The sequence below is a fragment of the Homo sapiens genome, chromosome 8, assembly GCF_000001405.40.
Source record: "Homo sapiens chromosome 8, GRCh38.p14 Primary Assembly".
NCBI classification, from domain to species: domain Eukaryota; kingdom Metazoa; phylum Chordata; class Mammalia; order Primates; family Hominidae; genus Homo; species Homo sapiens.
This window is the reverse complement of record NC_000008.11, coordinates 40,075,843-40,220,021: the sequence shown is the minus strand read 5'-3', so window position 1 is coordinate 40,220,021 and position 144,179 is coordinate 40,075,843. Positions and strand designations below refer to the sequence as shown.

The following is a 144,179-nucleotide window of genomic DNA, read 5'->3' as shown; positions in this document are numbered from 1 at the left end:
GAATGTGACTAGAGCCCAGATCACTTTCTAGATAAGGATTTCATTAAACTGGAGAGGTATTCTTTTTTATGGCTTCTAAATAAATAAGTCACTAGATTTACAAAAATTAAAAAAATACTAATGGGTCATCATAAAGAGCCACATGGCTGTGAGCTGGAATTGATTTTCCATGAATCGAGCATGCTCCTAAATGGTCAGGGATGGATGCAGCTCTTCGATTTTACATTGGATTATGTCAGAAACAGTAAGCCCAGAATCTGATTTAATTTGAAATATAATAAAATTATATTTCTCTGCTGATTCACCAGGTGGTAGAAGTAGATGAAGAAGGGTTTGGTTTTGTTTTTTTTTTTTGGCTTTTTTTTTTAATTTCATTTTCCACCAGTCCTCCCTAAATTAATTTGACAGAAATGGCTTTTACAACAAGACAGCATGTGATAGGAATTGCATCAAGGATAATGAAAGTGTCAGACAAATGGCAAAATGTAATTGGGGTAGCTTGTTTTCTTTTCTCTGAAATTGTAATACATTTGACAAACCAAGATGTTGTGTCTGCTATGAAAACCTAAGTAGGGCAATTGTCTGGTAGTACTAGCTAGTTGATACTAATTAATAACAACAGGAAGAATATTCCAAACAAAATGTCTTAGAGACGTAGAGAATAAAATTGTATGACCAAAGCTAAAATTGAAGTTTTTGTTTCTCTCAGGTTAAAAAAGTGAGATTTGGGTTGAGGATATCTCAAAAATAATTGAGATGGGCATGGTGGTTCAGGCCTATAGTCCCAGCACTTTGGGAGGCCGAGGTGGCAGAGTCATTTGAGCCAAGAGTTCAAGATCACCCTGGGCAACTTAGTGAGACCCTATCTCTACAGAAAATTAAAAAATAAAATATTAAAAGCACAAAGGCTTCTGTTTAGTTCTGAAGCAATTGACTGTGACCTTAAGTAAGTTTCATTTTAATAATTGTTGCATACATTCTTTTTAGGCATGTATATACATACATATATATATATATAATGTGTGTGTGTGTATATATATATACACACACATACACATATATATGTTTGGGTTTTGGGGCTTTTTTTTAAGTGTGTGTCAAGTCTTTTTTTAAATCCTGTTTACAAAAAACCATTAGATATGTTTTAAGAATCTCAGTTCCTGGTTGAAGGAGCCGAAATATTTGAGGGATTTTAGAGGATCCCCTTTATATCAAACGCTGATATAAAACATTTTCTAAAAATAGATCTAATTGAGGGGTTTAAAAGAAAAATTATACCATTTTATTTCTCTCTCATGTACAAGTGTCAGTGAGATTTGCCCAGATCAATGGAGAACTGTTGATTACAGTCTTTCAGGGATCCATGTCTCAAGTCACCACTTTGCCATGTTCTTTATGGTAGTGTATTAGTTCATTTTCATGCTGCTGATAAAGACATACCCGAGACTGGGTAATTTATAAAGAAAAAGACGTTTAATGGTTCCACATGGCTGGGAGCCTCACAATCATGGTGGAAGGCAAAAGTCACATCTTACATGGCAGCAGACAAGACAGAATGAGAGCCAAGCAGAAGGGGAAACCCCTTATAAAACCATCAGGTCTCGTGAAACTTATCTGCTACCATGAGAACAGTATGGGGAAAACCACCCCCACGATTCAATTATCTCCCACCGGCTCCTTCCCTCAACATGTGGAAATTATGGAATCTACAATTCAAGATGAGATTTGGGTCGGGACACAGCCAAACCATATCAGATAGTGTTGTTGTCTACATATAGTGGAAGCTGGGTCACTTTCACAGGACGAGAATGTGTTCAACCAATGACTGAAAACCTGGGCTTAGAAATGTGCATATCACTCCTATTCATAGTCACATAGCCAAATCCCAAACTAAGGGAGTCTGGGAAATTTGCTCTGGCTTGGCAGCCATGATGCTGAAGAAATGAAGAGATGAGATTTTAGTGGCAACTAGCTTCCTTTGAGAAAGAAAGGAAGTTCGGAAAGCACAATAGTCACTGTATTTCTCATCTGTAAAATATAATATTAAATTTAAGTTAATTTAAGTCTTTGAAAGGAAGGCCGGGCGCAGTGGCTCATGCCTGTAATCCTAGCACTTTGGGAGGCCAAGGCGGGAGGATCACCTGAGGTCAGGAGTGCAAGACCAGCCTGGCCAACATGGTGAAACCCCATCTCTACTACAAATACAAAAATTAGCTGGGCATGGTGGCATGTGCCTGTAATCCTAGCCACCCAGGAGGTTGAGGCAGGAGAATCGCTGGAACCTGGGAGGTGGAGGATGCAGTGAGCTGAGATCAGGCCACCATACATCAATCTGGGCCACAGAACAAGACTCCATCTCAAAAAAAAAAAAAAAAAAAAGGAAGGCTCTTTCATACAAGACAATCTCTAATGTGCATAAAAACACAAAAATGTAAAAAAAAGTTACAAGTTTGAAAGTACAATACACATTTAAAAATGTGATTATTTACACATATATTTATTTTAGATCCAAGAGGTACATGTGCCTGTTTGCTGCATGGGGATATTGCATAATGGTGGGAATTTTGCTTCTAATATACTTACCTTTCAACCATAAACTGTGGATCCAAGAGATACCTTCTGTGGCTAATTTATTTTTCTTTTTAATTATGATCACCAGCAGTCATCCTTAAATAAGTAGAGTCTAAATTCTGTGGCATTCTATGCATATTAGGCATCATAAATATTCTTTCCTGGCACATTTAAATGTTTAACCTAAAACATTTTTAAATGTTTGGCTAAGGTAAGTGTGGCTCTACCTTCAATAGCCCCAGACTTATATCGTTGTTAAGATTGGAGGTCATCTTAAGGATCTTTTAAATCATCTCTATGTCCCTTTCCGTTCAAAGAGATTCTAGGTATAGAAGTAGAGATTAATGTTAGTTTGGCCCTTATTAGCATTAATAATAAATGACAAGTGATTACTGACCATGAGGACACATCAGAATCACAAATGCAAAATCCAAAATATATACGCTTGTTCAAAGCCCAGAGACACTGGTTCAATAGCTTTCTGCAGTTCCCAATGGCTTCATTTCTTGTAAATTCATAAGCCTGATTGAGAATCATTATTATTGGAATTCCAAGAACAGAAAAGAGTAAAGAATTACTTTTCCCCAAATCTGAGCTGTTCTAAATGTCTTCAAAGGCCTAAAGTGAATTGGACTGAGGCCATTAGAAGTGACAGTTGGAGAGAGGAAGAAAACAGAGACAGAAAGAGAGCACCTTTGCAGGCTAACCTTGGGTCCCCTTTTGAGGCTGTGCCCCTACCTAACTCAGAGAGTCTGGAACCAACCCCACTCTGCTTTGAAGTTTCTGTTTTGAATCAACTTTGGGAAATGTTTTCCCAAGAACCCTTTTTTACATGTTAGTCTATTACAGTTAGAATGAAACTATTTTTCTGAAGGAAATCCCTAAGCTTCCTGGGGAAGATTTGCTAGCTTTGAGCAGATGTGACACTTCACTTTTAGGTCAGCTCTGTAGAAAATCAGCAAGGTGAAACAGAGGATAGAATCCCACTTTCCTGGCATCTCATCTTTGAGTTCTTTAAGAAGGTAGCACAGGAAGAGAGATCTTTTCATTGTTCAGAACTTATCAGTGTCACCCAAGGAACAAGTAATAGCATCAGGGGGATATTTAGGTCATCAACTTTTATCCACAAAGACTTGGCTACATTCAATTTTCCATGGGCTTCAAACTCAATTTAATAAATACATTATTATTTTAAACATTTTGTTAATCACTCATGATAGGAGAATATTTAAATTCTTAAAACCAACTAATTAGATCAATTTATTTTGTACACCCATCATGGATAGAGCGGATGTAGTGGTTAAAGGAATCGAGAAAAATGAAATAAGAAAGCCAGAATCTTTCTCTCCCCCTACCTCCCTTTTACTCTCCTTTACTCTCCACCCCTCTCTTCCCTCTCCTTCCTTTTCTCTTCCTCTAAATTCCTTTGGAATCTGCCTCCTAGGCACTTTTTCCACTGCATTGTGTTTCTACTTAATACCAGTGGGATGATTTTCATCCAAACAGACCATTTAGAAAGCCTTGCCTATGGTGCTTGACTGCTTGAATAGGAGCAGTTTAATTTGCTTTCAGGACGACCTACCCTACTGTGGGAGATAATTATCATATTTACTCATATAATTTCACCTTTTAGTTTAATATTAAAAGTGAATTTTTTATTGTGTCAATAGTGATGAACATGCTCTTGTCCACATAGAAAAAGCCTACTTATCTTTCAAGATCCAGTTAAATGCCTCTTACATTCTGATTCCATCCCTTGAAGATTGTCATTCCCTGCCCTCAGTGGAAGTTGGTTTTTGCCCTTGCTGTTCTTATATTTTGTGCATTCTTCTGTTATATGACTACTTTTTCGTATGCCCATCTTCTACTGTAGACTGAATGATATCCAATTTTATAATTTCAGCTACAAGGCTGGCTTAATTTTTTTTTTACTAACTGAGTGATTAAACAAATGAATAGTCATTTAAAGGCTTTCTTTGTTGGCGAGAAAGCAGTCAAAGTAGTACAACTATAGCTGAACTGTTCTCTTTTTTCCCTTCAAATTTATTTAATTAAGTACAATGATTACCTAGTCTTCTAAATTTCAGGGCTAAGGACGGTTACTGTTAAATGTATTCCCTATTCCTTCTGGGACTTGGAAAAGCAAATTTTAAAAGTTGTAAATAAAGAAAGTACAAATATTCAAAACATAATTTAAGACAACACTAAATGGTAGCATTTTATGTGTTCAATGCATTATACTTTTTGATCTATTTATTAATTTGACCTTGACAACTACTGTTTGAGGGAAGTAAATTAAGTATTATCTCACCATCTATAGACAGAAAGGGCAGGGACATTAGGGGACTTACCCAGGTTGCATAGCAAGTGGTGGTACCAGAACTATTCTCAGATTATAGGTGCAGTATTCGTTTCACTACATCTTCTTACAGATGACAAGTATGAGGAGATACTTAGTACACTTAATGAAAAATGGCAGATTCTCTCCTTTTAATCCAGACTTTTTGTTTTAATGTATGTGTGTGTGTGTGTGTTTGTGTCTTTGTGCTTTAAATGGTCTGGATTTCAACTGCCCATTTAGGATTTCTACCGTCGTGCCTGAAAGTCCAATAGACATGAAGAGAACAGAATAGGTTTGTTTTTTTTTTAAGCAGTCATGCAGTCCCCGAGCTGACCTCACCCAGCACTGCAAGGCGGTGCTCTTCCGTGCAAGGGACTGATATTTGCAGAGCGACCTAAATCTAAACATGCACTTGATGACATGAGGTTTTGAAAAGTGGCTCGTTTCCCAGTTTTAGAAGCTGCCTTTTACATTTCACAAGTTTCATTTAATTGTCTCCATTGAACTGCCAGAGATAAATTATGCCACTGGGACCTTTTCCTTCTGGCATCTCTATCATTGTGGTATTTTATTAAAATAAATATCAAGAATAACCACGAAAGGTAAAATCAGCAGAGAAGCTGACTTCCCAGGGCAGCAGGCCCTGATGGAGAATTGTGGAAGGGGTGAGACATGCCTGCAAAGAAGCTTGGCCAAGCCCCATTCCTGTTGCTTTGGTGACGTCACAGGTGTCTATGTGAGTGGAGGTGATCATACTGCTTGTGGCCAGGCTACAAGGAAGAAGATAGGGAAGTACATAAATACCAATGGTCAGCATCCATGTTTGTCCTCTGCTTCTCTAATGATGCAGAAATGCCAGCAACTTGGGGCTCACAACAATACAGGCAGCCACTCCAATTTGCCAGGACATTGAGATGAATTCATGCAGAGGAGAACCTGAGTCCTTGATTGGCTTCTCAAACAAAGGTATAGTTTCCTGATTGTGATTAACAAAGCTCAGAGCAACTGTGCTGTGAGCTAGCTTTTTTTGTCCCTAATTTTCTGGTTATTATAGGAAATAGCTTACAAAACAGGAAAATTTTTTCTTGTTCCAGGTGATTTCTCAGACTTATTTGCCATGAAATGTCACCTTTTCAGGTGAAAGAACAGGATTTATCACAGTTAAAGAAAGATTTGACATGTGGCTTTAAGTGGTTCAAAAGTGTCTCTCAACTTTGAGTCTCTACAACATTTGTTAGAAGTGCACATGTGCATGGAAAATTTATTACGACTGTAAATGTTACATGTTCTTCAAGAATGATTATATCATTTTTATTGCTTTCAGCAGTGTCTGCTGCAAGAAAACTTTCTCGTCTTTGAGAAACTAACGAACCGTGTTTATGATCTACAAATGTGTACTGAGTAGTAAAGCAATATTCACTGACCTGCTGGAGCACTGGCTCTTCACCTTATGCTATATTACTACCCAAAGTGAGCAAAACAAATTAGAATAATTATTTGAGAGAGAGGCATGTGATGCTTCCAAGTATAATTGTCTCCAACCAATTGATAAGGTGTGAATACATTAACATCTAATTATAGTAGATTAGAAAGGGACTGCAGTTTAAGTCCCTGAACAGCCTTCTACATCTGGAATTGTTACATCCACTTTCTAGCAAACTTTAACAGAAAATATTGTTGCCCTTCATAGTTATTAGCTGTAGAATTTGGTTCTTGATTGTGTTGGCTTCTGTTAGAAATTTGGAGGAGCTAATGACATCTTTCTTCTTTATCTGAACACATTGGGAAACAACCAAGGAGGCAAATGGGAATCAAATATGTTGCTAGTTTTATCAATGGATTCCTGATAGCTCTCAAAGCATAGGGCTCTCTGGTAACATTAAATTAAAGAAAGTATCAGGGCTGACTACCTCTTTCCTCCAACTAAACTTTTCTAATGAAGCTGGAGAAAGTAGAATACTCCTGAAGAGAGAGACCTTTCCCTGGTGAGTTTATTACATGAAGACAAGAAACACAGTAAAGTGTTAGCAAACCATGAAGATCAAGCAACTGGCCCCTTTGTTATTTCAGTGCAATGACCCCATTTCCTGGTTAACATTGTCCAGTGGAAAGCGATATTTTACCTCCCTGCTCTATGAGAAAAATTGAGTAGTGTGACAAAGAGAAGAACCAGATCTGCACCTCCCCACCAGACTCCTTCTTGTGGAAGACAGGACAACACTCTAGTTATTAGCTCTTCTTCAAAGGATCCTCTTTGAAGCTTCAAGTACTCCTGTTTAAGAAATTCTTAGAGTTTGGGTTAGTCTAAATACAAAAGAAACAAACAACAAAACTTTGAAAAACTTTATAATTATAACTAAATTCCATTAAGATAATTAAATAGGTCATCTTTTTTTTTTTTTTTTTTTTTTGAGACGGAGTCTTGCTCTTTCGCCCAGGCTGGAGTGCAGTGGCGCGATCTCTGCTCAGCCTCCTGAGTAACTAGGACTACAGGCGCCTGCCACCACGATTGGCTAATTTTTTGTATTTTTAGTAGAGACGGGGTTTCACCGTGTTAGCCAGGGTGGTCTCGAACTCCTGACCTCGTGATCCACCTGGCTTGGCCTCTCAAAGCACTGGGAATACAGGCGCGTGCCACCGCGCCAAGCCCATTAAGATAATTAAATAGGTCATCTTTTCTCTTTGCCCTTGGACAATCAAGAATCGTCGGTCCCACTCCTTTAGCAGGAATGAAATCCATGTTCTTGTAAAACAGCGCCAACCCAAGATAGAGTAGACTCGGGGAGGTGTGGGTGGCAGTGGGTCGGAGTGGACGTCCTTCTCCCCTGATCTTCACACTCAAATAACAAAGCCTAGTGTTCATTATTTATGTAAAACATTTGAAATTAGTTTTAAAATGTTTCAATATCATATAGCAATGAGACTAAGTAGATTTCTTTAGTCCAAGAATAAAATAAAATCATGATGAAGTAAACCAAGTTCTGATTTTCACATTCTCAGTAATAAGCAATCTAGCCTAGTGGGAACACCTTGGAATATGATTCAGGGACTGAAGTCCTTGTGTACTGCTGTTTAAATGTATGAGCTTGAGCGAGTTACTAACGGCCTTTGCTCCCATCTGAATGCACTCTAAAAGAAAACTACAGCATTTCAGTTCTAGAAGAAGCTGTATATATAACCTATTCAAATTCCTTTTACTACAGATTAAAGATAAAAAGAAACTGAGGACAAAGCTTAGGGGTCTTTCCCAAGGTCAGATTAATTTAAAAAAGAGAAAAACAAAACAAAACACAAGAATAGGACCAAAGTCTCTTGCTTTAGAATGCCTTTTCCTCCAGTGCAGAGCTGCGGTGTGGATAATATCAGAATGCGTTATGGCAAAGAATGGCATTGTATAAATCTAAATAAGTATTACTAACGCTTGTTTGTGTATCATTGAGGAAAAAGAACCACAAAAATTGGATTTTATACATGGAACAAAAAGAAATCTGAGAAATTGAGTTTACAATAAAAAAAAACACTCTGTCAAGATTTACTTTAGCATTTCGAGGGGAAAAGTTCATTGGAAATTTTTTTTAAAATTTTATTATTATTATACTTTAAGTTTTAGGGTACCTGTGCACAACGTGCAGATTTGTTACATAGGTATACATGTGCCATGTTGGTGTGCTGCACCCATTAACTCGTCATTTAGCATTAGGTATATCTCCTAATGCTATCCCTCCTGGAAATGTTTTAAAACTACGTTGATGGTTTCTTCCCATTCAACATCATCATTATGAACACTTTGTCACTTGTATTAATTGTGTTTCATTGCGTTAATTCTGGCTCCATGGGTCTCTGCCAGTTCCGTTGCAAATAAAATGAACAAAGGAAATCTGGGATACAAAAAGTTTTCTAAGATATGTGTTAATGATAGTATCTAGAAGAAATAAGACCAGATCTAAAATCTGCACTCTAAAGGCTCTGGAGAAATAGCAGTGATTAAACATCCATTAATGAGGGCTGTTACTACCTGGTGCTCATGACCCTTGGTCCGCTGATAATTCGCCATAAAGAGATTAAAATGTAATAGTGCTTTTCTGAGGAGGCTGCAGTAACCATCTTTAACAGCACCCGTGGCAGTGTTATTGTGATTTGCAGTTTCCCTGGTGACCGCCCTTCCGGATGTCCTTCCGAAGAACAGTCAACTTCTGCCCTTCCTCCAAACCAAACTGACTCAGACGATCTGTCCTCATTGAATTAAGTGGCATCCAGGCTTTAGGCATCCTGTTCTTATCTCATTTGTGTCCTCTAAACCAGCCTATGTGCAACCCCCACTGATACTTAGAGAATGATCACAGCACACATAGCCTTGGTTGCAGGCAGGTCCTGGCTTACTTGATCAATGTCTCCAGAAATTGTATACACACTACAGTCTGGTGAGTTAAATCACATCTTAAATAAGCTAGAAGAACTCATTTTTTAAAAAACGTCCACAGAAAATCTTCCCCCACCAAGTCCTTAATTTACCTGAATTATAGCTCTGAGTTGTTACAAACAATATCAAATCTATTTAAAAATCAGCTTAACTGCAAATATCCAATACAATTAATAGTTTAGGGGAAACAGAAAGGTATGGCACGTTGAAGAAATTGACAGTTTTGAGTTTTGAATCCAGCTTTTGGTTTTGCCCTTATTAAGGTTTATAGCCCAGTGCCTGACACTGGTTCTTGATTATATAGTTTATTGCACAACTGGTAATGGATAAATAAAATAAATTCAAAAAGAAATAAATGAAATTGATCATGTGGAGATAGATTCCTAAACAGCTTTCAAAACCGAAATGCCATCTTTATGTAATTTTATTCAAAGTAATAATAACTGTGTTATTTATTACTAAAGAATTTAATTTGCTTTTGAAAATATTTTATTTCACTTAACTGTGATGGTTGTAAAAAGTTGCAGAATTTGCAGAAATATTTCATTATATTTGGCATTTATCATTTGTTTATCACTTTTGCCAACAACGTAAGGAGGTGATGAATTCAAATTTGAAAATAAACATTGAATGTGTTCAGTCTGAATTGTTTGCTTAGCATGAATTACACTTAAAGGACTATTCAGTTTTATGTGAGGTAATGGAAATACCATTCTGTGTCAATGGAAATATTAAGAAGAGGTTGGTTAGAGAAATTTCTGCATTTTGAAGAGATGGTTCCAGACCAATGGCTTGAATCCTTTGTTAGACTTTGGAATGACAAATGAAGTTGAGTAAATAACAAAAACAGAAAAAGAAAACAAAATAAAAACAAAAAAACTGGTGTCTAACCTCCACACCTGATTCTCTTGTTTGTATTTGGGTCTGGGTATAAATATTATTTGAAAGCTCCCTAATACGCAACCACAGTTGAAAACCGTTCCTCTGGAAGATTTCATTATTTCCTTCCAGCACTAAGATTTTGCCCTTCCTAGAAAGTGTTGTACTTTATTGTAGCTTAAGGAACAGGAAAAAAAGAGTGTATATTTTAATTTTGCAAGTAAAAATATTAATTGGGATTGAATGAATCTTCTGATGCAGATAACGTAAAATCACTTTTAATGAAAAAAATTAAATATTTATACAAATATCTGCTATGTTCCATGGGTGGTATACGTAGTTTACATATATGAACTAATTGAACTCTTGGAGTATAGCCTATTAACTAATATTAGAATAATTATATGAAGATGGTAGCACCAGCATCATCATCATTATCCCTATTACAGGTAAACTGATAGGGTTGTTAAGGAGTATGTTTATCTATCAATAAGTGGAAAAACTGAAACCAGGCAGTTGGCTTTAGGGGATACATAGTTACCCCAAACACTCTACTGCCTGTCACAGTTCTACAAACAGGACCCGCCACAATGTGTACACCCAAATCCTTCATCCAGCCTAGTGCCCTTTTTTAGGACATTATAGGACACTTGGGAAAAACTTGATTTATTTTCAATGAATAAGTGCAGAATTCAGCCCTGTCTAAAAGAATGAGCTATAGTCTCCAGTATCATCTTGACATTCCATTAGAAACACCTTGAAGACAGATGGAAATTCATCCCTGTTGTGAAACCCTCCAGAAAATGATATGACACAATATCCCTGAGGTCATACATTTTAATACCTAACCTCTTCTTCCCCCAAGTTTCTTCTTATATCCAATCCAAATGTCTCATATTCTAGTTTTAACTCTTTTATTTTATTATCTTCTCCTTTGTCTAGAGAGGAGCTTGAAAAAAAAAAATCTGACTTGGAACAGTTTCATTTTCCTTAGCCAGCAGCTGGGATATAGGTGGAGCTTTGTGCTCTGTTCCTACCAGATGGCCGAAACTGCTGCCCCAGTGGCGGACAACCATGAATGGGTGCCAGCATTGCTCAGGAGCTTTGAAAAGTGACCCATGGCCAAGCCCCACCCTAGGCCAATTCCATGCTGTGGTCATCTGTCCATGTCAAAAATCTACTACTTCCTAACTGTTAATATCTCTTCACGCAATGTCTTTTATGCATTGCTGGTGATTTTAATAAACTTTGGTTGACCTTTTAGATTGTATTTGCCAGTGTTGAACAGCATTCCGTAGGTAGCTACTCACACTGCCTCCCTGCGGGGCCAGTTCACCCAGTGCGTATGATCTCCTGCATAAGGATCACAGACTTCCATAGACCACAGAGGGCACTGTGCTAAGTGCCACAATTGCTGATTCTCCAAATACTGGACATGTGTTTAAATTCCTCAGCTTTCGTCAAGGGTGGAGGTTCTGTCTGGCATTATCAGTTATCTTGTTTGTGGCTGTAGTGAAAGAGTGCTGAAACATCGGGAGAAGGGACTCTGATTTTTTGCATGTCTGGGTCAAATTGCCACTCTGGGTAAAATTCTAACCAGAAAGCAGAGGCCTGTGATGCAGTAGCTGGGCCATAGGAATGCAGCCCGCACGTGGTGGCAAAACCTCAAATAGAGGTAGGGCTACTAAAAATCAGTGCTTATGAAACAAGGAGTATGAATCATGAAAATAAAGCTTCTCATTTCAATTTTTTAAAGAGTTGTACTTCACTTATATAAAGGTTTTATTTCTATCCCCAAAATGTCAGCTGAATCCATTCCTCCCTATACTCTGTTAAAGTGAGGCTAAGGAGAATGTCTCCTCCACTTCATTGCACACATGTGTCTTCTCCCTAAACAAAAAGCAGATGTTCTCCTTTATCTTCAGAATTGCACCAAGTGACTTATTGCAAGCCTATTTCCAAATTGTATAGGTGAAAATAACTAGACATGGACTGTAAGGTTAATAGATTGACAAGCAGCTAGATATTTTCCTAAGCCTTTTTATTTATTTAATAGCAGTATTTTTGAAAATTGAAGAGCATAGAATATATGATTGTGCCAACCAACAATCAATGCACATGTATTGTAATGGAGGTTGTTTTGAAAAGGAAAAGAAAGAGAAAAAAGAACAGAAAAAGAGCCTTGATAGAACAATAAAGTCGAAGCAACTACCTGGTTGTTTCAAACAACAGACCTGTTTATTTTCATTTTGGAAACATTGCTGTCATTATTGATTTACGTCAAAATGATTCTGAGCTATAAAATAGCAAACTAAAACACCCATACCTGTTCCAGGGAGAGCAAAACATCAAGAACACAAAATCAAGCAACACAAACATCACAACACTGACAGCAATAACATTAGCAACAGAACACGCGCAGTCTCAGAGTCGGGGGGAGCAGCGGCCTCTGAAGGGCAGCCACATCCTATGCGCTGTGCGCAGGGTGGGAGCAAGAACAGGAGGAAGGGGTCCACTTCTCATTTCTACCTCAGTTTTTGTTTTTCACAAGAGCTACCAATTCTCTCCTTAGTGATTTATTACTCTCACTTCAAGGGGGACATTTAATATTTGGTTTAGAAAAATGGCATGAAATTCAAGGATACCGAGAAATGCTCGAAGCTTCTCTGGGGATGGGAGGAGCAGTCAGGAGGTTTCTGTGAGCTGCAGTTTTGTTTATTGGATAGTGGCAAATTTGTATAAAAACCTACTTTTTGAGCTTCAAGTTTCCCTTTTTCTGTTCTTAAAGGAAGAATAAAGTGGCTTGGCTCTGTGAGGAATTGAACCTTCCACACAGACAGGAGCTCATTTGGAGGCAAGAGCTGCTCTGCATGTGTGGCCAGCATCTCTGGGAGGGCTGGGTCCCTCCATTTTTGTTAGAGGGTCCCACAGCAGCCTTGGTGTTCTCCTGCATGTCCAAGCTGTGGCAACAGAATGTCCCGCAGACGCTGCCTCTCAGCACCCATATCATATCCCTAGCATTCTCCAGTGTTCATTGTGAGGACAAACCTGCATATCACTTTTCTGTACTAGGGGCTAAGAATCTAAATTCAGGGAACTTTCATTATCTGTGGGCAAATCACAGTCTGTCTGGGCCACCAGCATCTAACTGAGGTAGAAGACCAGCAGGACTTATTTCCCCATCCTGACAGGATGAAGTAAAAAACCAGCAGGAACCAGCAAGTAGTGAAGAAGGCAACCTCTAGTCACTGTCACTGCTCATTAGCATAAGACGCTCCCACCAGCACCAGGACAGTTTGCAAATGCCATGGCAACAATCTGGAAGTTACCATCTCTTTTCATGAAAATGACCTGGAACTCACCACGCCTTTCCTAGAAACTTATGAATAACTCACCCTGCAATTTGCATTAACCTGCCCCCGAATTTGGATGTAATTACAGGTGAGTATATATACAGTTGCCAAGAACCCATGCACTGCTGACTCTGAGCACATGGCCCATGAGTTAGCCCTGCTCCCCAAGGAGCAGTACCCTTTAATAAAAGATTATTTCTGGGCCGGGAGCGGTGGCTCACGCCTGTAATCCCAGCACTTTGGGAGGCCGACGTGGGTGGATCACAAGGTCAGGAGATCGAGACCATCCTGGCCAACATGGTGAAACCCCATCTCTACTAAAAATACAAAAATTAGCTGGGTGTGGTGGCGCATGCCTGTAGTCCCAGCTACTCGGGAGGCTGGGGCAGAAGAATCGCTTGAACACGGTAGGGGGAGGTTGCAGTGAGCCGAGATCATGCCAATGCATTCCAGTCTGGTGACAGAGTGAGAATCCGTCTCAAAAAAATAAAAATAAAAATAAGTAAATAAATAAAAATAAAAGAATAAAAGATTACTTCTAACACCGCTGGCTCACCCTTGAATTCTTCCCTGGCAAAGCCAGGAACCATCCGTGGCTAAGCCCCAACTTGGGGGCTTATCTCTTCTGAATCTTAACCTTTAAATCAATGTCTAGGGATGGGGATAATTAAAATAATCTCTATAGGTCCTTCTGTAACCCAGGGTCCCTGGGTTCTCGGGTACACACTGTGAAAAAGTACCCACTTGTGTCTATTGCACATTGACTTCTTGCCATTTCAAAAAGTTCCAGAAAAGACAGAAAACCAAATACCACATATTCTTACTTACAAGTGGGTGCTAAACATTGGGTACTCATGAGCATAAAGATGGCACCAGTAGACACTGGAGACTACCAGAGATGGGAAGGATAGAGTCAGGGAGGGTTGAAAAACTAACTTTTGGGAACTGTGCTCAGTACATGGGTGACAGAATCATTCATACCCCAAACCTCCCCATTGGCAATCAACCTTGGTAACAAACTTGCACATGTACCCCAGACTCTAACATAGAAGTTGAAAAAGAAAAAAAAAGTTCCAGGAAGAAACTTAGCCCTGGAAAAAACAGAAAACAGTTGGATACAGATTCCTGAGTTGGAAGTGCACTTTGGCCAACTCCCTTCATTATCATACTAAAATCCCTGCCCAAGGCAGAGCTTACTCACCATTTTCTACACGTGACATATGTAGGAGCATGATCAGCCACTGTGACTGTGAGTAAAGCTGCCTTTACTCCATCTCTACGCACAGTGACTCAGCTAACTAGCTCAATAAAAGCCCTATTTCACCATTGTTTGAGAAGGTACTGCTTCGGGGAATTATTCCCAGTGCCCTCTTTACTTGCTGTAAGTAATAAGGTCCTCTTGTTACATGCTCCTTGGTTGTGGTGATTGACAGTTACCCACCAAGCAATGGAGCCCACCCATTGTGTGGGTAACACTTCCAACCTTGACATTGTATAATTAGTGATTTAATTTTTACAACAGCTGTCCACGGATGGCAGGATGGCGATCTTTTTACATGCTCCCATGCGCACACACGTAGCTCCACAGTTGGATAAACCATGGTGTAAAGTGTTAAGAGCTGTATTTTTTTAAATCCATATGGACACTGAGCTGAGTCAAGCAGAGAGAATTTTCTAAGTTTTCATATTTGCTGATTCTATTTTAATGATAAGCCTCCGGGATAGCTTACCCTGTACTTATAGCGTGAGTAAAAACAACAGGGTACTAGTATTTTTTTCAGCCACTAATTACAGTTACTTTGGCATATTTGATATATATTTAGATATGGCAAAGATTATTAACTTTTAAGTGTTCCCATCCTTCTACCCATGCCCAATTTCATCCAAGGAGAGTTTGATTTTTTTGCCTTTTCTACTTCTTGGCTATCCTCAGAAGGCCTCTCCCCTCTTTCTAGGTCTTTACCACCCTTGAGTTTTTATCATGCAAAAACTGGGAACTTAGCTGCAAGAGAATTCCAGACACCAGAGGAAAAGAGGGAGGATTAAAACATGTAAATTGTTTGTTTGGTTTTGTTTGTTTTTTTCTTTGAGGCAGAGTCTCAGTCTGTCGCCCAGGCTGGAGTGCAGCGGCATGATCTTGGCTCACTTCAACTTCTCCCTCCTGGGTTCAAGCAATTCTCCTGTCTTAGCCTCTCAAGTAGCTGGGATTCCAGGTGCGTGCCACCACACCCAGCAAATTTTTCTATTTTTAGTAGAGACGGGGTTTCACCATGTTGGCCAGGCTGGTCACGAACTCCCGATGTGAAGTGATCCACCCGCCTCTGACTCCCAAAGTGCTGGGATTACAGGGGTGAGCCACCGCGTCTGGCCAAAACATGTAAATTGAATTAAAAAACACAGAGATAACAGAGAGGAGAGCAAACTTATCGAGACTGGAATAGGAAGTCATTTTGTTTGGGGGCTTTTAAGAGAGGTGCATCTCAGCAGCTAAAGAGTATAATGGAAGAAAATAGGAAAGAAAGGGAGATTTTTACGAAGCTGTCTTGGACCATGTATTTTTAGATCTTCTTCAGGCTTTTCAAGAAAAGTAAACAAAATATTTGAGCTGTTTTTGCATTCTGTTGACTGTTCCACAGCTCTGAGACTGAACCACATAAGACCTGGTAATTATAAGAGTTTTGGTTCTTTTTAACAAGAGGAAAAAAAAAAGGAGGCTTCAAAGATAAAATCTTTGTTTAAGGCCTGGCATGGTGGCATGTGCTGGTAATCCCAGCACTTTGGGAGGCCAAGTTGCTAGGATTGCTTAAGGCTAGGAGTTCAAGAGTAGCTCCATCTCTACAAAAACTAAAAAAAAAAAAAAAAATTAGCCAGGTGTGGTGGTGCATGCCTCTGGTCCCAACTACTTGAGAGGCTGAGGTGGGAGAATCTCTTGAGCCTGGGAGGTCAAGGCTGTAGTGAGCCATGATCCCACCACTGCACTCAAGTCTGGGTGACAAAATGTGAGACCCTGTCTCAAAAAACAAAAACAAACACCCAGATTTTGTTTAGCTCGCAATTTGTGCCAAACTTATTTATGATAAAAACATAAACCTCTCCACCCCAAAGGCAAACTGAAGCAACTAATATTTCTTAAATTCATTAAGTCTTGATTTCAGATCGTATTCTCAGTGCTTAAGGCATGGGCTATATAAACAGAGATGCCCCCTTTGCTTCTTTCAAATGCTTTTTTTTTTCCAGCTAAAATGATAATTATGATGGCCACAGGAAGCTACTGTGTTATTCATGCTTTTGGCACAAATGCATGACTCTCAGTATACCAATAAACAAGCCAAGGCAGATGCTAATAAGACCAGTGCTGAACTCTGTCCAGTCTCACACAGTGCTTCCTGAGCGATGAGTCTCCAACTTGCCATTTGTAATATCAGTATAATGACCAGGAAGTGACCCTCAGATTCTCAGCAGTGTCTGATTGGGCTGAGAGTTCACTGAGAAGGAGAAAAGCAGGGCTATAATGGAAAGGGTTAAGAGTCCACCTCCCCATTTGGAGTCATTGTCAAGTCAGCCATGTAGACGAGGGAGAGAGTTCACTATTCTGTGAATTAATTATCTGCGAGTGAATTCTGTGAATTCATATCTTTGGAAAGGAAAAAGCTATTATATATTAAGATATTCATTAATAAATTAATCATTTATAAAATTAGAACTCACTCAATCATCCCTCTCTGATAACACTGCAGAGCAAGCCTAAAAACGTTCAAAGAGGCAGAATTACATGTAGTTGACAAGGGTGGTGTTGGAAAACTGTCAGAATCACCAGCCAATGTAGATCTGGGAAAATTACTCCCCTTGAAGTTTGAAGAAAATGCATAAGGATGTTGACGTGATGGATTGTTCAAAAGGGAATGATTTGGGCTTAGAAAGATGAGAGAGGCCCTTGGGAAAATTGATGTATCCACTGAAGGCTTTTGCAAACATCTTCTATGATTGTTGTGTTAAACTTGAAGTGATTGGCATTGTATCTTGCTATTATATAATTCTGTTTGAAAATCATGCTTTTAAAAAATCTACATTCAATTTATTTTTTGTTTATTCTAGGAATTAGTACAGAATGCAATTATATCCCAAATCTTTCCAAATATACAATAAAAACTTATTTTTTCTATCTGTAATGTTTCATTTCTTCCATCAGAATATCTGAAGCAAATCCACCCATGTATGTATGTGTGTGTATGTATGTGTATATATGGCTATTTTCTCTGACCAATTATTCCACATTATCCCAGAATATACCACTTCTTTGATCTGATAACTGGTTTTTATGCTAGCGGTAACAGGAATGATAACTATGGGGTGGATAGCAGGAAACTGGTACCTCTCCCCGTCCTCCCTGTCCTCACCATTCAAACTGATCTTAAATTGTTTCTCAAAGACTGGCTGTGTTAGAATCCTATCTGCAGCTTTCCCATCAGGACACGAATTCTCTAGAGTAAAGCATCAGGTAGTGTCAGCCAGTAGAGGGCACCAGCATTGCAGAATGTGTCGTCTGTTGTTCAGACAGCTGGAGTCCTTGGCATGTAGCAATTTTTGTCAGCCGTTTTCAGAAGGGAAGCAGTTGGCTTTTAATGCTGGCAGGCGGTCATTGGTAGGTGACTGCTGTATTATGGAGCAAAACTTTGTAGGTGATCATTGGTAGTTGACTATTGCGTAGCAGAACTTTGCCCATTACTTTAAGATAAACAAATAAAAAGCATAGCTCATTCCTAAATCTTAAATCCTTTGCTTGTCAGTGATACTACCCCACACCCCACAAACCTCTTTCAGCTTTTACTTATAAGGGCCACTCTGGAAAATTCCATGCCATAGGGGGAACAAGATATGACAAAATCATTAAAAAGGTAAAGGAGGATAGAAGAGTGTGTCCCATTAAAGAAAATATCTTCAGTATTGATAACCAGGAAACTAGAATTCATTCATTTCTATGAATGAGAAAACAAGTATGTTGAAGAGACATCAAAGGACATCATTTCAAGAATTTAGGGAACTCAATGTTAAATTAAAGTCTCATGCCAGTGGGATTCGAGTGGAACCAGGCCAGAGATGAGGAGGCAGATGACATTTCTTGTTCTGGTGCTCATATAAAAATGTTCCATTTTGGTAATACAAAATAATTGAATTAAATGAATGTGACAGTAAGCAAGTGATGTCCATTTAGCAATGGTGGATCATTTCCTCTGCAGATTATTCATGAAAAACTTTAGTGTTAGGTAGTCTGATGGATTTATAAGGGAGAGCCCATAAATTTTAACAGCAGTCTGAAAAAAATGAATTTGGAAAAATGAATTCTCTTCTTCAAATTACCATTAGAACCCATTCCAAAGACGAAAAGAAATGACAATTGGATTATCTGTTCCACAGTCCTGTTTCCTTAATGGAGACTGATATTTGAATGTAATTTGGAAATGTTACTTGAAGAAAGTAACAGCCAAGCAGAATTAAGAGCAGATAGATCAATAGATAAGCCATTAGGCCCTCTATTCATAATGTCACTGCGCAGTGCTGTGGCCCATGTGTTTGTGATTCGCTGTTCTTTTCACTGTCACTTCATTCTCCTGGTCCTGCAAGTTCATTCTCTTGATCCTGTTAGTTCAGCCGATTAGAAGAGCATGGCGCTAAAAATAAAACCAAGGTCACTGGTTTGACTCCCGTACACTCAGGATACTGAGATTTTAAGGCTTCGCGTTGCATTTTTACAGCCTCCTCGCAAAGACTAGTCCCCCCTCTGCCCAGCTAGCAATGGCTTCTCTGTGCAAACCCTTATTCCAGCAAGTCCAGAATTGATCCCATTTTCAGTTCTATTTTTTTCTTGTATGTGGAATCTTTTTCCAAGCCTGATATCTAGTGGTGAAAATGTGCTCATTATTTCAGGTCCAGGTGACACACCACATGCTATACAAAGCCCTCCCTGATTGCCACTGCCTCACGAAGCATTTTTCTCCTTTGGTCTCTTCCTGCACTGTGTGTTACTTCATGAAAGCTGTCATATATGTCACTTGCAATCATATATTTTATCTTGTAACTTATTATTTATGTATATTTATGTCACTTGAGATTACATATCTTATCTTCTAATATATCTTCTATTATATTACTTTTTGTATTTCCCACACTACTGATATGTTGCTTTATGAAAATTAGAGGCTCCAAAAGAAATTATTGGCTATATTAATACATTAGTTAACAAATTAATTGATGTTGAGAGAGATTGGCCTGGTTCGGCTCTTGAAAAACCAACTAAATAACACATTCGAGTGGCAGTAGGTCTGTGTATAAAGGAAAGGGCTCTTTTTATTTTCCTTTTTCCTTAAATGACAGTTACTGTGTGTACTCTGGACTGAGAGGTAATGAATTACCACGCTGAATACAACAAAGTCAGGAATAAAATATGAACACTCATTATTCATACTTATGCTTTGATTTATCCTTAGCATATGCAGAATGAAAAGAGGTGAGTGGCAAGCTGGCTATTTTACGTTTCAGATCCGTATTTTCTCTCTCTGGGGTGGAATAGAGGAAATTCTTTAGGAAGGAGGGCAATTTTTAAGGCAGAAGTCTGCATTACACTAAAGGAACACAAGAGGGAGCCCTTTTTCAACTCAGACGTAGGGAAAAAGAAGTCTGCCCTTCGTTTGAAGAGGGGTTGAGTTCTCTAACCCGTTTGAGGGATTTACTGACATGGGCAATTCGCTTTCGCCTTTTAAAATTTCAAAAACATGCAAAATAAAAAATAACAATTATATTATGATATATAGTGAGTTTTGAAGAAGTATGTTGAGATTGTATCTAATAAAAATATTTCCCTTAAATTTTGTTTTTTCTTTTTATGCTAGAAGCAACAAACTGAATCCATTTTGTTTAGCAGTACATATTTATCTGTACTTATATATATGTGTTTACACTGTGTATGCGATCTGGCATTTCATGTGGTTTGCTGTGTGCATTATGATTTAAGGGAAATTCAGGGAATTTCAATTTTAAGGGAAATTCAGGGAGATCTGAATTTAATCCCATTTACCCCATTGCCTGACTTTAGATAATTAATCACGTTCTCCCGTTTCTCAGTCTGCATAATCAGAAGGCCAAATTAGATGACTTCAAAGGTTCTTTCCAGGTTAAATAGTTTACTGCGTCTGTGAACTATGACTGTTTTATTAAATCTTTGATAAAAATTTATGATTTTTAGGATTTGGCTATCAAATGGATATAGCTTATGGTTTCCTTAGTAAAAGAGTCAGTAGAAAATTGAATATGTTGAAGATACAGTGTTTTAGCAACCAGGAGGGAATATATAGGTACCCGCTGGTCTTTGAGTTCAAAATATTTTTGTGTATTTTCTACACAAATATGTTACTCAAATGGTCTTGAGGTGACTCATTTTTGGTTGCTGGGTTAGTTCTATAAATACATGAAGACATTGCTTAATCTTTCTTTTTGATTAGTGTGTTGGGTTAAATGACCCAAGGAAATGTTCTTTTTTTCTTCTTCTTTTATTTTTTTTAATTTTTAATTTTTGGTAAGGAGGTCGTAATGGCTAGTTTTTTTGTTGGTTGTTTGTTTGTTTTATTTTAGCAGTCTTTTTTAAGTATCTGTATTTAGAGGAGTAAATACAACTTCACTAGATTAAGATACTGTTTAAAGCACTTACATAATAACTGTCTAAATTGAGGGGTGGGTACCATTATCACCATAATGCTGAGCTGAATTACTTCGTTTGTGTCTTCAGCCCATGGGTGAGGTTATCACGCTAGCTCTTGTACTCGAAATCTGCCTCTGTTTGCAGAGACACTCTTTTTCCTCCCACCACCTTCCTCGCCTTGTCCTTGTTCTCTCCTGGGGGCTGAGAATCTCCTATTCCTCTATCAGGGCAAAGGAATCTCTGATAGTAAAATGGCCTGACTAACAAGCACAGTAGAGAATATAAAAACATTTGAATGGATGAGGGCTCAGGAGATTATTTTCTGGAGCAAAGTAACAGAAACACAGTGGCTTTAGTAGTTTCGGGAAAGGAAAAGCGAAAGGATAATCTGGCGGCCGCAGGAATGTAGCGCATTGGTTACGTCATTGAAAGGGGAAAGATAATATGTAAAATAATGTAAAATATGTAACCATCATGTAAACAATTTGGAGTAGATAGATATTCTAAGGCTTGGGAATACACTTCCTCCTTTCATTCATTCATTGTCTCAGCAAGCACTTGAGCACCTTCTATGTGTCAGGTACTATATACCAGGCCCTTGATATTGACATTGAATTAGACCTGTTTCATGGTTGTAAGATTATTGGTGTCTGAATAGGAAAGTAAACAGGTAAACACATTAAAGTGGAAAAGAATAGGCATATGCCAGAGAGAGTGGAGGCACACGGAAGGCATACTGGTTGTTCATGCAGCTTTGGGCAGGAACGGGATTGCAAGCAGCAGAAAATGTTTTGCAACCACACAAGGATAACCATGGCACAGCGTGTTTAGGGAACTAAACGTTGTTTGGAATTATTGAAGATCAAAATTCAAGGGAAGGAGTGGAGGGGAGGGAGGCTGGAGAATCAGGGATGGATCAAACCATAGGAAGCTTTGTAAGCCATGTTAAAAATGCATGGCAGTTTATGTTAAAGGTGACACATCTCATGTGGGGAAAATGTGTTTTATGTGGAGGAAAGGAATGGTAAGATGAACACTTTAGAGAGATCACTGCAAAAGCTCTGAGAGATGGATGTGAGTGAGATAAGAATGAAGGCATGGAGACCAGATAGCAGGCTCTAGACCAGAAATGATGAGGATTGATTAAGTTTTCTATAAGAGCAAGCTGCACCCTTACCTACCTTTACTGACTTGATTTTGCATAAATATACCACTCATCACAGTGATTGTATATTTTGAGTTTGAGAGTATTTTCCTAATTTTAAAAGCCTTTTCTCCACACTCCCCCTCCCCCCACCCTTTTGTCCTCTTGTCTGGTAAGAAAGACAAAAAGGCATTGCTAAGCTCCTTTTCCACGTGGGGAGACTAAGCAGAGAGTCGGTAATGAAACTGGGATTAAAACTTGCACTATTGCATCTGAATTTGTATAATTTTCTTTCTTTTTCTTTAACTTTTTTAGAAGCCCTTCTCCTAAGCTGCCAAAGAAAGACGTTATGTTGAAGTGAGGCAGTGGCCAATTGCAGTTAATATGGTTGCTTAAAAAACAAACAAAAATCAAGAAAGTGAATTTCACCAGGTGAAAAACTCAGCTGCCAAACACATACACATGTATGCATATATGTGCATGTGTGTATGTGTGCATGTGTGTATGTGCATATAGGTTGTGTGCTTTCTTTTTTCTTTTCTTTCTTCCTTTTTTTTTTTTTTTCTGAGATGGAGTCCTGCTTTGTTGCCCAGGCTGGAGTGCAGTGACACAATCTCTGCTCACTGCAACATCCACCTCCTGGGTTCAAGGAATTCTCCTGCCTCAGCCTCTCAAGCAGCTGGGACTACAGGTGCACTCCACCACGCCCAGCTAATTTTTGTATTTTTAGTAGAGACGGGGTTTCACCATCTTGCCCAGGTTGATCTCAAACTCCTGGCCTCAAGTGATCAGCCTGTCTTGGCCTCCCAAACATTACAGGCGTGAGCCACCATGCCCCACCGGTTATGTGCTTTCTGACACAGATGAATATGGGTGTACATGGTAGCCGCTTTGTACCTTTGTCCTTGGACTTTGTTTTACAACTTTGTCCTTGATTTTCTCCATGCGTGGATTAGGAAAAAACACTGTGGAGCAAGGTCAGTGGCATCTGGTCTCTTAGAAATGGGTTCTGTAGGTACCTTTCAAATGAAAAGCACTGAGCAAGAACTGTTATTGCCGACCGTGTGTTTCTCTCCTGCTGGTTGACAGAGTCCAACCAGCAATCCTATTACCCAGAAAGAACACATTTCTTTAAAGGCTAAATTTGTCCATGGGGATTTTTTTTAACATTTTTTTTTTGGTACAAAACCTGCCCAACCCGAAATGCCTTTACTGGTGTTAGCACCTGGTGACAATTATACATTTCTCTCTTATTATTGGATATAAAGAGGCAGGTTGTATACTGAGGCATCATTTTCCTTGCTAAAAATAAGCTAATCTCTCTTACCAGGTCTTCGGGCACTAAACAAGGAAATTTTCTTCTTTGGTAAGTTTGCTTTTTGCTTACCTAAAGTCATGTCCCTGGAAGGGTAATTAGTCATAAGGGTTCTGGCATTGAGTGCCAGCAGTACTATAACCACATACGTCAAAAAATAAAAATTCTCTGGAAAAAAAAAATGCCATAAGAGTTTCCCAGATGTCTCAGTATCCATCTGATAACCAGTACAAATTGCTTTGGCCTCCTGATTGACTCAGCTGTTGAGCCCTTGATAATGTATATCGGTATTATCTCAGAAATGCCGCAGAGAAAAACAGGGATTGTCCTAGAGGTGTGCTGAGTATAGTCCCTCTTCTTCTCTTTATTCTAATTGCAGTTAGATCAAAAATAGTTCATTTATCTGATTAAGGTGGACCTGGCTTAGAAACAAATGCTATGCTGACTTTAAAATGTGGAAGGCATGATTTCTCTAGAGATAAAAATATGCAGGGGAAGCACAGCTGTGAAGCGTGGGGATGAAGACTTAAGGGAAGGATTATTCTTTTCCTTGTTCCCCTGTGTCTGCTTTAGCATCTCTGCACTTTTAGGACCCTTTTTACACCAAGATCAGAATTAATGGAGCTGTTCGCTCGAGCTCAATTATAGAGTACTCATCTGAGAAACTGTAAGGAACAGAACTGTAAATCTTATAACCAAATATTGAATTATGACTAATTTATTTACTTAGGGAATTGAGAACCCTGAGTTCTACAGTCAAATGTGTAAAGATTTATTATGAAATGACATTTTTAAGAGCAAGAGGAACAAAGCTTGTAATGGTTTTTCTATAGTAGAAATGTCTCCTAAATAGCAGGGTTGTTAAAAGCAAAACCTAATTTAGAAAGTAGAGGCAAAGTTGCCTCTTTATACCAGACTACGGGACACTGCAGCAAAACCACCTTCAAAAGTTATTGCCCAACACTCTCTTGCCACCTGTCAAAAATGAAATGAAAACTTGCCTTTTTTCCTCATACGTAGAAACAAAACGAAGCTGCAGAGACTACTATAGCATTGGTTTTGCTCTCTGACCCTCCCATGTTAAAGGAACATAGAAATTATCCAAGACAGTATTTTCAACCACATATCATGGGCCTTTGAGATGATGTAGCATCGATAAACTTCTTATTGTTCACGTTTTATAATCTTCCAGTAGAGTAGACAATTCTGACAATTGTGTATTTTCTTCTTCTTGTTTCTTTAAAGGTACAGAATTAGAGACTGCTGGATTGGCTTTTGCAGAGGATCAATGATTATAGAATCAAATGTATTCCACATGCACCCTACTATAAATTTTATTCCTACAACATCTTGAATTTAAAAAGCCAGACCATATTAAATATTCACCAACAAGAACTATACCTAAGATACGCCTTAGATTTTTAGAGATGATTGATTATATAAAATATCAAACTTAGCAGTCAAAAGTCTTAGTGACAAACAGTGGAGCCTCAGTTTACACAATATAAACCTGAAACAGTTGCTATGAATCTTGTACTTGTAAAATAAAACCAAAGTTATGATCGACAGATGAAGGTGAAATTGTATTTCTGAATCACCAATGGGACTTCCTCACTGCTGGTGGTCCAGCATCTTGGAAGGGAGGGGAGGGGTTGGAGGATATGCAGAGATGGAGGACATATAGTTAGAGAAGGTCCCACAGGTTATGCCGATGTGAACGCCTACCCCCAAACCCACACAGTTTGGAAGTTCGTTAATTTAAATCAGTGGTTTTTCTAATGTCATCTCCCAAGGGACATTTGGCAATGTCTGGAGACATTGTTGGTTGTCGCAACTGCAAGAGGTACAGGTGGGAGTAACTGGTATTTAGTGAACAGTGGGTAGGGATGCTGTTGAGCACATGCTCAAGACAGCTCCCACAACAAAGAATTATCTGGCCAAAACGTCAATAGTGCTGAGGCTGAGAAATCTGATTTAAAGAAACTCTGGATCAAAGGTTGGCAGGCTACCACCTGTGGGTTAAATCTGGCCCACTGCATATTTTTGTAAATAAAGTTTTATAGGAACAAAACCATATACATTCATTTTTGTATTGTCTATGGCTGTTTTCATACTACAAAGACACAGTGGAGTAGTTGTGACAAAGATTATGTGACCCGCAAAATCTAAGATATTTATTATTTTGCCCTTTACAATTGAGCACTTTGTAATGTAAATAATCATTTAATTTTTAGGTAGATTTAAATGAAAATTAGGTGATTATTAGATATTTAAATGGTTCTGGATTGTCTACTTGTGAGTCATTGTTAATTCTTAAGGTTCCACTCTTAAAATTTGTTCAACTAAAAATCATAGTAATATTCAATGAAGTCTATATCCAAGAGGTTCTGTGGTTCTAGGTAGGATGGGGCCTCAATTGTATATAATTTTACGTGATTTCCTTTTTTTTTCTTTTTTTTTTTTTTCTTTTTTTTTTGTGACAGAGTCTCACTCTGTCGCCAGGCTGGAGTGCAGTGGCGTGATCTAGGCTCACTGCCTCCCGGGTTCAGGCAGTTTTCCCTCCTCAGCCTCCTCAGTAGTTGGGACTACAGACATGCGCCACCACACCCAGCTAATTTTTGTGTTTTTAGTAGAGATGGGGTTTCACCATGTTGGCCAGGATGATCTCTATCTCTTGACCTCGTGATCCTGGTCCTCCCAAAGTGCTGGGATTACAGGCTTGCGCCACCACTCACGGCCTGTGATTTCTCTCTCTTTTTTTGTGTGTGTGATGGAGTCTTGCTCTGTCGCCCAAGCTGGAGTGCAGTGACGCTATCTCGGCTCACTGCAAGCTCTGCCTCCCGGGTTCACGCCATTCTCCTGCCTCAGCCTCCTGAGTAGCTGGGACTACAGGCACCTGCCACCATGCCTGGCTAGTTTTTTGTATTTTTTAGTAGAGACAGGGTTTCACCGTGTTAGCCAGGATGGTCTCGATCTCCTGACCTCGTGATCCACCTGCTTCGGCCTCCCAAAGTGCTGGGATTACAGGCATGAGCCACCATGCCTGGCCTATGATTTCTTTAAGAAAAAAAATTATGAGGATAAAATTGCATATTTGCTTATGATGAGACAATAAATCTCAACAAATTGTTGGAGCCTTGCATATTCAAGTCCCTTTCTTCTGACACCTGTTTGGTCGCTTTTCCAGAAGTGCTTGCATCAAACTGCTTCCTGATTGCATCCTGCCATACCTTCTTCTAGAACACCAAATCACAGCAATTCTGAGCACCCACAGGGTGCTGCTGCAACCCAGGGACTTTGAGCTCTTTGCCCACTTCCCTATATATTCAATTCTGCACAAATGTGTCTGGCAGGACTTTTTTTTCAATGATTAACCAGCACCTGAAAGTCTGGGCTTTGATTCTGGCTTTGCCGCTCATTTGCTGTGTGATCTTGGGCAAGTGAGTACGTCTCTGTGTCTTACTTTACTACACAGTGAGAATGTAGACTGTTCCTTTAAGTGTCTAATCTCTTTAAGCCATCGCTCAATTTTCTTTCATTTCAAAAATTTGAATTATCTTGGATTTGTCTTAGAAACTTTTTATTATCTGTTATATTGCCATTTCTCTGCCAGTTAAAGGAAAATTGGTATCTTAAGACCAATATTCTTTTTCAGTTTCAGCTCTATTCTATCCTAGACATTTAAATAGTTCTGAATTGTCTGCCTATGAATCATTACTATTCCTTACAGTTTCTCTCTTACAATTTATTCTACTAAGCCTGCTCCATCAAAACATACGTTTTCTTCTTTGTGGCTTATTTTTTATGCTTAGAAATATGCTCGATGCACTCTATGTAAGAAGGTCAAATAATTCAGCTGTGAGAATCTAAGAGAAATATCTTTTTTCTCTTGAGATTTTTCTGAACATGCAAAGGACTACAAATCTTATCTATTTTCCCCCAGATTATCAACAGAGTTTTAACTCCATTGTTCATGTTTCAAACATGAATAATCCCCTCACTGGATTTTTCATCCAAATGAGCTCTCTAACACATAACTTTAAACTACAGTCTAATTTTAGTCTGGGTATTCAGCTCAAGAACTAAAGAACTGCCACTTCGAGTTAGGCCAAGGATTAATCTTGCCCAAACTACTAACTCTGACAATGGCACCAAGAAACTTGGGGAAGGGGGATATACAGCATCAGTGAAGAGTGGTGAGATGGGAGAAAGAGGGGCTATAATGAGGGACAGAGAAAACAACCATCATTACCACCAACTGCCATGTCCATGATATTCCTAGACATTTCAATTTTATTATGCAAGATGAATTTATATGCCTGTATCCCTATGTCTGAGACCTGTTCCCACCTAGCCCTGATTATACGAGGTTATGGCAGAATCATAGATAGTGGGCATTGCTGTAGAGCACCTTAGAATGAGTTTTCTATATGGGGAAACTAAAGTGCAGGTAATTTTTAAAAACTTTAAAAAATATTAATTTTAGCTGTTATCAAAGTAATATAAGCATATCAATAAAAAATATGGAAAGGCCTTTAACACACAACAGCCTTGCCTACCTACCCTCCCAAGCCTGTAGTCACACTCCTTAGAGGCAAATACTTTGGCTGATCTTCTGTTTCCTTTTGTGTTTGCCTCCATAATTCTACATGAGATGCTTATGTAATCATTTCCTGATTTCCATTTATAGACATAAGCTATTACTTGCTGGCTCTGCTAGCTGACTGGAGGAGCAATACTGGGTAGAAGTTACAAATAAGAACAGTGGAGCCAGGCTGCCTGGGCTTAATGCTTGAGACCACTCCTTCCCAGCTGTGTGGCTTTGAACCAGTTACTTTATATATCTCACGTGCCTTATATGTTTGATGCATGATATACACTTATTTGGTAATTATGAGAGTTAAATGGATGAGAACATGTAAAGCATCTAGAACAGCCCTCAGTACACAGTGTCAATAAACACAAGCTGTTTTTATTTTTAATTAATAATTTTTGTTTTTTAGAGACAGGGTCTTACTCTGTCACCAAGACTGGTATACAGTGCTGCCATCGTAGCTCACTGCAGCCTCCAATTCCTAGGCTCAAGCGATCTTCCCACTGCCTCCTGAGTCGCTGGGAATACAGGTGTGAAGAAGCTTTTTTTTTTTTCTTTTGAGATGGAGTCTCACTCTGTTGCCCAGGCTGGAGTGCAGTGGTGCGATCTCGGCTCACTGCAACCTCCACCTCCCGAGTTCAAGCGATTCTCCTGCCTCAGCCTCCCTAGCAGCTGGGACTACAGTCACGCACCACCACACCCGGCTAATTTTTGTATTTTTAGTAGAGACGGAGTTTCATCATGTTGGTCAGGCTGGTCTCAAACTCTTGACCTTGTGATCCGCCCGCCTCGGCCTCCCAAAGTGCTGGGATTACAGGCAAGAGCCACGGCAAGCCATAGGTTTAGCAGTTATATGCCACTCCCCTGCCTTATGTTCCGCTCTCCCAATACCATATTGACAGGTAAATCTCTAGTGAGTGAATATATTATTATCATCTAAAACTATTTATGAATAACAAGCTCTGAGACTCCTGCAGTTACATTTCCATTCTTGACTAATGTGTTGGTTTTTTTCCCAGAAACCACTTATTCCCCCAAATTAGTAACATCTTCATTGATTTTTTAAAATTTTTAAACATTTTCATGACACTTGTTATTTGAAATATTACTAACTGATGACTATTTATATTAAAAAGTTAAAATCATGGCCTGGCAAAATGCTCTTTTATCACTATTTAGAATTTCCTATTTTGTGAATCCCATGTCCTCCTCTTTCTTTTTAATTTCCTCTTTTTTGGGAGCATTTTTCCCAGTAACTTCCACAGAAAGTGTTCATGGAATATGCATTTTTGATAGCAAGGACTGCCTTTTTTCTGTATCATACTTGACAGACAGCTTGGGCTCTATGTAGTATTCTAGATTGAACATCATTGCCCGCAGAATGTTGAAGGTGGTATTTTCCAAATTTTTTTTCTTTTTTTTGAGACAGAGTCTCGCTCTGTTGCCCAGGCTGGAGTGCAGTGACGTGATCTCGGCTCACTGCAAACTCCACCTCTCAAGTTCAAGCTATTCTCCTGCCTCAGCCTCCCGAGTAGCTGGGATTATAGGCGCGTGGTGCCACGCCCGGCTAATTTTTGTATTTTTAGTAGAGATGGGGTTTCACCACGTTGGCCAGGCTGGTCTCGATCTCCTGACCTCAGGTAATCCACCTGCCTTGGCCTCCCAAAGTGCTAGAATTACAGGTGTGAGCCACCATGCCCGGCCCCTATTTTCCAACTTTAAAAGGAATAGATTACTTTTCTGATTAATGGTATTTGTTTGTAACCTCTTTTTATTCTTCTGAAATCCTGTAAAATCTTTATCCTAAGTGACGCTTTATAATAATGTGGCTGATTTTGTTTGTTTTGTATTTCATTGTATTTGATACTTGGTGAATCATTTAAATTTAAAAACTCATGTTCTTCAATTCTAGAAAATTTTCTTGAATTATTTCTGTAATAAATCTCCTCCTGTTCAATTTCTCCATTCTCTTTATGGAACTCTTAATAGTTAAATAATAGACAACCTGAGGTGATTTTTCGAACTTCTTTGTTTTTTTTCTGACAGGTTTTTTGTTCTTTTTCTGGGGAATTTCCTCAGCTTTACGCTCTGGTTCTTCCACAAGAGTCTCCTGTTTTTGCAACCACGTATTTTATTTTCAAGAAGTCTTACATATTTTCTGACAGTTTGCTTTTACTTGGCATCCTGGTCTTATTTCATGGCTTTGGTATGGACAAGAAGGACTCACTGAGGTTTTAAAGAATCCTATATATCCACCTGGTTTCGTATGATGGTGATCACAGTCCTGCATGTGATCTTCAGCTTTATAAATCCAAGGGTAACAAGGTTGTAAGAGATAAGTTCCCAGGAATAAAATTCATAACAAAATCAATTTACAGAGGCAGATCTGCCAGGATGATAAGAGAATTAAGATATGCTGGCTAGGGCAGTCTTCCCCAGTATCAAGATTCTTAGAAACATTAAGTTTGACAAGCAAGGAATTTTTGAGCAAATGAGTTGTATGGTATGAAATAATAATAATTTTATTTACACATGAAAATGTTCAAATGTGTATTTATTTTCTATTTCTGTTCTTGTCCTAGCCATATTGACCTGCTTTTCAATTCTACCTACACTAAGGCTTGAAAACGGCCAAATGAATAAAACAGAACCTAACTGGGCTTTAACATGACCTGGGAAACGAGTTAAAATTGTGTGTGTGTGCATATATGCATGTATGTATATGTATGTGTATGCATATACAGTATATACATAAGCACACATCAGGCTACATCCCAGACTTGCTGAATCGAATTTATTAGGCATGGATCTCAGCATCTATTTCAAGCACATCCCCTAATTCTGGTCCCATATACCTGCAAATTCTGAAATAAATGTTCAGACTGGTCTCCATCTAATGCTTGTGCCAGAGACAAGAGTTAACCTCACAGCCATGGCCTCTTGGGAGCTCCTCTTTTCCTTAAAGCTCTGACTCTACTTGGCTCTGAGCTACTGGCCAGACTGACTTTATTGTCAGACAGAGATGGATTTTCATCTAAGTTCTGCCAAGATGTGTGATCTTGGCTAAGTTATTTAACCTCCATGAGCCTGAGTGCACTCATCTGCAAGCAGGGAATGATAAGTACAAATATAGTAGAAAAGATGCCTAATATGTGATAGAACATCAAAAAATGCTAGTTTCCTTCCTTTCTTGATGGCATTTTGGATGAGTGCTTCCTGATGAGGGAGGAGATCATAAGCTCACTGATAAAGTGTCGCCAGCTACCCGACATGATGACTTTCTCTTGGTAGACCTCTTGCACGTAGTGGGCCCCATCCACAGGGTGTGGGTCTTCCTTAGATTCAGTCCTAGACAGTGGCACTTCCTGATCTGAGTGCCTTGTCCTTTTCCTGACTTTGTCATTTTCCGACCTTGTACATCTGAAGAGGCAGTCGTGGTAGAGGGGAAATAGCGTTGGGACTTGGAGATTGCCATGGCTTTCTTCTCTGAATAACTGAATAACCTTGGAAGTTTCAAACATTTTCAAGTTATATGTTCTCTTTGTGCATTTTTATGCCACTTTTCATCTATATAATGTGATTGTTGTGTGCATTTTATAGTTACTGTATATAGCGTGTGATTCTTGGCTTAATGTATGCCTGTTTTTTGGAGTGCTAAGCTCCATGTCCATTCTGCTCAGCACTGCATCCCCAGCACACCTTGCATGGGGATGATCACCTAATAAAATCTCAAAACATATGTATTGAATGAATGAATGAATTATTAAATGAATAATATAGAGATAAAGTCATCTGCTCTTTCTTTCTCATGATAATTATACAGATCAAATTAGATAAAGTACATGCAAATGCTTTGGAAGCTGTAGTAATACAAGTGTAAAATACTTCACTTTTTTTTTTTTTTTTTTTTTTGAGATGGAGTTTCACTCTTGTCACCCAGGCTGGAGTGCAATGGCATGATCTTGGGTCACTGCAACCTCCGCCTCCTGGGTCCAAGCGATTATCCTGTCTCAGCCTCCTGAGTAGCTGGGACTACAGGTGCCTGCCACCATGCCCAGCTAATTTTTGTATTTTTTAGTGGAGACAGGGTTTCACCATGTTGGCCAGACTCGTCTCGAACTCCTGACCTCAGGTGAGCCACCCACCTTGGCCTCCAAAATGCTGGGATTACAGGCTTGAGCCACTGCACCTGGCCTAAAATACCTCACTTTTGTTAACCTATACCTCTGCCATTTGTTAACAAACAGCATTGAGCCTAAAAAGTGTGCTTTAAATAGCCAGCAACAACAGCAAAAGATGTGTAGACCCTACCCAACACGAACTAAATCAGAACCCCTGAAGGTGGTGCCCGGGAATGTGTGTTTTCATAAGCCCTCTAGGAAGCGATTCAGACACATGCTGAAGTATAAGAACTATTATTCTGTAGGACATTCTTGACAAGGCTATTAGAATGGCAGAAATTACCATTCATCTTTATGATTATTATTTTATTTACCTAAACAATTCCTTTAAATTTCATCTTCTTTTGACCATTTTGATCTCAGAAAGGCCAAACCATCAGAAAGGCCTTCCCTAGACATCTATTCTGGACATTAGTTCCTTGTTTATTAACTTCATAGATCATAATGTATATTTACTTTATTGTTTCTGGTCTGTTTACTTTTTTAGTCTGTCTCTTCAAAATAGGTAAGTATTCTACAAGGAAGGGTGGAGTTTTTTTTAACCAATAATTTTCCCCGGTTCTCAACACAGTGGTGCCTAGCAGAGTTCAAGGAATGTTTTTGTTAACTGGATATGCGCCCTTAACAATATATTAATTGACAATGAGTGTCTATGGATTAATAAAATATAGACTTCATACTGAGTCATGGTTAGGCTCATATTAAAATTCATGCCTGCTTTCTGAGAATCAATACAGATTTATCAGACTCTCAAATTCTCTAAATTTTAATTTTCCTTTTTCTTTCATAAAGGAAGTTGAGATTTCTTCCAGTAATAAGGACTGAATGGCGTCTGTGCTCTGTGGCCAATATCATTCAATCTTTTTTTGCAGTAACTTGGAGGCTTTCTCAACACGGTGTCTCCTGTATAGTTAACTCTTGGTTGTCTGTGGGCAAAATACTTTTTATGAATCTTGCTTTGAGGTCCTTAATGAAATTGTATCGATTTATATTTTTAAGCCCTCCATCAGCCCTAGCAGAATTCAGCCCATCGGGGTTTCTTTTTAAATAAATAATCACCTCTCCTAAGATGTAAGTGTGTGCGTAATAAATACAGCGAGTTCATTCAGACTGGTTTGAGAAGAGCAACTGTCTTCCGCACTTCCTTAGCTGGTAGATAGGGAACATCCCGAGCATTTGTACCAACTGGGATAGATGCCAGCTCTCTGGCTCTGCTGATTTACCTCTTTGCCCAGTGTGAGTTGATTGTATTAAAAGAATTAGGCTTTAGGCCAGGCGCAGTGGCTCAAGCCTATAATCCCAGCACTTTGGGAGGCCGAGGTGGGCAGATCATGAGGTCAAGAGATTGAGACCATCCTGGCCAACATGATGAAACCCCGTCTCTACTAAAAAATACAAAAATTAGCCAGGCATGGTGGCATGCGCCTGTAGTCCCAGCTACTTGGGAGGCTGAGGCAGGAGAATCGCTTGAACCCGGGAGGTGGAGGTTGCAGTGAGCTGAGATCACACCACTGCACTCCAGCCTGGTGACAGAGCAAGACTCGGTCTCAAGAAAATAAAAAATTAAAAAAAAAAAAAAAGAATTAGGCTCTAAATAGTCAGTGAGGCTACCTTCCATTTAGATTAGTTTTTTTCTAAAATATTTGCCACTGGATTATAGATACCATGATTCTGTTTTATTTTCTGATGAGTCAAGGGAAGACAGTTTATATAAAACAGCATTTGCATTATTACTCAAACAAGGAGATACACCTTGTATTTAAGAATAATTCAATCAGGAAGAAAGAAAGCAATTCCTAAGAGATCCAATAATACTGTCTCCCTAGGAAAGGAAATTCTTTCTTGAGCCTCACTGTCAGGCAATTTACTTAGGCAGCAGCGGCCCCTTTTCCCCTTGGAACCAGGATGGCTAACAATAACTTTTTTTTCCTCCCACGCTACAGAAATCACCTCCTGGTCATTAGCCTGCTTCCCTTCCCTTCTTTTTAGGCTACTGCCATCTATTCAAATCCTTACAGGTCTGTTTTTCCAAGATGGGCTGTGATGTGCTCAGTATCTCCTAAGGCAGGCACTGAGCACTTTTAGAGTGAAAGTTTTAACTGCTACACCCTAAAAGGAAAAGCAACAGAAAATATCAAAAGTAACAAATATGGATAATTGGAGCATGGCTTAGAGATCTTGAATTCTGGCCTGTAGTCCATACTTCTACGTTGGTAGATGGAATCACACTTGGAATATTGTTTCCTGTTTTTATTCCTGATGTTGTAGTTCATCAAACTTAGCCTTTTTTTTAATTGAAGAATTGAAGAAGAACCTCATCTTCCAAGAAGATTCCAAAGTCCAGCCTAAGGAGGAAACCTGAAGGATTTGCCGTAATGGATAAATAACATTTCTAACAACCTTTAGAGCAGGCCACACTTAATAGGTCTCTGCCCCCAGCAGAAATTATTCCTCTGGGATATTATTTTTGTATACTTTATGAAGTATATGTTATGATCTCAATTTTATAGGAAATGAAATGCCAAATATACAAAAAGCTTAAATTTATTGACCAAAGTCACAGTCAATTTTCTAAGGGAGGATGGACTCGAATGAGGGCTGCTATGTTACAACTCAAAGGAGAATCAGATCCTAGTCTATGTGGATGGTGCCCATAAGCCTGGGCAGAGTCTTCATCCATTTGGATTGCCATAACAAAGTACCATAAGTGAAGTAGTTTATACATAAGAGAAGTTTGTTTCTCATATTTCTGGAGGTTGGGAAGTCCAAAGACAAGGTGCCAGCAAACTCAGTGTCTGCTGAGGACTTGCTTCCTGGTTCACAGACAGCCGTCTTCTTGCTGTGTCCTCACATGGTGGAAAGGGCAAGGGTGCTCCCTCAGGCCTCTTTTCACTAATTTCATTCATGAAAACAAAGCCCCCATGACCTAATCTCCTCTCCTAATGCCATCACCTTGAAAGTTAGGATTTCAAATAGGAATTTTGGAGGGACACGTTCACCATGGCAGGCAATGTGCAGCCTGCAGAACCCAAGTGCTGACCCTGGTTTGACTTGATGCCTTGCCGTGCCACACTGCCTATTGCTATCTAAAGCAGGGCACTCCACAAATTGTTTGCACAGTGGGAACCATCACTAATGAAAATAAAAGGAATGAGCAACATTTATCTATCATCTATCTACCTACTTACCTACCTATTTATTTATTCACATTTAATAAATAGATTTTATTTTTAGAGCAGTTTTAGGGTCAAAGCAAAATTGAGTGGGAAGTATGGAGTCCCTGTATGCCTCCTGACCCCACAGGCACAACCTCCACCAATATCAATATCCCCCACCAGAGTGGTACACTTGTTATGATTGATTAACCAAATTGATACATCATTATCACCCAAAGTCTATAGTTTACCTTAGGGTTCACACTCTTAGTGTTGTAAATTTTACAGGTTTTGACAAATGTATAATGACGTATCCACCATTATATAGAATAGCTTCTCTATACTAAATATCTTCTGTGTTTTACCTATTCATCCCTCCCTCCCCTACATACCCTGGTAACCATTGTTTTTTTTAATCTGTTCACTGTCTCCATAGTTTAGCCTTTTCCAGAATGTCATAAAGTTGGAATCATATAGTATATAGCCTTTTCAATTGGGTTCGCTTACTTTGCAATATACACTTCAGTTTCTTGAACTTTTTTTTATGGCTTGATAGTTCATTTCTTTTATCACTAAATAATATTCTATTTTATGGATGACCAACGTTCACAACAACGTTTTTTTCTGAAGAAATAAAGAAATAAGTGTTACTATGAATTAGAGAAATTTTAGTAAAATAAGTTACTTAAAAATTCCAACTACTTAACAATAAGATCCTGAAAGTTTCTTTCTTTGCCCTTTTGCTAAGATTATGTCACAAAATAATATGTTTATGGTCCTCATAACTTTTAAAAAATAATTACAAAATGAAATAAATACCAGACTAGGAATTAGAAGACCAGTGATTAGTGTCCCCTATACAATGTGACATTGGTAGAGAGCAAACCAAGTAACCTATTTGGACATAAACTTGCTAATTTGTCAAAAAAAGGGAAGTTGAAGATCTTTAATATTCCTAATGAGCAAGAAATCTAGTCCACAAACCTGTATTTCATGATAAGTGAATATCAAGTACATTTTGTTTGAGTTATCTAGTAATTTTTGTCTATTATTACCCTGGACTTCTCTTAACATATCAAATTTTAATCCAGGAATTAAAGACAGTATACTATAACATTTCTTCACTATCAAATGTTTTATCTCTTTCTAAATCCATTCAACAAACAAGACTCTTTCAGCAGAGATGTTTTAGATATTAAAGCATCCCAGTAATTTCTTTTTGCATAAGGTGGTGGGTTTCTTCAGATATAATAAAACTAGCATCTTCAAACTTCTGAAACATGGTGCAGTATCCTTCATGAATTCCACAATACTTATTGAACACCTACTGTATACTGTGCCAAGTAATGTAATTGTGAACAAAAGAGACATGGTCACTACCCTCCTGATATGCACAGATTGGTGAAGTGTGAAACACTGAGCAAGGAGGCACACAAATGAATATATAATTGCATGGTGTGATAAACATCATGAGAGAGAAGGAGGATGCAACAGAGTGAGTTCATTTAGACCAGGACAGTGAGGGAAACTTCTCTGAGAAAATACAATTGAGAACTGAGTGTTAAGCAGGTATTGAAAACTTCCAGTTAGGATTAAGAGCTTGATTTTGGATAAGTCTGAAAGTTATTTTCCTGAGCTATGGAAGTATAATTAGGGAATCTTCAGCTTCATATAAAAGTCAGGAGCTTGGAAGAAAGATCAACTTTAGAGCAAGATCTGCAATAGAGCAAACATCTCTATGTACTCAAAGGTTAGCCTAAAATAGAGTTTGAACAAATATTTTAAAGGTGCAAAATACTATTAGAAAATACTATTTGAGGCCATGCATGGTGGCTCACGCCTGTAAATTCCAGCACTTTGGAAGGCCAAGACAGGCCAATCACTTGAGGTCAGGGGAGTTCAAGACCAGCCTGGCCAACATAGTAAAAACCCTGTCTCTACTAAAAATACAAAATTAGCCATGTGTGGTGGCAGGTACCTGTAATCCCAGCTACTTGGGAGGCTGAGGCAGGAGAATCGCTTGTACCCCGGAGGCAGAGGTTGCAGTGAGCTGAGATCACACCACTGCACTCCAGTCCAGGTGACAGAGCAAGACACTGTCTAAAACAAATAAAAGTTAACCAAAACCAGAAATGACTAACAGCATGAGCAACAATCTAAACTGCACTTGGACCAGTGTGGTGGCTTACATCTGTGATTCTAGCACTGTGGGATGCCGAGGTGGGAGGATCACTTGAGGCCAGAAGTTTGAGACCAGCCTGGGCAACATAATGAGTTTAGCCGGGCTTGGTGGTACACCCCTGTGGTCCCAGCTACTTGGGAGGCCGAGGTGGGAGGATCACTTGAGTCCAGGAGGTTGAGGCTGCAATGAGCTAGGATCACACCTCTGCATTCCAGCCTGGACAACAGGGAAAGCCCTTGTCTAAAAAAGAGAAAATACATAAATAAATAAACTATAGCGTCCGCAGATAATCTGAGCCCAGTTGTTCACTGGCTGTGCATGAGGCTGTGCTTTGTGTGTTCCTTTCAAAGTTGCAGAACGAGTGTGGCAACTGACCTGGGTGATGGTCAGCCAGTGTGAGCCTGCCTAGGTCCACTGTCTCCTCACTCTCTATATGCCCATATTGATTGACAGATAAATCTGTCTACTTTGGAGATTTATTTCATCTACAACAAACAAACATCTGCTGCCTCTAGAGATAAGTATTCGAAGCTCCTGAGTAACTCTTCCATAACATTATATGGTGATTTATCACTGAAAGAACAAAAAACTAACAATAATTGAAATGTGGGTGTTTTTACTTTCAAGACAATGATCCAGTCTTGTTAATGACCTAAAAGTCATACTCTTAAATATTTACTTCTTTTAAAGGATACCATAAAGTACCATCAGCTTTGCTGTAATAAAAAAGCAAATAGACAATCACCAGGACACAAAACTCTGATTTTACAGGTGAAGGAACTAAGGAACTGAGAAGGTAAGACTCCTTTAACCACTTAAGTCCAGTTACTTAAACCCCTGTAACCAGTCGTCAACTCTACACCTAGAGTATATCCTCCTTTTTCTTCCTTGTTGCAGAATTCCATTTTGTTCAGGCACTCATGGTGAGATTTAGGAAGAGTTTTACTAAAAGGGAGAAACAATTATTCTAAGCATTGTCTCATCTAGATCTGATTTCTAGAAATGTGGCAACCATCATGTGATAGCAAAAGGAACTAGCCTAGGACAGGCTTAAATACCAAGGATGCATAACCAAAAGATTGAAAGAACCCAGGTGCTTGACGCATCCTTGAGCCGTCAGATTAACTAGCACTGGCATGGCCCCTATCTCTGGGTTAACTACTATGTAAAATAGTGCTGCTTTCTGTTGTTGAAGCCATTTAAGGGTGTGCGATTGCTCTGTTTCTTCCTGTTGAAAGCACCCAAATAAACTACACCTTTAGTACACCATTCTAGATGATACCTTTTGAAGGTTTAAGTCCCTGCTTTATTGAATGAAGATCAAAATAGCTCTATCATTGAGTTGTTGAAAGAGATTAATGAGATAATGTTAATAAATTATTTGGGCCAGGTGTGGTGGCTCATGCATGTAATCCCAGCACTTTAAGAGGCCAAGGAGGGCAGATGACTTGAGGCCAGGAGTTCAAGACCAGCCTGGCCAACATGGTGAAACCCCGTCTCTACTAAAAAATACAAAAATTAGCCAGGGGTGGCAGGTGCCTGTAATCCCAGCTACTTGGGAGGCTGAGGCAGGAGAATCGCTTGAACCCAGGAGGCAGAGGTTGCAGTGAGCTGAGATCACACCACTGCACTCCAGCCCAGCGACAGAGTGAGACACTATCTTAAATAAATAAATAAATAAATAAATAAATTAGCATGGTGTCTGGTATAGAGTTCCACACATGATAGCTAGTATCACTCTAAGTCAATGTTCCTTTTATTGTAATACCCTGCCTTCTAGACAATTTCAAAGTATAACCAGACATTAAATTGTAAATTACATTTGAGAGACCAAGATATAATAGATATGATATTCTAAAGTAAGGCTACAGACCAAAATGCAAAGTGTCAAATGTTTTAGGTTTTGTTTGTTTGTTTTTAATAAAAAGCAGTTCCCTGACTGCTGAACTCCTCTTCTATATCTAAAGTACAAAAGCTTCAGAAAGAATGTTCAGGAATATTTACTTGGAGAGAGAGCTGTGATGTGAGTTCTGTCCCCTCCCCTAAACACATCAACACTCCAAGTGGGAGGACATATTTCTCACCATCTCAAGTCAAGAGAGGAACTTGAAGGAAACTGATCAGAGGACAGAATATGTGTGGTCTGAAGTATTTAGCAGGGTGGGAAGAGGGACAGACTTGACTGGTTTAACAAAGAGGAAGGGTGGAATAAGGATATTTCCCTGCTGCTGAAAGATGAGTAGAAGCAAGGCTACACTGGATTTGGCCCTTGGAGGGCAAAGGGTGCATGAGAATTTCCAGGGAACCAGATGTGGACCATTCATACAAAGGAATATCTAGAACTTTCCAGTAGGGCCACCAGGAGGGGTGATCTGGCTGAAGGGTTGCTGTATTCCTAGAAGCTAAGGAGGGATAAAGTGACAAACCAGAAAGGTGTAAATCATTCGTGTCAAGAGAATTGTAGCCACCCAGTGACGGGGGAGATAAACTCTAAAGAACCCATAAAAGCAGCCATGAAAGAAACAGGTTGTAACAACTGGCCAGGTCTAGAGAACACAGGCCCATCTTGTCACAGCATCCATTTTATTAGGCCTCACCAGCTCCTCTTGTACCTTATCTCCCCAGCCCTTGCATGTTGCTGGCTGGCTGTGAGCCTTAGGCACGAGAGAAGACTCTACTTCAGTGAAGATGAAACCTTTCATTCTTACATAGGTTTACTATTCTAAGTACTGAATTAAAGCTGTTTTGTGACATAATGTGATTCTAGGGCTTTTAATTTATTGGGGCCTATCCAAATTTTTATCTAGGATTATTTCAAAAAAACTACCACAATGAATGGCTTAAAGGGAAAATAAAAATCAAACATTAAGTTGCTTGCATGCTTATACCCCATGACTTCAGCTCTTCCAACATACTAGTTACACAATTTCCTATTATATGCTCACTACGTGCTCTGCACTAGGATAAGTCTTTCAGAGATTAATAGAATCAGACCCAATCACCAAGTCGTGTTGTATATTCCACTACACTGTATATTGCTGGGGATACAGAGACTGGCTCATATCTGCTACTTAATCCATTTTAACTGTTAGTGCAAGGCCGTCCCTCTAAAACCTTGCAAACTATTGGTAGAGATGGGAATGGCAGTTATAAAATAATTACAAGAACTGGGTTCTAGTTAATGTTTTGCTACTGAGAAGCACTGAGACATAGGCTATTCACCCCACTTTTGTGATGCTTCATTAGCATATCTGTAAATGGAGAGGAACGGGCCACATAAGCCATATGGCACCTTCTAAAATTCTGTAATTCTATAGCAGCATTATTCACAATAGCCAAAATTTGGAAACCAACTCAAATGTACATTAAATCCTGAATGGGTAAATAGAATGTGGTGCATCCATACAATGGAATATTATTTGGCAATACAAAGAATGAAGTCCTGACCCATGCTTCAGCATGGATGAACCTTGAAAACATGATGCTAAGTAAAAGAAGCCAGAGACAAAAGACCACATATTATATGATTCCTTATATGTGAAAGTCCAGAATAGAGAAACCTATAGAAACAGGAATTAGATTAGTGGTTGCCTAGAGTTGTGGAAGTGAGGCAGGGAAGCTGAGTGACTATAGGGAGATGAGGGTTTTTTGATAGGCGATAAAATGTTCTTGAATTTATTGCGATGGTGGCTGTATCACTCTGTGCATATACTAAAAATAATTTCATTTACATTTTAAATCAGCAAATTGCAGGGTATGTGAATTTTATGTCAATAACATTGTTATTTAAAAATTCTAAAAATTTTTTATATAAATTGGAGTAAGAAAGTCAGAAGACACATTGAATGTTGAATAATGAAGTAACCGTTATTTTCTAATAACATTATATTCACTAAAAGAGAAGATAGCTTTGTAAATATTTTTATTTGTTGCATTTCAGTAATCTAGATTCAGATATAATTTATGAAAGGATGAAAGAAAAAATAAAACTTTTAGGATCAACAGACTGATTTTACCATTCTCCTTTTAACTTCTAAGTACTGACAGTAAAATTATTGTTAATGTTATCATTTATTGATTGATGAATCATTAAAATATACATGTAATTATCAACCTTGTTTTTAATTTCACCTTATTCTTCTATTAAGGAAAAAGAAGAAGAGTACACGCATTAAGCCACTACTATTAGGCCTTGTACCCACTGAGCTTACGTATAGCATCTGATTCACTCCTCAGGGCAGCCCTTGACAAAAGTAAAATTATCCCAATTTCACAGAAGAATAACTGATGCTTAGAAAGTGTACATTATTTGCATAAAGGTACACAATAACACTAAGCAAATTTTGGATTGAATTCTAAGTCATTAAAAATAATATACAGAAATCAACTTGAGTTTTAACTATGTCTGTCTTCAGTGGCTCTACATAGAGCCTGTTAGATTTATGACTAACTCCCCTACCTAGCACTGAACGCATTTGCTAATCTGATTCTATTTTTAAATGATCTCTCAAGACTGTAATCACAAATTCTCCAGCCCATTTTGGGAGTTTTCATACTGTTCTTCAACTAGAATTTCCTTTTCACATATATATTTTGTATTTCCTTAGCAGAGGGCCTTAGCTTAAACTTAAGCTGATATTCTCTCCTATTTGAACATATTTGCTAAATAATGAATGAGGACTTTGGGGATTAATTTTCCTGAACGTGTGAGACTGGAAGAGAGAGGGAAACACAGCAACACTGTTTAACCTGGAGAGAAAATCCCCTGCCATGGGTATGAACATGAGTATTCACACACAGAGCACCACTGTCACCAGCAGTGATGAGTGACCTCCCCTAAGTGGCTTCACAGGTGGCCAACTTCTAGAAGTGATGAACTGATGGACCCAAGAAGGCTATGGGGAGCTGATGTGAAATCCGTGCTCACCCATAGAAATATTAGAATGTGATTTTTCAAGAGATTGAGTTCTTAATGAGAGCAAGCACAAGCTCCATGTTGGTCTCTTCTCCAACTTGCATTTTTCTTTCTTTTGTGCAGTTTCTAAAAGATAAAGCATATATTCATTGGGGTTAGTAGTGTGAAAGAAAATAGAATCTTGGGGCCCCAAACACACTATGACAAGAGAAAGTTAAGCTTGGGAACGGACACTGTTTTCCTTTTGTTCCCAAATAGCTGTAATTTCACAACCCTGTGCCATAGCCCCATTTCCTCTGCTCCCTCTTTTCATGCGGTTACTTTAGCTATGTCAAATGTAGTTGACTGAGCACAGGACAATGCGTCATTGACTTTTTCCCCTACTCCCTCTTCTTCTTATGTAAAATGTAGATTTACTGAAGCTAATCAGAGCCTCACAAGAATGTCACCATCTGCCTCACTGCCTATCCTCCCTCTCTTTTTTCCCTTCCTGCTTGCTTTTTTCCTTTATTACTGACGTTCCAAAAGCTCCCTGTCGACAAAAAGAGTCAAACTGTAAAATATTTGAAGAGATTTATTCTGAGCTAAATATGAGTTACCAATGGCCTCTGACACATTCCCAGGAGATCCTGACAACCTGTACCCCAGGTGGCCAGCTACAGCTTGGTTTTATACATTTTAGGGAGTCATAAGGCATCAATCAATACATGTAAGATGTACATTGGTTTGGTCCAGAAAGCCAAGACAACCGAAAGTGGGGGCTTCCAAGTCATAGGTGGATTCAAACATTTTCTGATTGGTTGTATTATTATCTAAAGATCTGGAATCAATAGAAAGAAATGTCTGGGCTATGATAATGGGTTGTGGAGAGCAAGGTTTTACCATGCAGATGAAGCCTCCGGGTAGGAGGCTTCAGAAAGAACAGATTGTAAATGTTTCTTATCAGACGTAAAGAGTCTGTTTTACCAGTTCTAAGGTCTCTGTGTTGATGTTAATGCTAGTCAGCTGTGCCTGAATTCCAAAAGGGAGGAAGGTATAATGAGGCATGTCTGACTCCCATGATAGGAACATCACGGCCTGAACCAGTTTTTCAGGTTAACTTTGGAATGCCCTTGGCTGAGAGGAGGGGTTCATTCTGATGGCTGTGGAGCTTAGAATTTTATTTTTGGTTTACCACCTTTTGGAAAAAAACACAAGTCACAGATACTCTTGGGACTTAAAATTTCCCCAGGCATGTCTTTAACCTTGGCAAAATACCTCTCTATGGATTGAGACCTGCCCCAGTCACTTTTTAGTTAATAGTAAAAATACACATTGCTTCCGTTACATCAGTTAAAATGCCTGGCTTCAGGATTACATGCTCCAGCCTTCTCAGTTTATGGTCACAGCACAAAAGTTACATGGCTTCCTCATGTTAAATCACACATCTAAGTTTAGAAGGAACACCTGGATGGCTTTCAGGCTCTCTTAATTGGAACTTTATAAAAATTCCACATTCTTTGTCTATTCCTGCTCATCTGCAACTGGAAGTGCTATTGGTCAACAACATGGCCACAAAGCAGGTAGTGCAATGGAAAAGGAAAGGAAATTAACATTTGCTAAGTGCCTACTATGTATAAAAACCTGTTCTAGGCAATTTGCATGTTAAATTTGCTTAGTCTTCATAACAACCCATGGGATAGTTGTTAATAGCATTGTCTTGTAGATGGATAACAGAGGCTCACAAAGGTAATTTACTTACTCAGTCAAGCAATTATTAAATGGTAGAACCAGACTATGACTCCAGGTCTGTCTGATTTAGATTCCTTTCTGAAGAAGCCATAAAACTCATCACCTTTCTTTGAATAATCGGGAGGCACCATGGACATAAAACTTTCTTGTGTCTGAGTTTCAAAGATCTATAGATATCTCAAAGAAGTTCAAGTAACAAAAATATGTCAAACATCTCTCTAAAGTGCATATTTCCCAGAGTAAACCCAGTGGCCATTAAGATCTGGCTGGAGATTTTGCCAAAAGATTGGGATGAACCCAAAAAAGACAGCATGAAGAAGTCTTAAATTCTTTTCACATGTGTATCATTTTTATGTTAGCAAGGGGGCCACTTTGATCCTACAATCAGATAACCCAGGAAGTGATTTGGAATTCTTTTAAATATCTGTACCATCCTCAGGGCAGGACACAAGGTCAAGTCTATTATTTTGATTCATGTGAAAAGACCAGAGTGGACGCTAGGCAGTATTGACCTCTTCCGCTTCCAATCTGAGCAGGATGGGAAGTAGCTAAAGATTAACAAAGTAAGCAAACTTGTTTGCTGTACAAACTATGCATAAGTTTGAGGCCAACTTCAGGAATTCTGAACCCTCAGGCTGTGCTATGTAGTTTCCATAACAACTAGTGACAGAAAATGAGGCAAACAGACGTGACTCACACAAAATGTTTCGGTCCAGTTCTCAGAGGCCAAATTTGGTCATTGGAGACCTTTAAAGAATAGAGTCATCTCTGTCTTACTAATCACATTCAAAGGGCAAAATGTTCCTCAGTAAAAACAGCTGTCTCCATGGGCCACCAAGGAAGTCTATTCAATCATCAGTGCAGAACAATGGGGAGTCCCTGTTGTTCACACATGGCTACTCCCTGCCAAGTTCCCTCTGTAAAGGGGCGTTCGAGAACCTCAGAGTGTTACTGCTTGATTGTATTGTACATGGTGACTGACTGCAGTTTGGTCCACAGAGGATTGGGCAGCAAGCTGGTGTCATGTTTTGATGGTTGGGTCAGCATTGCTTCATGGGCTAGGTTCACCTGCCCATGAATCAGGAGTGGGGCAGCGGGGGTAAGGAAGAAAATGAGGGGGCTCTTCTTGATATCCTTAAAAAATGTCTGTAGTTCACAGCAGTCTGCAAACCACTTCCCCCCAACCCTCGTCCTGCAACTACCACAAGTCTGTATAAAGCCTGCCTCTCTGATTTCATGCCTCACTGACCTGTTTTGCTATATCCCAAGGACTTTGTGCACAGCCTCACCCTCAGACAGATTCTTTGCCCATTTGCACTGCCCTCTACTCCTTCCATTAATTTCATCCTTTGCACTTCCCTCTACTCCTTCCATTAATTTCATCCTTTCCCACCATCCCCTTAATGCTTGTTGAGACCACATTTCTCTCTCTTTTTTGAGACAGGGTCTCACTCTCACCCAGGCTGGAGTACAGTGGCATGATCTTGGTTCACTGCAGCCTCGATCTCCCAGGCCCAAGTGATCCTCCCACGTCATCCTTCTGGGTAGCTGGGACTACAGGTGCACAACCACAGGATAATTTTTGTAATTTTTGTATAGACAGGGTCTTGAAATGTTGCTCAGGCTGGTCTTGTACTCTTGGACTCAAGAGATGCTGCTCTCTGGGCTTCCCAAAGTGCTGGGATTACAAGTGTGAGACACTGCACCCGGCCACATTTCTCTTATTCTCTCCATTTCTGCTTTTATTCTTTATCCTATCCTATTTGAATTGCCACATGGCAATTCAAATGAGCTTTTAAAAATATGGACCCACTTTGCCATCTTTCCCTTCAAAATGCTTCACTGACCTTGCCTTACTCTGAGAGTATAATAAAAACTACAGGAACTCCACCCCACGCACCAGGTTTGACTTCCATTCCCAAAGCCACCAGGCTACTTTGGTCTCAGCATTTTTTTTTTTTTTTGAGACAGAGTCTCACTCTGTTGCCCAGGTTAGAGTGCAGTGCAGTGGTGCAGTCTCAGCTCACTGCAACCTCTGCCTCCCAGGTTCAAGCGATTCTCTTGCCTCAGCCTCCTGAGTAGCTGGGACTACAGGTGCCTGCCACTACGCCCGGTTAATTTTAATTTTTTGTATTTTTAGTAGAGATAGGGTTTCACCGTGTTAGCCAGGATGGTCTCGATCTCCTGGCCTCGTGATCCACCTGCTTCGGCCTCCCAAAGTGCTGGGATTACAGGAGTGAACCACCGTGCCCGGCCTGGTCTCAGCCTTTTGTAACCCAGATCCTTCTGTCTCTTCCTCCCATTTTTCACCTAGCTGACCTATTCTTTCCATCTCACTTTTAATACCTTTTTCTCAGTGAGGACCCATATAAACATAGTGGAAGATGGTACAAAAGTGGAATGATGCCTACTCCTGGGTACTTCCTTCATCCTCAGGTAGAGACTTCTAAAGTACACCATGCAAGAGACATCCCTTATTTCACAATTTTGAAACCTGTTGAATCACTGAGTAGGCTATTCACGGAAGGTTGGTGATGCAAGCTCCTTATTATCCCATGCGCAGAGGAAGCTAACACACTTGTTCTGGGTAATTCTGGTCTTGAATCATTTCCTGTTAGCTCTTGAGACTCCTTGCATGTGGTACCAGCTTGCTGAGCAATGATCTCAGTTTATAGCAGGTTGCTTTGGCCTCTGGGATGTCGGTCCTGTGTGGCAGAGCCATGATCCAAGGAAGTTTCCCAGGGAAGCCCTGGGATTTGGAATTGGTGAGTCAGTTGAGACTGACAAAAATCAGTTTGTCAAAGAGAGGCTGTCTGAAAAATATACTGCATGGTGATAAACTGCCTTTTCCCCCCCTCAGGGCAATGCTAAAATTACAAAACAGAAATTCATTCAGAAGAAATTCTAATCAAAATAAAAAATGAAAATGAAAGTATTTGGAATCTGAAATCTTGATTGTTTTTGTTTTGATGCCTTCAAATTTAAATCAGAGTACAGAAGGAGTGGAAATTCTTAAGACAAGTTACTTATAGGCTCACGTATAGAAGAGCAAGCCTCTGAAATAGGCAAAACTCTCTCCATCATTCCAGTAAGGAGAATGAAGCCAAGAGAGGTTAAACGATGTGCCCATTGTCACAGAGCCAACGAATGATGCACCAGGATGGGTCCCCAGAGCCCAGGCTCATGCAGGCTTATGCAGGGGCCGAGACGATTCTGAGTGCTGTGTTCCCTGGAGAAGACAGGCTTCCTATAAACCAAAAGAAACATTTATATACATAGCCAGTATAATCAAAATGCTGGGAAATCACACAGAAATCTGTTTACTTTTCTAAAATATTGAGTTGGAATAATTGGAACAAAATGTGCCATTCTCTTTATTGGATAACATATTTTAGTATAAATCATATAAAGTTGGCATTTTTGTAACTCAAAAGCAGTGAAACATTGGCAATTTGAAATTACATTTGTCTTTGAATTGGCTGTCTCTCCTGATTCTACTGTATTTTATCTCTGGTTTTAGCACTCAGCACATTACCAAGTACGTAGGAAAAACCCAGGAAACGTTTATAGAAGAAATGAGCAAAATGAGATTCTGTTATCTAAGATACAGACAGCCTTGTGTGTTAAGCTTCTTACACAGACATGACATTTTAATAAAATAGATGGTAGCTTTATAAGGGCCTCTTGATAGAGAAGGATGTTTGTAGGCTTTGGCAACGAGAAGAGAAGTCAGAGTTTCACCTGCAGTACTTACTATGTGAGACCATGGGCAAATTACTTAATCACTCTGACAGCATTTCCTCATTGCAGAATGGGAATGATGATAGATACCTGCAAAGATTATTATGAGAATCAAGTGAGATTGTGTTTATACTGAATCAGTCTTACAGTAGCCACTCGGCAAATGTTATTCTTGATTCCAAATCCTGCTACTAGGTTACCACTTAATGCTTTACATAAAAAAAGTGGAGTTCTAAAAAGGTTGTGTTTTTAGTGCTGGCTTCAGCTAAGCAGTGCTGACTAAAATGTTTCTTAGGCAATAAACGTTTTTGAATTATTTTTTGAAACATCATTCAAATAAAAATAGAGAATGAAGCAGCATTTCCCAAGTATTAATGACACGAATGCCTTACTATATTAATACAGCACAGTAATATCAACAGATTGAAGAAAGTAAAAATTCTAGTTGCTTTTCCTTTTTGGGAGAAGCATCTGTGTAATAAGGAATTCTATTTTAATACTGAGAAATGGTAAACTTCCTGTGTTCTAGTTCATTATAATTGCCCCGCCCTTTGAAGATGATAATGGTCTGCAAAACAGAGCTATTTTGGTACCAAGTAAAGCTGCAAAATCTCCCTCATCAGCAAAACTGAAGGAGAGGCAAGGAAAAAGCGTTTATGTTTGCAATTAACTGGGTCTTTTTTGATATTCAATAGTAAGAAAAACAAAGTTTTTGTTGATCTACAACAATTTGATATTTTAGGAAAAAACAATTCACATGGAAAAATGTCTTCAATTTAGTTTTGCTGCCATGTAAGAAGATATTCTTAGTGAAAAAAAATGTAATGTGCATTCACTATAGGGGAAGATTTTCAGATTTTTTTTGGCTTGTCTTTATTATTGTTTATTTCTGTTTTTGTCTTAGATCTTAACATAGCTTTAACCACTTCCTTTTCCAGGGGTTACAATTGTGTTTATTCATAGAACTAAAGTTCAGTACCTTCTCCCTTTATTCATTTAGAATTCCACAAATATTTACTGATTATTACAACATACATGACACGGGCCTAGACTCAGGGGGACCCAGTGACCTACTAGAAAAAAAGTGTTTTGCCTTCATCAAATTTATATTGGAGGTTATTTCTGCCACCCTGATCATTATCATCTATGTTAATTTATATTTTATTATAATTCTTGGTGACACAATGCTAAAATGACCTGGTTTGTCTATGTATTCTGATCTAGTCATTATATAGTACATTGTATATATACATTATATGTATAGTATATTGTATAGTACATAGTACATTGAATAGGACACATGCACAAACACACTTATATAACCACACAAATACACATTTAATCCATATGCTATATATATATATATATATATATATATATATATATATATATATATGGTTTTTTTTTTTTTTTGAGATGGAGTTTCACTCTTGTTGCCCAGGCTAGAGTGCAATGGCACGATCTCGGCTCACTGCAACCTCCACCTCTTGGGTTCAAGTGATTCTCCTGCCTCAGCTTCCTGAGTAACTTGGATTACAGGCGTCTGCCACCATGCCCAGTTAATTTTTGTATTTTTAGTAGAGACAGGGTTTTGCCATGTTGGCCAGGCTGGTCTTGAACTCCTGACCTCAGGTGATCCACCCACCTTAGACTTCCAAAATGCTGGGATTGCAGGTGCAAGCCACTTTACCAGGACTGCCATAATATTTTAAGTTCAATTCAAATTCAATGGAGCAAGTATTTAAGGCCCAACTCTATAACAGACACCATCCAGGGGTTTGGATGAACGTGACCAAGTCCTTCCCTCAAGGAGCCTTCAGTTCATTGAGGAAAAAGACTTGGAGAGAAAGATTTGCCAGGCAGTGGAGAGAAAAACGGCACTGATGCCCCATCCTGAAACTGAGGAGATGTCATCACAGGGAAGACATTTGACTTAGCTCATAGAAATGTAGAGGATTTGAGTAAGAGTGTGGGAAGAGAACAGTATTTCATGGCGGAGAGAGTAGCCTTGCAGTTCTAAGCTTTGGTTTGCAGAGCAGCAGCTTTGGCATCACCTGGGAGCTTGTTGGAAATGCAGATCCTCAGGCCTCAGGGCACACTTCCCAGACCAAGTCAGAATTTGCATTTTAGCAAGATCCCCAGGTGGTTTGTAGATGCTTTAAAATTTGAGACGCACTGGGTAGAACACAGAGGATGAAAAGTCGGGGCCTGTTGGAAGATGGTAACCTGGGCCAATGTGGTTGGAGCACAGAATCCCAGGCAGGGTGCAAGGAGGAGGCTGGAGAATCAGAGGGAGAAAATGCTGCAGTGGAATCCAAGTAGGATTCTTCAGACTGGGTGGGAGTAAACTCTAGGCAATCAATACTTTCTCCTGGAAACATTAACCGCTTCCTCCTCTGATTGATGATCGTATTTTTCTTTGGTTGTGCTTGCTGCCCTGTTACAATGATTGATCTATGTGTCTGCCTTCCTCCCTCCTCCCACTTTCCCCTGACCCCACTGCTGATATTTTAAAACAGACCTATTTGTCGTTGCATCTCTTGAACCTGGTACTCAAGAAATAACTCAACTGAACTGAGTTGTGACTATGAATCACTGAGTCACACAGTAGCCCATCCTCACGTTGCTTATAGTTCAGTATTGTAGACCAGAAAGAGTTGTCAATCATTCATTAATTCACTAGTTCAACAACTATTCATGGCATGCCAGGCACTTTCTACCTTCCCCGTCTGGTTCCTGAGAATGTCTCCCTGCCACCACCTCTCAGCACCCTGGTCCCTCAGACCATCTGACCACTCTGAATAAAGCACATGAGTATTGATCCCATCAGCAGCAGCAAGCTCTGCATACCAAGCACCTTCTCAATAGAAAATGAGATTTCTGCTTCCACTGACACATAAAAAGATTACTAGCATTAATGACAGAAGATGCCAGTGCCCATGGGTGATGGAGACAACACTAGCTGTACTTAGTAAGAGCTAAAATCTTCAGAAAAATCTTTCTAAATTCTGGGCCAGGTCAGAGGAAGAATGGTATTAAAGCAACAAGAAGGGCAACGGCAGCTGGGAGCGGTGGCTTACGCCTGTAATCCCAGCACTTTGGGAGGCCAAGGCAGGTGGATCACAAGGTCAGGAGATCCAGAACATCTTGGCCAACATGATGAAACCCCGTCTCTATTAAAAATACAAAAATTAGCCAGGTGTGGTGGCATGCGCCTGTAGTCCCAGTTACTCTGGAGGCTGAGGCAGGAGAATGGGTTGAACCTGGGAGGCAGAGGGTGCAGTGAGCCGAGACCGCGCCACTGCACTCCAGCCTGGGCAAAAAGAGCGAAACTCTGTCTCAAAAAAAAAAAAAAAAAAAAAAAAAAAAGAAGGGCAAGGGCATTCCAGGAAGATAGAATGGGAATAAATATAAAATCCAAGATAATGTTTAGGGGAGTGTGGGAAGAGGGATCAGAGCACACAGATCTTCAAATATATTAAAAAGCGTCTAGTCTTAAGCTAGGTAGTGTTTTTTACAGTAGTCTTTAACCTGCACCTGCATTTTATATTTCTCCTTTATATGTATGGTATATTCTATATATTTCTAAAAATCAAATATAAATAAGACAGAAAAAGAAAATGAAGCAGCAGGAATGCTTTGTAACAAGTTAGTTAATCTGGCCTCTGATAGATGCTGAAGAAACTTTTTTTTTTATTAACTGAGTCCACATTTATTTATTTATTTAATTTGTGCTTTTGCGACAGGGTCTTGCTCTTTTGCAGTGAGGGCGTAATCATGCTCACTCCAGCCTCAACCTCCCGGGCTCAAGCGATCTTGATCCTCCCACCTTAGCCTCCCGAGTAGCTGGGACTACAGGTGCACACCACCACACCCAGCTAATTTTTGTATTTTTGTAGAGACAGGGTTTTGCCACGTTGCCCATGCTGGCCTTGAACTCCTGGGCTCAGGTGACCCACCTACCTCGGCCTGGGAGGTAGTTTGGGAAAGTGCTGGGATTACAGGCATGAGCCACTGTGGCTGGCCAGTCCATGTTAAAGCAATGTGCTAGGTAGATTTAGAGAGACCAGGTTACAATGGGCCTTGAATGCCCAGCTAAGGAAGCTGGACTTAATACTGTAGGCAATGGGTAGACTTTGAAAGTGCTGAGCAGGGAAGTTATGTGTGTAGAGTGGCATTTTAGAAAGCTAAATCTAGCTGTAATATAAAAGACCCACTGAAGGGTAAGAGCAGAAGGCAGTGAACTCCTTCAGCTATTGCAGCACTCTAGTGGAAGATGCCCAGTGAAGGTGACTATGACCCCGGGGGGAAATGATTAATTGGGAAATCATAATGCAGAGGATGAAGCCAATGCATCTTCAAATTCTGGTGATGCTTTCTCCCTAATTACCTCTGACACTCAACTACTTTCCATCTCTTCTTCATATGCTCTAATCTAGACAACTACAGTAGCTGCCTAAAGCATGTTATGCTCTCTACCCTCTGGTTCTTCCCCAAAATGCTGCCAGCTTGACCTTTTAAAAGCACGAATAAAAATATTGATATTCTCTAGCTTGAAAGTCTACAATGGCTCTATTAGCATTACCTATAACACAATGTAAACTCTAACCCAGCCTCAAGTGCTTTGGCCCTGCCTATCTCCATTTCCAGCTCATGCTATTCTTTCTCCTGCTCTCTGAGTTTAAGCAACATTGCTCCAGAAAATTGCTCTAATTTTATCGAACATGTTATGCTTTTTCCAAAATAGAATCTTGTTTTAAACTAGTTCCCCTCTTTAAAATGCTCCTTTCTCCATCTTTTGCCAGGATAACTTCTCATCCTTTTCACTGTGGCTTATAATGCAGATGAGTGTAATCTTAGTCCTCCTGTAAGCCTGTAAATCTGCAATATTTTAAAGGTCACTAAATAATTTGGAAATTGAATGATGTGAACATTTCTAAAAAAAAAGTGAATTCTTTTTTGAATTATTGTGTTTTGTTACTGAAATTCAAACCACATTTTTTTAACTTCCTTTTTTAAATTATAGCTTTATTTACCACTTCAACTACATTTAGGTAAATAGTTTAGGGGCATAAAGTACATTTAAATGCTGAGAAACTATCATCTAACTCCAGAGCTCTTTTCTTTTCCCAAACTGAAATGCTGCACCCACTAAACATTAACCCCTAATTTCTCCTCTCCTGAGCCCAGCCTCTATGAATTTGGCTACTCTAGGTATCTCATATAAGTGGAATCATACAGTATTTGTTCTTTTATGATTGACTTATTTCACTTTGCAATAATGTCTTCAAGGTTGACCCATGTTGTAGTTTGTGTTAGAATTCTCTTCCTTTTTAAGGATGGATCATATTCCATTGTATGTATATACCATTTTTTGTTTATCCATTCATGTGTTGATGAACATGGGTGTTGTTCTCACATTTAGACTATTGTAAATAATGCTGCTATGAACACAGGTGTATCTACTCATGTTCCTAATTTCATTTTTTTTTATATATTACCAGAAGTGGAATTACAGGATTTCTGTGACAATTCTACGCTTCATGTTTTGAGGAGCTGCTGAACTATTTTCCACAATGGGTGTGCCATTTTACAATCTTGCCAGCAGTGCACAATGGATCTAATTTCTCCACCTTCTCTTCAATACTTCTTTTCCATTTTTTTTACTTGCCATCTTAATGAATGTGGAGCCCATACCACATTTTGTAACATAGTTATAAATTTAGGAATTAGAAGGTCTGTCATCTCATTTAGTCTCTTATGTTCCAGAAGAAGATGAAACCCAGAATTTTCAGTGCCTTATCCCATGTCACCTATCAGAATGGGGCTAGAACCAGGTCTCTTCTTTGCCAATGTTTCATAGAGCCTATTAGACATGGTATATAAGACTACGGGAAAAAAAGCAGTTAAGCGTCAGACTTGAGAATACATCAGAGCTGACATAAAATCATATATGAAATCGAGATAGAAGTCTGACTTTATACTCTCCTATCTTACGAAGTTAGACTGGCACCAGAAAAGTTGGTGAACCTCCAGAGCTTCAGTTTCCTGATCTATCAGATGCATATAGTAATACTTGCCTTGTAGAAATTTTGAAAAGATTAAATTAAATTATTCAAGATCCTATATAGTCCTGAAGCTATTTAGACATTGAAAAAATATTCCTTCCACTGCCAACATCTAGCACAATTTGGGATACATGTTAGGTGCTAAACCAACACTTACTAATTTGACTTGCTTTGACAACAGGGTCTAAAACTGCTTTAGGCTTCAGATTTCTTCTGGCAATTTATTTCCAATTTAGGGTGGGTGCTAACAAAAGGTCAGAGGAACAACGAAAGCAGATGGTCTTCCTGAAGCGTGTGCCAAAAGGATTTGTGAGTGTATTGGGGTGACGTCTCCACCCATCGCACAGCTTGGAGGCTCAAGGGCAGATCCCCAACATTGTACTGGTCCCTTCCTGAGCACTCCCTGGTGCAGACTCCAAGTCTGACAAGGAAAATGTGCTGTGATCATCCTACGGGGGACAGAGCAGCTGCTCCAAGGTGGAGTCTATTGTCAAGGTCCTCCTGGTAACAAAAAGAGGAAAAGGTCTATCAAAGCATTTCCTGCCCGCGGGAGCCATGTGCTTCCATTAATTCTTTTCCCTGAGTCAGTCTGTCTCCCTCAGCTCATGTCTCTCCATGTCCACTGTCCAGAGAAAAGAACAGGCATTTTTAGCAGTTGATTTAAAAACCTTTCCACAAAGTGAGGTTAACGAGAGGAACAAGCTCAGATATTCAGTGGTATGCATCTATATATTTCATAAGGAAGCTGGCACTAAGAAAGGGTGGTTTACGGCAGTTATGATTTTTCAGAAATCTGCTCATGCCCTTCAACTGCTTTGGCACTGCCATGGGTACCTGAGGATAAGAGAGATGTCTCTGCCATCTCTGCACCATCAAGAAATTACAGAAAAACCACAGTGAATATCCTCTGAATATTACATTGGTAACATTCACACATTATAGAAAAAATTAGTTAGTGATGGGAGTGAGTAAACAGTATTTCTGAATGAGTGACTGAGTTTGGTGAATCAAATTTGTTAGCCATGGGAGTCAATAAAAATATATTTCTAAATGAGTGACTGAGTTTCATGAACTAATCTGAATCTCGGTTCAGGGAAGAAGGCCTGGAGGGTGACTCTGATGAATAAGGTAAAATGTGGTCATTTATAGTGCACCCTCTTCCAGAAAAGATAATGTCACAAAGAAAGAAGATGGTGAGCATGGTGTCTACAAACAGAGCAAAGAGAAAGATAGAATTTGACAAATACTTATCCAGCACTGTTATGATGAAAGCCCCTAAGTGCTAATATGGCAGATTGCAAAAAATGGTGGAAGAGAGTCAAGATGCCGTGGCCAACGACCTGCCAATCGGACAGGTGAGTGAAGTCATCCTATATCACCCAGCTACCAACTGACCACGGATGCCTGAGAGAGCTCAGCAGACAAGAGCTGAGTTGGCCCAGGCCAGAAGAACCCAAGCTGACCCACAGAATCATGAGTTAAATTGAATGCTTGTCATTTTAAGTTGCTAAGCACTGGGGCAGCTTGTTATGCAGCAAAAGGTAAATGTTGTAGTGGTCAGTAGCTAAGAGGTCTCTGCTGTGAAGCTAATCCTTCAAACCTTGCCAAAACCAGGGAGAAATTGCCTTCAAGACTCTTGATCTTGCTTTGCTTTCACTTATAATTTTTCCTCCTCCTTGGCACTTAAATTTTTCCCATGGATGAATAAATTAATGGTCCTACATTATCTGTTTATTAATTTATTTATGTATTAATTATGTTTTGAGACAGGGTCTCACTCTGTCACCCAGGCTGGAGTGCAGTGGCATGGTCCTGGCTCACTGCAGCCTCAAATTCCTGGGCTCAAGCAATCCTCCCACCTCAGCCAGGCCCCCAAGTAGCTGGGACCACAGGCACATGGCACCACACTCAGCTAATTATAAAATTTTTTGTAGAGATGAAGTCTTGCTATGTTACCCGGGATGGCCTTAAACTCCTAGGCTCAAGAAATCCTCCCACTTTGGCCTCCCAAAGTATTGAGGTTACAAGTGTGAGCCACCAAGCCTGGTCCTTGTTCATATTGCAGGCTGAGAGTTTAGTTGGCATAAGTAAGTCTTCCCATCTCTCAACCATGGTGCCTAGAGTATTGAATTTCTGGTGTTTCTTAGCTGAAGAGCAGAGTTTTAAGTGGTTATGCCTCTGGCATGCACTTGTCCTGCCCAAGTAACCAGCTCTGTCTTATTTGTGTTGAATTTTTACAAACCTCTCTAACAGCAAAAATGAGCCCCTAAAATTGAAAGAGAAAAATTTAATCACTTTCTTATATCAATTTAAATTTTTTTAAAGGTATAAAGGAATAGTAACTGAAATACATATGAAATCTATCCAATATATACAGAATCCTGGTCTTGACGTCCCTCAAGGATGACAGAGAGTCCACATGCCAGGCTAGATAATCATTGAAGAATCCCAGGCCTCTTTGATCCTGTAAACAAGGTGAGGATGTAGGTATCTTCATCTTCCAAATATATGTAGAATGAAATGACAACACTGGCTTATGTCTACTCAGCGCGATCATGTGATCATTAACAATGAAAAGTTAAAAACCAGATATTCAGATTGTTACTTTGGCCACAAGGTATCCCACCCTTGCTTGGCTAATTTATTTTAGTCAATTGATTTTATGAAGTTATTTTTCTGTGTCAAAGTAATAGGGTCTTCAGAGTTGATATGATATACATTTAGTAATTTTCTTCTCAAATTGAAATTAGATAGTAGCCAATGGCATTTGATCTCCAACAACATCGTGCAGGGCTCTATTCCACCAAGATTCCCACACTTCTTGAGCACAGATTATGAAGCCCTCTAAACTCATTCTATTCATGCTGAAATTCTTACTATATAAGGTAAGATAGATAGAATTACTTTTGTGATGAGCACAGCCTTTTTCCTCGTATATCACTTGGAGATTTTAAACCTTCCCAGCGTTGCTCCCTTCCCTCCTTTCACTCACCCAAATGAAATGCCCAGCGCTGTGACATATGACCCTGAAGCTGGAAGGAGAATAGGAGAAAACAATACAAGAACTTGTTCACTTCCACTGAACATTTGAAGCCATTCCTGTATAATGAAAAGCAAACAAAGTTTTTAGTGGCAGAAATGCACCATTGCACAATGCCATTTCGACATGGCTCTTTCAGCATGAACTGTGGTTCATCCCCAGGTTCAGCTATTTAATGCTAATGGAACACTGTTGACTTAGCCCTCCTTGGAGATGCTTAAGAGACAAAAAGGGTACAGATGTTGACTTCAGAGGTTAATAAACAAATACCTCATTTTTAAGGGATATTTGTGTGTTCATGTTCAGAAAACACTTATGAGGAACCCACCCCACGCCAGAGCCTGTGCAAGAAGCTTTGTAGAATTCAACCATGAGCAAAGTGTTGTCCTGGTCCCCAAGGACCTTACCTTCACAGATATCATACTTAACTTGTGGGTGTTTTCACATATGTTGCCTTATGTTATGCTTACAACAAGCAAGAGAAAGAAATACAAAGATGTTATGAGCTGAACTCTGTTTCCCCAACCAAAATTTACGTGTTGCGGTCTTAATCCCCAGTACTTCAGAATGCAACTGCATTTAGAGACAGGGCCTTGAAAGAGGTTGGTAAGTTAGACTAAAGTATTTAAAGTGGGCCCTAATTCAATATAACTAATGTCCTTATAAGAAGAGGAGATTAGGATATGGACACACACAGAGGGAAGACCATGTAAGACACAGGGAGAAGATGGCCAAGAAGAAACCAACCCAGTTGACAGCTTGATCTCAGACTTTCCCCCTCCAGAACTGTGAAGAGGTAAGTTTCTGTTGTTTAAGCCACCCAGTTGGCGGTACCTTGTTACAGAAGCCTTAGTAAACTAATACAGAAGGTATTATTGTCCCTATTTTATAAATGTTAAAGTGAGGTTATGAGACATTAAGTAATTTACTAAAAATTTACACATACCTCATAAATAGCTGAGGCAGGATTAGAATCCAGGTCTTCGTAAACCCTATAAACTCCTCTATTGATCTTTCTACTGCCAACCACGCTGTATGCACATCGAGCTATCCCACTATGTAACAGCCAAGACCAGGGCTAGGAAAAATTAAGATGTTTTTCTTAGTGAAATACTACCTTTGGTTGTTTTCTTCCTTACCAATTTCAGGTGTTCTCTGTCCTTGGTTTCAATCTTTCTGTTCTTCTGCCACTCTCCTTGTATGATTAAAACCACACGATCTCAGTGGAAGATATTTGCTGTTAGGAAGGAAGTGCTTTGTTAAATGCTAATATTCTAGTTTATAGAAGTGACTGCTAGTGATAAGTGCTACTCATTCTTTTTTTTTTTTTTGACAGGGTCTCACTCTGTTGCCCAGGCTGGAGTGCAGCGGTGCAATCACAGCTCACTGCAGCCTCGACTGCCTAGGCTCGAGGAATCCTCCCACCTCAGCCTCACCATGTTTGTATTTTTTTGTAGGCAGGGTTTTGTCATGTTGCCCTTGCTGGTCTTGAACTCGTGAGCTCAAGAGATCCTCCTGCCTCGGCCTCCCAAAGCGCTGGGATTACAGGCGTGAGTCATCACGCCCAGCCTAATTCTTACTTTTGAAAAGACAAACTTCTCTGGACTAAGAAATGAATCTCCATAATAGCAGGCAAGTGGTAAATATATTTAGGGGGAGACAGCCCTTACATTCTTTGGAAAAATGTGTTTTCATTGCTGCAACTGTATGCTTTATGGGAGCCTGATGGGAGTTAGATAATGATGTGATCATTGTGAGTTGGTAGGATTTCTTAAAACAAATAAAATTTAGAGCAAAATCAAAATGATGGTATTATTTGAATTAGAGATAGTAGGAATAAAGTATTCCACAATAAAGTCCTAGTCACATTTTGCTGCAGTTGTTCGGTCCGAAAGGTATTGAGGCCTGCAATATGCCTGGGGATACATGGATGAACTGAAATGAGCCGTGTCCTCACACCATGCACAGTTTGTGATTTTAATCTAGGTCAGTGCTTCTCAATATGACTGAGCAGCAAAATCACCTGGGGAGTGACTGAAGCACGGAGCTAGCAGGTGTCCAGCCCCAGAAACTCTGAATCATTAAGTCCAAAGGCCTGGATTTTTAAAAGTCCCCAAGGAGACTGTGATAAGAGTAGGCCTGGAAACAGTTGCTCTGTCCTAGGTATTCTGCAATGTCAGGGGAAGATGGTCCTCAGACACAGCATTTCAGATACTGTGGCTGCCAGTACCCTTCAGGATCACTGGGCTTCTCTGGAATCTTTCAGATGATAAAACCTGGGCATAAATAATAAACATAGACAAATTGCAAAAAAATTTAAAGGATAGGTAGTGGTAAGAAACAGAAGATTTCTTTTTGGTCAAATATACATGTATCAAGGTAGATAAATATCAGACCGAAATTCAAGAAAGAAAAAACCCAGAATGAATTAATTAACATAAATACATACTGTAATTATTCTCTTCAAAATATATTTATTTTTGGAGGGTATCTGTATTAGTCTGTTTTTACGCTATTATAAAGATACTACCTGAGACTAGGTAATTTATAAAAAAAGAGGTTTAATTGACTCACAGTTCCACATGGCTGGGGGGGGCCTCAGGAAACTTGCAATCATGGCGGAAGGTGAAAGGGAAGCAAGGCACGTCTTACATGGTGGCAGGAGAGAGGGAGGTCAGGGGAAACTGCCACTTTTAAACCATCAGCTCTCATGAAAACTCTCTCACTATCACAAGAACAGCATTGGGGAAACTGTCTCCATGATCCAATCACCTTCCACCAGGTCCCTCCCTCAACCTGTGGGGATTACAATTCAAGAGGAGATTTGGGAGGGGACACTGAGCCAAACCCTATCAGTATCATTTTCAATTAATGACAGAATTAATATGGTAAAACAAATTCTAACTAATGCCATGAAATCAAACCCTCTTTCTTGGTCTTTATATTATGAAGTGCTACCAACAGAAGAGCCAATGTAACATAAGAAATGGTTCCATATATCTCATGTTCTTTATAGCTGACTGTAGAGCTTTGTACAAATACCTAGTCCTAAAAACAATGCCTGGAGAGTTTGGGACCAAGAATCTCTATTTTGAAAACTTTACATATGAATGCAATTCTCACCAACAGTGGAGATTGTCTCAGTGACTCTGTCATTGCTTGGCTATGGAAGAGATAGTCAAAATATTGCCAGCCAGCCAGCCCTGGCACAGGCACCAACCAACCAGAACGGAGGCAGGCTATTAAAAAGCAGAGATATACATACAAAAACTGATTTTCCTCACATTGTGCCTTCAGCAACCATTGGCTAAAGATGAAAACTTTTAAACTAGGCCTTTATCATACTTAAGAGAAATTCTTATCATATATGGAATACCAACTGGTCCAGAAAAAAATCCTATCACGTAAGGTGGCACAGTTGCTATTTCCCATTGATGTAGAATATAAGAGCTGATAAAGGTCACAGACATCATCCGTCTGGTCTAGCTGTTTTTTTTCTTACAGATGAAACCCAGAGATAAAAAAGGAATTTGTCTAAGGCAGGGTCGGGAAAAACCCCAGAATTCCAGGCTCAGTCTGGGGTTGTTTGCTCAACACGATGCTATTGTCCACAGATGAGGAAACAAAAGCTCAGGGAAAAAAGCTGATATGCTTCTAGTAGGATTATGTGTCTGTACTGTGTGCGTGCACATGTGTGTGCATGTGTCTGTGTGCACATGTGTGTGTATGTGTGTGTGCATGCTTGTGTGTAAGGAGTACAGAGGGGAGAAAGCAGCTACACTAAAAGTCTTCTGATTACTCATCCACTTTTAATTTAAACAACAACAACGACAACAACACTGCTAAATCTTACTGGCACAGGATGCTTATTTCCAAAGCTCTGTAACATAGTTTTGCCAGTACTTTGCTGAACCATATCCACTGTCAATGTGTATAGACATTGAAATAGAACACATTTGCATTACCCATGATAATCACTTAAAATATCTGGAAACTGTTTGCAGAAGAGTTTTTCAAGACAAAAAAAAAGAGCTTATAACCATTTATTTATAATACTTGTTAAATAATAAGACTCATTATAAGGATCAGGTGTAGTCACAATTTCTTAAATATTTAATTGGGCAATATATTAGTTTGCTGTTTCCACAATCGGGCCTCACAATGCTTTTCTTCATAATCTTTTACTTCTGTTTTATCTTCAGCTGCCACATTGCTGCCCACTGTTATTGAACTGCAAAGGTCCTCTATAGCTTTTCATTCAGTGTGAAGCTACAGAGTTCTGCAGAATCTGACCAAGTTCAACTGCTAGATGGTGGATTATTTTTCAAGCTATTAACCGTATCTTTTCCTAGGACCCAATACACAGTAGCTAGACAGTAAATGTTACTTTTAATGTTTCTCTATTACCTCCAGAATATATAAAATTAATACTTACACTTGTCATTTAAAACCCAGCTGCCTTTCTTTTTTTCAAGATGGAGTCTCGCTCTGCAGCCCAAGCTGGAGTACAGTGGGGTGATCTGGGCTCACTGCAACCTCCGCCTCCCAGGTTCAAGTGATTCTCACGCCTCAGCCTCTCAAGTAGCTGGGATTACGGGCACGCACCACCACACCCTGCTAATTTTTGTATTTTTTAGTAGAGACAGCGTTTCACCATGTTGGCCAGGCTGGTCTGGAACTCTTGACCGCAAGTGATCTGCCTGCCTCGGCCTCCCAAAGTGTTGGGCTTACAGGAGTGAGCCACGGCACCCGGCCCTGGCTGCCTTCCTAATTATTAGCTGGGAATGCTTAGGCCCCTAGTCAGACTGAACTGCCTGGAGATTTTCAAATACTCTTTCCTGCCTCCTTGTCTTGGCAAATACTATAGGCATAGGCTGAAATAAAAATTTTTCTCTCTACTCCCCCAACTCCTACTTTAAAACAGGGAAAATTCTCTGTGGAATTTGCTAGGGTCTCCTCCAACTGGATTAGGCCTCCTCCAATTCTCCTGCTACTCCCCAAACACGCAGACATACAGACACAGACACACACAAGCACACACACACATGCACAAGCACACACGCACACACAAACACAAACACACGCGCGTGCGCGCACACACACACACACATAATTCCTGCCTTATGCTTCCAGAGCATTCTGTCTAAACTCCCATCACACTTCTCACCGTGTGATACCCCTTTTAAAAACCTTTCCTGTTCTTCTGATATGGAGAACCAGGATCCATTCTGGCCATGGAGGCTCCCACATATGGGTGCTTACTGTATTTTTGTTGAATGGGTAAGATACAAATGCTGCCCTGCCCCCCACATCTGTTCTGCTGGGAATCCATACAGGCTGTTCTGAGAAACCCTCATGTGGAGTATAGAAAGGTCAACTAAATACTCTGAAAAAACATGCAATCCTCAGGCCATGGCTTCATTATTAGTTTACTAGCAGATGAAACTTTCTAAGGGAATGTCAATTGCGTACCCTGGTTACCCTCCGATGATGAGAAAAATATAGTCAACCATACACCCTGGACCCCTTTCTCAGAAAATCCTATCTGCTGGACAAATCCCCCTTTGCTGTGGGCCAGGGGATGAACTGAGTGAATAAAATATTGAATCCATGGTTTCTGAGTTCCTTCAATGAACAAACTAAGACCCAAAGCTTACGTGTGGCCTTGTGTTCCAGGATGCTAATACAAGTGTTATTTTAACTGCAGGCTTGAAAGCCTGTATCTAAGCACATCCTTGATACAATTAAAACTATTAAACTAAGACGCTTTCCCCATGTAGCACGTGTAACAAATAAATAGACAAACATACCCAGGTCAGATAAAAGTGATGCTTCAGAGGCCAGGCCTTCCTGTCTTCATGACTGACTAACATAGAAGTATCGTTACTTAAAAGAAAAAGAGAAGCTTGGTTTCTCCTAAAGAACCGGTATAGTCTAGTGGCTGGGAATGAAGGCCAGAGTTCCTGGATTTGATTTCTGGAGTTATTAGCTGCGTGTCATTGACCAAGTTACTGCACCTCTCTGTGCTTCAGTTTTATTACTATATTACACACGCACATGCCCTTAGCATTTATGTCATGGCACTAATTAAGTGATGTATTAGTAATACACAAAAAAAACACTTAGAAAATTGTCTGACTGAGAGTAAACACTCAGTGAAAGTTATTACTGTGATCTCATGATACAAATATGATTAACGAGCTATTTAATCTTTGCTGCTTTCATTTCTTCAATTACAGTGAGATGTCCTGAGATATATTTGTTTATCCTTGTGCCATAAATTTCTAAACTGAACCAATCCTCCCTGTTCTACTGATGTTTATTTTCACCTCACATTAAGTAATGAATGTATTATGAAGCTAAAAATCATCCTTATGCAATTAAATTGATTCCAACTTTTGTTCTCCATGAATGGTAAAGATGACACGTTTGTGATAATCTACTGGATGTGTTATTATTCTCCATACCATTGTGGAGTGCATCCAAATTGCTTTTTAATTTGTCTCCCATGTTACAGCCTTGAAATCAGAAAATAACGTAATATACTGCAAGAAAACAACTTAATACATGCTAATGTGAAAAGAGGAGAAGATATACTTTGTACCCTATTGAAAACAACAGTGGCAGAGTAAATAGTTATGAGTATGTATAATACACTTAACTCTTGAACTACATTTAGCATCCAAGTGTGCTTCAATTTTTGAATAGAAAATAAAGATTTTCACTGATGGGCCCTATCAGGAGAAGGAAGTTATTTCTAGCACACGCAGTGAACATTAAGAAAGCTCAGTTCATAAGGATGGGAAAGTAGGGTTATGGAGCCGAGGGCCTCTTTACAGCCTTCTCTTTCATACTCCCGTAACACAGCACAGTGAAAATGAAACAGGGAAAATTTCTATGGAATTGTCTAGTATGTCCCCAGCCTGGGTTAGGCTTCCTCCAATTCTCCTGCTACTCCGCAAACCCTTTTTCTGTTTATAACTTTTTTTGGAGTTATAGCTGTCTCTACAAATCTCGTGAAAATTATCAATATTCCTCTTAGAAAAATGCACACACACACACACACACACACACACACACAATTTTGCATATTAATGTGTTATCTTCCGGAATGCTCTCTTGGAAAGAACTCATTTTTAATAAAGTGCTTTGCATTATCTTCAGTGAACGAGTAAATTACTATTTGAAAATAGAATTTGCCATTTGATTTTCTTTTTAAAAACATAGTATTTATAATCCTGACTTGTAACCCTCCCAGCAGATGTGAGGTAATTCACTTGTTTTGACTTACTGTGATCAGCATTTTGAAAAACACTTTAGGTGTTTCTAAAATGCTTAACTTGTGGAAAAATTTCATTTTTGTTAGGAAAGCATAGCAGGCATTTACGTATGCTGTCCTAGAAACATTTTATTATAGTTTTAACGGGAAATAAGCAAAGAGATAATATTATTTCTATATTTGTTCCTATTAAACAAACAGTAGTAACACACAGAATCTTGGTCATCACTCAGACTCTAAACCCAAAACATATTGCTTGGGAAAAATAGATGTACACATGTACATAGCTACTGTAATCATAGAAGAAATTTTTCAAAAGTATGAAGAGAAAGCCTTTTAAAACTCATCCTTAATGGATACATAAATAGAAATGCCAAGGAGTCAATCTATGAACTTCTATATCTATATTTTATATTTTAAGATTGGGACAGAGAAACTTCCCAGATATTTGACGTAAGAATTTGTTTTGAAAAAGTTTGGTAATTAATATAAAACTACTCTAAAATTAACTTTTATTGTTAGAGACACATCTTTAGAAAAGTTTGTAAATATCAACATTTACCATCTTATTTTTTCCTTTGAGACCAAGCATCACAGACCAAAAGCCACAAAGTTTACAATAATTTATTATTGTTGCATGACATTTGCCAGTAAAATAAATTATAGAAACTATAGAGTCTTTATAAACTATTTTGTATATCATATTCACTTCCTAATGCTTACTGCAGTAACTGTATGAAATTTAATTAGATTACGTTTTAGCATTAGTCAGAAGATTTAAAAAATATGTAAAATGTTTTCACAGTACTTTGGATTTATAAAAGACCCCATTATTTTAACTTTTGTGCAACCTGTTTGAAATGTATAAAAAACCTTTTACAAACCAAAAGGTGGCGTAAGGTTTTACTGAGTTGCTGAAGACATCTTACTTTCTTGAATTTCTACTTAACATCCATGTGGTGCACTTTTTCAGGCATTGTAATAAGTGCAAATAAATAATCAATTATTGATTTCTAAAAATCTATACCAATAGACAATACTCAGGCTTGGAAATATTTTGAACACTCAGATATAAAAATTCAGTAAACAATTTATGCATGGTATTTTCTCTCCCTGTCCTCCCTCTCCCTCCTCCCTTCCCCTATCTATTTGGTTAAAAAAAAAAAAAAAAGTTCAACTTCGATTTAAGTCCTAGGGCCTGACAAAGTGACCCTGGATAAATGTCATCTCCAGCCATCTGTTTTCTTTAGTTCTCATTACATCTGTCCAGGCTCTTCTATCAGCATCAATCCTTTCCTGCAGGGACGGAAGAGTTTTCAAATCCTTGCTGAAAGCATTTTGTTCTCCTCTGTAACAGCACAGGGCATGAAATTGTTTGGAGTCTTTGTAACCAGTCTGTTCAGTCCTGGTCCCTTTCCAGTCCCGGTCCCTTTCCAGCCTCTGGAGTCCTGACAGAAGAGAAGCTTGTAAGGTAGCAGCAAAATGCTGCATCTGTTAGAATCTCACAAACTCACTTGGTCTTTGAATGTCCATTCTTGGATAACGTCCTTATCCATCCTCTTCTCTTCAGTGAACTTTGATGGAATATTTCCGCAGTTTCAGAAACTGGAAAAGCTTGTCTTTTGTCCTCTTCTTCAAGGCCATCAGGGCACGCGTTTTCTCCTCCACATCTTGATCTATGGCAAAAATGATCTTGGCTCTCTCCTCTGCTTTCTTGTCTCCAGAGTTTCTGAAGAGCCTTTCTAGTGATTCTTGGTCTGTGTTTTCAAAGATGTTGCCCACGGCTTTCTTACGAGAGGCTGTGTCGAAGTGGTAGCCATGGATGGATGGGCTGACTCGTAGCGACGTGGACATGATGACGGCTTGGTGGCTTCGCTTTGCTTTCATCGATGTGGGGATCTTCCGGAATTCAGCTCCCAGGCTTTCCAGAGAGTCTGTAGTGAAATCATTCTGGGACTGCTATTTAAAGTGTGAACAAAAGCTCCAGGCTCAAATTACACTGGTGACATCAGAGTGATCTCAAGGAAGAATAATCACAGAAAGGCTTAACAGTTGAGTTGCCAATATCCTGTTCTTGTGTAAAACATTACTAAAAGCTGTGTTCAGTGATTAGGCGCAAGGCTGTGAGTACTCATTTTACTTCCTATGTGGCAGTAGGATAATACAGACCTGGGCCTTCCTTTAAGAAAATAGCTGAATACAGGAAAATGCAAAGATAAGACATAAACGAGGTTGCTTAGACTCTCAAATCTTCCCAAACGACAGTTAGAACAAGGGGTTCTGCTAACTACAGGAAAGCTTTCGTTCGCAGAGAAGTAATTAAAGTGCACTGCAAACATTTGGCAGTCCACATCAGTGCCCTTTGGACATCCATATCAGGGGCAACTCCAGAGCTACTGAGAGAAAGCTGAGCAATCAAGGATAATAATTTGGGGTGTGATCAATTCTAGGATGGGATTTTACATACAAAACGCTGACATGACACAGCTTGAAACGGTGACTTTTCAGAGATTGTGTACAAGTGCTAAGTGTCACTGAAGACCATTGTAATTTGGGTGTAGTAATAATATGAATAGTAGAGGCTATCTCCTTAGGCTTGTGTATACATCCACAACAATAGCTATCAAAAAAGCCAGCAGGAAAAGTTAATCAAGTGTTTTACGTGCACAGTGCCCAAAATGAACGAGGTGATCTTTTGTTTTCAAATTTATTTTGGCATTACCCAGACATAGAGCAATAACTTCTTTGGAAGCATATAAATGTGTTCTTCCTGTCTTCCACAATATTCAAGCCAGCCAGTGTCCTCACTGACCTATGGAGTTGTCATATGCTAAATGTGAGCTTCAAAGGGTCCTGGAGATTCTCTTTGTGGATCTTACGCCTGGTCCGCTTTCTAGTCCTTTAAGAAAGCAGGACAGGTCTTTTCGTTTTTCTTTTTATCTAGTCAAGTAAGATCTAGAAAATGCGCAAAGGGAGACACCGTGGGGAAGGTACCTCACTAGGAAATTAAGTTAGAGACTCTCCTTATATTTTAATTCATTCATTCACTTACTCGTTTATCCACTCATTTATTTAATCAATATTTATTAAAGGTGTGTTATTAGCCAGAACTTTTTGAGGCATTGGAAATGAAACAGAAAACCAAACAAAACCAACCTAACCAAACCATGCAAAGAATCCCTTTTTTACCTTAATGAAGTTTATGTTCTACTGGGAAATAGACAATAGAAACATACATTTATAATATATATCATGTCAGAGTAAGGAATATTATGAGTAAAAATGAAGCAGAGTTGTACAGGAGTGGAAGGAGAGGGTTGAGATTTTCCTAGGATATTCAGGCACAGCTTCTTGTAATGAGACATTGTGCAAAGACTTGAAGGTGGTGAAGGAGGCAGTCAGCTATATGGATATCTGTAGGAAGGGTGCTGCCAGAGAAGCAAGTGCAGAAGGTTGAAGAAAAGAGTGTGCAAAGAGTGTATGGAGAACAGCCAGGGACCAGTGTGGTCAGAGCAGAGTGAGCAGGGCAGAGTGGGAGGAGATGAGGTAAGGGCGAGTAGGCAGTGGAAAGAGGGCAGGAGCAGGCTGTGTGCAACCTCACAGGCTTTGATTGTGGATTTAGCTCGTACACTGTTAGGAGACAGGTGGGCTTTGGAGAATTTGGAGCAGAGAAATGGCATGGTTTTCCTTATAATTTTAAAAGCTTACTGACACTTCTTAGAAGAGAATAGATTTCAGGGAAGCAAGCAGGGAGTGGGGAGCAGGAAGACTAGTCAGGAGATGTTCAATAATCCAAGAAAGAGAGGATGAAGGCTTCCACTAGGGAGAATGTGGAGGTAGTGAGAACTGATCCAATTCTGGCATATTGTGAAGGTAAAGCTAAGACGATTGCTGAAAAATTAGATGCGAGGAATGAATAACAAACAGGAGCCCAGGCTGATCTCTTCTGAAGGATGCCTCCTTGAAAGACATTTCCAGGTGTGCCAGTGGTCAACTCTCCAACCATGCAGCTCATGTGTGTTCCAGTTTTTCCAAGGGTTCCAGAAGAGCCCTTTGTTCTGCTGTCTATGTCTATGGATTTACAGGCCTATATAGCACACCTTTGTGGCAGCATCGTTTCCCTTGCTAAATTTAAAAAAAAATTATTATTATGGCAACAAGGATTTACTGAGCTTTTATTATGTGCCAAGCAGAGGACAAGAGATTCACAAAACCTCTCTTAATTATTGTCATAACTCAAGGATTTATCAAAGTTCTTTTTTTTTTTTTTTTTTTTTTTTTTTTTGAGACGGAGTTTTGCTCTTGTTGCCCAGGCTGGAGTGCAATGGCGTGATCTCTGCTCACCACAACCTCCGCCTCCTGGTTCAAGTGACTCTCCTGCCTCAACCTCCCGTGTAGCTGGGATTACAGGCATGAACCACCATGCCAAGCTAATTTTGTATTTTTTTTTTAGTAGAGATGGGGTTTCTCCATGTTGGGCAGGCTGGTCTCGAACTCCTGACCTCAGGTGATCCACTCGCCTCGGCCTCCCAAAGTGCTGGGATTACAGGCGTGAGCCACTGTGCCTGGCCTCAACCTTCTTATACTATGTTCTTTCTTGAAGTGATTCTTATGTGGGCTCATGCTTTTTCTGATACCCTACTTATTGATTACTCCTAAATTTTGATCCCTACCTAGCCCTGGCCTCTGAAGTGTTAAACTCATTTATTCATCTAACTAATCAATACAAATATATAAAAATATGTTATACATATTCATTCTGTTATAAAATAAACCTGGCTATGATCCTTAATAACTCCTTTTCTTTCTCTCCCTACACATAATCTATGGCCAAGTTCTGTCAGTTCTATCTAGAAAATGTTCCCAAAGCCATCTACTTTCTCTCTATTTTCATTGCCATTTATGCCAGCCCTTCATATGGTGGATGCTGTGATGCATGATCCAGAATTCCCTTTAAGATTTTCCCAGGTGCTTAGCTATCAGCCCGCTTCAGGGACTGATACTACTGAAGAAGTTTATGTCACCTAAGGGTACCCTTTTTCCCTTCCAGGTGCAGCTATATCCAGTGACTGATCCACATGGTGGTGTAAAATCCTGCTCTCCTTGTCCGTATCAACTCTAAGGGGTCATCTAAACTTCAGAGCACCTTTCAGGGTAGGCTGAGATCTCCCTCTGTCCAATCCTGCATCTTTCCCATCTGCAGGCATTGATCCCAACAGCACTCTACAACCAGTCACCTGACTGCTGATCTGCATCTCAGAGTTTGCTTCCTAGGGACCCCAGCCTAAAATACTGTATCATCTCTTGCTAGACTAAGATCAAGTAACTCACTTTCCTGGCTCTCCTGATTTGCCTCTTGCCCCAAATTCCCTACACAACACCCAGAGCCATATTTCCTAGTAAGCACTCTGATTGAACCACTCTTGAAGTAAACTTTGCATGACCTCTTTGAACATGACCTGCTATGTCTTTATGCCTTCAGATTCCTTGGATACACCACATTCATTCCTGTAGTGAGGATTTGCACATCTTTTTCCTTTTTCTGGAATGTTCTTTTATACTTTTTGTCTCGGGTAGGTAATTCCTGGTTATTCATACAATCTCAACTAAAAGCTACTTTCTCAGAGAGGCTTTCCTAATTCTTGCCAACATACCCATTACTCTTCCTTAGCACTTTGTATTAGAGTTTGCAAACATATCTTTATTTGGGGGATTCTCATTTAAAGGCCCTATCAAGAGCAGGGATTGGATCTACCTTTCTCACTATGTTCAAAGTTCCAAGGTCACTTAATAAAAGGATTGTTTTTATAGTAATGTTAAATGACAGCATATGCAATTATATTTAATTCTCATAACGACCCTTTGCAATAGGAACTATTGCAGATCTTAAATCAAAGATAAGAGAACTGAGGCAATAAATGGAATGATGTAATAAATGGAATGATGGCTCCATAAGAGGTCCATGTTTTAATCCCTGAAATTTATGAATATAAGCAAAAGGGAACTTTAAATAGCAAAAGAGCTTTTGCAGGTATGAACAAGTTAAACATCTTCAGATGTGGAGATTTAGCTTGGATTATCCGGGGCAGCCCATGTAATCATGAGTTCTTATAAGAAGGAGTCAGAAGGTCAGAAAGGAGAGAAGATGCTGGGTTATTGTCTTTGAAGATGGAGGAAGGAGCCGTGCTCCAAGGAATGTGGACAACAGTTAGAAACTGGAACAGGCAAGGAAACAGATTCTTGCCTAGATCCTCCAGAAAGAACAGATTCCTGCAGACCCATTTTAGACATCTGGCATTCTAAACTATGAGATAATAAATTTGTGTTTATTATAACTCACTAAATTCATGTCAGTTTTTTACAGCAGTAATGGGAAAATAATATACTCCCCTCACCCTTCAGCTGTAAGACAACCTGAAGCCAGGGCTACTTGACTGCAAAGTCCATAATCTTAAACTCTATCCTGCATTGCTTTCAAATTAGCTGCAAGCTCTGTCTTCAGAAAGTCTGGATTATATTTTTACATGACATTGAACAGCTCTCCTTGAGTACTGCCTACAAGCATTCAGATGAATTTGAGAGATTAAGGAGTTTCAAAATTGTTTAGAGGACAGGACCATCTGCAGGGAAACAATGTCAGTTTCTGTTTCCCAGAAATGTGACACATGCCCTAAGGTTATGATTTGCTGATCCTTTTTGCCAAAGGTAACTATGTATGCTTGGAAAGGTGTTTACTGTTGCCATCCTGTTCTTTCCCTTCTTTATATAAATATTTTCAGTGAATGATGTGGATAACAGGATCTAAAAAGATATTCGCAAGATTCACAAATTGCATGTGGACACCTTACGGAATTGTGCTTTCTGCAGTAAAGACAGAAGATAATAATGAAGACTGATTAAAAGAAGCAGCTTCTGGTCTAGCGTATTTTCTTCTGTGCATCAGTTTTCCTGTATTTGTTCATTATACAAAGAGATTTAGTATTTATTTGCCAGCAATAAATGAGCTTCCTTAGTTTTGTGTCCAATAAAGAGATTTTAGAAAAAAAAGGTAAAGAAGAAAACAAAAATTTCTTAAGTGACTAGTATATCTGGTTTTCTACATCTAATAACTAAATGACTCTTTACAACCATATTGGAGGTAGGTATTATTGACCTTAATTTTCAACACAAGTAAGGAATTGGACTCATTGAGGCTAAACAATATGTCCGTGCTAAGTGTAAAACCTGATTTCATTTCCAAAATTTTTTTATATCTCCAAAATCTTTTCTGCCAAGAGTTTCCTTAATCTTTGTTGCTCCTCCTTTTGCCATGCACTGTGCCTTAGGTTTATCTTTTTAAATTAAAAATGATGGTGCATTCTTACTTATAGCTTTAGTGCATGGTATAGCAGCTGGTACACAGTGTACATCCAATGAACAGTTATTTAATTACTACATTAATAGGCAAAAGAAATTAAGTGCACAGAATTTACTTTGATGATGTCTTTGTGCACTAGTTTACCTCTGCGGCAATTTCCTGAATGCGACTGGAGTGTAGAGGCCAGCAATCTGAAATTTGTACTTTAAACATCAGCTGAATTATCCCTGTTCATTTTTGCTTTAACACAAAAAAATTCATGCCGTGTTCAAATTTAAAAAGCACGTTCACATATATTATCTCATTTGACTTTCACTACATCACTGGTATTATCTTCATTTTACAGATGAAAAAACATTAGATTACAGAAGTTAAATGAGTTTTCCAAAATCTTAGAGCTAATTAAATGAAGAGCTAACCCTGGAACTTTTATTTTCTAATTTCAAATTCTGTGTTCTTTTCTATCGTGGCATAGCTTCTTATTATACACATTATCTATTCGTCTCCTACAGTTTAAAGATTCTACTGCAGCTTTCTTCCATTTGTCTTTTCATGAACTTATTCAGTGATTTATAGATTTATTCACAAATATTTGTTGAATGCCTACTCCGTGTCAGGCGTACATTGAGAGGGAAATGGAAATGACCCTTGTGTTTGTGGAACATGAGGTCTAAAGAAGAAAACAGACTTTAAACAAATAAGTAAACTTGTAATTATATGAAGAAAATGTTTACACATGCTAGCGAATGAAATCATCCAAAGACATAAAAGAGAAACAAGGCGAGGCTTCATTTAAATTGGTCGCGTCCTGGAAAGCCTGTGAAAGAGCACAGCAAGGAGCTTTGGAGACGGAAGGAACATCCTGTGCAAAGGCCCTGTGGTAGGAATGAGTTAGAAGACAGAAAAGCAGACATAAAGACAACATATATGGGGAACAGAAACAAATGAGGAGAGGAGAGGAAGACAAGGCTAGATTGGCAGGCAGAAGCCGAATGCTGCAGGGTGCTGAAGGTCATGTTAGAGATTTAAAATGTTATCCCAAGTGCAAATGGCAGTCTTTAAAAGGTTACAGGCATGGAAGGAAAACTGCTCAAGTATTTAGATTTTGTTTTCTTCTGAAGTCACTTTGCTCACTGAGCTTTCCTAATTCCTGCCAATATACCCATTGCTCTTCTTTACTAGCACTTACTAGAGTTTGCAAACATACATTTATTTTGGGGAGTACTCATTTAAAGCCTATCTCTATCAGAAGCAGGGATTGGATCTACCTTTGTCACTATGTTCAAAGTCCCTAGATCACTTAATAAAAGGATTGTTTTTATAGTAATGTTAAATAACAACATATGCAATTTTATTTAATTCCTGTAATGACCCTTTGCACTTTGGCTGTTGGGCCATTAAAGACAACAACCAAAAAAGAACAATCGTGGTTTCAGAGAGCAAGCAGATTATTTGAAAGGCATTTTGGAAGCAAATGCAATGGGATCTGGTGATTTGGATAGAGGGTAGGGTAAGGGTCAACGGAGCTCCCAGGTTGAGTCTTGAGCAGGTTGGTCAGGAAGGCTGAGGTGGGGCAGGTGAAGGTGGAGAGGGCATGAGAGAAAGATCGAGAGTTCAGACATGCAAAGCAGTAAAGCTGAAATGCCTGCAGCACAGCCAAGGAGGCAGCTGAATATAGGAAACCAGAGCTCAGAGGAGAAATCTGAAATGTAAGTTTAATTCTTTATTCGTTTTCAGTAAAAATTGTCAAGAAGTCAACATTGCCTGTAGCTTTCTTCACTCAACTTATGTATAAATCCAGAACCCAAAATGATGCCTGGCATGAAGTAAATTTTAAATAGTTTTAGAATTCTTTCACATACAAAATAATTAGTATTTAGCCCAGGGAGGGATAAGCAACATACAAAGATGAAACTGCTGCCTAGTGGCTGTGTTGTTTCTATTTTTCTGATGTTGAGTGTTTTTCATTTTTCTATACTTAACAACTGAAGTGACAATCATTCTCCTAAGCAATTAGTTGTTTGGGGTCATTTTCACACAAGGTCTATTCTAGGTTTCTATTCTTCCATAGCTGTGGTTGATCTCTTTTTAAAACTAATCAGCTAACATTTTTCTTTTAACAAATTTTGTTAAATACATTTTTAATCTTTAATTATTGCTGATAAGAAAGAGTAATAGTTTAATTTAGAAATTTCAATTCTAACATTTATTTTGGATCATAGAGAGGAAATAGGAATAAATTCTGAAGCAATACAAATTTCAAAAAACAAATCTGGTGAAATGCATTTTCAAAGGGTTTCTGTCGAATTATGGTGAAAAATCTGCAACTTTATTGAAAAGAATTACAGCCAAAACAATTTTTTAGAAGTGCCGCTTTTCACATGATGTTTTTGCATGTGAAATGAAACAGCTGTCTTTTGTTAAATCATCAGTCTATATTTGAAATGTTTCCTAAAAAAGGAATGGAAGATAAGCTGTTCTTTTTTAAAAATTTTAATTAGCTGTTCAGATTCAGATATTGAGGCCCTGGTATTTACAGCTTCTTTAAAAAGAAAACAGTTGTGAACATAAACTAGCATGTTTTTCTCAGGAAGTGAGCATGAGATATTTATATGTATTTATACTAGCGTGTGCGTTTCTAAAATCTATGACTAAAGCCAAAATAAGTCTTTATGAACTATCTCTTCCCAGTCCTCACTCCAATTCGCTCAATGTGTGCTTCTGGCTGAGCTTTGTGACGTTGCCACACTTCAATCATTCTCCAAGAGGGATCCATAAGGGAAATAAAACTTCTTACATGAGCTTCCCAGATGTTATAAGTAGTATCGTAAATGATACCCAGCGCCATTCCTGAAGCTCGTCGCCTGTTTCTTTTCTTTTCTTTTCCTGATCAGGGTGTAGCCACATCTGGCTCTTCTCTTTGCAGGACAATCTAATTCTATCTTTCTAAGAGCTATACGCAGCTCAAACAGGTGAGGGTATATAGAGAAATTTAATCAGCAAAGGTTCATAACATCAACTGAGTTGAAGCCCAGAATGCTTTGTGAGGTGAAGCGAAACCTCAGCAGGGACAACATCTCTCGGTTCAAATGTTTGAAGGGTTATTGTGCGGAAGAAAAACTAAGCTTGTCTGAAAGGCGTCTAGGGATAGATAGCAATTGGGCTAATCAGTAAGTTCCAGGAAGACATATTTTGATTCAGCAAAATTAAAGAGAGAGTTCATGAAAGAATAAGCAGTGACGGCATTCACATAGAGTCAGGATGACAACCAAGCAGGTGTAGAGCAGGGGCATGTCATTAGTGGGAGTAGATTAGTGTTTATTTTTATTTATCTTATTTTTTGCCTATGACCTGTAGCCTATGTCACCAAGTTACACACACATATAATAGTGTAACGGGTTTGTTTCAGTTATTATAATAAAAGAACAGGCCAAGTGTGGTGGCTCACACCTGTAATCCCAGCACTTTGAGAGGCCTAAGTGGGTGGATCACTTGAGGTCAGGAGTTCGAGACCGGCCTGGTCAACATGGAGAAACCCCATCTCTACTAAAAATACAAAAAATTAGCTGGGCATGGAGGTGTGCGCCTGTAGCCCCAGCTATTCCAGAGGCTGAATCGCTTGAACCCGGGAGGTGGAGGTTGCAGTGAGCTGGAATCACACCACTGCACTCTAGCCTGGGCGACAGAATGAGACTCTGATTTAAAAAAATTAAAAAGTGGGGTGGAGCCAAGATGGCTGAATAGGAACAGCTCCAATCTACAGCTCCCAGCAGGAGCGAACCAGAAGATGAATTATTTCTGCATTTCCAACTGAGGAACCGGGTTCATCTTAGGGGGGACTGTCAGACAGTGGGTGCAGGACAGTGGGTGCAGCACACCAAGTGTAAGCTGAAGCAGGATGAGGCATCGCCTCACCTGGGAAGTGCAAGGGGTCAGGGAATTCCCTTCCCAAGCCAAGGAAAGGGGAGACAGACGGCACCTTGAAAATTGGGTCACTCCCACCCTAATACTGTGCTTTTCCAACAGTCTTAGCAAACGGCACACCAGGAGATTATATCCCGTGCATGGTTCAGAGGGTCATACGCCCACAGAGCCTCGCTCATTGCTAGCACAGCAGTCTGAGATCAAACTGCAAGGCAGCAGCAAGCCTGGAGGAGGGGCACCTGCCATAACCAAGGCTTGAGTAGGTAAACAAAGCAGCCCAGAAGCTCGAACTGGGTGGAGCCCACTGCAGCTCAAGGAGGCCTGCCTGCCTCTGTAGACTCCACTTCTGGGGGCAGGGCACAGCCAAACAAAAGGCATCAGAAACCTCTACAGTCTTAAATGTCCCTGTCTGACAGCTTTGAAAAGAGTAGTGGTTCTCCCAGCATGCAGCTTGAGATCTGAGAATGGACAGACTGCCTACTCAAGTGGGTCCCTGACCCCCGAGTAGCCCAACTGGGAGGCAGGCCCCAGTAAGGGCAGACTGACACCTCACATGGCCGGATACTCCTCTGAGACAAAACTTCCAGAGGAATGATCAGATAGCAACATTTGCTGTTAACCAATATCCACTGTTCTGCAGCCTCCACTGCTGACACCCAGACAAACAGGATCTGGAGTGGACCTCCAGCAAACTCCAACAGACATGCAGCTGAGGGTCCTGACTGTTAGAAGGAAAACTAACTAACAGAAAGGACATCCACACCAAAACCCCATCTGTATGTCACCATCATCAAAGACCAAAGGTAGATAAAACCACAAAGATGAGGAAAAAACACAGCATAAAAACTGGAAATTCTAAAAATCAGAGTGCCTCTCCTCCTCCAAAGGAGTGCAGCTCCTCAGCAGCAACGGAACAAAGCTGGACAGAGAATAACTTTGACAAGTTGAGAGAAGAAGGCTTCAGATGATCAAACTACTCAGAGCTAAAGGAGAAAGTTAAAACCCATGGCAAAGAAGTTAAAAAACTTGAAAAAAGATTAGATGAATGGCTAACTAGAATAACCAATGCAGAGAAGGCCTTAAAGGACCTGATGGAGCTGAAAACCATGGCATGAGAACTATGTGACAAATGCACAAGCCTCAGTAGTCGATTTGATCAACTGGAAGAAAGGGTATCAGTGATGGAAGATCAAATGAGTGAAATGAAGCGAGAAGAGAAGTTTAGAGAAAAAAGAATAAAAAGAAACTAACAAAGCCTCCAAGAAATATGGGACTATGTGAAAAGACCAAATCTACCTCTGATTGGTGTACCTGCAAGAGACAGGGAGAACGGAATCATGTTGGAAAACACTCTGCAGGATATTATCCAGGAGAACTTCCCCAATCTAGCAAGGCAGGCCAACATTCAAATTCAGGAAATACAGAGAATGCCACAAAGAAACTCCTTGAGAAGAGCAACTCCAAGACACATAATTGTCAGATTCACCAAAGTTGAAATGAAGGAAAAAATGTTAAGGGCAGCCACAGAGAAAGGTCGGGTTACCCACAAAGGGAAGCCCATCAGACTAACAGCTGATCTCTTGGCAGAAACTCTACAAGGCAGAAGAGAGTGGGGGCCAATATTCAACATTCTTAAAGAAAAGAATTTTCAACCCAGAATTTCCTATTCAGCCAAACTAAGCTTCATAAGTGAAGGAGAAATAAAATCCTTTACAGATAAGCAAATGCTGAGAGATTTTGTCACCACCAGGCCTGCCCTAAAAGAGCTCCTGAAGGAAGCACTAAATATGGAAAGGAACAACCGGTACCAGCCACTGCAAAAACAAGCTAAATGGTAAAGACCATTGAGGCAAGGAAGAAACTGCATCAACTAATGAGCAAAACAACCAGCTAACATCATAATGACAGCATCAAAAACTCACACATTACAATATTAACCTTAAATGTAAATGGGCTAAATGCTCCAATTAAAAGACACAGACTGGCAAATTGGATTAAAAAGTCAAGACCCATCAGTGAGCTGTATTCAGGAAAACCATCTCACGTGCAGAGACACATGTAGACTCAAAATAAAGGGATGGAGGAAGATCCACCAAGCAAATGGAAAACAAAAAGAGGCAGGGATTGTGATCCTAGTCTCTGATAAAACAGACTTTAAACCAACAAAGATCAAAAGAGACAAAGAAGGCCATTACATAATGGTAAAGGGATCAATTCAACAAGAAGAACTAACTATCCTAAATATATAAGCACCCAATACAGGAGCACCCAGATTCATAAAGCAAGTCCTTAGAGACCTACAAAGAGACTTAGACTCCCACACAATAATAATAGGAGACTTTAACACCCCACTGTCAACATTAGACAGATTAATGAGACAGAAAGTTAACAAGGATATCCAGGAATTGAACTCAGCTCTGCACCAAGTGGACCTAATAGACATCTATAGAATTCTCCACCCCAAATCAACAGAATATACATTCTTTTCAGCACCACATCACACCTATTCCAAAACTGACTCCTCAGCAAATGTAAAAGAACAGAAATTATAACAAACTGTCTCTCAGACCACAGTGCAATCAAACTAGAACTCAGGATTAAGAAATTCACTCAAAACTGCTCAACTACATGGAAACTAAACAATCGGCTCCTGAATGACTACTGGGTACATAACGAAATGCAGGCAGAAATAAAGATGTTTTTTGAAACCAATGAGAACAAAGACACAACATACCAGAATCTCTGGGACACATTGAAAGCAGTGTGTAGAGGGAAATTTATAGCACTAAATGCCCACAAGAGAAAGCAGGAAAGATCTAAAATTAACACCCTAACATCACAGTTAAAAGAACTAGAGAAGCAAGAGCAAACACATACAAAAGCTAGCAGAAAGCAAGAAATAACTAAGATCAGAGCAGAACTGAAGGAGATAGAGACACAAAAAACCCTTCAAAAAAATCATTGAATCCAGGAGCTGGTTTTTTTGAAAAGATCAACAAAATTGATAGACCACTAGCAAGACTAATGAAGAAAAGAGAGAAGAATCAAATAGATGCAATAAAAAATGATAAAGGGGATATCACCACCGATCCCACAGAAATACAAACTACCATCAGAGAATACTATAAACACCTCTACGCAAATAAACTAGAAAATCCAGAAGAAATGGATAAATTCCTCAACACATACACCCTCCCAAGACTAAACCAGGAAGAAGTTGAATCTCTGAATAGACCAAAAACAGACTCTGAAATTGAGGCAATAATTAATAGCTTACCAACAAAAAAAAGTCCAGGACCAGATGGATTCGCAGCCGAATTCTACCAGAGGTATAAGGAGGAGCTGGTACCATTCCTTCTGAAACTATTCTAATCAATAGAAAAAGAGGGAATCCTCCCTAACTCATTTTATGAGGCCAGCATCATCCTGATACCAAAGCTGGACAGAGACACAACAAAAAGAATTTTAGACCAATATCCCTGATTTACATCGATGCAAAAATACTCAATAAAATACTGGCAAACCGAATGCAGCAGCACATCAAAAAGCTTATCCACCATGACCAAGTGGGCTTCATCCCTGGGATGCAAGCCTTGTTCAACATATGCAAATCAATAAATGTAACCCAGCATATAAACAGAACCAAAGACAAAAACCACATGATTATCTCAATAGATGCAGAAAAGGCCTTTGACAAAATTCAACAACACTTCATGCTAAAAACTCTCAATAAATTAGGTATTGATGGGACGTATCTCAAAATAATAAGAGCTATCTATGACAAACCCACAGCCATATCATACTGAATGGGCAAAACTGGAAGCATTCCCTTTGAAAACTGGCACAAGACAGGGATGCCCTCTCTCACCATTCCTATTCAACATAGTGTCGGAAGTTCTGGCCAGGGCAATCAGGCAGGAGAAGGAAATAAAGGGATTCAATTAGGAAAAGAGGAAGTCAAATTGTCCCTGTTTGCAGATGACATGATTGTATATCTAGAAAACCCCATCATCTCAGCCCAAAATCTCCTTCAGCTGATAGACAACTTCAGCAAAGTCTCAGGATACAAAATCAGTGTGCAAAAATCACAAGCATTCTTATACACCAATAACAGGCAAACAGAGAGCCAAATCATGAGTGAACTCCCATTCACAATTGCTTCACAGAGAATAAAATACCCAGAAATCCAACTTACAAGGGATGTGAAGGACCTCTTCAAGGAGAACTACAAACCACTGCTCAATGAAATAAAAGAGGATACAAACAAATGGAAGAACATTCCATGCTCATAGGTAGGAAGAATCAACATTGTGAAAATGGCCATTCTGCCCAAGGTAATTTATTTATTCAATGCCATCCCCATCAAACTACCAATGACTTTCTTCACCGAATTGGAAAAAACTACTTTAAAGTTCATATGGAACCAAAAAAGAGCCCACATTGCCAAGTCAATCCTAAGCCAAAAGAACAAAGCTGGAGGCATCACGCTACCTGACTTCAAACTATACTACAAGGCTACAGTAACCAAAACAGCATGGTACTGGTACCAAAACATAGATATAGACTAATGGAACAGAACAGAGCCCTCAGAAACAATGCCACATATCTACAACTATCTGATCTTTGACAAGCCTGACAAAAACAAGAAATGAGGAAAGGATTCCCTATTTAATAAATGGTGCTAGGAAAACTGGCTAGCCATATGTAGAAAGCTGAAAGTGGATCCCTTCCTTACACCTTATACAAAAATTAATTCAAGATGGATTAAAGACTTAAATGTTAGACCTAAAACCATAAAAACCCTAGAAGAAAACCTAGGCAATACCATTCAGGACATAGGCATGGGCAAGGACTTCATGTCTAAAACACCAAAAGCAATGGCAACAAAAGCCAAAATTGACAAATGGGATCTAATTAAACTAAAGAGCTTCTGCACAGCAAAAGAAACTACCATCAGAGTGAACAGGCAACCCACAGAATGGGAGAAAATTTTTGCAACCTACTCATCTGACAAAGGGCTAATATCCAGAATCTACAATGAACTCAAACAAATTTACAAGAAAAAAACAAACAACCCCATCAACAAGTGGGCGAAGGAAATGAACAGACACTTCTCAAAAGAAGACATTTATGCAGGCAAAAAACACATGCAAAAATGCTCATCATCACTGGCCATCAGAGAAATGCAAATCAAAACCACAATGAGATACCATCTCACACCAGTTAAAATGGCGTTCATTAAAAAGTCAGGAAACAACAGGTGCTGGACAAGATGTGGAGAAATAGGAACACTTTTACACTGTTGGTGGGACTATAAACTAGTTCGACCATTGTGGAAGTCAGTGTGGCGATTCCTCAGGGATCTAGAACTAGAAATACCATTTGACTCAGCCATCCCATTACTGGGTATATACCCAAAGGATTATAAATCATGCTACTATAAAGACACATGCACACATATGTTTATTGCGGCACTATTCACAATAGCAAAGACTTGGAACCAACCCAAATGTCCAACAATGATAGACTGGATTAAGAAAATGTGGCACATATACACCATGGAATACTACGTAGCCATAAAAAAGGATGAGTTCATGCCCTTCATAAGGACATGGATGAAGCTGGAAACCATCATTCTCAGCAAACTACCGCAAGGACAAAAAACCAAACACCGCATGTTCTCACTCATAGGCGGGAATTGAACAATGAGAACACAAGGACACAGGAAGGGGAACATCACATACCGGGGCCTGCTGGGAGGTGGGGGGAGGGGGGAGATATAGCATTAGGAGATATACCTAGTGTTAAATGACGAGTTAATGGGTGCAGCACACCAACATGGCACATGTATACGTATGTAACAAACCTGCACGTTGTGCACATGTACCCTAAAACTTAAAGTATAAGAAAAAAAATTTTAAAAGTTTTAAAAAGGATATTTGTGTGTGTGTGTGTGTGTAGGGCACAAATATAATTGATACATATTATAACTGAAACACAAGTTTCAAAAAGCAGTAAATTTACTAGCCTTATGCCCTGTATTGTTTTTCATTCTATTGTATTCTATTGTATCATTTTTTACAAAAAACTGCTCCCAGCCCATGGAACCGATCTCAGAACTCACTAGCGTGCCATAACGTGCAGTTTGAACACCTCTCAACTAGATAATTTTAATGACCTTTCCACTGCTGTGCAGGGGAGATAGTTTTCATTTTCTTCAATAAACTTTTGCGTAATGAGTTGTTGCTGCTGCTGTTTTGGGCAATTTTCTGTAAGACCTTCAACAAAACTACCCTGCACTGATAGATAATCCAGCACTACACGACCATCATTTTTGGAGTTGTTTTAAAAATATCTCTTTAACTAAATTGTAGGACCATATAAAAATATCTCAATAATTTGGACCATACGGACACTCATTCATGTCTTTCTTTGTGTATTTGTCCTTCTACTTAATAAAATAAAGTTTCAATTTTATTTCTAATGCCTTCCATCCACTTTGCTGTCTCCTAGAGAAACAAATACTATATATGTTTATTAGTCGTGTTAGTCACTCCTTCAAACATCCCAAAGTGTCCCTTCTTCCATTTATAGAGGGATAATGAAAAGGAAGCTGGAGGACCAAGGTAGTGAGAAGAGGACAATGGCAAAGGACACTAGTGGCACTGTTGGGTATGGGGTTAGGTCCTGAGTAGCTCTGGGTAAAAGTTGATAAATACACTCCCAAGAGCTAACCACACTCCCTACTCAACAGTCACCTGTTTTAGAAGGCATGGCATGAAAAACTGACCTGCAGCTAATTTACTATTTGTTGATATATCGATTAGGACTACCTAAAATGCCGGGCAAGTTCATATAACTGCATAAAATCTAAGCATGTACCTCTAGAGAGAAACTTAGTTTTCTGCTAGATTATGTCAAACCTAAGTTTTTAGACAGTCTAAATGGGTTAAGGCTGTTCTGGGAAGGAACAGAACGTAGCTTTTAGTATAGTAATGTGTTTCAGGATCACTCATAGATTAGCACTCAAAAAGAGCATATTATGGATTTTAAGTCTCAGATGCAGAGGAAATGGATCATAGTCTCTGAACTTTGTAGTTGTTTTGAACATTGATTAACGTTGGAAGTAAATGCAATGGGGTCTAGTGATCTGGATAGAGGTGGGGGTAAGGGTCAACGGAGCTCCCAGTTTGAGTCAAATAAGTGTTTGATATCAAATAAGTGTTTGATATTGATCACTGAACAATATCAAATAAGTGTTTACTGAGTCCATTAGCATGTACTGACTTTCATTTATTTTCCCATAATTTTACTTTATGAAAAGTCCCTGATGTCAACTTACTGTGTTATCTTTTGTCGTTTTTCTTCTCAAGGTATAATATTCTACATACGCTCACAAATCTCATTAAGTGTTATTTCTAGTTAACTGCATTCTAAGTTTTACTTTAGAATTATTTAGAAACTACCCGCATTAAATAATCCCTCTAGTGATTAAAATGGGTTCAGCTGAAATGTTGACTGAACTATGCCATATGTCCTACCATGTAGATTTTGTAAACAGAATGGACCCACCATAACCTTTTTTAAAATTTTATTTATTTTACTTTAAGTTCCGGGATACATGTGCAGAACATGCAGATTTGTTACATAGATATACAAATGCCATGGTGGTTTGCTGCACCTATCAACCCATCATCTAGGTTTTAAGCTCCACATGCATTAGGTATTTGTCCTGATGCTCTCCTTCTCCTTGTCACCCACCCGCTGACAGGCCCTGGTGTGTGATGTTCCCCTCCCTGTGTCCATGTGTTCTCATTGTTCAACTCTCACTTATAAGTGAGGACATGCGATGCTTGGTTTTCTGTTCCTTTATTAGTTTGCTGAGAATGATGGCTTCCAGCTTCATCCATGTCCCTCCCTGCAAAGGACATGAACTCATTTTTTTATGGCTGCTCAGTGTTCCATGGAGTATATGTGCCACATTTTCTTTATCCAGTCTATCATTGACGGGCATTTATTAGAAAGTCAGGAAACAACAGATGCTGGAGAGGATGTGGAGAAATAGGAATGCTTTTACACTGTTAGTAGAAGTGTAAATAAGTTCAACCATTGTGGAAGACTGTATGGCGATTCCTCAGGGATCTAGAACCAGAAATACCATTTGACCCAGCAATCCCAATAATGGGTATATACCCAAAGGATTATAAATCATTCTACTATAAAGACACATGCACAAGTATGTTTATTGCAGCACTATTTACAATAGTAAAAACTTGGAACCATAACCTTTAAAAAAATTATAAATATAGGTCCTTGCTATGTTGACCAAGCTAGTTTTGAATTCCTGAGCTCAAGCGATCCTCTTGGCTCAGCCTCCCAAAGTGCTGAGATAGGCGTGAGCCGCCGACCGTCATAACCTTTTTTAACAGATTAGACTGCACAGTTGAGGAACTTTTCTGAGGGGCATAAGCTGATTTTTGGTGCCCCAGCCTAGATTAAACAAACCAAAGGCTGAGCTCCTACAAATCTGGATAGTGGACAAAGTACATCTTTAGTGCTCCAGCGTCCTGCCTGCTTCTTTCTGGATGACAAATGCCTTTCCTTCTGTTAAACCTACTTTGCAACAGGATAGAGAATCAGTGCGTATGAGAATAACTTTCAGTGGTGCTTTTTAGAGCAGGTATTTGCATTCAAGTCTTATTTCTCTCCTAACACACTGCAGAGCTTCAGCTTCATGCAGTCAACGAAACTACAGTCAACTCTCCTTCCTGGTGACAATTTCTACTTGGTTGCTTAACCATTGATCCTTATTGGATTTCACAACAAACCATGCTATTCATGAATAAAGAGCATTTATTCATTAATCACAAAGTGTATGTTGAGGGTCTGCTAAGTGTCTAGTCTGAAGCTCACTTATTTTGACTTTCCAAAGAAATATGCACAGCATTCTGGCAAATTCTGCTCACTTCAACTGCGGCTGGTTCTCTCTTTTCAATTCCCAGCTCATTACCAACATTCTGTTTTTCTAACCTTAAAGACACTTCAGAACACCGAGTTCCCGGACATTCCCCTTGTCCAATCAGGTTCTGTGTTCACAGAGCGTGCTGCAGATCATCCCCAGCTCTTCGTCCAGAGGGAAGTAGGAAGCCCAGCCAGAGGCTGTACCATGAGCAGCTGCGAGGTTACGCGCCCACTGGCCCTACATGCTTCTGAGGCCCAAATCCCTGGGGTTACACAAAAGGCCCAGGCTGTGTCAAAACGGAATCGGCTGTCCTGGCTCCCTCACCTTCCTTCCTTTTTGTACTCCTGGCAGGAAGTCACTAATATCAAAAGATACTTTTAAAAAAAGAAAAGAAAAGAAATAACAGAATGCTGCCTAAATCTCAGGCTTAGTTCATCATATTCTACTTGCATAGGAGCCACTAAAACCATTAAAGACCACATCAGATGGCAGCATCTATTTAGCAGGTATTTTGAGAAAGACCTCGTTGCTGGATCCTTTACCTATAACCAAATCCCATGAGCATGGCATCCGATCATTTTAGAGCTGAGAGGGGTGCAATCTTTTAGAAGAGATGTAGCAGAAGGATCAGAGTGATATGCTGCAGAGCTCCAATCCCCTTTTCAGAAGTTTGCTGTTGTTTCTCTGAGACTTGAGTGACTGTAGCACAACTCAAGACTTAGTTTTTTAGAGACCCCCCTCCACCCTCCCGAGAACTACAGGGAGCAAGAAGACATCTCACTTTTCAACTCCCACCTCTGGTTTAGACCACACATTCATCATTTTAGGAAACAGTTAAGAGGTTTTCCTAACTTTGCTCTTATACCCCTGGCATTCCTCTCAGTTATCAATTATCTTTATTTTGGCGATAGTAAGAGAGGCCGAATTCATTTCTTTTTTAGAAACGCTGGAGAAGAGCTCGTGTGAAAAATTACTCTCTGAAATTGAACACTAGGTAGATGATTACCATAAATACCCAGCATCCTGTCAAGCAGGGATCCACGCGTGGGCAGAGGAAAGAGGGAGGGAAAGTAACATTTCATGTTTCCCCTGTCCTAGGCACCTTTCATACACTTTTCAAATCATCACCGCAGTCCCACAAGGTGGGTAGGTAGTCAGACATTTGTGGAAACTGAGGCTCAGTTAATAAATGAATATGCAGGGCCTTGGTCTTTGTTCGGGTCTATCTGAATGCAAAGCCAGATGGCTTTTCACCAAACGGCTGCATCGCAAATCATTGTCCTAGTCGGGGCTTCTGCCTCTCCCATGTCTGATTCATGGTGTGCTTTAGCCACAACATTATGCTCCATATATTATCTAAAGCAATTATCACAGCAACGTGTTAAATTCTAGAAATAACTAAGCTGTAGGGCAGTTAAGTATCGCGTAGGACGTTAGATAGCTAAGATGGAATGGCTATCCCAGTTCCTGTGACTCTAGGTCCCTGCTTTTTCTACAGAGCCACCACCTGTGTGTGAGACATTTGGAAGTGGGCTTTATGCATGCAAATAATTTTCCAGCTGTGTTAAACCCAAGAGAACCAAGAAGGAAGAGCTCTATGAAAGAGAGAGAAAACATTTAAATGGGGTCAAGAAGGAAGGGAAGTCATAAATTAAATGAAGAGTCTAACAGGTTTTGGAGAGATGGATAACATACATTTTTCATATATTTTTCAAGTGCTTACTCTGTACCATAGCAGTATACTTTCTCCATTCAAGAATTTATACCAATGGAGGAGATAGACATAGGAAAAACAAAAACAACCAAAAAACCACAACTCAGTCTCTACTCCACCCCATAGTCCACAATCTTCTTTCCCTCCCAGCCCATCTTGTCTTAGTTAATGGCAACAATACCCACCTGGGCATCTTTTCATCATCTCATTTCCCCTCTTCCTCCCACCTCACATTCCATTTCATGAATTCTGAATGATGGACCAGCTTCCCCAAATTTTTCTCCTCCACTGACTCTTCTGCTACCACCACATTCTAGCTCCACTGTTTTTCCTGTGAACTATCACAAATGTGTCTTATTTTGTTTTATTTTTATTTTATTTTATTTTATTTTATTTTATTTTATTTTATTTTATTTTATTTTTGAGACAGAGTCTTGCTCTGTGGCCCAGGTTGGAGTGCAGTGGCACGATCTTGGCTCACTGCAACCTCTGCCTCCCAGGTTCAAGCAGTTCTCCTGCCTCAGCCACCCCAGTAGCTGGGATTACAGGTGCATGCTACCAAGTCTGGCTGACTTTTGTGATTTTAGTAGAAAGGGGATTTCACCATGTTGGCCAGGCTGGTCTTGAACTCCTGGCCTCAAGTGATCCAGCAGCCACAGCCTCCCAAAGTGCTGGGATTACAAGCGTGAACCACAGCGCCCAGCCAACAAGTGTGATGGTTTCCTTAAAATATAGATAATAACTTTTCTCCAAATAAAATTATTCAGCTTCACGTTGAATAAAATAAAATCAGAACTTCTTATGTCAGCTTACAAAGCTCACTGAGATTTGGTTCTTACCCACATATATGGCCTGTATGGCCTGACTTACTTTCTCTCTCTCTCCACCCCCCGCACCACCCCCCTGTCCCCCCACAACCCCCTTTAGTCACATTGGTCTTTCTGCCTCTTAACCTTAACATCTTTAGGATTTTTATACTGTCCTTTACATGGAAGTATTTTTCCCCGGGGCTGCCTTGGGCTTTCTTTTTCTCATTAGTCAGATCCTCATTCTAATGGTCCCTTCCCATAGAGGCCATTATTGTATCCCCAAAAAGATAAGTTTGCATCCTAATCTCCAAAGTCTGTGAATATGACCTTATTTGGAAATAGTCCTTGCAAATATAATCAAATCAAGTTAAAGGCATACTGGGTTAGGATGGGCCCTAATGAGTTAACGGTATCCTTAAAAGAAGAGGGAAATTTTAGACACAGACACACCGGGAAGAAGGCCATGTGAAGGTGAAGGCATGTATTGGAGTGATACATCTGTAAGCCAAGAAATTTCAGGAATTTCCAGCCACCACCAGCAACTAGCAGAAGTAAAGGAAAATTTCTCCCCAAGAGCCTTCAGAGAGAACGTGTCCTGCTGCTATCTTGATGTCTAACTTCCAGCTTCCAGAATAGGGAGAATACATTTCTATGAAAAAATAAATTTCTTGCTGGGCATGGTGGCTCATGCCTGTAATCTCAGCACTTTGGGAGACCAAGGTGGCAGATGACTTGAGGTCAGGAGTTCAAGACCAGCCTGGCCAACATGGTGAAACCTCGTCTCTACTAAAAATACAAAAATTAGCTGGGCATGGTGGCGTGTGTCTGTAGTTCCAGCTGCTTAGGAAGTTGAGGCAGGAGAATCATTTTAACCCAGGACATGGAGGTTGCAGTGAGCTGAGATCGTGCCACTGCACTCCAGCCTGGGTGACAGAGTGAGACTCCATCTCAAAAAACAAACAAACCAATTTCTGTTGTTTTATGCAACCCACTTTGTGATAACTCATATGGCAGCCCCAGGAAATTAATTTAGAATTCAATCAGAATTTTCTAGCTGTGTTAGACCTAACAGAACAGAGAGAGAACAGCTCTATAAAAGAGAGAGAAGACATACAAATTCAGTCGAGGAAGGAGAATCATAAATTAGACTAAAAGTCTAACAGGATTTAGAGAGATGAGTAACATATATTTTAAATATTTTTCAAGTGATTTGTGGTTGGTTCCCCCACAGCCAACTCTTTATTGCATAATTCAGTTTTTTTATTCATAGTATTTATCACTCTCTGAAACAGTTTAAGTCATTACATATGTAGTAAATATGTACATTTATAATGTTTATATATACATGTTTATCATATGTATATCTGCTTATCCTTATACAATATATAAATATTTGAAAGTGCAAAGTTTATTTACCTGTTTCACCCAACACCTAGAAGATAGCCTGGATATACAAATATCTGCTCAATGAACACATGAACTTGGTGAATTTAGTAGTATAACTAAACTGAGATAATGTCTAAATAAAAGCCTTTATTATAAATTTGATTTTGTATCACATTTGAGGAATACGTAATATGTTTGTGTGATTCTTATAGCAAAGGTCTATATTTGAAATGATAACAATAACTAGTTAATCCAAGAAGAATTGAGAAGGCCAACTAAACCAAATATAACAGGTAAAAAGATCCCATTCATTTACTTTTAGCTGTCCCCATTGCTTAAAGAATGAGATAGGATATTCCCAAACAACTGTGATTTTTCCTACGACTTGGAAAATAACTTCATTTTCAAATCTGAGTTTAGGTTCTCCTAAAATGAGTGTGGCAGTTTATGCTCTAATTTATCATGTCATCTGCTTAATTAAGTTTGAACTGATATTACTTTTGGTTTCCTAACTATACAGCCTCTCAGATGTGTTGAGTATCATTGAGGGTGCTTGTGCAGAAAAATCAAGTTTGTTCCAGTGGGCAAAACTCAGGCTTCCAGAATCAAAACCTTCCAATTTCCATCACAATATACTATATAATCATAGATAAATAACCCTAATTTTCTGAGCATAACATATAATTGTTTTTCATATCATTTGTTTCCTTTTTCAAAGTTATTATGTCCAAGCACAGTAACTCATGCCTGTAATCTCAGCCCTTTGGGAGGCCAAGGTGGGAGGATCACTTTGAGTCCAGGAGTTCAATACCAATCTGGGCAACATGGTGAAACCCTGTCTCTACAAAAAATACAAAAATTAGCCAGGTGTAATGGTGTGCGCCTGTAGTCCCAGCTATTTGGAAGGCTAAAGAGGGAGGGTCTCCTGAGCCCAGGAGGTTGAGGCTTCAGTGAGCTGTGATTGTGCCACTGTACTCCAGCCTGGGTGACAGAGTGAGACCCTGTCTCAAAAAAAAAAAAAAAAAATACTATAAAGGTGATAGAAGTTTATAAAAACAATTTAGAAAATACAAAAAGTATAAACCAGTCACAATATTACCAGCCTCAAATAGGAACTGTTAACCTGTTGATGTATTTTGTTTTAGTCGGTTTTGTGTGCACATATGCCTAAAAACAGAGGCACAGAAATATGGATATGCTGTTAAAAATTAGGAGCATATGTTATGCAATATATAGCTTATATCATGCTTTATTTTAGGGCTATATAAATATTGGTTTCTTTTACTCATTCTATGTGAATTTTTTCTGTGACCGTGACTTTAAGTGTCAGCCTTACATTTAATTAAATGGAGATGCTATAAAATAACAAGCACTTTATTGTCAAATTAGCTATTGTTAATTTATAAAAGCTTTTTCAGTAAACTTTGGTGTCCATAAATCTTCATTTACATCTGATTAATTTCTCAAGGGAAAATTCATATAAGTAGAATTGCAGGGTCAAAGTGCATGAATACTTTTAAGGCTTTCCCATTCCTTCTAGAAGTATATTTATATCCCCTCTACACATACAGCATACAGTCATACACCTGATTTCTACCTAAATAAAAATGAAATTTTATTATTTTAATGTCCTTTTATAAGACATTTTGCAAATACTTTTCTTTATTATCTTATAATTTTATTCTTAATTTTTAATGTAGATTTTTTAAAGTCTACAGACAAGTTTATCAATCTTTCTGATTGTATTTTCTTCAATTTGTATATTGGAAATAATATCCTCACCATAAAATGATTCTAGAAATTTCTACCAAGTGACCATTACATAGCTGACACTGATCTAGGTGCTGGGGTTGTAAAAATGATGGAGCCAAAATTCCTACCTTCGTTGAGTTTGCAATCTAGTCACAGCAGATTTACAATAATCAACATAAATGGTCTACTAATTAAATAAACAAGCTGTTTCAGATAGTGATAGGTTCACGAAGAAAAAAAAAATAGGACAATTGAAAATTGAGTGCCCATCCATGTGAGGGGTGCATGTTTAAACTTAGTTTCAGATGAAGACTTCAGGAGGAGGCATTAGAAATGAAACCAAATGATAAGAAAGAGACAGTCCTAGGCATGTGTGGGAAGCCTCATTGCAAGGAGAGATAATAATGGTGAGTGCAAAGACTTGGAAATGAGAGCAGGCTTGGTGGGTTCCACGACAGAAAGAAGGCCAGTCTGACTCAAGTATAGCAGGTGATGCAGAATGCAACCTTGGGAATATAACAGGACCAGATCCCATGGTTCTTTATAAATCATGAGGAGAAGTTTGGATTTCCAACTTTAGAACTTTTGGAAAGTTTCCAGTGAGAAGATGATATGTTCACTTTGCTTGGTGGAAAAATGGCTTGGAAGTGGGTCTAAATAGAAGCAAAAGAGCAAGATAGGAGGCTATTAGTATAACCTGGCAGAGAGAATATGGTAGATATGTCTAAGGTTATAGCCACAGACTCTATTTTGTGGTTTCACTAATTATAGTTAAATGTATAGTTATCTGAAAATAATGTATTTATTATAGTTAACTTTTATTCCATCTTGAAGTAAACTATAGAGTTCTCCTCTCTCTCTCTCTTTCTCTCTCTCTCTCCCTCTCCTGCTATAATGTCTCTCTTTCTGTGCCAGTGTCAGCATTTTGACTATGGTAGCTTGAAAATGTTTCAATTTACTAGTAAATCCCCCATCGTTACTTTTGTTTTCGAAATTTTCTTTGCTAATATATTTTCTTCTTTTTTTTTCAGATGATCCTTGAACATTTCCTCAAATCTCTTTTACCAGTACACACACACACTCACACACACGCACGCACACACACGTCTGTGAGATTTTGAATGGTAATGCATTAAAACTATTTGTAAATGTTGTGGTTCTGAGAGGAACTGGGCTGAGCTACGTGGTTTTCTATTCTAATTTTTCAAATGCTTGAAGGCAGGCGTTGTTAGGGGCTTCAGTCATCTAAAAGCTCAAATTCGTTGCATATCCCAAGATAAACTCATTCACGTGTCTGAAAGATCGTGCTGGCATTGGCTGGAAATGTAGGTGGAGCTTGTGAATATGGTCTTTCCATGGGCTTTTCACACTAAGGTAAATGGATTCCAAAAAGGAATCCCCCAAGAACAAATTCTCCAAGATATCTAGACAGAGGCTGTAATGATGCTTACATGAGTTTGAGTCATCAATATTAGACTGTCATATCTCCCACATTCTATTGGCCAAATGAGTTTGTTAAGGTCAGCAAGGATTCAAGGGAAAGATAATAGACCACAACTTTTGATGGAGAAGTGGCAAGGTCCTGTCCAGAAGATCATGCAGGATGGGATACTGTGGCTCTCCTTGGTTACAGTCTGCCAGAATCCACCTCCTCAGTCCACAACAATTCACATCCCTCCCACCTGCAAAATACACTTGCCACTCCTCTAAGATCCCTGTAATTTTATCCCAATGCAGTGATCTTGAAATCTAGGATCTCTTCAGACAAATCAAATGCAGATGTAGAAGAGGTTTATGGGTACAATTCCTCAAGAACATTTTCTTCCTGTCTGAAAACCTGTAAACAAGTTAGCTGCTCCTGTGCACACACCCAACATACAAGAGTGATCAGGAAAATAATTGTTATTGGTTAAATTGTGCCCCTCGAAATTCATATGTTGAAGTAATCCCCAGTACCTCAGAATGTGAAATTATTTGGAAGTAGAGTCATTGCATATGTAAATAGGATGAGGTCATACTAGAGTAGGGTGGGCTTTTAATCCAATACACCTGGCATTCTTATAAAAAGGGGAAATTTTGACACAGACATACATAGAAGAAAGACAATCTGAAGAGGAACAGGGAGAAGATGGTCATCCATAAGCCAAGGAGAGAGGCTTGGAACAGATTCCTTCCTCACAGTCCTCAGAAGGAACCAATTCTACCAACACCTTGATTTTGGACGTCCAGCCTCCAGAACTGTGAAGCAATAAATTTCTGTTGTCTAAGCCACCCAGTTGGTGGCACTTTGTTATAACAGCCCTGGCAAACTAATACAAAAATAATTGAAGCTGAGCATATACCTGTAGTCCCAGCTACTGGGGAAGTTGAGGCAGGAGGCTTTGTTGAGCCCTGGAGTTTGAGGCCAGTCTGAATGACATAGACAGGCTCTGTCTCTAAAATATAAATATAAAAATAAAAACAAAAATTAATTAAAATAGACACTCTCATTGAAAAAGAAAAGAAATAGGGGACATATAGCAGCCATTAGTCCACAGCAATTTCAAAATTTCATCAGAAATGTATCATTAATATCTTAATTAGATGCTCCTTGGATCTGTTTTTTTGTTGATCTTAGTTCTGCTGTCAGGACTCTAAGCTCTGCTCTCTGAAATATCTCTTCTTTCTCATAAGAAATGGCTTATTTTAGGCCGGATGCAGTGGCTCACGCCTGTAATCCTAGCACTTTGGGAGGCCGAGGTGGGAGGATGATCTGAGGTCAGGAGTTCAAGACCATGGTGAAAGCCTATCTCTACTAAAAATCCAAAAATTAGTGGGGCACGGTGGCTCACACCTATAAACTCAGCCACTTGGGAAACTGAGGAAGGAGAATCGCTTGAACCCGGGAGGCGGAGGTTACAGTGAGCCGAGATGGTGCCAATGCACTCCAGCCTGGGCGACAGAGCGAGACTCTGTCTCAAAAAAAAAAAAAGGCTTATTTTTTGCAGATGAGTAACTTTCTCTAATTGCTTCCTTCAGGAAGTTAGGAGTTCAAAGATGTTTTTGTCTCTATCCTTTTTAATCCAAGCATCGAATGCTTCTGCTAGTATAATTATAGTAAAACGCCTTGTAGGTTTTCTGTAAATCTTGTTAGGGTTCATTCCATTAAACAAAATCCATTCCTCCACATTTCTGGCTTAGGCTGAGAATCTGGATGCTGTAAGACAAAACCCTTATATTTCTCAGACACCTTTTGGTTTAGTTGAAAGGGTTTATGAGGCATGTACTTAAATCATTTTGAAGTTTTAATACAGGGTCTTATAACGAAACTCTTGATTTTTTTTCTTTACCCTGAGGTTATTTCTTACTTTGAGAGTCTTTTTCCATGTAGAGAAGTTAGAAATAAAAAAATAGTTTTAGTTTCAAATCCATCAAGGCCTGACTCCTGAATATTGCTTCAAACTTCTGCTTAAAAACAGACATAGTACTTTATTTTAGCTTATCTTTATCTATTGATACTTTATCATATGTAGCTAAAATAAATTAATTGGCATTTCTATTTCATTAGTCATATTTTCTATTTTCCATGTTACCACAGACCATAGTTTTGGTAAAATTTCTGCCATTACATAACACAAATTTCTTTGTATTCAGTGTTCAATGACAATTTTCTTACTATCCTTTAAGGCTACTATCAAAGACATTCCAGTTTTTGCCCACTGTATAGTCCCACAGAGAATGCTCCATGTTTTAGTTTTACATTATGACAGTATCCAGGCACCAACTTAGGCATTGGATGGAGCAACTTAGGTATCAAATCAGGCAAACAAAACTACTAAGAATGACATGGAATAAGAAATTTTTTATAGGAATTAGACCTTACTCATTTGCGAGAGCTGGTAAAGACATATGGGAAGACTGTCCCTTGAATTCAGTGGTGGGAAGAAGCTTCCTGTAGATCAGTAGAACCAAACTCGAAGTGACTCAGGGGAGAGTAAAGACAAGCTGAACCTGGTGTGGGGGACGAATTGGAACTTACAAAGATACCTGCAATCTGTGTCTCTCACCACCTCTGAACTTGACAGTGTCAGTGACCTGCAACAGAAATAAGGGTACTTTGCTGCAGATTTGCATACATACACCTGATTTGTGGTCCAAAGAAGCAAAAGGACCAGATCCAGTGGAAGCTGGAAAAGCTGGGTGAGCTGAAACCAAGCACTGCCCCACACTAATACAGTCAGCTGATCAGAGATCCATCAAGGGACCTGGCACCCTGCATCTCTGGACTGCAATGGGGACTTCATCACTATCACCTTCCAATAAAAATGCTCAAACAAAAGGTAGTTGTGCTCTGTTTATATAGTTGAAGGCAGGAGAAGGGCACACATTGATTAAAATCTGATGTCTCTAGTCATAATTCACACAATGGACTTTTTATTATGAGACCAAACTCTAAGAGGATATGGAATCTCTTGATGTAATGGTTTCCTCAGAATTCATGGGGTAATAAGGAATTTGTATGTTACAGATTTTCAATTTTTGCTTCAGCTGCAAGAAACTCACAATTAAATTGTGACATTCAATTTTTGCAAATATCCTTAGTCAACATTTCCTGGCTTAATAACTGCTTCCCTTTCGTTATGACTTTTTACATTTTCTGTTCATTATTTTAATTATTTAACATTTAATTTTGTAGGTCAGGCACCAACTTAGGCATTAGATAGGGCAATTTAAGTATCTCAAATAACTTCTGGAAGTAGGTTGAATAGAAATATAATGTGTTTTTTTGTGGTAGTTTTATAGCTGTTGCCAAGGTTTTCTCTCTTTTTCTACATCTGGTTGACTCATTTCTGTTTCCCTTTGTCTTTTTTTTTTTTTTTTTGGCTTGTAGTTTTGTTTTGCTTTTGTCTTTTATCTTTTGTGCAAAGCTGAGCTCTTAGAATTACGAAAGAGATGTTGGATGAAATTCAAGGCTATTATATGATTTTTCAAGAGAGCAATGTCTAAGGGCTCCTTTTCACGTAACAGAGTACTACAGACAATGTAAAGGAAGATGGCAGAAAATCCTCAAAAGAAGCATGACTCCTCCCCTGAACACTCTAAGCTAGAGTTTTGCACACCAGTCTTTAGCTTCTCCTTATCTTATACGTGGGTAAGTTAATCTCATTATGCACAATCAGAAAAAAAGAATATGATGAATTTGAGATTCTCATTGAGAATTAATCGTCTGATACTTCCCATAAATTCAGTGCCATCTCCTGAGTTCTTAGTAGCACAGTAGAAGACAAGATAAATTACCAGTGACTTTAGGTAAATTATAGAGATTTACCAATCTTAGACACAAAGCTGAAACTTGTGACATTTGCAAAGTGTTCACCAGGCAACATGAAACAACTCCCAATTAAGGTGGAAATCAGCAACCATGAACTCACACAGAAGGCCTTGCTTCATATGTTTTTAAAAACAACTTCCTTGTCTAGAATATTTTTATACAGGGCCAAGAAACTGAAAGCTGAGGATACATGCTCTCACACACAAACACATGCAAACACACACAGTTGCAAACACACACCCCTCTCTTATATCATTTTGCAGGCAGTGCTGCTCACAGGCTTGCAGCTTTATCTAGGTAAGAAGCAAATGGCAAAAGGGCTCAAAGATAAGTGTACTCTTTCTCTTTCCTTTTTCCTATCTCTCTCTCTCTCTCTTTCTCTCTTTCTTTCTTTTTTTGATGGAGTCTGGCTCTGTCGCCCAAGTTGGAAGGCAGTGGCATGATCCCGGCTCACTGCAACCTCTGCCTCCCGGTTCAAGCGATTCTCCTGCCTCAGCCTCCGGAGTAGCTGGGATTACAGGCACCCACCATCACGACTGGCTTATTTTTGTATTTTAGTAGAGACAGGATTTTGCTATGTTGGCTAGGCTGGTCTTGAACTCCTGGCCTCAAGCAATCCACCTGCCTCAGCCTCTCAAACTGCTGGGATTACAGGTGTGAGCCACCTTGCCCGGCCCCTCCCTCCCTTCATTCCTTCCTCCCTCCCTCCCTTCTTCTTTTCCTTCCTTCCTTCCTTCTTTCCTTCCTTCCTTCCTTCCTCTCTCTTTCTTTCTCTTTCTTTCGTTATTTCTTTCTTTCCTCCTTCTTTCATCTCTTCCTTCCTTTTCTTCTCTCTTTCTCTCTTCCTTTCTCTTTCTTTTTAAAAAAATATTTCTTGATTGCTCTTGGTTACTGCTCCATCAGACCCTACATTTCCTGAGAAATCAGTCACTTTTTTTATCTCCCAGAATTATTTACATAGTCCACAGTGAATACTAGGTAAATTTTCATTATATAAATTAGTGGTGTTGAATGGTCTTAAGTGAGCGGAGCCTTGAGTAGGTTTCTGTGTGTGTAAAAAAGGAAGAGAGATAGAGAGATAAAGAAGAGAAGGTAGAGAATGTAGCAGGCACAGTGGCTCATACCTGTAATCCTAGAACTTCTGGAGGCTGAGGCGGGGGAATTGCTTGAGGCCAAGAGTTTGAGACCAGCCTGGGCAACAAAGTGAGACCTCATCTCTACAAAAAGTAAAAAAATTAGCTGGGCATGGTGGCATGAACCTGTGGTCCCAGTTACATGGGAGGTTGAGGCAGGAGGATTGCTTGAGCCCAGGAGTTCGAGGCTGCAGTGAACCATAACCATGCCACTGCACTCTAGCCTAAGTGACGGAGCAAGACCCTATTTCAAATAAAAAAAAAAAAGAAAAGAAAAGAAAAGAAAGAGAGAGGAAGAATGTAGTATGGTGGTCAGCTTCTAGTGACACCACCTGCTAGAATTACTGGATACCCTTGGCTACCAGAGTTACCTATGCGTGCTATTAGAAAGAGACTGTTTTTCTATGAAAAGTAGCTCCATGTAGATAATAATTGGAAAACAGAAATGATGAAAAAGATTCGGACTCCAACACCCACTAAAAGAGCACAAAATTACATTCTGTCAATCCTATTATTCAAAAAAGGATTGTTGGAAAAATCTCCTTTTTCTGTGGGCTCTTTTTCTATAGCTGAGAATAATGACCTCTTGAGTTTCGTAACATAAGTAGTTAGACCGTGGAGGCATGAAATCAAGAAAAATAAAGGTCTGCATCTTCTGGTTTGATTGTGAAAGGTCTAATGTAGGGGCCACCTAAATCAAAAACTATTAATTATTGTTATCTGTGGTAGTTATGTTCTATAAAGTCACCAGGAACACTGAATTTGTGAATACTGAATCACTGCTCTTAGGGGAAATGTAGGGTGAGGGTCCCACGAGCCTCTGCTCACAACATTTTCATCAACAAATCAATACATACCTTATTTTACGTGTGTCTCTGCTTAAAAACACATTATTTAACATATATTGTTGAATGATTAACATTGAACTCCTGGCCAGCAGCACTACATACATTCTTGAACAAAGTTGCCTATGAACGTATTTTCTCTGTAAGAGAAATGTCAGCTTCCTTGCCCTTAGGAGGACGGAACAACACTATCCTGTAGGGGTGAGGGTAACAGAAAAATTACCAGCAAAAGGAACAAAAATGCAGAAAAGGTGGCTCTAAACAGACTGGAAAAAGTACACTTGTTAATAGGGAGTACAGAACATAAGAGCAGAACATCACTTTGTTAGACCCCAGTTTTTCCCCACTTGTGCATGTCTGCAAATGACCAAACGGCACTACAGGTATTGATTGAAGAGTTACAGATACGTTCTAGCTGGTAGGGAAATTCACAAATATGAAATCTTAATAATGAGGATTAACTTGATATACATTAGTGGGCAAGTTGAGATTCCTGAAATTAAATGCAACTGACTGCTCTACATTTCTAACCCTAAGTATTACGCATCAACATGAGTTCAAGTGGAAGCAAAAATAAATGATTCCTACAACATGCTTCCCAGTAAATGTGTTTTTCCACTTAATGGGTGATGGAAGAAAGGCTTAACTACTTTACATCACAATGAAAATTCTGAAGAAAATGCCTATATCATTTAAGACCTAAAGGCATAAATGAAGAATATAAAAAGGTGACTTGACAAGGGAAAACAGAAATGAAGTCTCTTGAGAAAAGTTGTCCAATGTTATTTTTGTGATATTTGAAATGTCCCTGGGTTGGTGCAAGCCATTAGACACTATTTCTGAAAGAGAAATAACTAACATCTAACTGGGCAGAGCTACAGGGATCCTACATAATGCAGGATAGCACAATGAACATAAGGCAACATAGAAACACCTCATGATCTAGATATTTTTATGCACATTTAACACTAGGAGAATTTTATTTTCTTAATGATTGTTAAAAGTATTGTATAAATGAATAATTATTGCCAAAATTAAACATAGGACACATAAAGTTGAAGTGATGCTCCATGCATGGCAGCTATTATTATTTTGAAACCAGCTGCTAACTAAGTAGTACTTCATGGGGAAACAGAGGAGCTTTTGATACGACACTGTCTAGACAGGCTTCTGAGCAGGAATGGGCATTGCAGTGCACTTCTCTATCATAGCAGAAACTGTAGCTTGCAAATTACCTATTTCCTCCCTTTCATTTCTAAAAAGGCCTAACATCATATTCTCCAAGACTTGCTTGCAGTGAGATGTGTCCAGGTGACTGTTTTCTGGCCATTTATGTAAAAGAGGAAACCACTGAGTAGGATTTCCAGAAAAGCTTTTTAAAAGGTACTCATCGCACCCCCCTCCCCCCGCCTGAAGGCCCAGCTATTGCGGAGACTGAGGTGGGAGGATCACTTGAACCCGGGAACTCAAGGCTGCAGGGAGGCATGATCGTGCCATCGCACTCCAGCCTGGGCAACAGAGCGGGACCCTGTCTCAAATAAATAAATAAATAGGATGAATGCAGCTGACATACTTTTTTCCAGTACGTCATGAACTAGATAATGAAGTGTTTCTATGTTCCCTTTTTTCCTTGCATGATGGCTCTTGAGGTCCTTTTGAGAGTGAGGATAAAGGTCATACTCTAAGGAGGGAAAGTACAAAACTAAAGCAATACTCACTTTGTGACGAAATTGTGAAGCCTCCATACCAGCACTTGACTACCAATCTCCCATGAGAAAAATAAACAAACCCTATGTTGCTTAAGCCATTGAGTTCGGGGTTTTTGACACTAGCAGACAAGTACAATTCCTAACCAACAGACCTAGGGATGATGCCCTTGACTGGTGTTCAGGAGCATTTATTAGGTCCCTGTGTGGATTATACTCAAGTTTTTCAGCTTTTCCTAGAAAAGAAGAGTGCCATGTTGTAACATAGAAAGTGAGACATACACGTGGTGGCTCACGCCTGTAATCCCAGCACTTTGGGAGGCCGAGGCAGATGGATCATGAGGTCAGGAGTTTGAGACCAGCCTGAGCAACATGGTGAAATGCCGTCTCTACCAAAAATTAAAAATCAGCCGGGCTTGGTGGTGCCCACCTGTAATCCCAGCTACTCAAGAGGCTGAGGCAGGAGAATCACTTGAACCCTAGAGGTGGAGGTTGCAGTGAGCTGAGATCGTGGCATTGCACTCCATCCTGGGTGACAGAGCAAGACTCTGTCTGAAAAAAAAAAAAGAAAGAAAAGAAAGTGAGACTTAACATCTGTCATTCATTTAAGGTAGATACCCTGACTTAAACTTATTCTCCTCCTCTCTGTATGTTGATGAGAATAGTGTAGAGTACATGACATTGGGCTGACACTGCTTGGATTGGTAGGTTTTCACGGCTGTTGTTGAGTAGTGATGAATGATGGCATTGAGTCCATAGAAGTATGAATTTTAAAATATAATTTTCTCCTCTTTTGTATGCTGGGTTTAAAAATAGAAGAATTCATGTGAAAACTATGGTCCATGCATTTCTTTTAAAGAGGTGAATTTCCAGGTTTTAGGTTTATATTTTATTTGAGTAACCATGTCTAAAATGTCCTGTGTAAACAGGCATTTAAGCAATCCAGGGCATGGCCTCCAGATAAAATTTAGTTCACTCATAAGGAATTATGTCTGCCTTTGGAGCAGATCACCAGTTCTTCCAGGTGTTACTTTCCATTTCCTTATCATTTTACCCAGCTTCAGAAAGACTGGCCTGAGTTAAAACTTTTTGCCTTCATTTTGGTTGACAGCAGACCCCTCCCGTTTACTGAAAAGAGTGTTGCAGATTTCCTGTTTAACAGATGATGGTGAAGAGGGGGCAGAGCGTGAGGCGTCAGTGATCCTACCTATGAAAAGAAGGCACATGCTTTGCTAAAAAAGGATAAAGATGAAAGGTCTCTAAGTGGCTGTGTATTCATCCATTGTTTAGTGCAGGAGACGCTGACTCACTGTGCTGACAGCCAGGGGAAATCCTGTATTTCCCTCTCTGGGACTTTTGGATTCAGCTTGCTTAAGAGAGGCAAGCACTTTATTGTTCTGCTGGAGCCTTGGTGCCACTATTCCAGACATACTCGTGTCAAGTTTCAGGTGGCTTCTATAAATCATGTCATTGGAAGTTAGGGAGGTGGCTTTTTCCTCTTCTGTTGTTTGGACATACAAGCGTGGTACGTGTATGCATCTTCCCACTCACCTGAACTATGGGGCCAGGTCTTCATGGGAGCATCCTCCTATGGCCACTTGTCATTTTCAAGGAAAGTGAATCCCAGCCTTTTCATCATATTAGAATAACTCCACGTAATTGCTAAGTGTGTATGTCATCAAATTAAGAAAATACTGTATAAGTCATCCACGATTTACAATATCATGCACTCAACAGTATTCTTATCCATTTACAGGGAGAAAAAAACATTTAAAATATGGTATCTGTCTTAAATAAATGACAACCAACTTGAGAACTATATGGCATAGAACTTGCATAATTTCTCGTTCATATAAACGAAACTGAAGACCATGAAGGACTTAGACTGTAAGCCACACAGACTATAGTTAAGAAAGTATTGGCCGGGTGTGGTGGCTCACGCCTGTAATCCCAGCACTTTGGGAGGCCGAGGCGGGTGGATCACGAGGTCAAGAGATAGACACCATCCTGTCTAACACAGTGAAACCCCGTCTCTACTAAAAATTCAAAAAATTAGCCGGCGTGGTAGCAGGCGCCTGTAGTCCCAGCTACTCGAGAGGCTGAGGCAGGAGAACGGCGTGAACCCGGGAGGTGGAGGTTGCAGTGAGCCGAGAGCCCGCCACTGTACTCCAGCCTGGGCGACAGAACGAGACAAAAATTAGCTGGGCGTGGTGGCACATGCCTGTAGTCCCAGCTACTCCGGAGGCTGAGGCAGGAGAATCGCTTGAACCCGGGAGGCAGAGGTTGCAGTGAACCAAGATCACGCCACTGCACTCCAGCCTGGCAGCAGAGTGAGACTCTGTCTCAAAAAAAAAGGAAAAGTATTCACCAAGAAGGGGATGAGTGACTTGGGGGGGTTAATGTTTATGTAGCCTTTAAATTAGAAAGGGGAAAAAGTCAATTCTAGCAAGAAACAGCATGTGTAAAACCTTGGAATCGAGCTAAATACATGTTGGCAGAGAAGAGTAAATTAAAAATCTTGTCTTAAAAAAAGAGAATTTGTTGCATTTTAAGAGCTGTAAAAGGATTTGTAAAATATTAAGAGATTTTAAGAGAACTGGTAGCATTTTAAGAATTAAGTTAGGCAACATGATGGAAGGTGTTTGAGCTTGATGACTGGGAAACACAAAATCTTCAGATACACTCAGGGATTCAGTGAAAACAATGTTTGAGAAGAAAAACTTTGGCAAGTGTTCATGACTATTGATATAATGCTTACAAAATGAATAATAAAATTAAAATTTAACGTAGGGATGTTTAAAATTACTTGAAAGGAAAAACTGTTTACTTACATTAAAGATTTAATGGACAATTATGATGCTTTATCCAAATTACAGAATAAGAAAACTGGTAAGACAAAAGAAATAATTTCATTCAATCTTCTAACACTTCTAATGGAGAATTTCCTCTAGGCTGTTGACTACAGTATGTGATCTATTATCTTAACTAATGAACACTGGCGTAGACAGCCTGATGCAGGTCACATGACTTTAAAACATTACATCATTGGCCGGGTGCTGTGGCTCATGCCTGTAATCCCAGCACTTTGGAAGGCAGAGGCGGGTAGATCACCTGAGGTTGGGAGTTCAAGACCAGCCTGACCAACATGGAGAAACTTCATCTCTGCTAAAAATACAAAATTAGCCGGGCGTGGTGACGCATGCCTATAATCCCAGCTACTCGGGAGGCTGAGGCAGGATAATTCACTTGAACCCGGGAGACAGAGGTTGTGGTGAGCCGGGATCGCACCATTGCACTCCAGCCTGGATAATATAAGTGAAACTCTGTCTCAAAAAAAAAAAAAAAAAAAAAAAAGGCCGTGCAGGGTGGCACGTGCCTGTAATCCCAGCTACTCGGGAGGCTGAGGCAGGAGAATTGCTTGAATGTGGGAGGCAGAGGTTGCAGTGAGCTGAGATCACGCCACTGCACTCCAACCTGAGTGACAGAGTGAGATTCTGTCTCAAAAAAAAAAAAAAAAAAAAAAATCCATCATTCAGAATGAAGCTAGGTTTCTACTAATTGCTACAAATTAGTGAGGGTTTAAACAGTTGGAGTAAACAAACTGCTGTGATGTTCAAGGTTATAGTGAGTTGGCAAACCTGTGCAGATAGAGATGGCATTAAAAGGGCTATTGTAATAAACTGAGATTGTTGCTCATGTCCATTGCATATAATTTACTTTCCAATTCAGCTCCTCTGAACAACAATTTGAACTTGGAAATTATTTTTGCAGAAAGTCCAATTTTTTCATAGATTTAAAATCAGTTTATTCAAGTTATTTTTCTTGCCCTCTATTTTTCCTACCCTCTTTATTTTTCTTTGTCATATTATTGCCTATTTCTTCAGGCTCAATGAGCTCTCCTTTAGCTCATGTAAAATTGGATGGATTTAATCTTTCTTATTTGGCACCTTGGTTATTTCCCATGATGCTTCTCCCGGGTGAGATCTGACTCTCATCCGTCATTTTGGGAGGAATCTAATATTAAAGAATCTTCCAGTATTCATCTCTTGGGGCTTGTGGATGTTACTCAGGGATGTCTGTCAGAATTCTGGCATGCAAAGTGACAGCCAGTAGGTTCAACTTTGATAATTTTTATTTTCTTGCTATATGAAATAGCTTTATCCAAGGGTTTTAACTGTAAAACACAGTCATCTGAGTAATAAGCAGGTCAAATCTTTGGATATAGTATCTCTCAGTTTCTAGAAGGGAAATTTCATTCTTCATTTAAGGAATGTTTGGGCTATGTGTGAGCTTTTAGTTTCCAAGTTTTCAATTTGCATGTTCTCTTTATCATTTGCATATAATTTATATATTGCAGGGTCTTGTTCTCACATCACAGTTTTAAGATGAAAAGATTTCATAATCATTAAGTGTCTCTCACTGACATGATTTTAATTACCAGTGCTATAACAGGGTAGGCCTCAGTTCAGGAAAGAGGACCTGGGAAACACAGACAAGAATGACCTCTTCATTGCCGAGAAAAAACTACAGCTTGCTTTATTTCAGACTTTTAATATACCTTATATTCCCTTGAATTCGAGAAGTAATTTTTCTGTTGTATTTCACAACGTGTTCTGATATGTTTACCAACCAGGAAGCTCCACCAAACTTCAGGGTCCACAGTTATTAAGGTTTCATTACACAGGCACAATTGGTTGAATCACTGGCCACGTCTTTGGACTCAATCTCCAGTCCCCTCTTTTCCACCGAGGCTGGGAGATTGTGCTGACATGTAAGTGTGGTCCCAGAGATCCATTGTGAATAACAAAGGCACTCTTATCATTTAGAAAATTCCAAGAATTTAGAGTCTCCCTTCCAGGAACCAGGGACAAAGACCAGTCAAATTATTTATTATACAACCGAGTTTAATAAATGTAGCTAGTTTTATTAATGTTATTATACCTTTGAGTATCATAACAACTTTGTGAGGCGGAGAGAGATAACTTTGTGAGGCAGAGAGAGTTTTTCCTATAAATGTTGACACTGTGTTTTTTAGTGATGAGACAAAAAGGGCAGATGGGAACATATGTTCCATTGAAGATAAAATTTCTGACACTCAGAAAAATTAAATACCTGAAGAAAGTAAAGAAGAACATCAAGTGTTTCACACATTTTCGACTTTCAGGCTTGTAAGCAAAAGAGTGAAAGGGTTAACTATAACATATTCTCTAAGTTAAGTCACATAAGAATACATACTTAAATTCTGTTCAAATTATGTATAACAACTATCAAAAAATGACTTCTGTGAAAAAGCAGATTAACTTTCATTCTTAGAAGAACAGATAGATGGAAGGTAAGCTGGAACCCTCCAAAAGACAAGATACAGATATCTGGCATATGCTGTTTACAACCATTATCATTGCCTGGTGGCGACTAAGGAAAATGAACTTCTGTCAAATGCTTTGAATTTTGCTGCATCAGTGTAGGTTCGATTTACCTCATATTCCTCCCAGAGAAGCAATAACAGATTTAAAAAGATTACATTAGCATTTTTATACCTTTATAGCAGTGGGGTAGGTGATGACTTTGCATCTTTTTAAACAAAAATAAACATATTTAAAGTGTTCTGCTACAGTTATGAAATGTAGGAGTCTCATGGTTTACTTACCCATTCCAGCTGGCTCCTGACTCGGCAAAAGAGCAAAGTAAGAAACCCGACTGGCTTCACCAATAGCAGGGTTTGAAGAGGAAGATTAATTAACAGGTCGTTGAGAAGGGAAATTAAGAAAGCCTCTCTTGCCGGGCACAATGGCTCACGCCTGTAATCCCAACACTTTAGGAGGCCTGGGACGGGCAGATCACTTGAGGTCAGGAGTTCAAGACCAGCCTGGCCAACATGATGAAACCCCTTCTCTACTACAAATACAAAATTAGCCGGGTGTGGCACGCGCCTGTAATCCCAGCTACTCGGGAGGTTGAGACGGGAGAATTGCTTGAACCCAGGAGGCGGGGGTTGCAGTGAGTCCAGATCATGCCACTGCACTCCAGCCTGGGGACAGAGTGAAGACTCTGTCTCAAAAAAAAGAAAGGAAGGAAGGAAGAAGAAAGGAAGGAAGGAAGGAAGGAAGGAAGAAGAAAGGAAGGAAGGAAGGAAGACAGGCAGGCAGGCAAGCTTCTCTTCTGATTTCCTTCCTTCAGACAGTTCAACAATTTGGTAACATTTTACATATGAGACAACTATGGCCAAAAATGAAGTCATTTGATCAAGGCTCAGTGGTAGATCCTGTGTAAATAAGAATACTACAAAAACGAAACCCCAAAGTCAATGAGTTTACAACGTTTCCAAGCAATCCACCTACTTTATATGACGGTATAAATGATAGAGGCTGTTAAGAAATTATTTACAAGAAAACTGTGGCTTCACCCAAAAAGAAGTAGTTATTTTAGCATTCAGAGTTATCTATTTTGTATAACATTTAAGTAGACACTTTGCTTGTCAGATTCCTTGTGTCGGATTGGCATGATTTAATGGGATGATTATCTTAAAGTTTTAAGAGAAATTGGTCCCTCTGTGGTGTTGGAAACTCTGTTAATATAATGTGTCAGGCTCATAAACCATCAGCGGGGACTGTTTGGTTACTATGCAACTCCAGGAGACATTGTTTTCTTCTGTTGTTTCTCGCAGAAAAGACTGCAGAGAAGGGTTGAACATAAGGACAGAGACAGATGCAAACCAATGCACAGGCACCAGAACTCTTCCATTTCTGGGTAAAGGAAAAGATAAAATAAATTCCAACCATGAGCAACGTAATTGGTTGCCTTTATGGTATAAATATGGAGTCCTCAAAGGGACCTCCATTTGGTAAGATCTGGTTTCTGTAGAGTTCTCTCCCAGCATCGGTTATTTCACCATGCACAGTTTGTGAGACCTATTTGTGACCCAGGTCCTTGTCGGTAAAGCCCAAGATTTCATATTGGGAACATATAAGATGGGCAGTGATTGATATTTGTAATGTATAAAGAACTGTTAAATAAAAAGATGAATATCTAACAGAAAAAGGGGTGAATGGTATTGAAGCAGCTATGTTGTCTGAGATATATGCCCTGGGGTTCGTTGTTGCCTGCCAGGAAAATTTAGGACATGGACACACACGAAGAGTTTAGGAGTGGAGGTTTAATAGGCAGAAGAGAAGAGAAGGAGATAGAGTAAGGGGTCTCCAAGTGGAAAGGACCAGATAGTAGCAGATGCACGGGATTTTATAGTCGAGCTTGAGGAGGTGGTGTCTGATTTACACAGGGCTGACAGATTGGTTCAATCAGGTATGATGTTTACATAGCATGCGAGGAAGGCTGGTCACCCCACCCTAATCTTATATTATGCAAATGGACTTTCCAGTTGATCCGGGCCATCTTGTTTGCTCCTTATAGTACAAGTGACTGACAAAAGGAAGGGAAGATGGAGCTGCCATCTACAACATGTCTAGTCCTTAGTTCCTGCTGGCATTCACCGTGCAAGCTCTCAGCTTGCTTGTCTATGTCTGCAGATTGACTTTACAGGCTGCTCTTTGTTAGACAATGATTTGGGGCTGCTTTTCATTAAAAAGGAAAGGCTTATGTAGGACTCCCATACCCTTACTATCTGCCTACAAGATTTCTTAACCCTGTATTAATATGTAACAAGCAACTTAAAAAAGGAGAAATGCAAATAGCCAATAAAAATTTTGGAAAAGTGTTCAACATCACTAGCAATCAAATAAATGTGATTGGTAAAATATTTAGCAATTTTTATTTACCCAATTGACAAGTATATAAAAATGATGCAATCTTCATTTAATGTCAGGAGGCTGGTCCATGACTGCATGAAAGCCTTCCCTTGCCCCCTCTCTTTCATTTGGACTCTCACTGGGGTGAGGAGTAGGCATCAAGAGATCAGGATACCCCATGAGTTTCTCCCTGCCAGCAAGACTGTGTCTCTGCAAAAGGCATGAGCCATTTCAAGCTGCAGCATGCTCTTCAGTTCTGCGCTGCAGAAACCACTCTATTCTTTAGCTCCTTCTTTCCTTATAGTAACAATTGGACAGCAATATGATAATAAACTTGAGTAATTTTTTTAAGTTTTATATTTTTGAAACAGAAATTGTACTTTGAAGAATTTATATTACATAAGAGATATGCAAAGATGCTGTTGAAAATGAGTGTTCATTGCAGTGAAAACTGGAAACAATGTAACCTTTTAACTATATGAAAATTCTTAAATTATAAGACACCTTTATGATGAAATATTTATTATACAGTGATCAACATCATCTTCTCCAAGTATAATTAGCCTATGGACATATGTTCATGATATATTAAGAACAAAAGGAAGATTTCAAAACTGAAGTATGATTCCTAGTAGGTATAAAAGATGTTATACATTAAAAAATTACTGGAAGCATAAGCTAAAATTTTAATACCAGGTATCTCTAGGTATGGAAACACATTTAATTTCTTTGTTTTTCTTTATTCTTTTATTTTTCTATTTCTTATGTGAAACGCAAATAACCTTTAGAGTCAGAGAAGACAACAAATGTTATTTTCCCAAAAGAAATTAGAGGCAGGGTGGATAGAAAGATCTTTAATCTAAGAAGGAAATTAATAGCCTTTCATCTTTAACATTTTGAGATTCTTTTTTTGGAAAGAAAGTATGTTCACACATGGTCACACTTTAGTCAGTTAATGGGGATTTATTTTGCATATCATCTTAGTCCCATGTGGCATGCCTCTAAACTAAATAGATGTGAGGAAATAAACATTTTGATTGGAATAAAATTGAGTCCAAAATTTTAGGAGGCCTTGGATGCTTACTAAAGAAGAGCATGGACTCTCACTACTAGCCTGAAGCTGACTCTATAGTAGTAGCAGAAAAGACACCTTTTCCATTATTCTTTCTAAACTTTGAGTGCAGAGTTTTCACAGACATTTTCTGGGGCAGCATTTCTCCAGATTTTAAAACAATACTCACAGAAATAAGCCCATTTTATGTAGCAACCCAGTACACAAGTACAGGTGAAAGCAGGCACACATGCACACACACAAACACACACACATACACACACAAGTACAGGTGAACACAGGCACACACACACACCCCACTCAAGGACAGGTGAACGCAGGCACACACACACATTCCCCCACACAAGTGACAAAAAAGTTTCAAACGCACACACACACACATAAACTTACCACCCTTACCACATATTGACACTTTTATAAACCACTTCATTTTTATAAAAACATGATTATAATAGTCTAGAACTTTTCATTGTGAAGGAAGCTCAAAAAATCATAAACACGAAAGAATAGAAATAAGCACTAGAGATGGAGGAAGATCAAGTTACCAAAGTGGGGAAGACTGATTGAGGTGAGTGAAAAAAAGAGCTTGAACTTTTATTCATATTAATTTATTATTTCAAGGTCGAATTATGTGTCCTTTAAAATAATGCATATATTAGAACTGCACATGCATATAATTTATAAACATATGACTAAACATAGACCAGAAAACTATGCTTAATTTTTTTTTTCTTCAGAGGCTCTGTGATCAAAAATTTTGGAGAACATGGATTTGGATTATAGGTGCAAGAAGAGTTGAGAGTAAAAGACATTTCTGGGGATATGTCATTAACAAAGTTCCCCAGAAAATAATATAATCTGATATGGGCCTTAAAAGATGGGTACTCTCTGGCCAGACATATGTTAAAAGATGCCATGTAGCAGTTTTGTATTCAGAGGATCAGGTTGCAGGACAAGGGGCAGAGGGGTCTTTGGAGGATCTCAAGAGAGGTGGGAATCAGATATTAAATTAAAACAAACAACATAGGAAAATAAGTGAGATGGATCAGCCAGTCTCCCTTCCTTTTGAAGATACTAGGGCTAGGGATGTTTTCTGAAGCTCCTCTGTTACTGATGCCTTAGAAGCTGTGATGGATGGCTTCCATGGACTCCTCCAGATTTATTCCCCACTCATACCCACCTGCTTAATGGCCCAGGAGGCTGGTCTATGGCTGCATGGAAGGCTTCCCTTGCCCTCTCTCATTCATTTGGACTCTCACTGGGGTGAGGAGTAGGCATCAAGAGATCAAGGCACCCCATGAGTCTTTCCCTGCCAGCAAGACTGTGTCTCTGCAAAAGGCTACGAGCCATTTCAGGCTGTGCTGTGCTCCTCAGGTCTGGGCTGCGGAAGCCACTCTATTTTTTTTTTTTTTTTTTTTTGAAACGGAGTCTTGCTCTGTCACCCAGGCTGGAGTGCAGTCGCGGCATCTCGGCTCACTGCAAGCTCCGCCTCCCAGGTTCATGCCATTCTTCTGCCTCAGCCTCCTGAGTAGCTGGGACTACAGGCGCCCGCCACCACGCCCAGCTAATTTTTTTGTATTTTTAGTAGAGACGGGGTTTCACTGTGTTACCCGGGATGGTCTCGATCTCCTGACCTCATGATCTGCCAGCCTCGGCCTCCCAAAGTACTGGGATTACAGGTGTAAGCCACTGCACCCGGCCAGAAGCCACTCTATTCTTTACCCCTTTCATAGCAGGATGGTATGGCTTCTCCTCCACTGCTAGCCCAGGGATAATATATGATTTTTCTATTGATTTCCCTAAATTCTGTTCAGACCTCTAAAACAAACAAACAAAAGATTTCTATTAAAAATTATCCTCAAAATGTGAATGTGCTATCTATTTCTTGCTGGAACCCTGACTGATATAGATGCAAAATAGGTGGGATTGGATGTCTAGAAGGCGGAATGTGGCACAACTGTGGTCTGAGCACTTGGAGAAAAAGCCAGCACACAAAGAGAGGTAGATGTTAGATGGGAATGCCAATAAGAGTTTTATCAGGCCGCTTCCAGAAATAATCTTACGCAGAAGAGGCCTGAGGAAGCAAGTGCATCCTGAGGTTTCACAACCCAGCCCAAGAAGAGAACAATGAAAGGGAAGTACACTCAGGGGATTTCTTAGGTTCTGCGAATGGTCAATACCTTAATCTGGCAGTCAAGGTACAGGTGTTCATTTTATTGTTTACTCTTGTGATTATACACAAAGATTTTATACACTCTTCTGTACTCAAGATGTATTTCAAAATAAAATGAATGGCGAAGGGGAAGAGTGAATGATGGTGGGCATGGTGAACAATGTCCCACGGGATTCTGTCAATACAGTGTTCAATATGTTTTACATACTATTTCATCTCTTATTTAATTTCATATTAGGATTGTAAGGCAGAACTCATCATCTTTTGTTTCAGATATTCCCAGGGATGTAGGAAAGTGGTACACGCTAGCAGTCAATATTTTATGGGACAATTTAATCAGAACAAAAATTGTGAAAGACTGCCCAGATTATTGAGCCTCATTTTGCAAAAAAAAAAAAAAAAAAAAACCTTGCTTGCCGTCTCAAATCAATTTGTGAACCAAGAGTGGTTTTAATAAGTAATTATTATCTTCTAAAAAGAGTCTTTAATCACTTACAGGAAATGTTAAAGTGCAGTTGATGCAACATCAAGACTCCTGCCAGCTTGGGAAACAACCTTAAAATCTAGCTTTAAAATATTTACCATATTTTTGTCATTCTGGCTTTCAAAAGCGAAGAAAAAATTCAGTTTATCTCAGTTATCACAACAACGTGGGATGCTTATAAAAACCAAAGCAGGATGAAGTTTGGCGTTATATCTGGTTTCTAAACAGAAACTTCCCCAGTACATATGTGCATAGAGTCCCCTTGAGATTGACCTAGCAATGGAGATTAGTTTCGGGGATAAAAACAGAAAAGTGTTTGTGATACTCATTCCCTACTGAGAAAATAAATGAGTAAAGACATTATTATTAAACAGCTTTTGAATTAGATTTTTTTTCCTCCAACAACTCACATTATTGTGGTTAGTTTCATTTTTAAGTCAATGCAAATTCAGATGCGAGGAAGGAAATGCTTTATTCATATGAAATTTCTGCCGTGATTTATACACGAAAGCTTCAGGCAAAAAGTAAGATGAAATCAGTTTACTCCCTATTTAGATTTATTTTCTACAGCTTTTAAGTAAAATTCCTTCTTACTGGTTAATGAGTTTAAAGCCACCCCAAGCCCTGAGAAAATCATGAGAGAAGTGTTCTACTACTTGGACTAAGTCCCATCCTATTATCAAAGATGCTTAGGCAAAAGGTTCTAGAGTCTCAGCAGCAAAGATATAAGAAACTAGCCAAGACGAGTCTACCAAAACACACAGAGTGTATAGTCTGACTTGATTTCTGCGGTGGGCTACTAAATTAAAAAGTAGAAGCAATTGGACAGGGTTGGATATTTGACAGCCTTGAAAACTACACTGAAAACTTAGCAGTTTTCACTTACCAAAAGTAAATCATCATATGTTCTTGAGAAATAGAATAATTCAATACAGGTAGTATTTCAAGAGAATTAGTCTGACTGCAGTGTACCAGTTGAATCGTATGCAGAGAGGACAAACTTTTGGAGTAACTCACAACTGCAGCATTGTTCTGAAAATGTTCAATACCTTAATCTGGCAGTCAATTCACTGGTGTTCATTTTGTTGTTTACTCTTGTAATTAGACACATGAATTTTATACTCTCTTTTGTGCACATGCTGTATTTCAAAATTACAGACCTGTGACCTGAAAGGAGAGATGGACAGGGAGATCACTTGAATGGTAATTTCAAAGAAAGAAGAAGATTTTGAGGGAAATACAGACATATAAAAGAAGGAGTTGGAAAAATAAAATATAATCATAAAGGTTCTGTCCTTCAAGATTGAGAAGATGGTAGTAAGAGCAAGACCACTGGGAATGAATTTGTAATCTGAGTATGGGTTCGGGTGAGGAGACCAGTTTGATTTAGGCATGTTAAGTTTCTGATGACATGCAACATTCAGCTAGATGTATTTGGTGAGTACTATGAGTGGAATGGTACAATCTATGTAAAAATATTGATATATTGATAGTGGCTAATTCTCCAAGGGAATTAGAATGAACAAGAAGAGCAGAGGGGATTATGAAGACCTGTAGTGAAAGAGAAAAATGTGTCATGAAGGCAGAGTGAAGGAAAAGGAAGAGAAATAGGAGGAGAAGCAGGATGATGCAATGTTATGGAAACAGGTAGAAGAGCTTCAAGAAGTAGATGGATACCAGAGTCAAACATTTCACCGATGTCAAAGATGGATGTGGAATTTGAGAATAAGCCCCCTTGGATGGAGCAGCTGAATTTAATGGGGTGGTCAGGGTGAAAGTCAGAGCATAGCAGTTGAAGGTAGATTGAAGACAGGCGGCGAAATGAAGATGTTGAATGCAGGTCACAGTAAGAAATGAGCAGAGGCAAGGAGAAACTGGGGGTGTAAAAATATGATTACAGTTATAGAGCAAGCAGTGTCAACTAAAAAAATGGGTTTTTTGTTTTTGTTTATTTATTTATTTTGGGGGGGCTTGAGATTGTTGGGGCATGGGAAGACTTTTGGACCTGAGGTCAGGGGCTACATATTTCCAAATAGAGTACTATCATGTCTTAAGGTGCTGTGATGAGCCTGGATAATGAGTCCAGTGCCAAGGGTTGGTTTGGGGTTTTATATTTGTGGCTTGAAACGTGAGTTTCAAAGACCAGCTTTCGTTAATAAAAAGGAGAAAGAAGAAATGTTAAAATGCTTTTATGTACTCAGTCTATAAAAGACAACCTCACAGCCCCCTCCTTAGTGGTCAGAAACCAGTATCTTCAGAACCCACTTTCTTCCTGCTCCAACTGTGAGGATAGACTAGAACCAGATGTGTCTTGACCTTCTCAAAACCTACACACAGGCAGGAGGCCATAACATACTGTTCAAATACAGCCCACATGTGGCTAATACAGGATCTCATTTTCCATGATGTACCCAACAGACTGGGGCACAGCCAGCTGCAAAGGCCTGAGGCTAGAATCTGACAAAGAACACATTCCACTGGGAGGAAAGGCTGTGCTGTGCCCAGATTAGTCCCAGAGTGGCCACTCTTCTACACGGAGATGCTTCACTTTAGGCTTAAGCCATGTAGGAGAAATCCGACACATAATTTTGACCCTTTTCAGTATCCTTAGAACAAATGGAAGAAATGAAGATGGGTTTCTGAAAGGTCAACTTTCAGAAACTGGAAAAGTTTTAGTTTTGTTTTTGTTTTTCCAAAACTCAAACAATAGTTTGAGTTTTGGAAGCTCTTGCTTACTTCCTATGCAGTTCAGTTCCACCATCCAGATTATCTCTCATTGGGAATTTTATCTTTTTAATTCAGCTTTGACATTTTACTTAATTTGTTTCCATTGTTCCTTTTAGGCCACCCTGAACAAATTTTTCTTTTATTTTTCAAGCTCTCTCTCTCTCAGACACATACACACACACACACACACACACACACACACACACACACACACATACACCACTCTTTTTCTCTCTCTCTCTTTGTTCTTACAGGACTTAGGTAATGTTTTATTTTCACCTTCCAGTTTCAGTTCAATGAATGTGTACTGAATACCAACTGCGCACTAAGCAGTCATTTGTTCTCGTTTTATTTTGAAAATAGCTATATTGCTTTTGGGAAAAAAAATCATAAAGGGTTTCTGTTGACATATATAAAGAAGAAAAATTCAAGAAAATATTTCCAATCCCACCATCCAAATGCCATTCAATATTAACCATAGGTTAGTTATTAATTATCCCTTCTTGCATATTTATAAAAATGGATATATATATATGTTTATAATTTTTCCAAATAGAATCATATACCTGTTTTATGAACAGTTTCTTTTACTCAATATGCCATGAATATTTTTCTGGTCAAAAATGTATCATTACATCCTCATTTTTAATACAGTCATCCATCACATAATGATGTTTTGGTCAATGACAGATTACATTTATGAAGGTAGTCCCGTAAAATTATGGTAGAGTTGTAAACATTTCTGTCACCTACTGACCATGTAGCTGTTATAAGATTGTAGAGCAATGCATTACTCATGTGTTTGTGGTGATGCTGGTACCGCCAGTTGTGTAAAACTCCAGCACATACCATCATGTACAGTGTGTAATGTTTGGTAATGATAATAAATGACTATGTTACTGGCTTATGCATTTACTGTTCTATACATTTTATTGTTATGTTAGGGCATACTCCTTCTATGTGCAAAAAGTTTGAGGCAAGTCCTTCAAAACGGATTTCAGAAAAAGGCATTGCTATCACAAGAGATGACAGCTTCATGCGTGTTATTGCCCCTAAAGACCTTCCCGTGGGACAAGGTGTGGAGGTGGAAGACAGTGATATTGATGATCCTGACCTTGTGTAGGCCTAGGCTAATGTGTGTGTTTGTGTCTTAGTTTTTAACAAAAATGTTTAACAAGTAAAAAATCAAAATAAAAAATTAAAATAGAAAGCTTATAAAATAAGGATATAAAGAAAGAAAGCATTTTTGTACAGCTCTGCAATGTGTTTATGTTTTAAGCTGAGTGTTATTACGAAAAAGTTAAATAAAATTTAAAAGTTCATGAAGTAAAAATGTAAGCTAAGGTTAATTTATTATTATTATTACTTAAGATTTTTTTTTGCCCATGACACAGCCCCAGGAGGCCCTGAGAATATGTGCCCATAGTTAACTTATCATTGAGGAAATAAAATTTTAAAAATAATTTAGTGTAGCCGAAGCACACAGTGTTTGTAACATCTATGGTAGGGTATTGGAGTGTCCTAGACCTTCACATTCACTCACTCATTCGCTCACTCACTCACCCAGAGCAACTTCCAGTCCTGCAAGTTCCGTTCGTAGTAAGTGTCCTATACATAGACAATTTGTGTATTTTAGATAAACAAATACTTACCATTGTATTACAATTACCTATAGTATTAAGTAAAGAAACATGCCGTACAGGTTTGTAGCTTGGGAACAATAGGCTATACCTTATAACCAAGGTGTGTAGTAGGCCATGCTATGCAGGTTTGTGTAAGTACACTCTGATGTTTGCACAAGGATAAAATCACCCATTAATACGTTTCTCAGAACATAGCCCTATTGTTGGGTAACATGTGACTGTAGTTGCACCACATCACATGATAAACATACATGGTAATTTTCTTAACTAATCTCCCAGTGATGGTCATCTAAGTTATTGTGATTTTTTTTCTATTCAAGCTTCTATAAGTAACCTTATGCACATATAGTTTTTCATTTGTTCCCCTAAGTGCTTACTGTTTGTTGGTAGGTCAAGAGGTCTTTTCCCCAGCTGCTTCATCTGCCTACTCCAGGTTGACTGCAGGCTTGAGAGTGATCTTTAAATACATGAAGAACTTTCAAGGAAGCCACATTTTTTTTGTGTTGCTCCCAGAAAATGAGATCAAAGGATGGAAGTCACATGTTGGCAGATTTGGGCTCAACACACAGAAGTAAATAAGTAATATAGATGAACAAGTGTGCTGAGAGTTGCATAGTATAATAATTGTTAAACAAATACCATTATTATGGTGTAATAATGGAAGAAATTGCTTCATCACTTGGTGAATTTCTAGGTCTTTACTCTGCTTGTCTGAAGCTGGGTGAATAACTTTTAGCAATTACAAAGCATTTTTGTCCTAGGTGGAACTTTGAATAGATTGACCTCTTATTTATTAGGCTCCTAAAAGTTTCTAAGATTCCATGACGGGGCTAAAATCAACTTGGGTTTTAACCTCAACATCACCTCCCCAAGTCCTCCATAAATGCCCCAAAGTATTTATGCCTTAATAAGAGACTTATGAAAGACTTAATTTTGGCAGATTCTTGGCAGGTAGGCAGAGAGAGATATTTGGGGTCAGAGAGCCTTTCAGGGCCCCCATTAAATCACAACTTTTATAATTACCTATTTATAAGAGAAGTTTCCAACTCAAAGGTCATGGGTCTCAAATAAGACAACTCCCCCTACCCCCTTCTCTTGCCCACATCCAGAGTTTCAGCCTATACCATTTGCTAGGTTTGGGGTCACTGCATGGATGAAAAAGAAATAGCAATAAGAAGAAACATGAACATCCCTGTAGTGCCTTATATCCCCAGTTGTAAATCATGAAAAGATATCATATGCTAGACATCAAAGCAACGTAAATCATGTAAATCAAGGTTGTCAGTCAAAAGCACAGGCAACATGGACACCCTGTTTTGAGAATTAATTTCTCCCACAGCCTCAAGAACATCCACCCTTCCAAGGAACCATCCCTGTCCCGCTCTCAGAAGCTGGGCCCAGCCAACATGCAGGAAAAGTCTCAATTGCAATGTTTTCAGCCAGGTTCAAACAAGTAAATTAAGGGAAAGTAGTATTATCTCACCAAATAAGAAAGGCCTCATTGTTGCCGAGTGAAGATCTGTACCCGAAAATTTATTATTTAACAAGATAGAATCATTCTCAAATAAACTTTTGACTTTTTAATAAAGAAACAGTGGTCTCAAATAAGGAGCAAAATGCATATATTTTTCCAGGTGGGGAAATAACATTCCCCAGTGTAGCCCTCTATTGGCCTCTGATCCATTCTTGGAAGAATATGCTGAAATAAAAATGAAATAATGTATGTGCCAATGATTTGAAGAGGTAAAGATTGTCCATGTTTAGCAATGACTGTGGTGGTGATCTTCACCTCTGTCCTGCATAGGGAAAGCTTAAGAAAAGGAAAGATCCCCAAGAACAGAACAGGTTGGCATTTGCCTGCAGCTCTTGTTTCCTTTTTAAAGTGTGCCTGGCCTGGTGCAGTGGCTCACACTTGTGATCCCAGCAATTTGGGAGGCCAAGGCGGGCAGATTGCTCAAGCCTGGGAGTTAGAGACCAGCCTGGGCAACATGGTGAAAATCAGTTTTTCCAAAAAAAAAAAAAAATAATTAGCCCAGCACAGTGGCTTGCCCCTACTAGTGCCAGCTATTTGGGAGGCTAAGATGGGAGGATTGCTTAAGCCTGGGAGGTGGAGGTTGCAGTGAGCTGAGATCGCGCCACTGCACTTCAGCCTGGACAACAGGAGTGAGATACTGTCTCAAAAAAAAAAAAAATATGTCTTACCTTCAGCTAGTGTATGAGTCTCTTTTCAAAATATTTATAGTGGTTTTCTGTAGCCTAAGGCTGGTGCTTTTTATTTGGAATGCTCTTACCTCAAGGATTCTTAGAAATATCGGGGGGTACTTAAAGCTCTAATTAAAGCTCTAAGAAAAGACATATCCTGCAGCTTGGATTTTTCTGGAAGTTTCAATGAAAGAAAATCATAATTGTTATAGAACAACTAAAATAAATAAGATGCAATAGAATGCAACATTCATGGACATTAGTTTAGCTTTAAAAATAATCCATTATACATTGTTAGATAAAACTTTAAAATTTTTGCAGTCAAATGAGACAATATTCCTATCTCCCTTAGGGAAATTTTTGAGAAGCATTAACCTAAAAGCAGAGCACAGACTCCCAGCCTGGTATTTAAAATCCCTCATAATGTGGTCTCAATATTCCTCTTTGAACTTTTTCCACAAGCCTCTTATCTGAAATCTGAATTCCCCCTGGCATGTCCTCAACCTCGTGATCCTCCAGGTGTCCCACAAAATGCCTAGTTCAGTTTTCCCTCCTAGAATGTTCCTTCCTCTCCTTCTTCCTCTCCCTCACTTCTGATTTCCAGAGTTCAGCTCAGGCAAACTCTTCCAGAATCCCCAAATATCTTAGTAATCATTGTTTCCTCTCTACCACATTTACAGTTTCTCTTATGTTATTTGCCATTCATAGCAAAATACATTCCTTGGTTAAAAAAAAAAATACAATGTATTGTTTTAATTGTATTGTTTATCTTTCCGACTTAGACCAAATATTCCCAGAAAGGGGGAATTTTAATATTCTTTGTAACTCCTGACAAGTGTCAAGCTCATGGCAACAGATTACAATATGTGGACAGCATTTTAGAGGTCATGGAATTTTGATTTCTAATTTCGTGGATAGAAAAATTGATCAGTGGAAAAACAAATAGGAAAAAAGAAAGAAAACCTGGAGGAAATGACAAAACAGTGAGTTATACTGGGTCATTCTTCTTTTTACTTTTGTGAAGATCAATTTACATACAGGTTTTGGGAAATTAATTGAGAAAGGGGGACAGGGAAAGAGAGAAGGAGATATTTTCACTCTAGCCTGTAGCACATAGATTAGGTCAGATATAAGGAATTCTGTCTGATGGAAAGGACAGATCTGGCCCCTGATCTTTCGTGTTGATCTGAAGGAGGTCAGCATTTCCCGAAGCAGGAGAAACAGCATTTTTGTGATCTTCCTCATCTACACCAAGCACTAGCTTGGTCTTCATGTTAGCGTGGGTTTATTTTAGCATTCACCCATTCACATGCAACACCATAAACCCCAAGCCAATCTTCTGAAAAGTTATTTGCACTCTTTTTCACCATTTTTATATCACCACTGAATTGGTGTGTTTGAGTGTGCCAAGCCTCTTTCTTTATTGTGATGTCATTGGAGGGGTCTGGTGAAGGGTGAGCTTTGAAAAAAAAATGCAAATGGTGGAGCTAACAAATGAGACTTGTGGTTCCTAGTGCATAATTTGAGAGGGCAGGTAAGATAGGACTTCTGTATTTATATTCTCTTAAGAGCATACATTTATATTATTATATGAATTGATATATGCACCGTACATTTATTAACTCATTTTATTCTCATATCAACCCTAGGTGATAAGTATCGTTGTAATCAGAAACTGGGGACAGAAAGTTTACAGCTCACCCAAGTAATCCAGCTTACTAGGTGTCAGTACCAGTATTTGAAAACAGAAATTCCAGATTCAGAGTCTGTGTTTTCATCTACTACACTGCAGTGCCTCTCAAGGGAGACATTTAATTTAGAAGTAAAATTAATTTAGAAATAATTTTAATATATAAAAGAAGTTTAAGGCAGTGAAATTTACAATGGTGGACTCATACTCCATTATGACTTAAATTATTTCTAGGATCTGGATTGATCATGATTATATATGCAACTTTAGAAAACTTACAGAGAAAAAGTGCAGTTGTCAAAGCAATGAACAGTTCAAACATTTACCTAACTCAAAATGTGAACACTACTTGCTAGCCCAAGAAGCCAATGTGATGAAGACTGTATGGAAAGATATGACATTCATCAATGAGAGACCTCAGATACTCATCTACAGGTGAAGCCCTGCCTATGTTGAAACATCAAATATAAAATTCACTTCTAAGTGACTCAGACTGACACACATTTATCCTTACCTTTCCTGTAAGAGAGGTTCTTGAGAAAGGAGGGTGAGTAACGTGGTGAAAGTTATGTTTGCAGAATATTTGGTATACAGAACAGATAGAAGATAAGTGAAGGCAAAGACCAGGAAAAGGAGAAACCCATTAGGAGACTACACCAGTAATTCAGGGAAGGCGTGGCAGTCTCACGAAATGCAGTAAGCATGCCATGAAACACTCATTGGAAATCTATGACTGAGTAGAAACGAAAGGTGAAAGATGGACAAATAGCAAAGGACTGCACGGTTTGCAGTCAGGGTGGTAGAGATAATGGAAGTGTCAGTGAGAGATATGAGCTGAGGGGAGCTGTAGTGGAATGGGATTTATGAGGGCAGGGACTACCCCCAGTGCTTGACACCTAATAAATCCACAACAGATGCTGAGTAAGAGTTTGTAATTTTAGTCTTGGGAAAGAGGAATTACTCTTAGAGGAAGGTGATGGGCTGACTCAGTCTTGTAAAATGACTTTGAGTCCAGGATGCTGTGTTCGTTTGCTGGGCTGCCACAACAAACTACCATAGTTTGGATGGTTTGAACAACATCAACTCATGTTCTCACAATTGTGGAGTGTAGTTCAACACCAACGTGGTGCCAGGGTTGATTTCTTCTGCCGTCTCTCTCCTCAGCTTGCAGGTGGCCATCTTCTCCCTTTGTCCTCACTTAACCTTCTCTTTATGTGTGTCTATGTCCTAATCTCTCTTTATAAAGATATGTATCATACTGGATTAGGTCTCACCCATACGACCTCATTTTACCTTAATGACAACTTAAAAGACTGAATCTCCAAATAGATTCTGAGGTACAGGTGTATAGTACTTCAACATATGAATCTTGGAGAGACATAATTCCACCCATAACAGATGGTATTCACATGCATATCCTGTAAGCAACTGGAAATGTAGGATTATAGCATGGAAAACAGGCCCAAGCTGATGAGAGGGACTTGAAGAATTTAGTGTAGATGATGCAGTCGTGAGACATACTGTGTTTTGCATAGCAACTTGCCCTGAATAGAAAAAAATAAAAAGAACAAATATGGGAGTTTCTCAGATAAGAACTGGGGAGTGACTGAATCTAGGTGGGACCAGGAAATAATAAAAAGAATAGAGCTAAGTCATGACTATAATCACAATTCCAACAGTGCTAATCTAGAGGATCTCCCAACTCCCGTCCCCACTGAGTGGGGTTTAGGGCAATTGCTCAACTGAGCCACATCATTTTGTGTCTCAGGCAAACACTCACATGGTAAACTGATTTGGTGAGTCCCCAGACTACAAGAGATATTTTAGGTTTGTGATTGTCACCCTAATTCTTTTTTTTTTTTTTTTTTTTGAGACAGAGTCTCACTCTTATTGCCCAGGCTGGAGTGCAGTGGTGCAATCTCGGCTCACAGCAACCTCCGTGTCCCGGGTTCAAGCGATTCTCGTGCCTCAGCCCCTCAAGTAGCTGGGATTACAGGCACATGCCACCAAGCCTGGCTAATTTTTTTTTTTGTATTTTTAGTAGAGATGGGGTTTCACCACGTTGGTCAGGCTGGTCTCAAACTCCTGACCTCAAGTGATCCACCCGCTTCGGCCTCCAAAAGTGCTGGGATTACAGGCGTGAACCACTGTGCCCAGCCCCCTAATTCTTGCTAGGCCAAGTTTGGCATTACATTCTCCAAAGAAAAATGTATATTCACAGCTGAATTTACTATATTTTAGACAAAGGAAGCTCACTGTCTCTTCAATTCCCACTTTCCTCTCTACTCTCACTTTCATCTCTACTCTAATACTACATTGGTGTGGTTGCATCCACAGGGTAGATGTTACCAGTAGTGTTCTCCTAACTCTAGGATTTGTCCTAAATCATAGCTATTATGGTGCTGATGTTATAAAGGTAAATCAACGGAGTGATAAATTGGCTTCACAAAGAGGAAGAAAAAAGTCATCTGTAGCTGCATTTTACTACCAGGAAATGTCATAACAATTCTTTTCAAAATAGGATGATGTGAGTCAGAATGCAGTGTGGAAATTAAATATAATAACTCTATAAAGGCTTCTCCTTACACTTAAATAGATACCTTCAAACCTGGCTTACCAAGCTTTGCATAATCTGGCCATGCTGAACTCTCTAGCCCAGTTTCTCAGCACTTCATCGTCATTCTCTTTTTATCATGCAAATCCTCACCCCTGCCCATCCCACCTCACTGACTTCTACCATTTGCAAGACCTCAGCTCAAATATGATGCCATAATTGAAGTTCACACCAGGTTGGGTCCTGATAGATCCTTTTATTATTTTTATTATATCCTCATATTATTTTTTCTTCATAATACTTATTAAATATGACTAATTGATATCTATCCACTTCCCAAGACTGGAAGCTCTATAAGGTGCCGACATCACATCCTCTTTATTTGCACTCTACATTTAGTGTCTAGAATAGTGCTGGATCAAAGCAGTCATGAAATCAGTATTCATTTAATTAGTGCATGTATTTATTAGTAGGTATTTGACTGGTCTTTTCAGCACCTCGAGTTTGTTTGTATGTTTGTTTTAATAGCAAGTAGTATGGTATGATAGAAAGATCGCAGGTTGTAGAATTAGACACATCCGAGTTTAAATGGAGTTGTCACATTTTATTTGTCTAGAGTCAGATGAAAGAGCTATCAGTTACTAATGTTCAGTTCTCTTCTTCTTTGATCTTTCAATTGAACACTCACTTTTACTTGAAAATGTTCCCCTCACTTTGTGGTATCACTTTCTTATGATTCTCTTTCTAACCCTCTGAACACTTCCTCATTTTTTTTCCTTTGTCCCCAGAGTACTATTCTCTATCTTTTCCTCATTGTTGCACACTTTTTAAAAAATATGGCTCCTATTTCCTCTCATGATTTCAACAGTCCAAACCTGTTTTTTTTCAGCTATCTCATTAATATCTCACCTCTTTAATCCCAAGCACTTTGGGTGGCTTAGGAGGGAGGATCATTTAAGGCCAGGAGTTCAAGACCAGCCTGCACAACATAGTGAGATCCCATCTCTACAAAAATATTTAAAATTATCTGAGTGCAATGGCATGCACCTATAATCCCAGCTATTCAGGAGGCTGAGGTGGGAGGATCACTCAAGCCCAGGAGTTCAAGGCTGCAGTGAGCTATGATTGTGCCACTGTATTCCAGCCTGGGTAACAGAGCGAGATCCTGTCTCCAAGAAAAAAAAAATAAGTAAATATATATATATATATATATATATATATATATATATATATATATTTGAATAAGAACTTATTCTGTGAATGTGCAATCTATAATATACAACTGCATATACCTCCTATTGCAAGAACAACTTATGTTTCACTGAATGACCTCAGAGATCAGAGATTCCTTCTAGTCCATTCACAGGACTCTGAATTTAAATACAGTATTCTTCAATTAGAGATTCAGAAGAATGAAATCCATAGAAAGGGAAATCTGCACCCTAAAAATAACTCCAAAAGAAAGTGCAGATATTGGGGTATAAAATATGTTATCCAGACATATTTCTGTGCTGACAAAGGCATATCCGCACTGAATAAAACAATCTAAAATGGCATAATCTTCCTTAAGAGGGAGGATAAAGATTTGACTGAGAAGGATCCAGTGAAAATCAAACCTGCCATTCATCAAAGAGAAATAATTTTTCTTTGTGTTTAAATAGACTCTGCTAAATCAAGATATTTTCTTTGATAAAATTTATTAGCTACATTTTGAGAATCATATTAAGAGCTTTTAAGAGTGATCCACAGATTATGCAGAAATATGTTTTTAGGTTACTGTGCAGCCCAAGAATACAAGAAATATAAAAATCAATCAGTCCATAATTGTGGAAGGTACAATTGGCCATCAAGGCTTACTCTTCAAGATATTTTTGCATGACAACTTTCTCATGTCATCTCTGAAATCAGTTGCTGCTTAGATACCTGGAGACTAGTTGAGTAAAAATATTAGTTTCTTCACAGATCTTCTAAACACTAGCATCTAACAGTTATAACATGGCCAAATGTTAGGAAAACAATTGTCTTCAGAGTTAAATTTTAACTTGTTTTTCCCTAAATACAGAAAGAAAAAAAAAGAGAGAAGTACTGAAAATATTTTGTATACAAACATTGACTTAAATCATGTATCAGTTGTCCAGCAGGCTTAAATATCCGAAATTTAAAAGCCAAGTCTCTAAGTGACTATGAAGTTGGTGCCTGCAGTGAGACTGATCCACCTGACCTACAGACAAACTCTTTAGGTATTTATTCAAGCCCATTTACAGTTATTTTATACTATTTTCAATAGGTTTTCATAGTTGATAGCTGAGCCAACATCAGTTTAAAATATAGGAATTAGAATATAGAAACAGGCAGGCCTTACTTTCTGCACTGATACAAAGCATTTGCAACTCTTTGGCAAAAGAAAGAAAAACTAAACAAATGAGAAATATCTCAAAGAACACAGAACATTTGATTTTGAGGGAAGGGTGAGGAATCTTACACAACAAAATAGGCCTTGAGGAAATAATGTATTATAAACAGAAAAAAAAAAAAAAACACCAGCTGATTCTTGATAAGACACCAAGAAAAATTAAATTTAGAATATTCAGTGAAGAAGAGTCCAAATTTTCCATTTAAAATGGATATGAGTTTTGTGGCCAGGCGCAGTGGCTCATGCTTGTAACCCCAGCATTTTGGGAGGCTGAGGCTGGTGGATCACCTGAGTTCAGGAGTTCAAGACCAGCCTGACCAACCCCATCTCTACTAAAAATACAAAAAATAGCTGGCATGGTGGCACATGCTTGTAATCCCAGCTACTTGGGAGGCTGAGGCAGGAGAATCGCTTGAACCTGGGAGGCAGAGGTTGCAGTAAGTCAAGATCGTGCCACTGCACTCCTGACTGGGCAACAGAGTGAGACCCTGTCTCTAACATTAGAATAGAATAGAATAGAATAGAATAGAATAGAATAGAATAGAATAGAATAGAATAGAATAGAATAGAATAGAACAGAACAGAACAGAATAGAAAAACGAGTTTTGGTGTTTAAAGAAGCTTTTGGCTATTCATAAAGTTTGATTGTGCTAGTGATGTTCTACTTTCTCTCATCTTCAAGTCCACCCTCTGTTGCCTGCTATGTGATGCTGGCGCTGGAGACTCCCTTGCCATTTTGCTTCTGATTCGTTCCTGGCAAGGGGAGGCACCAGGAGGCAGGAAGGAGGAAGGAGGAATGCAAACTGTCCTGTTTTGCATCGCCCATTATTTCTCCAGCAGAGACACACAGATGGTTCTAGCCTACAGGTTCTCTCAGCTCTCTCCTCACCTGCCTCAGCTGAACCTTCCCTGAATTTCCAATCCACAAAACAGTGAGCAAAATAAAATGGCTGTCGTTTTGTACTACGAAGCTTTAGGACAACTTCTGATGCAGCAATAAGAGCCAGAATCATGGACTTCTTTGACTTGTCCTCATACTAGGTGCTCAAATCATATTTACTGTATAAAAAATAAATGCAGAGAAACTAGGTGGGGGAAGGTGGTGGTGGTCTACAAAAGGTAAATCTATTTGCTCTCTAAATTTACATCAAATTGGACTGAGTATGCAGAAACAATCCAGAGACAGTTCAGAAAATAAATCTTCCTATACAAAGCAGTTTTATTTCCCTTTCTCTGAAGAGGAAGATTGTTTTTACCTTATAATTGAAGAAGCCTGCTTGTTGACACAATATTAACATAAAACAGTAATTTTCACATTTCTCCTACTGCCACCTCAAATTACATTTTATCCTCATCCACTTCCAGAGATTAGATTTTCTTCATGCTATTTTAAGAATTCTAAGAATTGATGTTGACAAAGTACTCAGACTATCTCATAATCCCAGAATTGGTAGGCGTGTGGACAGTGAATAATAAACACGTTGGCATTTTTAATGAATCAGCATAGAAATTCCAGAGGAAACTCAGATTCTAAAGGTTTACATGAACATCACAGTAGCAACAAGCACACTGATCTTGGTTTCTATTATCATTCTTCAATCAAAGGAGCCAGGGTTCCTTGAAGAAATGGCAGATCCTTGGATTGGGGAAGGAAATATACAAGATGGGCTTGGATCATCTTGTAGTGCCAGAAAGCAAGGAAGTTCTCCAACAATAAAAAACCTGCATTGGGCCAGGCGTGGTGGCTCACGCCTGTAATCCCAGCACTTTGGGAAGCTGAGGCAGGTGGATCACGAGGTCAGGAAATCGAGACCATCCTGGCTAACACAGTGAAACCCCGTCTCTACTAAAAATACAAAAACAAAATTAGCCAGGTGTGGTGGCGGGCGCCTGTAGTCCCAGCTACTCAGGAGGCTGAGGCAGGAGAATTGCTTGAACCCGAGAGGCGGAGCTTGCAGTGAGCCGAGATCGCGCCACCGCACTCCAGCCTGGGCGACAGAGACTCCGTCTCAAAAAAAAAAAAAAAAAAGCCCACATTGATGAAGGCTTGCCAAAAGAATATGGGAGCCAAATGAAAGAACTCCTAATGGTCAAGGCTAGACCAATGTGAGCAAAAAATAAATAAATAAAGTAGTATTGGATTATAGCCCAAAATATAAACTAAATATCCTTGAATCCACACTTACATAAATAAATGGTTGAATAAATAGATAAATGGGGAGAATAGATACATTTCCCATGTGGAAGAATTCAAAATAACATATGTAGGTACTCCGCTCTTAAGAAGGTGAACTGTAACTCTCCACTCTGTGAATGTGAGCTGCACATAGTGACCTCTTTCCAAGGAGTGAGTAAGGTATAGAAAGGAAAATACAATCTCGAGGCCCCAGACTCACTGTGCCAAGGGAAAAGTTAAGTCTGTTGAGTCAGGCAAAACTGCCTCCCATTTTCTTCCTAAATAGGTAACTGCAAAGACAGAAGCCACATACCTTCCCAGGGGGCTTCCCTCACAATGTCCTCACAAGGACATTCTTTCTGGGCCCCAAGATCTTTACCCTAAAACGGAGTTCTGTTGAATTTCATCCCGACAATGTAAATTAACAGCTTCTTTTCACAGGTAAAAGACAGGACAGAGACAGGAACAGAAGTCATCCATCTGCTCACCGGAGACTGAAGCATATTTGGCTGCTTCCTCTACTCTATGTTTACTTTCTTTCATGCAAAAACGCAGATTCACTGAGCAGACCAATGCCTCTGCCTGCTCCTTTCTTTTTGTTTTTTGTTTGTTCTTTTTGTTTTGTTTTGTTTTGTTTGTTTGTTTTGGTGGACTCTCGCTCTGTTGCCCAGGCTGTAGTGCAGTGGCAAGATCTCGGCTCATTGCAAGCTCCACCTCCTGGGTCTAAGCGATTCTCCTGCCTCATCCTCCTAAGTAGCTGAGATTACAGGCGCCCACCACCACGCCCCGCTAATTTTTGTATTTTTAGTAGAGCCGGGGTTTCACCGTGTTGGTCTGGCTGGTCTTGAACTCCTGACCTTGTGATCTGCCCACCTCGCCCTCCCAAAGTGCTGGGATTAAAGGCGTGAGCCACCACACCCAGCCTCTGCCCACTCCTTTCACATGTACAAGGTAAATTCAGTGAATGCTGATGAAAATCCCAAGAGAATGCAACCACTTGCTGCTTTTGTCTACACTGTTCTGTTTTGGTTCCTCCTTTCCCCTTCTACCTACTTTTTCCTCTTTTAAATACTGAAGCCCTCAAAATCATCTTTGGAAAAAGTATGGGCCGCAGATTCTACTGCAGCCTGTGTCTCTTTTTCCTGGGCGCATCCTCAATATTGGCAAAAATAAGCCTCTAATTGATGGAGACTGTCAGTCATTTCCTTTGGTTTCACAGCAGGGAAGGAGTTGAAAGAACAGCTTTACAGGAGAGAAACTGACAAACACTACCTCGATCCCAGTGATCAAGATGACCATCAAAGTCATAAGTCATGCAACAGCAGGCACCCTCTATGAGACATGATGAGAGGGAATTCTGTGGGCTTGCTTACCTCTGTTGTCTTTCTTTCCAAAATACATTATCCCAGGCTTGCCTCCCATTCTATTCAAAGTTATCCCTGTGCTCACTGAGGCAAAGGCATATCAGATTGCCTCCTTTGGAAAGGCTAATCAGAACCTCAAAACAGGCCGGGCAGTGTCTCAAGCCTGTAATCCCAGCACTTTGGGAGGCCAGGGTGGGTGGATCACTTGAGGTTGGGAGCTTGAGACCAGCTTGGCCAACATGGTGAAACCCCATCTCTACTAAAAACAAAATTAGCTGGGCGTGGTGGTGGGTGCCTGGAATCCCAGTTGCCCAGGAGGCTGAGGCAGGAGAATCCCTTGAACCTAGGGGGTGGAGGTTGCAGTGAGGCAAGATCGCGCCATTGCACTCCAGCCTGGGCGACAGAGCTAGACTTTGTCTCAAAAAAAAAAAAAAAAAATTAAAAGAATGCAACCGCTTCTCTCACCTATCTGTGACCTGGAAGCCCTCTCCCCGGCTTAGAGTCTTCCTGCCCCCGCTTCGAGTTGTCCCGCCTTTCCAGACCAAAACAGTGTATGTCTTATATCTATTGATTGATGTCTCTTGTCTCCCTAAAATGTATGAAATCAAGCTGTGCCCTGACCCCCTTGGGCACATGTCATCAGGACCTCTTGAGGCTGTGTCACAGTCGGGCATCCTCAACCTTGGTAAAATCAACTTTCTAAATTAACTGAGACCTGTCTCAAATTTTCAGGGTTCACATAGCCTAATCATGAAAAAGACACCAGACAAATTCCAATTGAAGGACATTCTAGAGAATACCTGACCAGAACTCCTCAAACCTGTCAAGATGATCAAAACCAAGGAAAATCACAGACACTGTCATGACCAAAAGGAGCCTATGGAGACACAGCTACTAAATATAATGTGGTTTCCTGGATGGGATCCTGGAAAGGTAAAAAGACACAAGGGGGAAACTGAGATAGTCTGATTTAAGCATTGATTTTACTTAATAATGATGTATCAATATTGGTTCATTAATTAGGGCAAATGTGTCATACTAATATAAAATCTTAATCATCAAAGAAACGGGGTTAGAGTATGTGGAAATTCTCTTTACTAACTTCACAATAATTCTGTAAATCTAAAACTGTTGTAAACAGGTTTATTTTTTTTTTAAATGTTCACACATGCCTCTGTTGGCAAAAGTCGACAGATGCCCCGCTGTGTGCACAAATGTCCTGTTGATGCTGCAGTCTCAATGACCAGCCTCACAATACAACTCAAACCTGTTATGCTTGTGACTCCTCCTAAAAGGCAAAGATTACAGTCCTGCTGAGTTTGGTGATTAATAGTCAGTATGCTTCCATGGTAAGGCTGTTCCGAGAATTTAGAAAAAGCATTTTAATCATCTGCCCACTCTCTCCTTTAAATGTGATTTATGGACTATGGATTTCAGTGTAGCAAAATCTTGAAAACAACAGCAAATTGTTCCTTCGACGTGAGGCGTCATGGAGGGTGAGGCCCACAATTCTCAGAAACAAAGGGGAGATACAATTATTGGAAGAGAAGAATGGCATCATGTTGTTAGGATGGTCCTAGAACATAATTACTACCCCGAACTTTGTCCCCAGCCCTTTCCACTTACCCCAGTCCCAAAGAATCCAAAGAATTCATGAGAAATGTTGTCTCAAACTTTATTTTTTATTTTTTATTTTTTTTTTGAGATGGAGTCTCACTCTGTCCCCCAGGCTGGAGTGCAATGGTGCCATCTCAGTTCACTGCAACCCCCACCTCCCGGGGCTCAAGCAATTCTCCTGCCTCAGCCTCCTGAATAGCTGGGATTACAGGTGCATGCCACCATGCCCAGCAATTTTTTTGTATTTTTAGTAGAGACGGGGTTTCGCCATGTTGGCCAGGCTGGTCTCGAGCTCCTGACCTCAGGTGATTCGCCCTCCTCGGCCTCCCACAGTGCTGGGATTACAGGCGTGAGCCACTACTCCCAGCCATTCTTAAACTTTCTGAAACAATTAAAAGCACTGTTTCAAATAAAAAAAAGTTAAAGAAGAAATACATCTCAATCTCATTCATGTATTTGTAAGAATTGATTTTTCACTTTTAATATTTAAAACAAACCCTGGCCAGGAGGCTTGGCTCACGCCTGTAATCCTGGCACTTTGGGAGGCCAGGGTGGGTGGACCATGAGGTCAGGAGATCGAGACCAACCTAGCCAACATGGTGAAACCCTGTCTCTACTAAAATACAAAAACTTAGCCAGGCGTGATGGTGCACACCTGTAATCCCAGCTACGTGGGAGGCTGAGGCAGCAGAATCACTTGAACCCGGGAGGCGGAGTTTGCAGTGAGCCAAGATCGTGCCACTGCACTCCAGCCTGGCAATGCAGCAAGACTCCATCAAAACAACAACAACAACAAACCTATAAAGTGTAGTACTGATGAAAAAAGTCCATACAACCCTTCTTGAAGAGACTTTGAAAATGACCTCTGTGTCACTTGGGCGACATGTCTATCTTAAAGGATAGAGGAACAAAATAAGTCAAGACCTTATAACTGACCACAGGGAGGTTAAGGCCATCATCCCAAGTGGAGAAGATATTTTAACCGTGGAGCTTTAAGGCTTTTCACTGGTTCCCGACTGATTTGCTTTAAAACCAGGAACCTGCAAATGAATCCAACTGAATGATCAATTTATTCCATTATTGTATTTAATCAATTATTAAATGGCTGAAGTGCTTCTCAAACTCTTTTTTTCATGTATAACTCTTGCCCCTTCCCCCTCCTACTCTTGGAGCAGTTTTGCTCCTACATTTTTTTCTACCCCAGCTTACGTTATTTTTAAATGAAAATAGTTGGGCTTTCCTATAAACGCTAGCATAGAAAGAGCTGAGATATATGGTGTTAGACGCTGTGTAAGTGTAACATTTGTGCCAGGTGTGGTGGCTCACGCCTGTAATCCCAGCACTTTGGGAGGCCGAGGAGGGCAGATCACCTGAGGTCAGGAGTTCGAGACCAGACTGGCCAACATGGTGAAACCCCATCTCTACTAAAAATACAAGAATTAGCCAGGCGTGGTTGTGGGTGCCTGTAATCCCAGCTACTTGGGAGGCTGAGACAGGAGAACCACTTGAAGCTGGGAGGCGGAGGTTTCCGTGAGCCCAGATTGTACCACTGCACTCTTGCCTGGGCGACGGAGTGAGACCCTGTCTCAAAATAAAATAAAATAAAATAAAATAAAATAAATAAAATATCCCTTGAATCCTAGAAGCGGAGGTTGCAGTGAGCCAAGATAGCGCCATTGCACTCCAGTCTGGGCCTCACAGGGAGACTTTATCTCAATAACAACAACCAAAAAAAGTGTAACATTTGTGATAACGTCTGGGACTAAAGCAGGTACAGAGTGCAGAGCAGTAGTAGGACTCACACCCATGACAATAGAGACTAAAAAGCAAAAACGGAAATGCTATCCATTTACATGTAAAACGGCAATGATAGGAATAAGAGGGGGTATAAGATACAAGTGCTGGATAGAGGCTGAAGCAAAATTAAAACTGAGAAATTATCAGTAATTTGGCAAATGGAATTCACTTTAAAATTGATCTATTAGCAAAATAGCCTTTTGCAAACTGACCTGCTTCTCTTTTGATAATACCATACTCTCTTCTCGTGAGACCAAGTTAGATTGTTCTGAGCTTTACCAAGAATACATAACAAATTAATTGGGCAATAAACTTTTAAATAGCCATGCACATGATCCTATCTCTCATTTTCCCTACCAGTTTCCCGTGTGTCTTGAGTAAGAGCCCAGGACTGCTTGAGTTTAAATGTTCTGTCTGTTTAGGGGAGAAGAGAAAGAGAAGACAGGAGAGAGGAACTCCTTGCTTTTCCTACCTTCTGAATGAAATCAACTTACCAATAGTTAGGTCTGCTATCTTGCTTCAAACGACCCCCTTCTGACACCAGGAACCTCTTTAAAAGAATACTGTGATCTTTCAGTTATAAAATCATAGAGGAACTAGTAAAAACGAATGGAGGGTATGCTAGTGATCTGGGGCAACATCACCCTTACATTCTGTAGGCTAAATTCCAACATACTCGGAATAATAATATAAAGTCCTGAATAATATCATTGTATTCTACCCAGCAATATGTTGGACGGAAGAAGGAAAGGGAAGGAGAGAGCCAGAGAGAAAAGGAAGAAGAGAGGGGAGGATTTTGCGTTGAACTCTTGATATGGCCAACATAGAGCCTACCATTGTGGAGATTACAAGATACAATTTTCCCACCTTTTCTCTCGCCGGCCTTTCCTAGTGATACAGCTCCAGTGAGTGGAGGAACACCAGGGCTCTTGTTTCATGTCGAATTGTATAAAACGACATGGACACACGTGGAGTGGTTTTAAGGAGTGGAGAGTTTAATAGGCAAGAAAGAAGGGAGAAGAAAGAAGGAAGAAGCTCCCCTGTACAGAGCCAGAGCGGGGCGGAGTCTCCAAAGCTGAGAGAGGGAACCCCCAGGGCGGCCGATGCCAGCCAGTTATATGAAGAGGCTGGAGGAGGTGATGTCTGATTTGCATAGGGCTCAGGGGATTCGTTTGACCAGGCATGTCATTCATGTAGCCCTCGAAAAAAACTGGCCCTCCCACCCTAGCCTTTTAATATGAAAATGCAGGGTGCCAGGATATTCTATACATGTGGGGAGATGTGGGGGTGGCCATGTTGCCAGGCACATGAGGGAGCAAATGCAAGAAGAAGAGGGCGGAATCGCCATGTTTGGGTGGACCAGTTTCTAATGGTCTGCATTTGCATGTCGAAGGTTGCCTGCCCACCTCTAAGAGCTGGGGCTTTCCTGATAGACGAGAAACATTTCTGGAGCTGCTTTAAAAGAAACAACTTTCCAAGGACCACTTTTCCTCTCTATCTGCCTAAAATTATTTCTTAATGTGTCCTATAACACTAGAAACAATCTCACCACTGCTCTCTGAACAAGCTGTACTTAGCCAGACCTTCTAACTGTTGATTACCGTTCCTCCTACGTGTGTCTGACTCTCCAAGTTCCAACTACTTGTCAGGATCGTTTGGTGTCTTTTTTTTCTGCCTTTCCAAACCACTCTATTCTCTTTTCATCTCTCCCTTCCATGGATGCACAGTCAGTTTAGGAAAGAAACTCATCTGAACATTGACCTCTTAGTTTGCATAAATAACTTTGAGTAACAAATGAACAGGATATTAGGCCCCTCACATACAATGTCTTGCATTTCTTTTTTTTTTCCCCTTCAACGTTTCTAGCAGCGCTGGATCTATTGCAAGTGCTCTGTAAATGACTGATTGAGGAACATATGGATTAATGAATAAATGAACCAGGGAATGAATGCACTGACATGACAGTTTCAGACATAGATGGGGGAGCATGAGGAAGAGCCAAGCAACAGAGCAAAGCATCAGGTCCAAGCAATTTCAGTGGGTTAGCCCTCACTCTTTCCCACAGAGCTCTCAGCTTCCTTTCAAGATTGAAACTCCATTGTTTTGAAATAGTTAAGGCAAAGAAAGTGAGAGAGGACTTTTAAAAAATGGATGCTTTCAGAAACATGGATTCTTACACTAGCAGCCATTTATGGACAATAAAAAGTCAGGAAGCAAACCTAATATAAGCTTTCTTTCCCAGAGCCCAAGGGAAACATAGCCATGGGACATCTTTCTTCAATGAAGTCTACATTTACAGCAACCAAGCGCACACAACTCCATTTCCTGTTTATGTAAGACTTCTTGCTACTGGATGCAGGGAAAATATATCCCTCTTATTGGCTTTCCCATAAAGGTATCTCCCACTCACCAATGCCCTATTCTTTTCAGGTAAGATTCATTCACGTGACAACTGATTACCAAAAGACTGTATTGGGGCAAACCTCATGTTTTTTGTGTCTTGTCATTCTATAGGGAGGGAAATGTCTCTTGCCTAATACTTCACTTTGTTCCATGCCCACTGTGTTCCATAGTTTGGGAAAGCATACTTTAAATCCAGCGTGGGATCTGTTTGAGTGATCCCTGGATTTGTATTGGTTTTGTTTTCTGAAGCAGGTTTGTCTTAGTGGGTGCCCTTTAGAGATCACTTTTGTTATAAAATGAACCAAGATTAATAGCCAGCTCCATGTCATGTGTTTGCATGTCTTCAGCTGACGAATTTCAAATGACCTTCTTGTTCTGCCAATACATTGTGGAGATACCATCACTGAAAGCCGGCCCTTGCTACTGCTGACTCTGTCATATGGGGAAGGGGACAGTGTGTAATTCTGCCTGTGGTAATCTGCTTGTGGCAGTGATTTTATAGCCTGCAAACTTTTGCTTATTGTACCCAGATGTTGTATGATACTTTGCCAAAAATACATCTTTTAAAGAATCTGTCTTAACTCTTTGTTTTGAGATAATTTTATGCTTACAATATTTGTCTCATCATGTTCTCTCTCTGTCTCTGTATGTAAACATTTTTGAACCATTTGAGAGTAAGTTGCAAAGAAAATACGCCATTACCTTAGTGTACAATTCCTAAAAATAAGGGTATTTTCTTACAAAACCAGAGTACAATTTTCAAAATCAGAACATTTATGTAAGTGCAGTTCTATTATCTAATACATAGACTTTAGTCAAGTTTTGTAATTTTTTACTGGCCCAGGATCAATCTGGTATTCATGTTGCCCTTGGTTTTCTTGTCTCATTATTCTCCATTAATTACAAATAACTCTTTCTTTCTTTGTCTTCCACGACTCATTTTTTTGAAGAGTAGTGGCCATGTGTCTTTTACAGAATAGCACTCAGTTTGGGATTGTCTGAAGCCTCTATATGTTTAGATTCACACAATGCATTTTTGGCAGGAACACCACAGAAGCCATGTTGATGCAGGGACATTATATCTATTTGTCTCATTAATGGTGATGTTAACTTTGTTCATTAATGTTTCCCATCAAAGTTTTACCCATCGATGATTCTTGCCTAAAACAATTATTACTACAGCGGTTGTCAAATGGTGATTTTCTGAACATATCATGCCTCCGTATTTATTACTGACTTCCTACTGCAAAGAAAAACTTTCTCCTTTTCTTATTTGTTTATTTATTTATTTATTATTCCACATTCATCTTCAGTGTGGATTTATGGATTTTACTTTATGGGTTAAAAACAATTATTATTTATTTTGATGTCCAAATTACTTCACATTTGGCCAGTATATCCCCTTGGCATGTCCCTTCATTCTTTGAGAGCTTCCTTGATTTCTGACATAAAAATATATTCTAGGACTATCTTGTGCATCTCCAGCCCCAGCTTTGGAACTGGTGGTTGATTTCCACAAAAGTCCCTAATTCCTTTTATTGGAAAGTAGTGCTTAGAATCCAAGATCTAGGACTAGGTGTACCAGTTCCTATTAACAATGTCAGTGTTCCAAGAAACTCTCACTGGACAGAGTAAAGAAAAATGTGTGTATGTGTGTGTGCGTGCGTACACCCATGTGCGCACGAACACATGTATATGTGCACCTAAATATATACGTACACAAATTTACATTTATATCTATTTGAGGTTTTATTACATATCCTCAGTTCCAATCCAAGACTTGAGTTCTCAAAATGAAATGGCCATAAAACCTCCTGCAAAATAAATATTTTTGGGCAATTAATTAACAATTGAAATCTGTATCATTGGTTTGAGCTGATGACATCCCAGTTTTGGCCCATATAACATTTTTTGGTAGCCAAGTAGAGGAGGCTATAATGTAATAGAGGTACCACCTTTTAGGCACATGTGCACATAAACAATTAGTTCTTTCCCATCTATTGATCCCATCACTTAAAAATGCCATAACTGGGCCTATTCTCCAATTCCAGTGACTTAATTTGTAAGCTCATTATCTCTTGCTTGGACTATTGCCATAGCTTGCTAATTGGACTACAAATCCTCGTCATCGTCACACTGCAATCCATCTCCACATAGACCTCTGACTGTAATGTAGATTATGCTACTTTCCCATTTTAAAAAAAGAAATGTTAGGCTTCAGTTAGAACAGAATGAAATTCAACTCCTCAGCAAGCAAAAGGAACCCTCATCTGAGTAAATTTAAGCCCAGTAAAATTTTAACTCATTCTTTGCTAAGCACTAAGTTACCTGTAACACTTAGTTTATTGTTTCGTCCTCAACATGACATAAATGTGCATGAACTGTTTCACTGGATACACAATTGCTAAAGCAAAGGCCTATCTATCTGCCTAAAAAAGACTTAACATATAACAGAATATAATGTCACTTAACTACTAAGGTTTATTAAGTGTCTACCATGTTCCAGGCACTGTGCCATACATATTCTTGTATTTAATTCTTACAATCTTCTGAGACAAGTGTGATCAGGGCAGTGAGGAAACTGAGGTTTAGAAATAAAAATAAACTCTTATACGTTCAGACAGTTAATAAACTTGACAGCTCAAGTGGACCTGTCTGACTCCAAAATTCATTAACTTTGCTACGGCCTTGGACCAAATTCAACTGTCCCTCTTGAGTGCCCTTCCTGGCACCTGGATGCAAAGTTAGAATCCAACAGTTTTGTCCAAAATTCTCATACAGAGTTTAATATACTGTAGTTATTTGTGACACATCTCTCTCTATCAGTAGACTGAGTTCTTGTATGTTAGAAAACATATCTTATTCAACTTGGAATTTTCCTTTTGGACATCAGTGTTGAGTTAGACAAGAAAACTTAAATGTTTGGGAAAACACAGGTGGGGACGATGTGAGAGCAAAAGCCCTGTGTTTACAGTGGAGAGAGGGGGGGACTATGGACAATTTCAAAACAAAAATGAGTAAGTACTGTAACATTCTATTAGTGTGAAGATAATGTTTTTTGCAGATACTCTTTGCATTCTCAAAGGATGGAAGAAAATTTGATTTATATTAGAAGTAACTACAAGGCAGGAAGTTATAGAGTTGGTGAGGACAGAAATAATTGGGCAGTTTTTTTATTGGATTTTTTGTTTTTTGAGACAGAGTCTTGCTCTGTCGCCCAGGCTGGAGTGCAATGGCATCATCTGGGCTCACTGCAACTTCCGCCTCCTGGGTTCAAGCGATTCTCCTGCCTCAGCCTCCCAAGTAGCTGGGATTACAGGCACGTGCCACCATGTCCAGCTAATTTTTGTATTTTTAGTAGAGACAGGGTTTCACCATGTTGGCCAGGCTGGTCTTGAACTCCTGACCTCAGGTGATCAGCCCTCCTTGGCCTCCCAAAGTGCTGGGATTACAGGCGTGAGCCACTGCACCCTGCCCTACTTGATTTGTTTTTATAAATAGATCTTTGCAAATATCATAGACATCAGGGTTGCCACTGTAAAATAGAGTGGTGGTCTAGGTGGCCCTGCACTCATATGTTTATCACAGCACATTCACAACAGCAAAAATGTGGAACCAGCCTAAGTGTCCATCAACTTATGATTAGATCAAGAAAATATGGTGTATATACACAATGGAATACTATTCAGCCATAAAAAATAATGAAATCGTGTCTTTTACAGCAACATGGATGGAACTGTGAGCCCTTATCTTAAGTTAAATAACTTGGAAGCAGAAAGTTAAATATCACAAATAAGTGGGAGCTAAATAATGGAATAATAGTCCTTGAAGGCTTGGAAGGTGGGAGAGTGAGTAATGAAAAGTTACTTAATGGGTATGAAGTCCACTACTCAGGTGATGGCTACACAAAAAGCCCAAACTTCACCACTACACGTCGATGTAACAAGATTGCATTTACATCCTTCACATTTATGCAAATAAAAAAACACATACAAAATACATTTAAGCAAAAGAGATTGCCCATTCAATGAGCCAAATAAAGTTAAATTCAAATTAAGAACTTGCAGAGGGAAATTATAATATATTGGCATTCACAAAGATCATTTGGATAAGAACATTAATCAAGAGGGCAATTCAAAGTTTAGGATGATTCTAGATGCCTCTCAGACATTTTAGAATGTTGACTAAGCAATATTTTCATAACTGAAAAAGACTCTCAAACATCTAGGAATTAGGCCAAATAAGATATTGATTAATATTAATGGACTTCATAGAAGAGCAGAAAAGTACCAAAGCAAACCTGATTTTTAGAGCTAGGGCAGAAGTGCCTTCTACATAATTTATTGAAAAACAACAGCAACGTCGACAATACAGCCTGAATCACCTGGCGCATCCACAGAACCTCATTCTAGGAAATGAGCCAAAGATGGTAGAAAAATTGGGAACTTTCTTGAATCTAGATTCCAAGTGTCTCAACCCAGTTCCATTCCAAATAATCATGAATATAAAAGAAAAGAAGAGAAGCAGGCTGTGTTTTCTGCAAGCTGGCTTCAGGGACTAGAGAATGCCCTGAGGAGAGCAAATGGAAGCCCCATTAGGAGGAAAACGGCTGCGAGTGATGGGAACAATTTTAGTCAGAAGCAGGAGGCTGTGCTTGAAATGGAAATTTATCTTTGTGGAATTCTAAACAGAGGGAAAGGGCATCCAAGGTTAGCCGAAGCTAGCAGAGGAGAGACGTTACCAAAGCGTGTGAATAGAGAGTGAAATGCTTTCAGAGTAAACAAATACCCAAGCCGTTCCTAGGAAGCTGTTCTAAAGCCAGTTTGCACGAACTTTCTCATCTGTTTTGCTACAAAGAAAGAGTGAAATTGAAGCCCCCAGCCTTCTTTTCCTCACATTATACCCAGGAAATCAATTTTGCATCAAAGGAACACCTGTTAGGCATTTTCTGAATTAATATGGCTTAATTTGGTTTATTATGGTTTAATACCAGATTGTAAATGGCTCAACCTACAGCTATTTACTGAGGACCTGCAATGTGCAAAGCAATAGATGCCCCAGATGATAACCAGACTTTGATACAAATGTCTCAGAATGGATTGTTTCAGGTCATTTTATCACATTAGTGTTTATCTGGAAGAAGAAAACCGAGAAAGCAGAAGTTGTAGGTGACTTTATCTAGTTCTCAAGCTCCTGCAGCTTCATTAAAATACACAGAAACGTATGTCTTAAAAGCGTTCTATTCTGTCTTCCTTTTCTCCAACTTCTTCCTTAAAAATACATACTTTGCATCTGCTTTATAAAAATACAAACATTTAAGAAATGTTAAATATATAAAAAAAGAAAGAGGCACACAAGTATCCACCAATCAGATAAAACAAATAGCATCTTTTCCATACTTGTCACAGATCAATTCAAAGAAGAAAATATCAAAGAAAGACTTAAATCTCCCTCCCCATCCCATTCATCCCTCTTCCTTCTAAGACAGCACCATCATTTCCAGACTGTTGTGTGACATTTCTTGTTTATGTTGATAATTTTATAAATATCTGTGTAGAATTTTCTTTTTCTAACTTAAAATGCCCTAAAATTATTTCCTGGGCTTTTCAGAGTTGTTTTTCACTGTGATGACCTTGCATTCGTTTGCATTGCAATGCTGTAGTGTGTGTTTCAGAGCCAGCGCCCTGCCGCCACACTGCCCATATACAAAGCACGGTTCTTCTACTTACTTGTTATGTGACTGTGAGCAAGTTCTGCCTCTTTCAAGACTCAGTTTATTCATCTGTAAAATATCCCATTGGCAGGTGGAGAGGATTAAATGATTTAATACATAAAGCATTTATTCACTCAACCAATTCTTGACGTGTCATGAGTACTCAGTAAATGCTAGTTATTATTAGTATTGCTATTGCTGGCATTGTTATCATGTGAGGTCCAAATTTAATTTAATTTATTATAAATGGATAATTACTCCAACAATATATATGATGCAGCCATAAGCCACCTCATATAACAAGCCTCTACATATTCAAGTGTCTGTTCTAGTCTCTCTCTGCATCCATACCACACTACTGTCCTAATTAATAGCCCTATAATAAATGCTGTATCTGGAGTGTTTAGTCCACCTTCTCTTCTCCCTCTTTAGAGTAGTTTTGGCAATTCTTGGCCCTGTATTCTTTCATACTAATTTTAGTATACATTTGTTAAATTCCTTTCAAAATAACAAACAAACCACTGTGGGGTAGTGGTTAGAATTATATTGAAGATATTTCATCTTCTCATACATGAACATGTATTATATCACTTTTGTATTTTATATTTTGTCGTTTTAAAAATCCTCTTATATTTTTTCCATGAAGTTTATTCTCTACTATTCTAAATTATATTCCCTGGCCAGGCTCAGTGGGTCATGCCTGTAATCCCAGCATTTTGGGAGGCTGAGGCAGCAGATCACCTGAGGTCAGGAGTTGGAGACCAGCCTGGTGAACATGGTGAAACCCCATCTCTACTAAAAATGCAAAAATTAGCTGGGTGTGGTGGCAGGTGCCTGTAATCCCAGCTACTCAGGAGGCTGAGGCAGGAGAATTGCTTGAACCCAGGAGGTGGAGGTTACAGTGAGCCAAGATCGCACCATTGCACTCCAGCCTGGACAAGAGAGAAACTCTGTCTCAAGAATGAATGAATAAATAAATAAATAAATAAAATATATTTCCATATGCTGTTTTTGCTATCATGGAAAAGATTTGCTAAATCATATTTTTTAAATATTTTCAAATTTTTATGGTCATCATAAAATGTTATTGTTATATCCAGTAACGTTGATACACTTTTACTAATTGTAATAGTTTGTGCATTTTCTTTCTTTTCGATGAAGATAGCCATGTCATCTTTGAAAGATGTTCATTTGTTTCTTCCAAATTTCACTTTTTTACATTTTCCTATCTTATTGGGCTGGCTAAGACTGTAGGTACAATTGTGAAGAAAGCACTGATAGCAGACATCCTTATCTTTTTCTCTGCATTAGAGGGAATACTTTACTAATTGACCATTAAGTATAATATTCAATATTCAATTTAGGATTTTGCATAATAAGCTTTACTAACATTTTATGCCTAGTTTAAGAGTTTTTTTTTAAAAAGTCATGAATATTACATTTTAACATACCTTTTTATATTTTTAAAGGTAATCACATTTTATCTCCTTTAATCATTAAATTTTAAGTGCTGAATTATAGTTACAGATTTTCTAATGTTAAACTATTTATAAATTACTGGGATATACCCTCCTTGTTCACTGAAAAAAAAATGCTGGATTCAATAGCGTTTACTAATTTTTGTTTATAATTGTTTTATTTGTGTGCCTTTATAAGATTGCCTACAATTTTTTCTTTTGATAAGTTCTTGGTCAAATTTCAGAATTGAGATTACACTAGCTTCATAGAGTGAGTTGGGGAGTTTCTTCTCTTGGCCCATTTCCTGAAATACATTGTGTTAAGATTGTCTTTACTCACCTTCTAGTTAGAATATTTTTTTAAGAGTGGGGGAGAGAAGAAATAAGTAGATAATTTGAGAATCAATTGAACAACTTTAATGACGTAATTTCTAATCAAGTTACCTATTTATCCTTGTCATTTTTATTTATATTTTCCTAAAAAATGGTCCATGTTTCCAAGTTTTCAAATGTATTGGTGTAAGTTTTACTTAATAATCACTCATTTTTTTTTCTAAAACTATTTGCTCCATCATCTGTCTTTCTATTATCTTTCTGTCTCTTTGTCTCTGTCTGTCTGCCTGTCTGTCTCTCTCACTGGGATTTACCTACACTTTTTATCTTTTCAAAGAATCAGCTTTGAGTTTTGTCGATCCTCTTTGTTTTCCTTGCGCTTGTCTTTCTCCTCTATTTCTCTTTCCTTTCTTGGAGTTTACCCTCTGAGTCTTCTCCTACTTCATAAGTTGAACAAATAGATCCCTTATTTTTGATCGTGTCCCTTGTTCATGTGTGCATTTCAGGCTCCCAGACTCTGGAAGCGTTATTTCAGTTGCATCTCTTGAGTTTCAATATGTAGTTTTTCAGTTCTCTGTATGTTTTTCAGTTCTTTAATATCCATTCTGAATTTCTCTTTGACTTATGAAATACCCAAATAATCAAATTTTAAAATCTTAATACAAATTGTTTATTGTTTTGGGAGGTATTTTTGTAATGTGCTTTTGAGGGGTTTGCTATTGTTTTAAATTTTTTCTATTTCAATGCTGTAGGGGTACAAGTAGTTTTTTTATTACGTGGGTGAATTGTATAGTGGCGAAGTCTGGGATATTAGTGTATGTGTCACCTGAGTAGTGCACCCCAGTAGGTAGTTTTTTAAATGTTGTCTGTACCAGGTTAAATTCTGGCACATGTTTAGACATGGTCTATGGTTATCAAAATTCTATTCTGCTAGAAAGTAATGAGTACCTTAATTGTTGGGTACTGGCCTTTGTATGACAATTTGAGCAAATTTGTCAATTGTGCTCTTTAATGTTTTTATGTTTTTCATTTTTCCCTTTTTCTGTTTCTGCCAGGTGAGCTAGAATCTTGTTATGATTTTATTTGAACAATTTTCCCTCTGATTTTTTTTTTTTTGCTTTATACATTTTGAGGTTACACTGTTAGAGGAGGATGGATTTAGTATTACTTCATTTTCTAGATAATTTTACAGTAATTTCCATGATTGTCTTTATCATTAATATTTCTTTATACCTTTAAATTTAATTGAATGGCATTAGTATTGCTACATCATTTAACAGCTTTACACAGATTAGCATTTGCCTAATATACCTTTCCCATTTTTTATTAATATTCTTTCTGTGTAATGCCTAAACATTACATATAACTTGCCTTTTTGTTTATCCAACTAGAGGATCTTTATCTTTTTTGTTTATTGAGATTATGGATATATTTGGAATTATTTACGTGACAAGTTTTTTTTTTGTTTTCATGCTATTTCTTAATTATTTTTCTCCTCTTTTTCTCAATCATCCTTCCGTTGGATGATTAGAATTTCTTTCCGCTTTGTTTCCTTCCACCAAATTAAAAGATGTTTTATTTTGTCTGATATAATGTTAAAATGCATACCTGAATTAGCAAGGTTTTATCATGGCCAATGAAGAATTGTAGAATGTCCACATATTCCATATTATTGTTGTATAGTATTTTAGTTACATCTGTTTTACTCCCCACCCATTGGATATTATTTTAATTATTATTCATTTTTATAATAATTTTATTTAGATTTACTCACATGTTTCTGATTTATTTTGTAACCACTTATTTTTGCTTTCTATTTCTTCCTTCTTAGGTTCAATTTTTATCTTTATGAAACACACCTCATATATTCCATTTCTTGGCCTGCATGCATTCACTTTACACACACACACATACACACACACACACACACACACACAACATTTATCTGGACATAAGTTTATTTAAAAATAGCTATTAAATAACAGCTGTAACAGAAAATAAAAATAAATAACAGTTGTGTCTTTCAGCAAGATATATGGGTGGCAAAGTTAGCATTTGTGTGAAAATATATTTGACTTTTGAGGGTTTAACTGGGCATAGAAGTCTAAGTTCACATTATGTTTCTTAGCAACTTCAAAATACTAATCAATTTTCTCTATTTTCTGTATGCTGGTAGAACATCTAATTGACAATCTGTTCCTTTTTTGTAGGTAATCTTTTTCTACCTGATTGCTTCTGAGAGTTATGCTATTTCTCCTTTTCCCTGCAGTTTCACTATGATGCATCTCATTAATTTTTATTTTTATTTATCAAGCTCAGGAATTGGTATCATTCCTTATTGTAAAGATTAACAGTTGTTCATCAGCTCTGAAAATTCCTAGCCATTTATCATGTTGTATATTTTTTTCACCAAACGTTTCCCTATTCTCTTCCTCCACAGCTCCTATTTAGACATATGTCAGTTATTTTTATTCTACTCACCATGGCTCAATCTTTCCTTTACATTTTCCATTGCTTTATCTCACTGAATTATTACTTCTTGTAGCAATTTCAGCAGACTACTCTTCCGTTCTCTAATTTTTTTATTTAGTTGTGCTCACAATTCTTTATTCAGTTGTGTGCAACATGATGTTTAACTCACTGAGTATTTAGTTTCAATGAGTATATTTTCATTTTTAATGTTCTTTTTGTTTTTCTTTTAAAATATTATTTCTAAAATGTTGTCTACTATAATTTTATTTCATGGTTTTATTTGTGAACAATTTTAAGCACAATTTATGATTGTTGTATTACTTGAGTTCTTGAGACCATATGCCTAGGGTTTATTGTTAATCAGATTCTCTCTCATGACAGATTATTTTCTCATGTGGTTTGTAATTTTGTATGTGCTCTTTTACTCAGGAGGAGTGTGTGTGTGTGGGTGTGTGTGTGTGCGCACACACACTGGGTAAAAAATACTCCCATAAAAAATATTTTCTGTTTGCTTAATAAGTCGGGACACAAGACTATCTTCATTTGGGAATACATATTGATGCCAACTTTTCCTCCTCATTTGGCTGTAGAATAGGTTGGGTTTCCATTTTTCTTTTTCTCTCTTTTTTTTTTTTTTTTTTTTGAG

General features: G+C 39.1%; 1 protein-coding gene and 1 long non-coding RNA gene across 6 annotated transcripts, besides 3 other annotated features; both read right to left on the bottom strand.

Moving 5' to 3' along the window:
- Nucleotides 1–203: part of an enhancer, noted in NCBI's record as "NANOG hESC enhancer chr8:40077338-40077937 (GRCh37/hg19 assembly coordinates)", that runs on past the window's edge. NCBI's record gives its function as "activates a minimal SCP1, AML or CMV promoter by ChIP-STARR-seq in naive H9 embryonic stem cells {active_cell/tissue: H9 hESC(naive)}" and the evidence as "EXISTENCE:reporter gene assay evidence [ECO:0000049][PMID:30033119]".
- Nucleotides 44,956–45,100: an enhancer, noted in NCBI's record as "145 bp enhancer 269 fragment used in the MPRA reporter construct; PK_construct_267". NCBI's record gives its function as "activates an SV40 promoter by MPRA in HepG2 cells {active_cell/tissue: HepG2}" and the evidence as "EXISTENCE:reporter gene assay evidence [ECO:0000049][PMID:23512712]".
- Nucleotides 45,022–45,035: a transcriptional cis regulatory region, noted in NCBI's record as "HNF1 motif; enhancer activity is reduced when this motif is scrambled". NCBI's record gives its function as "necessary for full MPRA enhancer 269 activity {active_cell/tissue: HepG2}" and the evidence as "EXISTENCE:site-directed mutagenesis evidence [ECO:0005528][PMID:23512712]".
- Nucleotides 46,952–115,952, bottom strand: LINC02866 (long intergenic non-protein coding RNA 2866). Of its 5 annotated transcripts, none has more exons than NR_186440.1 (8): nucleotides 115,720–115,952; nucleotides 112,022–112,139; nucleotides 94,369–94,580; nucleotides 92,849–92,941; nucleotides 58,463–58,560; nucleotides 57,276–57,315; nucleotides 48,229–48,305; nucleotides 46,952–47,721 (listed from the first exon to the last, which is right to left on the bottom strand). It is a non-coding gene; the product is annotated as a long intergenic non-protein coding RNA 2866 (long non-coding RNA). The 5 variants fall into 5 exon arrangements; NR_186439.1 differs by lacking the exon at nucleotides 112,022–112,139 and adding an exon at nucleotides 59,347–59,599 and having other exon boundaries at nucleotides 57,276–57,382; NR_186438.1 differs by lacking the exon at nucleotides 112,022–112,139 and adding an exon at nucleotides 54,441–54,784 and having other exon boundaries at nucleotides 57,188–57,315.
- Nucleotides 64,712–66,540, bottom strand: TCIM (transcriptional and immune response regulator). The gene has a single exon (NM_020130.5). The coding sequence runs from the start codon at nucleotides 66,487–66,489 to the stop codon at nucleotides 66,169–66,171; it is 321 nt and encodes a 106-aa protein (NP_064515.2). The 5' UTR covers nucleotides 66,490–66,540; the 3' UTR covers nucleotides 64,712–66,168.
- Nucleotides 115,953–144,179: the final 28,227 nt, after the last annotated feature.

Bases quoted from the DNA above. Each gene is read 5' to 3' on its own strand.
- TCIM (NM_020130.5), bottom strand. From the start codon at position 66,489: ATGAAAGCAAAGCGAAGCCACCAAGCCGTCATCATGTCCACGTCGCTA.